Below are 121505 nucleotides of genomic sequence, written 5' to 3'. Positions count from 1 at the left end.
TATGATGTTATTTTAAGAGGCGGTGACACCCTAACACTCACCTTTACATGATACTGCTATATATATATATACTTCATTATTTTCATAACATCAGTCCAGTTAAATTTTGTTTTCACTAAAAAGTTCAGCATGTTTCTTCACTCTCATTTGCAACTGCTTTAACACTATCGTGGGGAAATTAGAATGCTTGTTAGTTGAAAAAATAAAATAACACTAAAATTATACGTACTATCAGTGGGCATAAGAACACGATAGTGTATAGTACACCCTCGTTTACATGTTAATAGAGTCATTTTTTTTTATTTCGAAAAGTTTCAAGTTAATTGAGTCATTTCTATTTTTAGAAAAAAGTAATTTTCCCTTTTACTTTATTCTATATTTATCTCTTTTACTTTATTCACTATCCATTTAAAACACTAAACCATTGGAGTGTAATAGAATTAAAGATAATTGTTAGAGCATCCGCAATGGGGCAGACGATGGGTTAACCATCGTCCGCGCCCGATAGATCGTCTGCGGACGATGCGCGGAGGATACTCATCGTCCGTCGTATCGTCTGCCACTGTGGACAAGGCGGACGATGGGCACGCGTTTCCTTTTTTTTTTGAATTTTTTCAAAAAAATTTTCTTATTTAAACTCTCCTATTCACTATCATTTCACACACTCCAATTTTACATCTCTTCAATTTCTCTTCAATTATTCTCTCTCATCGTCTCAAAAATGAATCCCGACGACTACGATTTGAGTACATCGGATGGCTGCAGACGGGCCTTGACTCGAGCCTTGTTCGATGCCGTCAATGAAGCCAAGGCGGAATGCTTGGCACAAATGCAGCGGGAGCAGGCAACGGCGGCGGAGGCGCGGGTCCCTTGCCCGATACGACGTCGGATGTTTGTCCCCCCGCGAGCACGACGTAGCGCACGAACGTCTGTTCGCAGATTATTTTGCCGAGAATCCAAGGTGGGGCCCGAATGTTTTTCACCGCCGCTTTAGAATGAGCCGAGATCTTTTTCTTCGTATTGTGCACACGTTGGAGGGCCGTGATGAGTACTTCCAGTATCGGGAAGACGGGATCGGCAGACCTGGACTTACGGCGTTGCAGAAGTGCACGGTTGCGAGCCGCCAGTTGGCCTATGGCTCAACAGCGGATATGTTCGACGAGTACCTTCACGTCGAGGATACAACTGGCCGCGAATGTCTGAAGAAATTTTGTAAGTTAGTTGTGGAGGCTTTTGGCGACACATATTTGCGACGCCCGACTGCTGACGATTGCCAGAGCCTGGTGCGGATGCACGAGACGGTGCACGGCTTCCCTGGGATGCTAGGGAGCATCAACTGTATGCACAGGCAGTGGAAGAACTGCCCGACGGCCTGTAGAGGCCAATTTACTAGCGGCTACAAGGGCAGCCACCCGACGATGATCCTAGAAGCCGCCTCTGAATCTGGCATGCTTGCTTTGGTGTAGCCGGGTCAAACAACGACATCAACGTCCTCAACTCGTCCACCCTATTCGTCGATCAGTGCATGGGTCGCGGTCCGGCCATTCAGTTCACTGCCAACGGCCGCACACATCATATGGGGTACTACTTGGCCGATGGCATATACCCTAGGTGGCCTGTTTTTTTGAAGACTGAACCCTAACCAGGAGTCCGCGCGGAAGGATGTGGAGCGGGCTTTTGGGGTGCTCCAATCGCGGTGGGTGATCGTGAAAGGTCCGGCGCGTTTCTGGTACAAGGAAGTCATCGCCGACGTCATGTATGCGTGCATCATCATGCATAACATGATAGTCGAACAAGAACGTGGACATGTCACCAATTGGGTGGATGATGAAGCCGGATCTAGCTCCAGCACGACGAACGCGCCTGTCGCTCGAGGATTACCGACTGGCTTCGGTGCGGTTCTACAGCGACAGGAGTCAATGCGCAGCCAACAAGACCATACTCAGCTCATGACCGACATGGTTAGAAGTTTGGAACCGCAGAATTTGTAGTTTTTTAATTCCGTATTGTAATGTTTTAATTTTAATGAAATGAAGGTTTTTTTGCCAAATGTTGAAGTATTTAAATATTCAAATAATAGATAAAATGCTTAGGGCGTCGCTTAGGGCGGGCTATAGTCCGCCCCACTGCAGGTGGAATATGAGGAGGATAAAATGCTGACGTGGCGGTGCATAGGACGTCCCATTGTGGATACCCTTAATGGAGTAATACTTGAATAATGTATGTTATTGTTGAGTATAAACATATCCTACATCGGAATAATTATAAATTGTATGGAGTACTAAAATTATGATTAAATTCGTACTAATATTTAAAAATTTAATATAAAAAATATCAAAATTAACCAAAAATTAATTGAAAATTATAGCTAAACAAGTACAATACTCCGTATATCTCCCAACAAGGGCACCGGGTTGTCATTGGATCCTAAGAGCATCAATAACGCAGGCGGGCCGGGCCGCAAATCGGGAGTCCCGGCCCGAGAACAGCGTTGGAGCACCGTGCGTCCTGGCGCCGCTCCCGAGTCACGTCCCGGCCGGCGTTATGCGTGCCTGTGCCGCAGCGGATGCGGCCCGTCCCGACGTTAATTGCGTTCGGGTCGGGCAGCAAGTCCCCACGAAATTTTACTTTTTTTTATTTTTATTTTTCTATTTATGCACTATATTTGCTCATTTTTTGTAACTTTTCCACACAAACTCTCACTCTCAATCCTCTAGCATTTCAAGACTTTTTGTGTTCTATGGATTGGTTTAACAGTGACCAACGCCAGATGGACGATTTCGTGAACTCCCAGAACTGGCAAGTGCCGCCGACACCCGGTCCAGATGCAACGCCTAGTCCCGGGCTGCCTACCAATGTGGACATGGAATCGCCAGCTAGCACTGATGAGTACGATATCAGCGATATGGAGCCAGCTCCACGGAGGGGCAAGGGCAAGGTTGCCGATGAGGATGGGCCGAAGAAGTACAGTCCGCTGGAGACAATGTGGCTGGCCAAGAACTATGTCGACGTCTCCGAGGACGCTGTGATCGGCAACCAGCAAAGCGGCAAAGCGTTCTGGCAGCGGATTGCGGATAAGTACAACGCTGGTCGACCCGAAGGCTCGTTCGAGCGTACCTACGTGAAGCTACGCAAGCATTGGGGTCGGGTGCAGAAGGAGATTAACAAGTGGAATGGCAAGTGGACTAACGTAGTCCGGATGTGGCCGAGCGGGCACAGCGAGATGGACCTTGTGAACAAGGCCAAGGCATATTACTTCGCAGACGGGAAGAAGCACTTCAAGTACTTCGACGTTTGGAAGCTTGTCGAGAAGAGCCCGAAGTACACTGGTGGGGCTGAAGCGGCGGCGAAGAACCAAAGTCGTCGCCGGACACTACACTTCGAGCGAAGGAGGTCCGCCAATCGACCTCAACGTGACAGACGATGACTTCTTCCTCTCATCTCCTGGTACTGAAAGCCGTCCGATGGGCACAAAGGCGGCAAAGAGGAAAGCAAAGGGGAAGGCAACTACGAGCTACTCCGCTATGCCGCCGCCGCCACCCAATCCTTCCTTGGACAAGATATCAGACTCTATGTCGGATATGAGTATTACGTTGCGGATGGGCCAGTTGACGGAGTTGACATCGAGGATACCTCGAGAATGTCGGAGTATGAGCTCGAATTGCACCGTGAGATGATCGAATACCTTCGCGCACAAATGAAGAAAAAGTAGTTCTTTTTTCTAGGATTTGTAATTTTCTTTTCTCTAGGTTTGGTAATTTTCTTTCTCTAGTACTGGTAAAAAAAATTTCTAGGATTTGTAATTTTCTTTTCCTATTTTCTGACTGAACAATGAATTTTCCCGGTTTTAATTGTTCAACGTATTCTATTTTACGATTAAAATATGTTGTGAAATGAATAGTTGTGGCCTAAGTTGTGGCCCGAGTTGTGGCCTGCGGTGTTAATGTAATTGTGGCCTGGAACCCCTAATTTGAGGGAATGATGACGTGGAGGATACTTGCGATCCAAATCCGAGCCAGGGTTAAGGATGCTCTAATACTTAAACTTCCCATAAATTATGGGGACCACTTAGTTCCAAAAAAAAAATGAAATATAAAATAAAATCCAAGTAGTTATTTCCAACTGGAAAAGCTGCCAAACATCTATGAAGCCCCACCACCGGCATTATTTTCGTCGTCAATATACTAGGAGTACCCTATTCGATCTATTTCTCCACATCAATATAAATTTTTAGAGTTATGAATAAATTTACCGCTCTATCCGTCCACAAAATTTGTTTAATTTACTTTTTTATCATTTTTGTAGTAGATTCGATATTCTATTAATTTATTCTTACTCATAATATAAAATTAATTAATATATGAAAATAGTACTCACATTTCACTAACTTTTTCAATTCATTTTTTATTACATTTCTTGAAACTCATGTTCAATCATAGTGATACAATCTTTATGAAACGGAGGGAGTAATTTTTAGAGTATTGACTTTACTAATCAAATTGATGGCAAAATATTTTAATTAGTCTATAATTAGTAAAATTATTCACAATTCTAAAAGTTTAGATTGATGAGGAGAATAGTCTCCCTCCGTCCCTCTGTAGCTGAGTTGTATTTCTTTTTGGGCCGTCCAATTGTAGTTGAGTCGTTTCATTTTTCGGCAAAAAGCAACAATTTTCCTTCTCTCCTACTTAATCTTTGGTATACTTTATTTTCACTTAATCTCTCTACATTTTTCCTTTTCTGCTTTATTATTTACTTATTTATCTAACTTAACACATTTTTCTTAAATTTTATGCCGAAAAGAAACGTTTCTGTTACAAAGGGACAGATGGAGTAATATATTGATGACGAGAAAAAGGTCAGTGGTGGGGCTTATAGTTGTTTGACAGCTTTTACTGTTGGAAATAAGCAGTTCGATTTTTTTTTTATTTTTTTACGGTATTTCATTTTTTTGGAACTAAGTACTCCATCCGTTCTAAGGAAGATGATCCCTTCTTTAAGCGACACGAAATTTTATGCAAGTGTATTTTGTGTTAAGGGGAGAGTAAAATAAGAGAGATGGAATAAAATAGAGATAAAAAATGTTTCTATTTTTTATAATGAGGGAGTAGATGGATCATCTTTAATGGGATCGGAGGGAGTAGTTGGATTTATTTGTGGTGGGGCTCATATATGTTTTACACTTGACAGCTTTTATAGTTGGAAATAAGTAGTTGGCTTTTATTCTTTACTAGTATCACCCCTGTGCGATGCACGACTATTTTATTTCTCCACACTATTTCATAATGAGAAATAAGATAATAAAAATTTATCATTCAAAAAATAAAATCAAGTAACTTTTAATATATAAACAATTGTAAATATATAATTTTAAATTAAAGTTCAATATAAACAACTTAATAGAAATTCAATTTTAATAAAAGAGAATTAAAAATACTAATAGTATCTAAGTAAGAGCATGACTGGCCTGAAATAATTCAACTTATACTTAAATTTAATATTTTGATAAGTTTAGATGTGTAAATATATTTTAGTTAGATATAAAACATTTAGAAAACATGTTATTTATACATTTTCAATCATGCATTTGTATTTTTATCTAAATTACACATTAGCTTATTAATATTTTATAAACAAAGATCTTGATACAAATTGAAATACTATAATGAAAGATGATTATTTATATATTAAATAGAAAAAGTAATAATTCAAAAAATTAAAATACAATAAAACATATCATAATGATATTAACTATTGTAACCGCTAATTCCATGAAATTATATAGTGCATATTATATGTATTAATTAGTGCAATAGTGGAAATAAATATTGTAATAAATTCAATTATTATTTTAACGTATGAAGAAGCTTTCCCAATACTTTCCTATCAACAATCACTACGAATATTTTATTTCACACAGCTAATTGTTATAACTACAAATTAAAAATTCAATATCGTATACAATAATGCAAATACTAATATCCTCTTCTTCGCCCAACATTGTCATAACCGTCGTCTTCTTTCATCTAAATACCTCTTCTAGGTTGCCTACTTGGCATATTGGTTGTGGATGTGACGACGGGGCGAAGAAGCAGCGAAGCTAAAGCAGAGTGTTGTAGCAGGTGACTAGCATTTTCTACCAAAAAAACGTTTAGATACAAATAACTTCTATTATATCGAGTTGAAGCACCTCAAGTTCAAATGCACTCACGAACTTGATGTCTAGTCGAGAACCGAGCAACACAAATCACAATACTCCTATATACAATCTAATATTATATTGTTATTATACAAAAAAAGAAAATATATACATGAGTAAAGTTGAAATACGGGATTCATCTACACCTCCATGTCTTTTATAGACACAATTTGAGGAGATGAAGAATAATGTATTAAATAGCCATTAAACTAATGGAAGTTATAAAAAATGAAAAGTCAAAAGGGGTATTTATAATTTCAAATCATATTAAATGGATTAACGTAACAAATTATTATTCATGGTATAACATTGATTATTGGTGTAACTCACCTTCAATTTATACTTATAACTCGTAGTGATCGAATAAAATTATAGAAATATTAATCTACACTAATCCAAATTTATATACTAAAAATTATCTAAGCTACTCTGACGTATTTAGGATTTAAAATATCGTATCAACTACACCAAAGATCTGGGACTCTTGAACTGCACAAAAAAACTGTCCCTTTCAACTTTAATGCACAATAATATTCTACAATTTAATTTACCATAAATTAGTGTTGACCCATGCGCTATGCGCGATTTAGAATATTTTTGTATTATTATTTTGATATTATGAATAAATAAAATAAAATAAGTGACAATATCGTTACATTAGATTAAAAAAATGTATGGATTATACACCAAGAGTATATAAATCTAATAAAATATTAATATACAATAAAATATTAGGAGACAATAGTATCATTGTAAAAAGATAAAATGTCTAACTACAATACAATCAATACAAATAAAAAGCACACATATAAATATTAATAAAACTGAACATTAGTAAATAAACCAATGAAATAAATTACTCCTATTTGTAAACAACCTTAAAATACATTAATAAGAAAACCAAAATAAAGAAAATAAAATAGTACAACAAAACACACACCATCGTCCATCAAGAGCGCTGTAACTTCTGTCCTCTGCTTATTTCTATTCGAAAGGCCAAAACTATCGTTGACTCTTTACCTTAGCCTTATTTTCCTACTGAATCTCCAATTTGATGATTTATGTATGTGAGCGAAAAGAATGTGATATTTCATGATCATCGTATTCTTTGCTCCCTTTCTTTCGGCATTTCGTTGACTTTTGGTATTTTATTTGCATGAAACCTAAGGAACTATCTTTGACTCTTTACCTCAACCCTATTTTCCTCCTTAATCTCCAAACTGATGATTTATGTAACGCGCAAACGAAATGTGGTATTTTATGTTCTTCGTCTTCGTTGCTCCCTTTCGCCATTTCGTTGACTTTGGGTGTTTTTTTGCATGAAACCTTTGGAAGTAAATAAAGTTGGCGACGATCGTACAATTTTAGCTCCCAAATGTTATAGATAGTCATCTTCTGCGATTTCTTTATTTGAGAATAAATGGAGTAACTATTATAGCTGACATGGATAATATTCAAACAAAACTAACAAAAAATAAAACAAAATAACATTACGAAAAAACCTTAAATATGAACTAAGACACTCAAATAGAGAATGATGTTCAAAATAAGATTTAAAAGTGCTATTTTCTTTTCACCTTCTCTTACACGACCCTCTCTCCACAACATTCGACTTGCGTCTTCGGCTCTTCGCCTTTTACAGGATTATATCTCCACCACCTCCGTCGCCATTAACCGTTGAGAAGAGCTCCCGACATCGATCGCTAGAGTTGAATCCTTTGAGAAAGCAATTTTAAAATTTATCTAATGTTTGCACTAAAAAGATAAATTCTACAATGAAAGAACCTGTATTTATAGATAAAAACCAAAGGCTACCAATAACTTCTAAAACCTTTTAAATTCCACTACACATTATAGAATGAATATTAATTTTTGATTTAATCAATTGGATACATTACTTCCAAAATAGTACTACTTGGAAACTACGAATGGTAATTTAGTCATAAATTGAAAATTCCTCTTAAATCATTAATAGGCCGTTATATATATGGGGTTACATTATATCATTAATGGTATTAATATTGGTTTGACTATAGATTTCAAAAGTCATCAACATTAATCTTTTCCCCACATCGTAGGTAGTTACATATGCCTACATTTATTTTAGGGATTCATTATGCGATTTTATTAAAAAGTAATGTAACATTTTACCACTATCATTCAAAACTCTTAAATTTTCGATATGGTGCCCAAACTTTATAAATATTCAAAATGATGCCCAAAACTCGCCTTTTATATTAGTATAATTACGATTAGATGAAAAGGCGTCTTAAGAAACTGCCGTTGAAATTTTAAAGCATAATAATCTCATTGGTAGAAACGGTTCTCCTCTAAAAATGATGCAATTATGTATTGATGAATAATTTAAGTTATCAATATTACAAATAAGGATAAAACTTATAAATATTTTTAAATAATGTCAAAACTCGCTTTTTATATTAGTATAGATTTCATTTTTTTGGAACTAAATAATAGACCTATATGTTTATCACTAATTATAAGGTTTGTAGAAAGGTTAGGCACTATCCACGAAAATTAATCTTCATAATATTAAAAAATGAATAAATATTATTCACAAAAAATGAGATCTATTATGCCAAATATAAATATTTAACAAATAAAATTAATTTTAGTCAGCAAATTAAAATGTAAAAATATGACTATTTTTTATTAATTGAATAATCGTTGACTTCAATTACTTCAAAATGTATATATTATCAATATGAGGGGCTTCGGTGCAAATAAGAGGAAAAACTGTAAATCCCCTCGTGATTGGGCCGCATATTATGGGTGTAGGACCCAGCTGTGTTAAATTTTTATATATGCATTTGAAAAGCTATAGGTGTCAGACTGTCAGTGGTCAAAGTCCACCCTGATTCCCCCTTCATTTGAAATTTGAATTCATATGATCATGCATGCACTCATTTTTTTTTTCTTTTTTTTTTTCAAAAAAAAAGTCTTAATTGGGATTTGGATCCCTTGCGGTGGCTAATAGCACAAACACGTTCACTCTGTACTGTCAACTTCGTCTCGCGCACCACATGCGTGCAGAGTAGTGCCTCGCCATTCCCGACATATACCCTAAAGGGCCGAATGGGGGACAAGGGTAAGTGCAAAGTCTCAGCTATCCTTGGGTGAAGGAAATCTCTGTCACTGCCGGTATCGATGAGGAATTGAGGATGCATACTTCCATCTCATGTATGGTTCCCACTACCTTCAAGGGGCGCGACCTTCGGTCACCATTCATTGCATGGATGTGAGAGATATCCGCTGCCATTAGCTCATCTGGTGTGTCTTGTTCGAAAACGTCCAAAGCGCAGTCATCCTCTTCGTCTGCATAGCGTAGCAATCGCTGTTTACACACGTGGCCAATAACCCACTTCTCCGGGCAATGCCAACACAGGCCTAGGCGCGAGCGCTCAGATTTCTCTGCATGCGAGGCTAGGATCGTGTTACCACGCCTCTCCTGACCCCTGCCCTGCGACGTGGTCGCTTGACCCGAACCCGAGGGGGGCTGAGTAGCTGTAGGCACGGTCGTGGCCGTTGCCGACACCCGACCGTTCTGATTCTGCCAAGAACGTCGTTGGTTTGATAAGGGTTGTTGCTGCGGTAGTTGGTCGACTAGTGTATCGGCCAACTCCAGGGCCAACGCCATTGCTTCCGCTAGTGACGCCGGACGGTGGAGTCGTAGGTGTTCTTGCATGGCAGGTTTAAGGCCTGCCACAAACAAGGTGAATAATTCCGACTCCGGAACTCCTTGGACCCTATTGAGGTATTTTTCAAACGTATCGTGATACTCCGAAACCGTCCCTGTTTGAGTTAATTTTGCAATAAACCAAAATTAATTTTTATAACTTTGCCTGTCGAAACGATGGCGTACGTCTACCAAGAAATCTTGCCATGTGACGAACTCTGTGTTCGCGCAATAGTTAAAAACTCATTCTGACGCTGGTGGATCAAATAACATTACGGCGTAATGTAGGCATTAAGCGTCCGGCATCATGAGATGGTCAAAGTAATACTGAACCCTAGATACCCAATTGGTTGCGTCAGTACCATTGAAGCGTGGTGGGTTCATCTTGACGCGCTGTGGTTTTTCGTAACCCGGAACATGGGTTTGATAACGTTGGGAAGGATCCCAACACGAAGCCGCCTTTCAAATTGTTGGTCGTTCCCGCCAGGAAGATAACGCGCTTGTCGGGTGTCCGGCTGCTCCCAACCTGGGCCGTACCGACCTCTGTCGTCGCGACGTCCTCTGTCCTCCGGTACGTTCTCGCGGAAACCCACATTAGGGATGCGAGGTCGATTACCCTTGTCTCCAAACCTTCGAAGACGGACATCGTCATAATCGCCGTCCTCTCCATCATCAAATCCGACTGGTTGGTCGGTCTCTCAGGTCATAGTCGGGCCCAGATTGTCGAATCTGCGATCGGTCTCATCTTTCCAAACATCGATTTTGTCGAATCTCTCCAACAAAAGATCAATCTTGTTATTCATGATACCGTCCTAGAGATTGTCATGCAGCAGGCGGCCGTCTCCATCATCCCCCGGCGTGCGGTGGTTTCCGCCGCCATTATCGCGCCCCGCGGTTGTCGGTCTGCCCCCGAATCGGTTCGGAGGGTAGGTGTCGTGGCGTGGGGTCCCCAAACCGCCTTGCAGTTGTTGTAATTGTTCCGTTGCATGAGTACACGGATGAAAGCACCAGTTGTTAAGGACTCCTTCCTTAACTAGGATCGGCGACTGAGTTTCGTTGATCAAACACGTTCCGGCGCCCTAGCTTAGGTTCGGCGGAAGGCTAGATTCCAGGCTCTGCGCGGTTTTCCGTCGGGCAGCGTGAGAAACTAGGGTTGAAGATTAGTTCACGAGATTTGTGGGCAATTGTTAATTTTATTCATGATTGCGAAGTACGAACAAATGCCCTATTTATAGACTAAGGACCCTAGGGTTGATTCGACCTAATCCTAATCATCTCGGGAAAGAATCAACAAAGAAAACCCGAAACGGAGCTTATACTTTTGCTCGACACTTATTCCAAAAATAAATAACAAAAGTATTAATATCTTAAAAGAAAGAAATAAAGCAAAATAATTAAAAAGACTCGATATCTATTTGGGAACGAACTCGCCCAATCTTTCGGGTGGGCGGACGTTCCTCTTCCCTTTGTTGTCGCGATAGACAGCGGTATCTCCGGCTGATCGAGACCACGCTCCGGCTGATCACTCCTCTCCTCCTGCCCATTTGCCGGTCTGCCCCGACGGTGCCTGACTGATGCGGGTTCGTATCAGCCAGCCTCACCGTCACTGATATCTCCTTTGACGGCTGCGGCGGCAGGAGGCGCAAAATCCCTCCTGCGCCAAGATTTCACTCTCCGGCGAGGTACCTTCTCTCCTTTTCATTTTCTTTTTCTTTTTCTATATCTCTCACCTTCTCTATCTCTTTTTTTTCAGCTTCTTTTTGCTCCCGCCAAAGTCCAAGGAGGCCGTAAAGGCGGAGCGGGCTTTATTCAAAGCCCACCCCTCCTTCTCCAGCTTCCCCAAGATGAACGACACATTTGCCGTTTACAAGCTGCTTGTTGACGAGATCTTCCTCGTCAACAACATGGCACCGCCCCGGGAGTTCACCGTCGAGGACTACTTTGACGCTTGACGTTTGTTTTCGGCTCGTCACAAACTCCTTACACTATTTATAGTTTAAGTTAGAATTAATGCATTTAATTAATATGATAGATTAAGTTAAGAAGTCCTTTATTAAGTGATGTATCATTACATTTAAAATTCTAATTTAATTACAGTTAAAAATCAATCCTAAATTTACGTTCTAAAATGAAAAGTGCGAGTAATATGAGACGGAGGGAGTAATAGTAATTGAATACTCCATATAATGGATGAGGACAATCACGGACGGAGGCATGAATAAAGTCGGTTGTTCTGGCACAATTGGACGAGGTGTTAATACCATAAAATAAATTTGTACGATGATGACGATTGACAGCGAACATGCAATACACAAATTTAATCGACACGTGTTCCTATTCCTATATCGAACAAAGCCATCTTCAAATTACAAGTAGTAGTACTAATTAAAGACGGAACAAGATTCCACTCATAAAAATGAGATATTGCATTTTTAAAATTTAGTTAATCGTAATAAAAAAGACATAATCAAACATAACTCTTGAAACTTTATAACACTACTCCATAAGAGCATGCATACAATTTTACAAACAAATTCAAACTTTGAATGATAGTAATTGTCATTTTTTTATAATATATTAATAATGAATAGAAAAGAAGAGAATATAATAATTAAGCAATATTAATAATAATTAAAATTTTCTGTTATCATTTAAACAAGAAATAGGATTATTAAAAATTACATAAATAGCTAGAAGGCTTGAATAGTTTAAATGCGTTACATTTGTTGGGAACAAAATAAGTCTAGTGGTACTACGTAGAATTAATGACGTTGATCTATGGTCCATTTTAAGTTTCCTAATTTATGTTAAAGTTATATGGCACGTGGATCCTTTTTATTCCAATTGTCAAAGAGTTAATGGTGAGGCACACCAAATTATTGTGCCACCATGGTGTGGAAGGACCATATAATTTTTACTCATATCTAATAGTTTTTCTTCTAATCGATTATTCCATTATTTCCATCGTTGAATAAGAAAATTAGCAATAGGAGTCTTCTAACTTAATATCCTGTTTTTCGGATAGCGGATATCCAATAGTTTTTCTTCTAATCGATTATTCCATTATTCAGAATAAGAAAATTAGCAATAGGAGTCTTGTAACTTAACTAGGAGTAGAGTTTGAAAACTTATGGAGTAATTGAATATTTAATTGATGAGGTTAATCACGTTGTGGTCATTTATTAAGTTGGCTATATACTTTTGTTGGCAGAGGGTGAAGTGGGTGCCTTGTTGTTTCTAGTGGTGTTTATAAAAGTACAGGAAAAAATAGGAGCATATACAAAACTTTGTACTGTAAAGGACAATTGAGAGAGGAGTATATACAAAACTTTATACAAAACAGTTTTGTTGCAAATTTAATTTGGCATTAAATCTTGGGATATTGGCCCCTGATATTATGAAACTTTCAAAAAATCGAATTTTTTCCAGAAACATTTAATTTGGTAAATAATATCATGAACTTTACTTGAGTTTGTTTTTTTCCCATCACTGGAAAAATTCCAGCTATATTAATGGATTGAAGAATAATGTTGGAGGGTGTACTTCATGAAAAACTATCCTCAAATATTGAATAACTTGAAGTTCTCGAAGTTATTGTTGAGAAATTACGAAAAATAAAATCGTATCATAGACTGCACATGTGTTTTTTATGTGCAATATTCTTACACGATGAAAAGACAAGAGAACTAGTATTAGTAGTAATAATCATATGTTTAGATTGGAATCTTTATTTTGCTTATTGTTTGGTGATTTATAATGTGAATATTTAGACCATGTTTATCGCTGTAGTAAAGACCGACCGCCACATCATTGGTATTTAAAAAAAAGAAAATTAAATTTGATAGGTCTCTCTCTCTTAGTCCCAAAAGCAATACTCCTACTAGTTTTTTACTTTTATTTAGCATTCTTAGTCCCAAAAGTTTTACTCCTACTAATTTTTTTAAATAAGACTTTTTGTTTTAATTTGAGGAAGTCAACTGTAATCGTCATGGTGGAGATTTGGGAATTACTACTATTTTAATAGAATGAATATATCCTGGAAAAGCATAGCCTCTGATTTTGATGTTTATATGTAGGGAAAAAATGGAGAGACAGTTGATAATAATTAAAGTTTATGTTTTAATAAAAGGTAAATAGGAAAAAATCATGAGTTTTGGTCTACATCATAATTTTCATAAATGACCGATTAAATCATAGTATTAATTTTGATGTACTGAGTTGTCCCATAGATTGCAATATGCAAGAAAATTAAGCATAGCATGGACACCGGGAACGTATGATTTATTAGAGCATCCACAATGGATGTCCGATCGCGCGCCCAATCGGCCGAGATCGGGCTCGGGCATGGTCGGGCATTCACTGCAGGCCTCGGTCACGCCCGAGCGCGACCGAGAGTTCGGTCGCAACCGATCCCGAGCCCGATCGATCGGGCGTGAGATCGGGCGCCCATTGCAGAGGCGCGCCCGATCATGCGTTGGCCCGATCACGCGTTTTTGAATTTTTTTTTTTCTTTTTCAATTCTATAAATATACCTTAATTTCACTCATTTTTCACACAACTCTCACACATCTCTCTCAACTCTCTCTCCATTGCAATATCTCTTTCACTCACTTTTCCAAAATGTTTCCCGGGGAAGATATTGGTCGGTCTATGGAACGCGCAATGTTTGCTTTCGGGAACCAGATTCTCGCCGGTATTCGTGCAATACATGAGCAAGAGCAAGCCGAACAGCAGGCCCAAGAGCAGGTCCCGAGGCCCATCCGCCGACGGAAATCCGTCCGTCGAGAGCATGTCCTAGCTCATCAACGTTTGTTCGAGGACTACTTCGCCGAACATCCCCGGTGGGACGCGCCGGTTTTTCGCCGACGGTTTAGGATGCGGCGAGAGTTGTTTCTCCAGATTGTTCACGCGTTGGATGTGCGCGACGAGTACTTCCAGTGGCGGGAAGATGCGGCCCATAGAAAGGGTCCATCCCCGCTGACGAAGTGCACTGTTGCGCTTCGTCAGTTGGCATACGGCACTACGGCGGACATGTTCGACGAGTATCTTCACGTCAGGGATACAACTGGCCGTGAGTGTCTGGTAAATTTTTGTGCGGGCATTATTGACGCCTTCGGCGCCACATATTTGCGCAAGCCGAATGCCCAAGACTGCCAGGACCTGCTGCGGATGCACGATACGGTGCACGACTTTCCTGTAATGTTAGGGAGTATTGATTGTATGCACTGGGAGTGGAAGAATTGTCCTGCAGCGTGGAGAGGCCAATTCACCAGTGGGTATAAGGGTACCCACCCGACAATGATCCTTGAAGCAATCGTTGACCACAGTCTTTGGATTTGGCATGCTCACTTTGGCGTGGCGGGGTCCAACAACGAACATCAATGTGCTGAACTCGTCCAGTCTCTTCACCGAGCAATGCAATGGCAACGGTCTGGTTATCAGCTTCACTGCCAACGGACGACAACATCATATGGGGTACTACTTAGCCGACGGTATTTACCCGAGATGGCCAGTTTTCTTGAAGACGATCTCCTGCCCAATGGGTGCGAGGAGAGAGTTTTTTGCGGCAAAGCAGGAGGCTGCATGGAAGGACGTGGAGCGAGGATTCGGTGTGCTTCAAGCACGTTGGGGAATAGTGAAAGGCCCGGCTCGTTCCTGGTATATGCATCATATCGCCAATGTCATGTACGCGTGCATCATCTTGCACAACATGATTATTCACGATGAAGGTCGTGCAGCTAGCCAGTGGTCCGACGATGAAGCCGCTCCGAGCGCAGGTCATGCAGCCCTGCCGGTCGTTCGAGGTTTACCCTATGGACTCAGCGAGAGATTACAAGCTCAAGATAGCATGCGCAACCAATAAGCTCATTTGATCTCATGAACAACATGATTGAAGAAGTTTGGACACGTAGTGGTCGTTGAAATTGTACCTCTTTATTGTAACTTTAAAAAAAATAAAATAAGTAATGTATGTTTTTTGCTAGTTCTTTAATTTAGAAGTCTAATTTTGCTATTTATAATTGGTAAACATAAAAAAAATTAAAATTAAAATTAAAATGAGAAATGGATAATAGATAGGGCATGCACTAGGACTCCATCATTACAGAAAGATGAGACATGCTGACGTGGCAACCACTAAGACTTTCACTGGGGCATGCACTAGGACATCCATTGTGGATGCTCTTAACAGGATTTCAGATTGTGAGAAAAAATCCCCAAATTCTTGTCTCGAAAACAGTTGTTCTATAATTTAGAAATAAAGTCATTTTACTTGTTACTAAAAGTAGTAGGAGTACTACTTAGATTTCCACTTGTATTTAATACACATCATCGCCACATCATTCCATAATGACACATGGTGGTGCGCTTTGAATAATTATTGAGAACAATAATTATTCTACTAATAATTATTGAATAAATTTGATCAACTACGAAACTCACCGTTAATAAATACTACTAATATCTTCCTGATTTTGATTCATTTTACATTTCACACAATTCGTTGCCATTAAATTCCATTCTTAATAGTAAACATATTACTAGTACTCCCTCTGTCCCATTAAAAATGCAACGTTTTCCTTTTTTGGTTGTCCCATTAAAAATGAAACGTTTCCTTAAAAGGAAACAACTCTATCTCTACTTTTTCATCTCTATTACTTTACTCTCTCTTCATTAACTCACAAAACAACACTACATAAAATTCCGTGCCGATTCTCAAATGTTGCATTTTAAGTGGGACGGAGGGAGTATTATTTATGGACATGAATACTCACATAACTAATTATTTGTTTAGATTGAAGTAAGTTCATTTTTTATGGCTTTGGGATCAAGATTGGGCAAATAACACTTACTGTATTTAGAAAGTGCCTTCGTGGCAACCGTTTGCATTTCTTATGATGTTACAAACTTATAATCTGATAGTATTGGATAAGATATTTAAAAATGAGCCCATTTTTTCTGTATAGTTTTTTCTCGAATAATATTATTGAGAATAATAATTGAATATCCAGGTGCCTTATTTGAAGACTGTTTCAGTCCAACCTAAATTGAAGCAATCTTTGGTCCATTTTTAGTATCCAACAAATGGTAGACAACATTAATTTTTTAATTCAAATTCTTCCATGTGATTACGTGGACAATCAATGTTATAGAATTGAGAGATCTCCTTTTGTTTCACGATCCTTCCATTTGTTGTACAACAATAACCAAAATGTATTTCTTGTAGGAGACAATGGTAACTTGATTTGTAATCAACTAGATGGAGGCCAGATATTATAGTTTTTGGAAAAATTTATGTGCCATTGCCCTTGTAATACTAAAGCATATCAGTACGATTAATCAAGAATTGCACCCAATGAACACAGTTAAACATAATAGTAAACTATGGTTAATATAATCGCGAATTTTGTGTAATTTTGACCCAACCACAATTGGACCTCCTTTTATTGTTACAAGCAGCTCCACTATTAGCATATATTATCGATATAGCTGGAACAATAATGTAATCAAAATAAAAGAATATGATAAATTCATCGTCAAAAGAAATGCATCTTCAATAAAGTAGAAATTCTAATTTATATATGATTGAATTTGTCAGAATTATTGGATTTTCAATTCTACATTTCTTTAGTTGAACCAAATAAGAATTTCATAGCCTTGTACCCAACTGGTTTGATCATACATAACATATGTAAATTGATCACTGTCCGCTGCTCGTTTGTAGGTAGTATTTTTCAAGTTTTTCTTAAGTATATCAACTTGTGCTAATATGCTTTCCTCTATAATTTCACCAACGATCCTTCTAACAGCTGCATATTTATATTTAGGTAGTTTTACTTGCTTCACATCTTGTGTTAGAGGTTTTGGGAGACCGCCATTTTGATATTTGATTGGTACATAATAGTAGGATGTGTAAGTAGAATTCACGACATCTAAGAATAGTAGTGGGCCTACATTGATAATATTTTCTTTTCGGTCATTCTTGTGATGTACTAAGTAATTGAACAAACTGCATATAAAACACAAATAAATTAGAAAATGAAACAAAAAATGTGGGAGTTTAAAAATTTAACAAATTAACATAATTCAATATGTTTCCAATTAAATATAAATATAAATTGAATTTGGTTGCGAAAATTTCAAGTAGAAGCAAATTATTACTCCTAAAAAACTTAAAAATAATTGAAATAAAAAAAATTTACATGTCTCCAGCTTTTGTAATACCACCCATGATTGAGTATTGTAAGACTGTCGGAGCTATCACCCATAAATATTGGCTGTAATTTCTTATCTCAAATTCCTTTTCATTATGAATAATATATAGTAAATGTCGGACATTCAATTTTTTTACATTGCACTGGAGGACCATCTCCTCCATATATATCCTTTTGTTTCATGACCTTTGCATTTTTGTAGAACAATGAAAGAAAAAATCACTAATAAACAAAGTGTCTTTCTTGAAAGAGACATTAAAATAACTTGATTTGATAATGTTTTCCTTTGCTCGATTTGAGATGTGTGTATATAGTCACAGAAAAATCATACTATAAACGTAATTATCATTAAATATAATTATGGGTAGTCATGTTAATTAAATTAAAAGAAGGGCTCTGCAAAATTTGGGAAAATGGTAGTCATATTAAGTTTGGGGAATGGTGATGGAGGAGGTGGTGAAAATTAAATAATTAAATAAATACTAATGATTGTGCATAATTATGCTTTTATATTCTGTATAGGCAGTAATCCTTTTTCATTATATGCAAATCTTATTCAATTGTCTTAAATTAATCAAATCAACCGAACAGTAATCTAAAATCTAATATTAAAATAATCCTCGATAAAGCCTGTCCTCTCCTGTCCTATATTGCATCCACTATTATTTTATACGATAAACGGAACAGGCACTAGTCTCCATCCAAATATAAGTAGCAAACTCATCCAATCGTGGGATTATTTTTAATGAATTCATCAAATCCTAATTCGAAGTGGCACGTACAGTTTGGTTGAGCATTAATATACTCTTGTAATTATCATTAGTTAGTCATTACTCTTGTAATATACTCAAACAATGTGTTGTGTTACAATAGCTGGAGTTAGAAAATCACTGAGTTATAAATGCAATCGAGTTTTTCGTATGTAATTTATTGTTTAATTAATGCATTGATTACGACCGTTAAATAATTTTTATTGAATTTTATTTTTATTGTGATTTTTTTATTTAGATTTTGAAAATGGTAGTGTGCAATAAGAGAAAATAATAAAAGGCAACAATGTCGCCAAGAACGGCGAGAAAGAGAGGAAGATGCAGTTTTGCAATCACAAAAGAATGACAGTATCCTAACTCCATTTAATTAATTGACATTTTGACTTAGGATAAAAATTAGATAATCGGGTATTATTTGCACGATATCCAAAATTATAGGTTAGTCGATCATAGATAAGTTAATATCAGATGTTAGTAATAGAGGTTGGCAAACTACTATGATCTACAGATTCTCTGTCTATATCGTTATCCATTGTTTTGTATATCGATCATAGATAAGTCAATATCCGATCTCATACTTGGAGGGGCGGATCCACGTGGTAGAGAGGAGGGGATAAAGCCCTCAATGATTTATTTTAAAATTATATTCTTTATAAATATTTGAATTTTATCTAAATTTTATGTAAATTATTGTGTGAAAACCCTTACAAATAATTTAAAACACTCGAAAATATGTTTTGAAACAAAATTGATGACTTCATATATTTTTTTTGGGGGCCACCCCGGCTTAACTATTTTCCATTTTCTGAATATCAGATGCCCGTTAAATTTTAGACTGGATAGATTACACTCAATATCCATATTGAAAACCTACTAGATGCAACCCATTTAGTGAATTTTCCTACTAATTGACGTTGAATTTATTCCATTATGCCCGTCATCGAACAAGAAAATTAGCAGTGGGAGTCTTCTAACTTAATTAATGGGAGTAATAAATTACTAAACATATGGGTAATTGGAGTGGATTTTGAAAATTTATTATTGAATATTTAATTGATTAGGCCGATCACGTTGGGGCCAATTACTTGTATTGTTTCTGGAGGTGTTTTTAATAGTACAGAAAAATAAAATATACACGAAATTTTCTAGGACGGAGGAAATTTGAGAGTGGAGAAGAAAACCCATAATATTATCAACAATATGTAGTGTTTGTCCCTATCAAAAAAAGGCAATTTGAAATTACATTAATGTATCTGTCTATTATTCAAGCGTAGCTACATTGTGGCATGGGGCCAACAATACAATAGTTTTTGTCTAGCACATTTGGTTTCGACTCTAGACATTAGTCGATTGCTCGAATCTCCAACGTTGACTTCTCATCTGCTTCATTTTGATTTATTTTCAAATAAAATATTTTTTCCAGCTCGTTTCCCGATAAAAAAAAAAGTTTAAAAGGTATACAAAACTCAATATTCTAGTTTCATTTGCAATTTAGATTTTTTGAAAAAATATTAGAATAATTGAGTAAATTATTACAATTATTATTATTCACATGATGAGTCTATTTCTTATGCATCCAACTCGTTAATATATCTCTATTAGTATTACTCATTAATATTCTTGCTAGTTTACTCTACAATTTTTTAGTACACTGAAAAGTAATATTATTTGCATAATTGATCAAACAAGTATTCATTTAAGAGTCGCGGTTCTTTCTCCATCGATCCCTTCTCTATTTGTATATTTATTCTTCTATTTATTTGTATGGATAACGTCAAATATATATTGTTCTCAAATCTCAAATATATTTTCGGAGACCTGTGACGTACATGAGTTTTCGCCCACGTCAATACAAATTATGGAATGCTTTATGATTTAAGATAAACTCATTTATAATCATTAATGATGGAAGTAATACATTTTATTTTGTTTGATGGAATGAAAATTAGTACTTAATATTTAATCGATCAAGAATTCACGTTTGTTTTTTCAGGAATTTGGTTATCCAGGCTTATACGCAACGGGTTCTATTTAGTGACTTTTCTTTATAACCGACGAAGAACAAGAAAATTAGCAGTAGGAGTCTTCTAACTAAATTACTAATAAATCCAACTAATTATTAATAGTAATTGAATACTCCTATTTAATTGATGAGGTCCATCATGTATAAAATTGCACGATGATGACGATTGCCAGCAAACAAGCAAAATACAAATTTAATCGACACGTGCTATTGACACAAATTTAATACGACTCGTGTTTGACTATATCGATCAAAGCCATCTCTCTATCTATGACTATGTGGAGTGCATATCTATAGCATTTTAGTTAATAATAAAAGAGGACATTGTAAAACATAACTCTTGATTCTTGATAATACTAGTAGCAATACATATGAGCAGAGCAAGTCTACAGACTACAATTTTACGAACAAATTCAAATATTATATCTGAATGATAAAAAATTCTTTTATGAAAATATATTAATAGTAAATAGAAAAGAAAAAAACATAGTGATTTAAAAGGAAAAAATATAATAATTAAAATTTCTGTTATAATGGTATTAATATTTAAACAAATAGGAGTACTTTACATTGTAGGGAAAAAGGCTAGTAGCGTAGTGTTTTAAAGGACGTTATTTAAATGGAGTACTAGTAATAAAATATTTAAATAATAAATAATTTTTGTTCACCTATTGGAACACATAATGTTAGTACTCCACTACATTTTTCAAGAAAATTTGAGAAAGAGAGGAGGCCGCTTAAGATCAGCATCTCAGGGCTAGGCTAGCTCCAAGTAGTATTTTATTTAATAACTTACAGCTGAAATACTAAATATATTAAGATTTTATTTGGTCGTATGGGTATGAATATAATAACATAATCTCAAGATATAATTTTTGTAGTAGACTATGATTTATTGATTTATAAGTTAGTTTAAAAAAATTACTGTATTTTATAGATGGAACACGACAATTACCAAAATATCCTTATTGTTAATTTTTGTATTTAAAGATTATATGTGTATTTCTTTTATTAAGTAAGCTAAATCAATGTTTATTTGGTGATTAATGGGGATAGATGCACGAAAGTAGTACTAATTAATTTAGTTAGTTATCATTACTTAAAAGATTTATTAGTAGTATATTTTACTAAAAATAATAATCTAAATGTTAAATGTGGAGGGTGGATCAAAGACAGTGAATAACAACAAAGGCCAACACCATACAATTGAACAATCCGACAACAGCAAGAACAAGAAGAAGCGTATCCAAAACAAAAACAACAATAATGTGGAATGGTTAATGCAGCGTATCCATCCCCCATTAATCCTCCTCGGCCTCCTCGGCCTCCTCCTCCTCCTCCTCGGCCTCCTCCTTCTTGTACTTCTCCTCCTTCTTTTGATAATACTTCTTGGTCAGCAACTCGTGGGATCTGATTGGTTCCAGACCATCCTTGATGTGAATCCGGGTATTCACAATCATAGGATGCAACGACATCGAGGGCCATGGGTTGATTGGGGTCCGAGAAAAGGTGGAGATATGGCAAGGAGCCAAGCCGGATTCGAAGGTCTGACTCAAACCAGAATTTGCCTATCAAAATGATGTCCAAATGCTGTTCTAAGACCACCATTATCTTCATCGTCAAAAGAGCTTCGCGTGAGTACCTTACACACCTCAATCGGAGCTCGGATGAGGAAGTTATGATCGTTTTAAGAAAGCCGCGCAATGCAGAAAGAAACACGCGGGGCGGGTGTTTTGCCAACCCCAAAACACCCGGTCGGGTTTTTTTGCCGAAAAATCAGTTTTTGTCCAGAGACTTCACCCGGTCGGGTGAAATGAGCCGTGGGAAACACCCGGTCGGGTGTTTTGCCCGAAATGTGACTTTTTGACCAAGACTTGTTTTGTTTTGCTTCTTTTTAACTCCTAGTATAAATACTCTTGCTAGGGTTCTTTTCAATCAGTTTTTGAATGTTGTAAGAGCACAAGCCTCTATTTAAGAACTCACTTTCATCTTCATTGAAGATTTATCAAAATCCCTTGTGGTTGCATTCGATCTATTGCCGGGCTTAGATTGTTTGTTAAGGTATGCTCATTAGTTCTTGTGTTGCTAGTTTGTGGAGCCATTAGGTGTTTGTATGTGAAAGTACCTTTGGGATTTCTTTCTTGTTCTTCACCTAAGTCATAACACTAATCCATCCCTTATCCTTTTATCCTTTTTTCTTTGTTCCATTTCTTGGTTTATCTTGTTTATTTGTTGGGTTTATTTACAAGAGCAAGTCCGGGGCAAATTCATGAGTCTTCAATCTAGAAGATTCACATTAATCCTTCCATGGGCACCGCTCCATGTACTTGCAAGGAAAGCCACTAAGTTTGTAGTTGCCGCAGTGCTTGCAGAAGTCACTCGGCCTATTGCTTGTGACACCGTGAAATTGTTAGAAAATTGTCAAAAAAAAAGAAGAGATATTTCAAATCCTATCCATGGGCTTTAGCTATAAATTGAGATATGTGTTCTTGGGTATGTCAATTTGATTGTCCGAAAGTTGTAGGCCGAAATTACATCAATTGTTGGGTCTATTGTTGTTGGGTGAAATCGTGCACACAAAGTGTTTGTTAATTTGTCACATTGGCCTAGCACCTTACTTTCACATATCTTTTGGCTTCTAGAACTAGTAATTACTTGTCTAGTTGCATATCTTGTTTGTTGAAATTGTGCTACCCTTGTGGATTAACATCTTGAGAGCAAGTGAGGGAGAGTATCCTAGCCACCAAATTTCTAAGCCTCCGAGTGACATTGGGTGTGGGTTTGGGGAATAGGGATTTACATTATGGGAAGTGAGCTCCTCACTAAATTCTCCATTCTCGGGTGTGTGCGTTGTTTATGTTACTAACAAAAGGGACGTGTCCCTAGTCCTTTTTATTTTTTCTTTGTAGGTACCCAAAAATGCCACCACATACGAGGAATTCTAGGCACAATTCGCCTAGAAAGGAGGATGGGGACGACATCGCGTCCACATCCGACGACACCCTCAAAGAGATGTTGTCCTCAATCATGAAGGAGATGCGCGATGCGCGGGGAATCATGAATTCTATGCTTGGAGGATTTACGGCGTATCATGAGGATATAAGCCACCTTAGAGATAGAGTTAGACAAAACCATTCCATGGCACCTAGTGACCGAGAGAGACATGGTAGGAGTGGCTACAAGTCAAGGTACCATGATGATGGACTTGATAAAGGGAGTAGAAGAGAATAAGCTCCAAAGTTCCATGGAGAGTCTCACTCTAGGTGGATGAGGGATCTTGATCGTCATAAGGTGCATGAGTGGTTAATGGAGGAGGGAGTCTCAAGTAACGCAAGGATGAGCTCAAGCCCTCGACATGGTGGTGGAGACACAAGCCGAAGAAGCATCCCACCAAAGAAGGTGGACCTATCTCATCCTAGCTATCACACGAAGGTTTCGTCGTGGTTCTCATCCAACTTCACTTCTTCAAAGAGCTTGATTCAAAATAAGTGTGGCGATGTTAACCACATTGTTAAAGAGCATGTCAAGCATAGGGTGGATTTTGTTACCGGTGATGATGAAGAAGAGTCCTCCACAGCCATACATGAAGAAGACGCACGCCCAACTTTTAATGATGGCGTGTCTAGCATAGTAGAAGCCGAAAACGAGTGTGAGCCATTAAAAGCCCTTCAAGTCTTGAGCATGAAAATGAAGCCAATCGATATTGCAAAAGTAAATGAGCCTTTAAGGAATGATCAAGAGAGAGAAGAAAATATAGAGTGTGAGAAAAGGCAAAAATTGGAGATGCAAAAGCCAAGAGAGAGTGGTGGGGGTGAGTGTCAATCAATGCTTTTAAGAGAGAAAAACCACAAGCATGTGAGGAAAAAAAGGTTGCTTGTTAGACTCTAAGATCACCCATGGGAGGGCTCTAAATCACCCTATCATTTTTGCCCTTGGTGAGAAGAGCGACACTTATTGCACTAACTCTTTTAACATGTTTTTTCTCTTTGATGGCTTTTTGAAACATGAATTAGAAGGATTGGAATGTGAACCTCGAGTTGTGGATGTACCGAGTAACTTCTTAGCGGTTATAAGCTCATGGAAGAAATGTCAAGATAAATCACTCATTGCCCAAGGTTCAAGTACACTATCCTTGCTTTCTTGTGATGTTTCTTTGAAGTGCTTAGATAAGATTGATGTGTTGGACAATAATTTTCTTTGGAAAATTGCTTTGAACCATGTTGAGTCTATCTTGTACTTAAAGCGTGATTTTGTAAATTCAAGAGTTACACATGTGAATAAGATTGATTTTGCAAAGCCGACTTGTGATGATAGCTTTGTCATTTGTGATTCGTCGCATCACGAGCTTGAATCTTTGAATGCTAAGTTCATCTTTGCATCATATGTTGATCCCTTCTTGAGAAATCCAAGCATTGATAAGCATGTTGTTTCGATTGTGGATTCTAACTTGAAAGATGAAATGGCTTCCTTGTATACTAAGATGTCTAAGTCGTCCCTTGTTCGTAATTTTAGGTTTCATAAATATGTGGATGAGAATAGTAGGACCAAGAGAATTGAAATTGTTGATGACTTTAGATCTTGGTATTTGCTATATTTTTATTGCAAAATGGTTAGACCTTTCAATGGGATCGGGATGTTCTATGGTCGTTTTGTGAAGGACTTTTCCACTCACATGTCTTTTGTGGGTTATGTTGTGATTAAAGTCATAATAATGCATTGTTCTCATGTGTGTGCTCATGTCTTGAAATTGTTAGAGCAATTGCCAGGGACTTATTTCGATAAGTTCCTTATGTTGATTGATGTTATGTTTTACAAGATTCATGTGGTGTTTTACAAGGTTCACATGTCTTGTGTTGAGCATACCCTACATGATATGTGCAATAGTTTTTCTTCACATTCTTTTCATAATAATGATCACTTCTTCAAAGTGTTGGAGTTATTAAGTGGACATCATGTTGACAACCTTGATTCTTTACTTGGTATGATTTCTTGTAAGATTCAAGAAAATGATCTTAAGATGGAGGTGTCATTTGTTCTCATTGCCAAATTTGATTTTGAATGTGATGGATGGTTCGTTGATTATGATTGTGAGAACCATCTCCTTGTTAGTGAAATGTCTTTTTGGTTCCGAAGTGAAATCAACCTCTTGCACGATACTATGATATTTGATTTGGACTCGCTCGATTTTGTAGGTGAACTTGATCGGGATTTGAGGACAAATCCTTTAAAAGAAGGAGGGGATGATGTGAATCCGGGTGTCCTAGAGAATAATCGAAGAACAGGATTTGAGGACAAATCCTTTCACAAAGAAGGAGAGGATGATGTGAATCCGGGTATTCACAATCATAGGATGCAACGACATCGAGGGCCATGGGTTGATTGGGGTCCGAAAAGAAGGTGCAGATATGGCAAGGAGCCAAGCCGGATTCGAAGGTCTGACTCAAATCAGAATTTGCCTATCAAAATGATGTCCAAATGCTGTTCTAAGACCACCATTATCTTCATCGTCAAAAGAGCTTCGCGTGAGTACCTTACACGCCTCAATCGGAGCTCGAATGAGGAAGTTATGATCGTTTTAAGAAAGCCGCGCAATGCAGAAAGAAACACGCGGGCGGGTGTTTTGCCAACCCCAAAACACCCGGTCGGGTTTTTTTGCCGAAAAATCAGTTTTTGTCCAGAGACTTCACCCGGTCGGGTGAAATGAGCCGTGGGAAACACCCGGTCGGGTGTTTTGCCCGAAATGTGACTTTTTGACCAAGACTTGTTTTGTTTTGCTTCTTTTTAACTCCTAGTATAAATACTCTTGCTAGGGTTCTTTTCAATCAGTTTTTGAATGTTGTAAGAGCACAAGCCTCTATTTAAGAACTCACTTTCATCTTCATTGAAGATTTATCAAAATCCCTTGTGGTTGCATTCGATCTATTACCGGGCTTAGATTGTTTGTTAAGGTATGCTCACTAGTTCTTGTGTTGCTAGTTTGTGGAGCCATTAGGTGTTTGTATGTGAAAGTACCTTTGGGATTTCTTTCTTGTTCTTCACCTAAGTCATAACACTAATCCATCCCTTATCCTTTTATCCCTTTTTCTTTGTTTCATTTCTTGGTTTATCTTGTTTATTTGTTGGGTTTATTTACAAGAGCAAGTCCGGGGCAAATTCATGAGCCTTCAATCTAGAAGATTCACATTAATCCTTCCATGGGCACCGCTCCATGTACTTGCAAGGAAAGCCACTAAGTTTGTAGTTGCCGCAGTGCTTGCAGAAGTCACTCGGCCTATTGCTTGTGACACCGTGCACTTCCCTCCAGTGTCTGGTTATGGGAAGTCGGCTGTCCCTTCGGAATCTCGGACAATCTATGTGATTGCAAGGGAAATTCCCTTGCTTCACTTTTTTCTTCATCGGTTTTTCCTTTGCCGAAACCACCGAAAAGCCAGCATTTGGAGCACCTAGCAAACCTACAAAAAAACAAGAAGAACAGTTAGATTTCTAATTTTCGTAAACAAAATAAAGAAATAAGAGGCGTTTCTTCTACCCAGACGCAACATCTTAACTTGAGAAATATAAAAAAAAAATGCTACACCATTCATTTATACTACATCAAAAAGTAATTTCTTACTCAAAATATACCATGCAGATCAAAAAAAAAAAAAAAAAAGGTATACGTTTTTTAAGGAAATTTGAGAGCGAGTTGGGGAAGAAGATACAGGTGAGAGGGGAGAGAGGGGAGAGAGGGGAGAGAGGAGAGAGGTGAGGGGGAAGCACGCCGCATTTATATTATGCAGAGCATGCGCCTGTATTTATGCATTTGGATAGTACTAGTATTTAATTACTCCCTCCGTCCCGGCTAAGATGAGACATTGCTTAGCCGGCACGGGATTTTAGGAGTTATTGGTTAAAGTGTTTAATTGGAGAGAGAGAAGGTTGATGTAGGTATTAAAGTAGAAAGATGAATATTTTAATAAGAGTGAGAAAAAGTGGTTGAGTGTATTAATTGGAGAGAGAAAGTTACCAAAAAAGGAAATGTGTCATCTTAGTTGGGACAAACTAAAAAGGAAAACGTGTCATCTTAAGCGGGACGGAGGGAGTAGTTGGGTAGAGGATCGCTGTGGAATGGATTCGACGCATTTGAATAGTACGGAGTAGTAGTTAGTGATAAAAAAAAATTTGAATGCAGAAAATTGAATAGTAATGGTAAGTTCTATTTTTAAAGCTGACACAAATGCTTTGCATAGTAGTTGTTGGAGAATCGTTGCAATCGGAACACTAATTGAATAAACGCGAAAGAAAGAAGATGAACACACAATTGAGAGAAGAATGGAATTCTTCCTTGTTTCAAGTCTGATCAGAGTTCTGCAGAGGTCAGTGAGCTAATGGGTGATGGTCTTGAGGTGGAGCCTGATGGGGCTGATTCAGATGAAGATGTAGCTGCTGATGGAACCATGCATAGTCCTGATATTGTTTCAGAGCAACAAAGTGAGGATCTGACTGACTATTTGCTGGCTAGAGATAGAACAAGAAGAGTTGGGAGAAAGTTGCCTGCAAGATATGCACATTCTGAGATGCTATCTTTTGCTTTAAATGTGGCTGAGCAGATAGAGTATGTAGAGCCAGCTACATACTCGGAGGCTGTTGGTGGACCAGAGAAGGAACAATGGGTTAGAGCAATGAAAGAGGAGTTTGATTCTCTCATCAGAAACAAGACTTGGATATTAGTAGACAAGGTAATGATGAGAAGAGTCATCAGCTGTAAGTGGGTATACAAAAAGAAAATTGAGATGGCTGATCAAGAGCAGATAAGATTTAAAGCTCGATTAGTTGCTCGTGGCTTCACTCAAGAGGAGGGGGTGGATTTTAATGAGGTATTTTCCCCAGTTGTGAAGCATACATCCATAAGGATGCTTCTAGCTCTGGTTGCACAGAGAAACTGGTTTCTGGAACAACTTGATGTCAAAACGGCTTTTCTGAATGGAGAGTTTGAAGAAACTATATACATGGCTCAGCCCAAAGGGTTTGAAGTTCCAGGGTCAGAGGATAAAGTTTGTTTGCTCAAGAAGAGCATATATGGTCTGAAGCAAAGCTCAAGACAATGGTATAAGAAGTTTGGAGAGAGCATGAGTAGACATGGTTTTGTAAAATCAAGATATGATAACTGTGTGTATGTTAGGAGAAAAAGAGGCTCAGCTGATGTGTATCTGCTGCTGTACGTAGATGACATGTTGGTGGCTGGACCTGACTTTGGTGAAATCAAAGAGGTTAAAGAGCAGTTGAAGGCTGATTTTGAGATGAAGGATCTAGGTGAGGCTAGAAGGATATTGGGGATGGATATAATCAGGGACAAGAAGAATGGAAAATTGTGGTTATTTCAATCTGATTACATCAACAAAATCTTGAAGAAGTTCAACATTAATAACATGAAGCCTACTGGAACACCTTTAGCCCAACATTTCAAGTTGTCTTGTGATCAAAGGCCAAAGTCAGAAGAGGAAAGGTTGGAAATGAGCTTGATTCCATACTCTAACATTGTAGGAAGCATCATGTACATGATGATATGTACAAGGCCAGATTTGGCTTATGCTATCAGTGCCACTAGTAGGTACATGACAGATCATGGGAGAGAGCACTGGAGTGCTTTGAAATGGACTCTTAGATACTTGAAGGGAGCTGGTAATCTGGGGATCTTGTATGAGCATAAGTCAGGAAGAGAAGGGGATGCTTTGCTAGGTTTTTGTGATTCAGATTATGCCACAAATCTGGACACAAGAAGGTCTCAAACAGGATATGTCTTCACACTGTATGGTTCTGCTATTTGCTGGAAGTCTGGGCTTTAAGATGTGGTTGCTCTGTCCACCACCGAGGCAGAATACATGGCCTTAACCTCAGCTGTGAAAGAAAGTAAGTGGCTGAAAGGTTTGGCATCAGATTTTGGGATCAGTCAACAAGCTATAACAGTTCACTGTGACAATAATGGTGCCATTTGTCTTGCTAAGCACCAGATGTTTCATGAGAGATGCAAACATATAGATGTGAGGCTCCATTTTATAAGAGATGAGGTGGAGAGTGGGCAGGTGAAGGTGGAGAAGATAGATACTGCACACAATCCATCTGATATGCTTACTAAGCCTTTGAACAAAGGCAAGTTCGACTATTGTTTAAAGCTTTTAAACTTGGTCTTAGTCCCGGTTGCTGGTGGTGCTGAATGATGAATTCAAGGTGGAGAATTGTTAATGGGTGAATTAATAATCAGCCCAAGTTCAAAGCCCAAATCAGGAGCCCAAAGTCAGCTAAAGTTGTTGTAACAAAAATAGTCGTTGGAAGCCTTTTCTATCTGTTTTCTCTTTTTCTTGTTTTTCCCTTTTCTGTTAGTTAGGGCTCATGTGGGTTAGCTCGTTTTAATAGAGAGAAAAAACCGAGATTGATAGAGTGTCTCTGGTAGATTGTAATACAGAAATACACATTCAATTCAAGAATTCCATTCTTCTCAAAAAAAAAAAAAAAAAAAAAAAAAAGCTTGAGATGTAGTGCTGAAATATAAATGAGCATAACTCCAAAACAATATGTAAAGCACAACCTGCACGACTTGAGCCCATTGTTCATCGTCGATATCTATTTTGTAGTTACCATCGTTATTGAAACCAACGCCACTGCGATCAAGTATCTGCATTAGCGAGTAGTAGTTCTTCTTCCAAGCACTGATCTTGAACTTTATGTGAGGGTGAACACATATGTCGGTCTTTGGGAATTCACGCTTAATTGCCTCCTTTGCTCGGGTTAAATATCCTGCACGGAAGCCATTGTCGGATTTCCATCCGGCTGCCGTCAGCTCCTTCATAGTTTCCAAAAGGATCTCCTCCTCACGTTGTGTCCAGACACGCCTTGACCTATCTACTAAAGACCCTCTGCCCGCGGGAACATCAGGGTCAACTACAAAAATACAAATTCTTATTGTCAATTGTTAAGGCAGTGTAAAACTACTCCAAGAAGAATGAATGAACTTTACTAGAGAGATTACCAGCTGCCAATGGATTCTCGTTGGTTTCATTTCCGCTCAATTGTTGGGATCCCATAGGAACAACCTTCACAAACTGATAAATATTAGTGTTATTCCAACAACTACCACAAAAGCCCATTGAATCAACTACTCTGTAATCATGAAATTGTTATCCAGAAATTATGTGGTCAATTTTGCCCAACAAAAAATGACGAACCCATTGAAATAATGAATCCCTAATCAACAAACTGTTATCCAACGTTCGCACAACCAAAAAATGACGAAGGGACCAACACAAATTAAATGTCAAACAACAACTACCTTATAAATTGAAGCTTGTTCGTGTTTGACAAATTCAGATATTCACACACACAATATTGTCGAAGGAATTTCCACTGTAAAAAACTACTACAAATCTTGTTAAGGTTTTTCATTCAGTTTTCGGATCTGGTCGCTAGTTGCAGAGAAATAGATGATAGGCAAACCTACCACAGATAGCAGAAATCGATGACCAGCTCGGCTTTAACTTCGGTGGAAGATCTTCCTCCTGCGGGGAATCGTCGCAGGCTGCAGCGTGGATGGAAGAATGATAATTTTTGGTTCAACTTATCAATTTGAGCAAAAGCGAAAAGGGGAGGCGCGAAATCAAAATTTGGGGCGCGGCAAATAGGTTTTATGAGGGTAATTCTGGATTTATAATTAATTTGTGAGGTTATTTTTGGGAATGTATATTTGTATCACACATTTGAGTGTGCCATACCAAACACAAGAATTACTAACATCAGCTTCGTACATTGACAAACAAACAACAATAGGTGATAACTATATAATTTAGAAAACACAAATATAGTGTTTACAATATGCTAACACATGTTAGACCAACATGTCAAACAAACGAGCCCTTAATATTAACGATTTTCAAGTTCTCTGTTAATATTACTCCACTAATAATTTAAGTACTTCTAATACTATCTTCATTTATTGAAAACTGACTAAAAAAAGGTAAAAGCTTATACTCAAAACAAGTCCAATAATTGACTTGACTGACGAAATTAATTACTATCCTTCAATTTCTGTACTAATATAATTATTAATTACACTACTTTAAAATCAAGGGATATCGTAACCCGGAACATGGGTTTGATAACGTTGGGGAGGGTCCCAACGAGAGGTCGGCCGTTCAAATTGTTGAAAGTGGATAGTAGTAGCATCTAGAGACATTTACGAGTCATTCAAATAATTTTTTATGTCAAATTGAAAATGAAGTTCTGTGATAAGTCCAAGTCTAGGTAGTGGCAGTCTTTTTTACTCATCTTTTATGTCAACTTTGACTTGTATCGTGGTAGGTAATGATACGAAATTTAAATAGACGTTATTTTGTATATTAAGTGAGAGAAAAATAAGGAAATATAACAAATTTGTGTGTGAAAATTAAAAATGAAAGTGTGACATCTTATGTGATTAGAAGAAATACTTTTACTTACTTACATTTCTATAAAGTATTTAGGATACAAATTAATCATCCACCATTACATTGTTTTATTATAAATAAGTAGAAATTTAAAGATCATGTAAACTCAAGTTTGAATCCTTTGGCATTATGTTTTGTATTATTAGGCTAACACACGCACACTATCATTTCATTATTTAATTTGGTCGAATATGAATGCTTTAACCTTACGTTTAAACCACATTACCACTAGACCTACCTACCACACTTTCATTTTATTTAATTGATTTGAGCGTACGTGGTATTTAGGTATAAATTCATATTTAAGGAAGATGTAAAAATAAAATATAAGGAAGAGTGTTGTAGTTTTAGATTATTTATTTGGTTAAAAAACTTTGTACTCTCAATTTAGAGTTAAAAAACACAATATGTCATGAACAAAAGCAATTTAGATATTTATATTTTATTCATCAATCTCATAAGAAGTAAACATACTTCAATATTTCTCTACTTATAGATAAAAAAGAATACATGATGTATCATCGTTCAAAAATATGATTCTCACCTTAAATAATAAATTCATAAATCATCATATTATTTCTTATCTTGATTTTATAGGGATAAAAAGTAAACATATTTCAATCAACACACGGTAGTTTGGAGTTATATTTCTCCACCTAATGACGACTTCTGAAAAAGAATGACAATGGGAGAGTCTTCGTGATTATATTTTATTCTCTATTTCAAATTTGTGGAAAAAATTGAATGGAAAAATTTGCTACAAAGCAAAAGGTTGAATATTATCGAAACACTTAAAATTTTTGTCTAATTTGCAATAAAATCCTCTAAATTTAAAATGCATACACAACGTTTTTCATGTCAATCTCCTTCGACCATTTGTAGAAGGAACTTCCCCTCCGAGCGTCACAACACTGCCGCGAGAGGCGATGGCTAGTCCGGTCCGAGCCACAGCTAGCCGAAGGGAATAATGTAACTATTGTACTGGCCTGATAGCGCCGAAGATAAGAGCACTTGGAACCAGCTGAGGCCTGAGAGCATACCGAGTCATTTTCCAAATGTTCGCCTTGAGGACAAGGCTGTTGCTAACCCGGGAGGAGTTGATACCGAAGCGATAGGGATCGCCCGCAATGCGCCGTCGAACTCAGAACGGCCACCGAGAAAGCGTGGCCCCCCAAAGAGATGTCGTGATTTTCAAAAAGTTTGGTTTTTTCCACAAATTTTGAAATTGGCAAATAATATCACAAACTTTACATCAGGTTTTTTATTTCCCCCAATGAAAAAATTCCAGCTATATTAATAGACCGAAGACAATTTTGGAGGGTATGCTTCAAGAAAAACTATCTTCAAAGATTGAAAAACTTGAAGCTTTCGAAGTTGTTGTCGAGAAATTATGAAAAAAAAATACGTATCATAATATTATTTGCTAGAATTTTTTCGTTGGTGGGAAATAACAAACTCGGGGTAAAGTTCGTGATATTATTTGTCAATTTTAAAGTTCGTGGGGAAAACTAACTTTTTCGAAAGTTCCATATTATTGTGTGCTAGATCCCTTTATTCTTTTATGTATTTTATTTCCTTTTGAGTCTAACACAATTAAAGCCCCTTTCTGAGTTTTCTTAACAGTTCTTTGTCGGATCGTATTACGAGTCGAACCGCCTAGTCATATAAATACTTCTAATTCAATTATTACACAATATTCAATAAGAAAGAATTAGAATTGATATCTTCTTCGCTTTTACTTTCATCGCAAGTTTCGTAAACCTAACCTTAAAATACTCAAAACCGTCGCTCATGTTCCTCCTTGGCCGACCCTTCACCGGTTATTGTCCTCCTTGGCCAACCCTTCACTGGTCATCATCCAGGAATATTTTGGACTGAATATATCTTGGGGTATTAGCGGGTGATCCACTCTGATATCATGTTAGGAGTTCGTGAGGTTTAACTTAAAACCAATGACATGTGGATTTACTAAATACAATAATGTTAGATAACTTGTTTGTTTCATTTACAAATAGATTCGAGGCAGACTCAATAATAGCTAATGAATAATACTCTGGCTGATTCACACCCTTGTAAATTATCCTAGCATTAAAATGATTAGCATGATAAGAGCAAGGAAATAAAAAGGTATATGCACAACGTCTATATATACATTCCTAACCTTCCTTGCCATAACACAACAAAGATGAGCATTGCAACTCTATCTTTCTTCCTAATTTTCTTCCCTATTACTTTCAAACTATGCAAATGCAACTCTATTTTGTGCCCACAAATTGAAAAACAGTCCCTCCTAAGTTTCAAGCGCTCCTTGCAAGATCCCTACCATCAACTCTCTTCATGGGATGATGATAACGATGTCAACTGTTGCAAATGGAAAGGTGTAGTTTGCAACAACTCAACTGGCCATGTTCACCAACTCAATCTCCGCAGTTTGAGTTTGAGAGGCCAAATCAATTCATCTTTGCTCAATCTCAAACACTTGACTCATCTTGACTTGAGTCTCAACAACTTCAAACAAACAAACCCTTCCTTTTTTGGATCATTCACACAGCTCGAGCTTTTCAACCTCTCTTTTGCTGGATTTTATGGTGTGATTCCCCATACCATCGGAAACCTTTCATACCTACACACTCTAGATATGGCCGGATTTCCAAACATCGTGCCTGCTGGTTACAACAACTACAATATCGTGCCTGCTGGTCACAACAACTACTATCACAGCAAAGATTTTGGTGGTTATCCAGACATGGAATTTGCTGCTCATGTAAGCTTTCTGAACCTTCTACGAGTTGATAATCTCGAATGATTATCGCGGCTTTCTGGACTCGAGCATCTCAATATGAACTTTGTGAACCTCAGCAGAGCTACAGATTGGGTGCAGGTGATCAATACACTCCCTTCTTTGCAACAGCTTCATTTTCAAAATTGCAGTCTTGGTTACATATCTTCTCTGAGTTATATCAACATCACTTCATTAACTCTTCTCGATCTCTCATCCAACAACTTCCATTCCATCGAGGTCCCAAAATGGATATTTGGGTATCACAATCTTCATTTTCTTGATCTAAGGAACAACTCTTTCATAGGTCCAATTCCTGCTAACAGTAATGCCACCAAGTATATTGATCTCTCTTTCAATTTTTTAAACTCCACAGTTCCAAGTTGGCTCTATTCTTGTATAGATTTGGAGTCTGTTGTTTTGGATTTCAACTTCCTTACTGGTGCAGTTCCAGCAGGATTTAATAACTTGTGCAGAACAAGAAGGTTGTCCTTATCCAACAATAATTTCCAAGGAAATATATCTGATTTATTTGGAAATATGTCGAAGTGCTTCTTGGAGGCATTGGAAGTCCTAGATTTAAGGTTTAATCAAATCTCTGGTCAGTTGATAGATCAACTAGGAGAGTTTAAGAGACTTGAATATCTTAATCTCAACAAGAATTTATTAACTGGTCCAATTCCAGCCAGCATGGGAAAGTTGTCATCTTTGAAAGTTTTGGGCTTAGGTTATAACAAACTAACACAAAACCTTCCTCATGGTTTGGGCCAACTTTGTAATCTTAAAGGATTTTATATCTTTGATAACAAGCTTGAAGGAGTAGTGACTGAAACTCTCTTTGCAAATCTCACTAAACTCGAGATTTTCTCAGCTTCTAACAATCAGTTGAGTTTGAATGTAAGCAAAAGTTGGATTCCCCCCTTCCAACTTATTGTTCTTGGACTAGGATCATGGAGCTTAGGCTCTGGCTCCAAGATTCCTTCATGGCTTGAGAAGCAGAAGAATCTCTCGAAGTATCTGGATCTGGCTGGTACTGGAATCTCAGGTAGTATTCCAAGCTGGTTTTGGGATACTCAGACCTTGAATCTCTCCCATAACCATCTTCAAGGAGAGCTCCCAGATCTCAGTGGCGTTGCTCTGTGTATATACTTGAGTTCTAACAAATTCGAAGGCCCATTGCCTCGAGTTGGAGATGCTTTAAAGGAGCTTGATCTGTCCAATAATTCATTCTCCGGAGGCCTAGCCCACTTTCTATGTGATGAGACATATCCAACATATTCGTTGGAGATTCTTCATCTGGGAGAGAATCTATTAAGTGGGGAACTGCCAGATTGTTGGAACAAATGGCCTTCTTTGAGATATCTGAGCCTACGCAATAACCAAATGCATGGAAGCATTCCTACTTCTATTGCATTTCTTGCAAATCTGGAATCTTTGAATCTTCAAAACAATAGGTTCTCTGGGGAGATACCTTTTGCAATGCATAACCGCATTAAGCTGGTGAAGATTGGGCTTGCAGATAACAACCTTGAAGGGAACATACCTGTGTGAATAGGAACAAGCCTAGTCGGGTTGAGGATTCTGATACTGCGCTCGAACAACATGAGTGGTCAGATACCTTCAGAGATATGCCAGCTGAGCTATCTGCAGATATTGGATCTCGCCAACAATAAACTTTCAGGCGTAATACCGAGGTGTATTCATGATTTTACTGCAATGGTTATGAAGAGGAGTTTGTCAGATCTATACACACTGTATGGAAATGAGAAATTATGGTACTCTTACTCCGTTTTCAGTGCGGGAGGGTTCAGAGAGAGCGCGCTGGTAGTGAAAAAAGGCGGTAAACTGGAGTTCGACAACATTCTTCCCTTGGTTACCAGCATCGACCTTTCAGTGAACAGTCTGTCCGGAGAAATCCCAAATGAGTTAACAAGTTTGTCGGAGTTGGGATCCTTAAACTTGTCGGGGAATCAGCTGACCGGTTTGATCCCCAAGAATATTGGAGAAATGAAGCAGTTGGAATCTCTCGATCTATCAAGAAACTCCCTTTATGGTCGAATTCCCAGAAGCCTTGCATCCATATCTGGTTTGGGTTATCTCGACTTGTCTTACAACAACTTAACAGGAAGGATTCCAGAGGGCACGCAGCTCCAAAGCTTCAACGCTTCAAGCTTCGTCGGTAACCATCTCTGCGGCCTGCCATTGACAAGCAACTGCAGTGAAGGAGGAATTAAAGAGATGAATGAGGAAGCTGCAGAGGTTGAGTGGTTTTATGTGCTGCTGTCTTTGGGTTATGCTGTGGGATTTTCAGTGGCTTGCACAGCATTAGTGTTGAAGAAGAGGTGGAGATATGCATATTTTGGATTGATAGAGTGGATGTGGATTAGACTCACAACATCTACATAGGATTACCAATTTATATTATATTTCCTCTACTCGCAAATTCTAGAGTGTAATGTTGTTTTCCTTTTCTCCCAGTTTAGCTGAAACTACTATATCCTTTCTATAGGTATGATTTATAATAGTGAAGTTGTTGGTCACAAATTTTGAGCAAAGAGGTTAAAGAAGAGACTAAAAGTTTGGCTGGACATTTTATCAAACAGGAACTGTCCATAAATTGAAATTACGACGAAAATCAGCAGAATACAAAGCATTCCTTATTCAATTTGAACCTACGATGAAATAAATTTGCAGAATACAAACCTGCAACGACGCATTGCTTCTTCACCGATTAACAATGCATTATCTCTGCACTCTCAAATTACATGGTGTAATGTTGTTTTCTTTTTCTCCTAGTTTAGCAACCTTGCATCAACTTTCCATATTTATTGTCGATAACAAATTCTGAGCAAATAAAGAATGAAAAGAGCAAAAGTTTGGTTGGGGCATTTTATCAAACAGGAACTCTCCATAATTTTAACTGATGACGAAATAATAGGCCTTATGCATTTACAAATTTTACTAACTGGGTAGTTATAAAATGGGGATTGTGTATAAAATTAATTATATGAATTCATAAAAGAAAGCAAAGATATAAGGCCAGGCCCATTGGGCTCAGTCGCATGCACATATTGGGCCAATCGGCCCACAAGGCTTCTTTGCTAAGACACAAATTCAATGATTTAAGTAAAAATTGAGATTTAAATTTAAAGTCCAACATTGAACTCTACAAATTAGTGAGTTGTGATTTTATGATTTGTATTAAAAGCCATGAAATAAGATTTTATGATTGTCAATTGGTACAATTTAGATAAGCATTACTCCCTCCGTCCGCCATTAGGAGTCTCATTCATGGGCGGCACGAGTTTTAAGAAATGTTAAGAAAAGTGAGTGGAAAAAAGTTAGTGGAATATGGGTCCCACTTGTATATATTAGTTTTAAATGAAATGTGAGTGAAATGAGTTAGTGGAAGGTGAGACCCTATTACCATTTATGGTAAAAGTGAACCGGGACTCCTATTCGCGGAAAAACGGGACTCCCATTCGCAGACGGAGGGAGTACAAAATAAATCTGGTACTCAAATCCGAAATTGTTATAAAGTGATTTTACAGAACTTTTACGGATATTCGGGTTCACTGATTACCAAAGCAGTAAACCAAACAAGCATTCGATAAAACTTGAAATTAATTATTTGTAATTACAACACAAATTTTGAAGATCACACCATCATGAACATAAGATATTTAATCTATACATTAATATGGAGTACATTACAACTCTAAATGTTAGCTATGATAGTATATTTATAATATCTAGAGATATTAAAAACTTTCATAACTTATTAACTCGCAGTACAATATATATCAGTTGACATCACAAACTATATTAGTAATAGACAATTTGTGTTTCAATTGATAAGTTCTCATTTCAAGATAGTTCTAAACTGAATCTCTCTCCTTAGAGATATGTTACGTATGTCTCAGTCTTCCGAAAAAAAAATCCGGACACATTTCATTTTGAAAATTAATTTCTTTGAAAATTATAAGTCAAGGTCGTTTTGTTTTTCTCAAACTACGACTGATTCATATTCTCCTACTAGTTCCTTTCATCTTTCCGACTTTGTTTACTTTTACATAATCAAGAAATATGACATATGGTTCAAAACTCCGGATTTTCTCTAGGACAATAATGTTAATTTTATATCATCTTATAACTATTTGGTTAAAAAACTTTCAAAAGTTAAAGAAAATCATACTCGGAAGAACAAAATATAACAAGGGCAATTTAGATATGGGATATTTGCCTACAAATTAATTAACTTGCCCCAAATTCTTTGTTTTACATCAAATTATTAATTTATTCTGATTTTGCAATTAATCAAGATTTTGGTGCTAACAACACTTAATATATCATAATTTTAAAATATGAAATTATTTAATTTTTTAATACAATATTGTTTCACTGCCAAAAATGTGTAATTTGGTCGGTGTCTGATAATATTACGTGAGTAAGTCGTCAAATTATATCAACATTGAAATCTTGGTTGATAGCAAATTCGATCAAATCAGTAGTTTGATTGCAAAAATCAGAATATCTAGAAACGCATTTTAAGTCCGATATACAAAATCAGAATTTAACAGAAATTTAAGAATATACTTGCAAATTGTCCTTCAGATATTTATATTTCACTTTATTACCAAGACCACCTTTTGTTTAATTGTGGGTGATCAGCCTCACGATCGACATATCAATTGTTATCGGCAAAAGATTTATATACAAAAATTTATAAGAAGAATACAAGAATGTTAGATCTACCAGAAAATAATACAGATCTAAGAACTTACAAAACAGTATACTCCCTCCGTTTGCCAATTTTTGTCTCGATCTTCAATTTTGGGATGTCGCTTATTAATTGTCAGCTAACACACTTTTACTATTTTTAATAATAGACATCATATTCAACTATCTCATTTCACTCTATATTACTCCTATAAAAGTAGAACTCACATTTGATTAACATTTTCTACTCATTTTTCTCTATACTTCTTGAAACTCGTGTTGGGTCAAAGTTGGAAACATAATCGTGGCCATAGGGAGTACAAAAAAGACAAGATAAAAGACGATATCGAATGCTCAAATTTGCACGGCCACAGTTCTCTCGAATCACTCTTTTACCGAACAATCGCATTTGAGAAAGCAAGGAGCGACACAAATCTTCCTCGTGACCACCGAAAACCTTGACCCAGTCACCAACCACCGGGGTAACTTCACAAAGAAGCTCCGAACAACGGACTTAAAGTTCAACTGACAACTCTCACAAAGAAACCCTGAATAACTCTCTCACGCACAGATCAAAAGGCACAGAGACAAAAGTCTCAGCCAGATTATATTCAAGTAGATCTGATCCTCTATCCCTCATAGTTTAGTTCTCACGCTCACGCTCACACGCACACAGTCGGGTGAGGTTGAAGACGACAAGCACCTCAATATGTGCATGAGAGAAACGAAGCGTCGCAGGTCTTACATGAACAAAGTCTATATATATATATATATATATATATATATATATATATATAGGGGTGTGTTAGGGTCCTTACAGCATCTTAGCGTAAAACACAGCACAAATCACAGCCCTTGGATCATTAGATTGGATGGCTGTGATTTGTTACATTATGATACTAAAAATCTACATTATTAGGCGAGGTACATTATTAGACTAGAAATGTATATTGTAAGACTAAAACTGTACATTTCTAAACTAAAATGCTACATTATTAAACTAAAATGCTACATTATTATCCGAGCTACATTATTAGTCTAAAATTCTACATTATTAGATGACACGTGGCATTAATCTAACCATTAGATCATATGATCCAATGGACTGCAAGTGTTTTGAGTTTTACTTATACTTAGCGTTCTGACCTGAATACGTCCCTATATATATATATTCCTAATCATCCTTGCCATAACACTAACAAAGATGGTCAGCTCAAATCCAACCATTGCAACTCTCTCTCTCTTCCTTCTTTTTTTGTCCATAACATGTTTCAAATTATGTAACTCTATTCTCTGCCCACAAATTGATAAACAGTCACTCCTAAGTTTCAAGCACTCCTTGCAAGATCCATACCATCAACTCTCTTCATGGAATGAAGATTATGATGTCAACTGTTGCAAATGGAATGGTGTAGTTTGCAACAACTCAACTGGCCATGTTCACCAACTCCATCTCCGCGGTTTGAGTTTGAGAGGCCAAATCAATTCATCTTTGCTCAATCTCAAACACTTGACTCAACTTGACTTGAGTCTCAACAACTTCAAACAAACAATCCCTTCCTTCTTCGGATCATTCACAAAACTCAAGCTTTTCAACCTCTCTTTTGCTGGATTTCATGGAGTGATTCCCCATACCATCGGGAACCTTTCATATCTACACACTCTAGATATGGCCGGCTTTCCAAACATCGTGCCTGCTGGTCACACAAACTACTATTACAGCAATTATATGGGTGGTTATCCAGACATGGAATTTGCTGCTCATGTAAGCTTTCCAAACCTGTTACAAGTTGATAATCTTGAATGGTTATCGCAGCTTTCTGGACTCGAGCATCTCAATATGAACTTTGTGAACCTCAGCAGAGCTGCAGATTGGGTGCAGGTGATCAACACACTCCCTTCTTTGCAACAGCTTCATTTTCAAAATTGCAGTCTTGGTTACATATCTCCTCTGAGTTATCTCAACATCACTTCCTTAACTTTTCTTGATCTCTCTTCCAACAACTTCCATTCCATTGAAGTAAATGGATATTTGGGCTTCACAATCTTCATTTTCTTGATCTAAGGAACAACTCTTTCATAGGTCCAATTCCAATTAACAGTAATGCCACCAAACTGAAGTATATTGATCTCTCTTTCAATTTTTTAAACTCCACAGTTCCAAGCTGGCTCTATTCTTGTATAGATTTGGAGTTTGTTATTTTGGATTACAATGTCCTAACTGGTGCAGTTCCAGCAGGATTTACTAACCTGTGCAAAACAAGAAGGTTGTCCTTATCCAACAATAATATCCAAGGAAATATATCTGATTTTTTTGGAAATATGTCGGTGTGCTTCTTGGAAACATTGGAAGTCTTAGATTTGCAGTTTAATCGAATCTCTGGCCAGTTGATAGATCAACTAGGAGAGTTCAAGAGTCTTGAATATCTTAATCTCAACAAGAATCTACTAACCGGTCCAATTCCAGCCAGCATGGGAAAGTTGTCATCTTTAAAAGTTTTGACATTAGTTGGTAACAAACTAACACAAAACCTTCCTCATAGTTTGGGCCAACTTTGTAATCTTGAATGGATGGCTATCTTTGATAACAAGCTGGAAGGAGTAGTAACTGAAACTCTCTTCGCAAATCTCACTAAACTCGAGGTTTTCTCAGCTTCTTACAATCAGTTGAGTTTGAATATAAGCCAAAGTTGGATCCCCCCCTTCCAATTTAATGCTCTTGGACTAGGATCATGGAGTTTAGGCTCCGGCTCCCAGATTCCTTCATGGCTTGAGAAGCAGAAGAATCTCTCGAAGTATCTGGATCTGTCTAATACTGGAATCTCAGGTAGTGTTCCAAGCTGGTTCTGGAATACTCAGATCTTGAATCTCTCCCATAACCAGCTCCATGGACAGATCCTTGATGTCCGTGGCGCTGCTCAGTTTATATACTTGAGTTCTAACAAACTCGAAGGCCCATTGCCTCGAGTTAGAGATACTTTGAAGGAGCTGGATCTGTCCGATAATTCATTTTTCGGAGGTATAGCTCACTTTCTATGTGATGAGACGTATCCAACATATTCGTTGGAGATTCTTCACCTGGGAGGGAATCTATTAAGTGGGGAATTGCCAGATTGTTGGAACAAATGGCCTTCTTTGAGATATCTGAGCCTAGGCAATAACCAAATGTATGGAAGCATTCCAACTTCTATTGGGTTTCTTGCTAATCTTGAATCTTTGAATCTTCAAAACAATAGATTCTCCGGGGTGATACCTTTTGCAATGCACAACTGCATTAAGCTGGTGAAGATTGGGTTTGCAGATAACAACCTTGAAGGGAACATACCGGCGTGGATAGGAACAAGTCTAGTCGGCTTGAGGATTCTGATACTGCGCTCGAACAACATGAGTGGTCAGATACCTTCAGAGATATGCCAGCTGAGCTATCTGCAGATATTGGATCTCGCCAACAATAAACTTTCAGGCGTAATACCGAGGTGTATTCAGAATTTCACTGCAATGGCTATGAAGAGGAGGAGTTTGTCAGATCTATTCAAACAGTATGGAAATGAGAAATCATGGTACTCTTACTCCATTTTCAATAAGGGAGGGTTCAGAGAGAGCGCACTGGTAGTGAAAAAGGCGGTAAACTGGAGTTCGACAGCATTCTTCCCTTGGTTACCAGCATTGACCTTTCGACGAACAATCTGTCTGGAGAAATCCCAAATGAGTTAACAAGTTTGTCGGAGTTGGGATCCTTAAACTTGTCAGGCAATCAGCTAACAGGTTTGATCCCCGAGAATATTGGAGAAATGAAGCAGTTGGAATCTCTTGATCTATCAAGAAACTCCCTGTGGGGTCGAATTCCCAGCAGCCTTGCATTCATATCTGGATTGGGTTATCTCGACTTGTCTTACAACAACTTAACAGGAAGGATTCCAGAAGGCACACAGCTCCAAAGCTTCAACGCTTCAAGCTTTGCAGGTAACCATCTTTGTGGCCTGCCATTGACAAGCAACTGCAGTGAAGGAGGAATTAAAGAGATGAATGAGAAAGCTGCAGAGATTGAGTGGTTTTATGTGGTGTTTTCTTTGAGTTATGCAGTGGGATTTTCAGTGGTTTGCACAACATTAGTGTCGAAGAAGGCGTGGAGAGATGCATATTTTGGGTTTCTAGAGAGGATGTGGATAAGACTCACAACATCTACATAGGATTAGCAATGTATTATGCATCTACTCTCAAATTCTATAAGGTAATGTTGTTATCTTTTTCTCCTAGTTTAGTTCAACTTTCCATAGATATGATGCATAATAGCTAAGTTGTTGATCAAAAATTTTGAGCAAAGTGGTTGGGGCATTTTATCAAACAGGAACTGTCCATAACTTTAACTTACGATAGCAATTAGCAGAAAACTAAGCATTCCTAAATCAATGTCTTGATTTATTACTATGCTCATAAACAGTCAAACCTGAAACGACGCATTGATTCTTCACCGCTTGCAGAGAGAAGATGTTGATAAGCCTCCCAACATATAAATAAAATTAACAATTTTGTTTTCTTTTCTCTCAATTTAAGGTAAAACTAGTTTTGGTAGAAAATTTACAATTATAAATTATGAGGTGTTTTAATTATGAGAGGTGCGTTATATTGCTAACTATTTAAATTGCTAACTCTGCTAAGTTATCAACATGGTGACATTAAAATGTCAACACATAAAATCGACACATTATATTAAAGTTCAACAAAATTATGTGTTGACAATTTAATGTTACCGTGTTCACATTTTTAATACACTGTTTTGATGAGTTAGCAAGTTGGCAATGATCACACCCCTTAATTATGATATAATATTATTCTAGGTCTTTTATGAATTTTGGTATAAAATTTAGAAATGATATAATTTGATTTTGTATGATTTTGATGAAAATAACGTTAAAAGAAATTTGAAGACAATCTTTGTTAAATTGTTTATTATTCGATTCATACTCCATTTTGGAAACAATATCTAACTCTATATATGGCCTAAATATTAATTTAAGCATATTCCAAACCTCTATATTATTTTAGGTATAGCAATATTTAATTCAATTTATTCAAATCAGTTCATTATATATAGCCAAATCGATTTACTACATAAATCGCAGCTTTTCACCAAGAATTTTTCTCCCATGGATAATTACGCAACTTTGGTATATTTATTCTCAATTGCTTCTACTATTTGTCTATTTATTGTATATTTTGCTAACTTTCTTGCTATCAAAATTGCAGTGCTGTATTTTGAAAGTGCACCCTCGTTGCGACCCATGCAAAAGACACATCATGGAAATACCAAGTACAATCACCGGTAATCAAAATATAGTTTTTTTCTTTTTTTTATGTATGTGATTATTATCTTTCAATATTTAAAGAAATCCCACAATAATTATTTGCAAGGAACATACGATATCAGAATGGATGCGGAGAGAAGTGAAGCGACGATCGTGGGCCAAGTCGACCCGAATTATTGCATCAGGGCAATATCGAGATGCAATGGACATGCGGAAGTCGTGTGGGCGAATCTCAAACATCAAAAAATGCAAAGTGAATCTTATCGCTATGGTAGCTACAAAGATTCCTATGGCCCACGAGAGTATTCAAGTAGGATGATTCCAAATTATTCTTACACTTCAAACAATATCAACGGAGTACTATAATTATGAATATGATCGTAGACGACGTGAGCCTTATCGTATGATGGATTATACCGCAGCTTACCACAGGGAAGAACCCATGAATCTATGTACCATTCTTTAATAAAGTAGTCTCTCCTAGTATTGCAATTTTTTTTATTTTTTTTTTTGGTAAAGAATTATCTCATGCTATGTTTTGTTTATGCATTGGAATTTTCAGTGAAAAGGCCAAGCCCATTGGGCTCACTCGCATGTAGTGATTGGGCCGACCGGCCCACAAGGCTTCCCATGTAACACACAATTCAATAGAATATGTAAAAGTTGAGATTTAAAGTTGACCCATTTTCAACATTACAAATATAGTAATTTCAGTTTTTTTTTTAATAATGTAAGTTTACAAATATTATGCACGCCTGCATAGTATATAAAAAATTCATTTAGTATATAAAAAATTCATTAATGATGTAAACTAGTACATGTATTAAAAGCCGTGAAGTAAGATTCTAGGGTTGTCATTTGGTACAATTTAAGTAAGTAGTACAGAAAATCAGGTATTCGAACCTAAAATTCTTATAAATTTATTTATTGAACAGCAACATATCTCTACTGACTATGAAAGCAAGAATATCTTATAATGTATCATCTTTGCTGTTTGAGTTTTGTCTCATTGATAGATCTAATATACGCTACGGACTTGTTCGGTTCGAAAGATTATATTATTCATGACTGAATACGTATTATATTTGGTTCATGCGATTAAATTTTACAACTCAATCGTAAATGAATAATCATATGATTATGAGCTATAGCCATATCCTTCCAACTAAAATAATTTCACCATTTAATCTTAAATATATAGATATCATATAATAATAAGCAATCGCAGTTGAACGACACCTAAAATTAGATAGCACAGGATTCAAATGGGCCACAAACAACACAACATTAACTCATGACTCATATTTTCTACCAAAATAAGGAGTCCTACTCACCAAAATATTCCCTGCACGTCTCTATGCATCCAAATGGGACATTAATGTAGCTCAATTATATGTTGAAATATTATTACGTATTATTTTAGATTTAGGAACGACAAGTGAAATATCTAATTAAAGTTATGTTATACTATTGCGAATACTAGTGGTCTCCTACACTTCAAATATATTTTGTGTAAAATAAATATTTATCCCACGACTCACAACTCCAAATTGAAAATCTTGCAACGCCTAGACATCATTATGCCATCATAACGTAAGAATTTAACACCACCACCATAATGTGAAAAATATACATCATACATAAATGGAACTGAATCCACAATTCTTGTCACTTAAATTAGGTCTCATTACAAATCCACTTGCATTGTGATTAAATTAAATAGCACAAAAATCATATGGGCCACAAACAACACAAATTAACTCATGACTCATATTTACTACCAAAATAATGAGGCCTACTTAACCAAAATATTCCCTACACTACACCTCTATGTTTCCAAATGGAACATTGCAGCTCAATTATATGTAGAAATATTATTATTATGTTAGGTTGATATGTTACAAATTTGAAAATTTCAAAGTCAAGATTCAAGAAAATGGGACATTGAAAAGGAAATTGGTGGCCTATCATTTTAATTTTATTCATTATCACATCATAGTGTTAAATGGTTGAGAACCCCACTTTTCTTGTCAACACTAAATATAACTTTTGAGCATTAGTTAAAAGGGTAGGATTTGTCTAGTCACACTTCAATAATACTCCATTTGGTACCAACACATAACTCCCTGTGGTATCCCACATATTGAATTGTGTCTAAAAAATAAAAAATTGATATTATGATTATTTGAAGATATAGATGGTGATATACACAACATGAAATTAGAGTGATAAGTGTTTATAAAATTGAAATGGTGACTAATATGGATGAATTACTAAACATGCATCTTATAATTATGTTCTGGAATAATTATTTTTCAATTCCATAATTATTTCAATAATAATAATAATAATTTGTTTACTATTTAACAGATTCAGTTCTACTTTTTTCATACTTGGAGATCTCATGTAATATTCTCCATTTAATGATTATATACAGTAAATAACACAGATTTTAATGGAAAGGAATGGTTGGTAACTTAGATTCTACACCTCTTATTCATAAAATCGCATCTAATCTTTTAAAAATTAATGAACGTAATCATGTTTAGGAAAATAGTGACATATTGAAATCAGCTTCATTGAGAAATTATGTGTGTTAGGGAGTAAAAATTTCATGCTCCTTCCACGCTATGATGACATAGTGATTTGGTGTGCCTCACCAATAACTCCTTGACAATTGGAAATAAAAAGGGTCCATATGCCACATCACTTGACATAAATATGGCAATCTTATATCTAAATTTAAAGGCATCCATTATGAGCATTTTAAGGAAAGTGTAATAAATTAAATTTAGAAATTGTACTATCATATGAATAATGAATTGACTTTAATTAATATGAGTACAATTTGTAATATACAAGACATCTCTCTCTTATAAAATAATAACATTTTATATGAATATTTCATTTCTTTTTAATTTTTAATTTTTAATTTTTATTTTCTTATGTTAAAAATTCTTGATTTTTTTAACATGCTAATAAATATAATGAAAATTACAATATATACTAGTATTATATGCTAACAAAATATAAGTTCAATCATAATTTTTATTTATGTGAACTTTTTCTTATATATATAAATACTAAAATAATTAAAATAAAAGATCTTATCCATAATAATATGACTTTTTTTTACATGAAAAGTAACACAATATGATTACTTTTATGTGCATATATTATTGTATCATGAAATTAATATGCATATATAAATTGTACTAGTATATTAACGTTAATTCATTATTCATATGACATTATTTTTATATTTAATTTATTATACTTTCCATAGAATGATTAAATGGATGTCTTTAAATTTAGATATAAGGTTGCCAAATTTATGTCAAGTGATGTGGCATGTAGACCCTTTTTATTTTTAATTGTCAAGAAGTTATTGGTAAGGCATACCAAATCACTATGCCATTATGGTGTGGAAGGACCATGGAATTTTTACTCGTGTTAGGTAATGACTTATTCTAATCCAATTTTTCCACATTTTCCACAAAATTGAAAGTGTGTTAGAATGAATAAGTCACCTTTGCCGAGGTCGACTCGAGCTTTATACTGTCTTATTGTGATCTTGTTTATCTATCTATCTATTACTAATATTCTTTTGCTGATTCATCGAGATATATTTTGCTTTAATTATTCTTGTTATATGTTGTTTTCTTTTGCAGTATAAGGTCGATTTGCATTTAATCATTTTATAATTAACTAAATACAATTTGTTCATAAATTTTGACAGCTGTTCTTGAATAGATTTTTGTTGATCTGTGATTGTGAACTCCATGTTCTCAATGAAGAAGCAGCCCACACGTGTAAAGATTAATTTAATATGAGTATTCTGTAACTTACAATATAAGTATATATTACTATGATCATATTTAAATGATTTTCTTGGGGGGTTTAGGATTTCTGTCATTTTGTGGGCCAATATCAAAGCCAGCTATTATGTATTCTTGTCACATATTGTGTGCGCAATATGTTGTACTCAGTCAAAATTATTTCTTAAATTAGGGATGTGTTGGTTTATCTAGAATATTTATTTCTTTTTCCATTTGTTTTCCTTGGAGAAGCAATTAATAATTATTAATAGTGTTTGCATACATCAATATATAAATATATTGACAGCTGTTCTTGAATTTCAATTGTCAGTTTCACATACAAAAACAGGCAAATACTTTTTGTTGTTTTTATTTATTAGATTACATATAAGAACTTTCGGAATATCTAGAGAGAAGACTTTTTCAATAATAATTTTATAATGTTGTGTATTTCGACTATTGATACAAATCTGTATAAGACTTTGACTGGTAAAATATTTGTTTTATTTTTTTATATTGTATACATTCTAGATAGAACAAAGTCAATCATCATACACATAATTCTTTTTTTAATACACACGACAAGATTGCACTGTGTAAATTAATTATCTCCCAAAAATAATAAATTATACTCCAATTTTTACATAGTAGTACATTATTTCTTATACAATATAATACTATGATTAATAAATTTCATATATAAAATCAAATAATCAGTCAGACTCTACTCAATGCGATCACACACATAAATGCTCACATTTCTATAAATAAATATAAAACAAAGTGAAAAACGTTGAATGTAATTGAAAAGTAACAATAATACAAAACGAATTACAAAGGTTGAATCCTATACTATATTTGTACATATTACTATTATATTTTTATGACATGTACATATCTGTTGACCACTTCTCTTCTTACATTACATTACTATTGACCACTTCTCCTCTTATATTCTCTTAACTTTAATTACACTGTAATTATATAAAATTTGATTTTTTATTAACACAAACTATTGCATCACAAAGATATCCACGCCATTTTGATTGTGCTCTTTTAAAATTAAATTCATTTAATAAAAAAAACGCTTGAGTTTTTTTATTAAATATATATAATTAACAATAATAACTCAAATACTTTTACACTATTATCCTATCCTACTAATTTTAGGTAGAGTTTGTGGTATTGGCTTTAAGATTGAACTTCAATTTTATTTATAAAAATTTAATATGAAAATAATAAGAACTAATTTTTAGTTAAGTAAAATCATGGTAAAGATTTTTCTCTACATTGCATTTTGGTAAATATTTTTCGAAAATTTCCGAAATAATTAACATTAATTCGTAGTATTGTGGAAAATATATATAAATATGTACTCGTACATAATTATTTTTCCAAACATACTTGTTTACCAATGAAAATTCTAATAATGAAATGCGTGTCCAATTCGTGTTCGCAGCGTGTAAGTTTATTTCGCAACAAATTTGCTTCTTTCCATTTTCGACCCTAAAAATTCCCCTTTTTACTACCAAATTTATTAACAGTTCCCATTAAACACACAAATCCATTTTCTTAATTACATATTTAAATACCTCTGTTATTACTCTGTTCTTTTCACTACAAAATCTGTCCAATTTCTCTCTATCGTCACTCCACATTCCTCCTTTCTCTCTCATCATCAACACCTTCACTCCATAAAGTTTGTGTCTTTGAATTTATTCTGTGATTGGGTGTTCTGAAAAGAAGATTTCTTGAAATAAAAAGCCAAAAAGATTCAATCTTTATCTCCGATTCTTGATCGGAATCCACTTTTCCCAAATCCAAGATTCGATTCTTGAATTTCCGGCTTCAATTTCCCAATTTTTTTCATGTGATCGGAAAATGCCGATTACCGAATCATCATCATCAGCAGCTCCGAGCTCAATTTTCTCGATCCTGAGCCGGCGGCGCGATCAGGTCCATTCAATTGAGCCGCCGCCGCACTCCGCCGCCGACACGGAGGCGGAGGCCTTCCAGCGCCACGTCGCCGACCGGTTCAACGGCCTCGCGGCGGCGGACTCCGGCAGCCTCCTGTCAATCCCATGGCTGCGCAGCCTCCTCGACGCATTCCTCCGCTGCCAGGAGGAATTCACGGCGATCATGGCCGGCAACGCCGCCGTCCTCCGCCGCACTCCGGTGGATCGCGCCGCCGCCGACTACTTCGACCGGAGCGTCAAAGCCCTCGACGTCTGCAACGCCGTCCGCGACGGAATCGAGCTGATCAGACAGTGGAAAAAGCAGCTTGAAATTGTCCTCGCCGCCTTGGATGGCCGCCGGAGGACCACCGGCGATGCCCAATTCCGCCGCGCCAAGAAAGCCCTCGTCGATCTCGCCCTGGGAATGCTCGACCGGAAGCAATCCGCCGCCACGTTCGCAACGAGAAACCGCTCATTCGGCCGCCACCACGACCAGAAAAGCCCGGGGGTAGTCCACTCCCGGTCCCTCTCGTGGAGCGTGTCCCGGTCGTGGTCCGCCGCGAAACAACTCCAAGCACTATGCAATAACCTAACCCCGCCCCGTCCCAACGAGATGAACGGGGTTAGTTTATCCGTGTTCACTATGAGCCACGTGCTCGTGTTCACAATGTGGGCCCTGGTGGCCGCGATCCCGTGCCAGGATCGCGGCCTGCAGGCCCATTTCCACGTTCCGAAGCAGTTCCCGTGGGCCGGGGCGATCCTCTCACTACGGGAAAGGATATTGGAGGAGTCGAAGAGGGCGAATGCATGTGGGTTGCTGAGGGAGATTCGAGAGATTGAGAGATGCTCGAGGCGATTGAACGAGCTCGTTGATTCTGCGGAGCTCCCGTTGTCGGAGGAGAGGGAGAGGGAGGTGAAGGAGAGGGTTGAGGAAGTGAGGAATGTGAGTGAGGGTTTGAAGAGTGAGCTTGATCCATTGGAATCACAAGTTAGACAAGTGTTCCATTGCATTGTTCGAAGTAGAACTCAAGGTCTTGTTTTTATTACATGATTGATGAGTGTTTTTGTGTAAAGAAATTAGTAGGAAGGAAGAGGATTGGATAATGCTTGTGCTGTGTCCATGATGTTCATTTATATTCTCTATGAATAATGAATTTTGTTTTTGAGTAAATTGTCTTGCTATGATTGTTTATGTATCAATTGCACGATTTTCTATCCATTTTCTGTTTGTAGTTGTGGAGTGCTTGCATAATGTGTTACTCGTGCACAATTATGTATAGACTATAGTCCTTCAACACAAAATGTAACTCACATGTTCATATAAATTGTAGTGGGATCAGTGGCGGAACCAGGAATTGTAAGAAGCCGGTGCTGAAATTTAACGAAAAATATGTCAGTCCGACACCGGTAGCCTAATTATTTTCGAGAGCGGATAGCCTTTTCTAATAGTGCCACAATATCAGTACTGCCAATTAATGAATTAGAAATAAATTACTTTCGTCAGCCAAAATCTAACATGTTTCGTCATTTTGGATTGTCCGTTATTTCTAGACACATGTACCTTTTTTTTACTTTTAATAAGCGGGTCTCATACTTCACTAATTCATAATATTCATTCTACTACTGATAATATTAATATATAAAAATGATCCACTGACTTTTTCATTCATTAATCTTTATTAATATAAAGTTAAATAACAATGTAAAACTCGTGGCGACTAAAAATATATCTTTAAATAGTGGATAAAGAGAGTAATTTTTTTTATTAATTGAAATTAGAGATTATGATATTATAAACAATTTAAAAATAAAATAATTAAATGAATTTTATATATAGAGAAAATAATACTACAATATTTTATCACATAAAATGCACTAATTTAATATAGTTTTATCAAAAGTTTTTAAGAATGAACTAAATTTTAAAAGTAAAAATTCTGCTAGTCTATCGTGATATGAGATTTACTCCAAAACTTTAAAAATAACTGACAAAAGTAGTAGAAAACTACTTTTCTCTCTCCTATGCGCACTCCTCCTCCCTCTCTCCCATTTTCTACCTCCCTATTCTCTCTCCTCTACGCCCCATTTCCGCCTCGCCTTTCTTTCTGCGCTGCGTCCCCTCTCTCCCCCTTCCGCTCCCACCTCTTCAACTCTCCTATGTATAAATGGGCTGCCGGCACCAGGCAAGCCCCCGCTGGAGCGGGGGTTTGGCCCTATGCTGGTTCCGCCGGTGAGTGGGATTATGTATTGCAGCTATGAAGTGTTTGCATAATGTGTCATTCGTCACACATGTTCTTATAAGTTTCTTGTGTAATTTGTATTTTAGTAGTACTATATAACGTTGTAGAGTTCTCACACATGTTCTTATAAGTTTCTTGTGTAATTTGTCTTTTAGTAGTACTATATAACGTTGTAGAGTTCTCTAACACAATGTATAACACACATATATGTATAATTTATAGTTGTTGGACTTGTGTAGTGTAATAATCAAGTTACTTTTTAGTGTGTCATACACGACATCTATTCATATAAGTTGTTGTTGTAGGACATTGGCACTACATATTATAATTATGAAAATTTTATTGTGTCTGCATTGTGGATGTTCGTACTATTATCAATACTTTTAGTGGTTTAAAATTTCAAATAATATCATTTAGATGCTCTTATTGTGAACAAGTTGCTTTATGACTTTCTTTTCCACAAAATTGTTTTTTTAAGTTATTTTTAAAATGTCATAGTAGTAAAATTACATTACATTTTCTCAATAAAATCATCTTTAATGAAGGAAGGAATTAGGAATATGAGGCCAATATCACTCTCAGCACAGATATTTAGGTGACTGGAAAAGGACAAAGCTTTAAAAGCTAAAAGCTGTTTTTTGTTGGCATAGTACTGTTCATGGGCCCCACTTGATCGTGTTACAAAAAAAAGATCATTTTATTGGGCCCAAATTAGTTCCTCAAAATCTTCATTTATTACAGGTTAATTATTTTCAAAGTTTTCTTCAAAGCGTCCCGCGAAGGACACGGCGGCAATTCTTTTCACACAGTTTTCTTCACAAACGAAACGAAGCAAAGCATATATTCTTTGCTCTCTTACGCCATTATTTTTCTTGATAAATTAACAGTGCTAATTTTCCTGACCTCTCCCAATTCATTTCATTCAAAAATTACCGAAAATTCATTGAGAAAATGGAGCTCGAGTTAGGACTCAAGTTAACGAACGTCGCCGACGAGTTCGCCTCCGACTTTCGGATCGCAAAGGACCGTGCCGGCCCCGTGTTCGTGTCTAGAGAAACGGACACCGCATTCTTCCTCACTGCTCATCTCAAAGGTTTCGTTTTTCGGCTTTTGCAAATGCACGTACTTTTTGTTGTTTTATACTTTGACCGCTCTTATACTGCTAGCTCGTCATTTTTTGACTTGAGAAATTCTTGCAGGCTATAAGAGAAGGAACATAAAGATCGACATAAACGAAGACGGGAGCTTGATCGGAATAGGAGGCGAAAAGCAGGTGCAAGAGACCGTCATGGTGGGGTGGAAATTGTACAAGAAAGAGACAGAGACAAAGGGATTCAAGAAAGTTTTCAGAATTCCACAAGGGGTGATTCTTGACAAGATCAAGGCCACATTCAACGACGACGAATCAACTCTGTCGATCACCATGCCGAAGAAAGCCAAAGGAATCCGCGGTGGCACTGCCATTGAAGAAGTCAAGGATAGGCCGGAGCTCGTCAGAGCGGGGTCTGGGAGCTTGCAGATTGCAGACGAGAAGAGCGCCATAGCAGAAAGTTCAAACAAGGGGAGAATCGGAGAAGATGGTGAAGAAGGTGACACGTGCAAGGAAGAAGAGGAAAAGCAGAGCAACATAGACGATGAGCAAGAAATAAAAGATGAACCGAATACTTACAAGCACGATGTTGATGAAAGATCGTATGAAGGCAGAGCAGAGCCTTGTGCCATTGAACCTTCTGAAGAAACTACAGAGGCAAAGCCTAGGGTGGGAGAGGATGATGAAGAGAGTCCTCGGGAGAAAAGGTTCAAATTGTGTCTGCCCATCGTTGCTGGTTCGACTCTACTTCTGACGTTTGTGGCGTTCGTCTTCCAAATGATACGAAGCAAGCACCAAACTAGCAGAAAGAGAGATTGAATCAGTTTCTGCAGATTGTCAATTTGTTTCAAGGATTTATTTCAATTCATTGCCATACAAATATTAACTTGGTCCAAGAATCGATGGATGTAGACTAACTGAGAAAACTTTGATCCTTCGATTTTGACTAAAACCTTGTTCTGTCATTTATAGACATACTACTTAACAATCTATGGTAACCTAAGGAAAAGCAAAAACTCACAAGAAAATGCAGCATGCCATAGGCTATTACGAAAATGAAAATAGACGAAACAACTTACTGTGTAAGACACGGAGTTTTGTTCAGCGATGATTCATGGTTGTTGTCTCGGTGAAATTGTAGAGGCCGAAGGCTTTCTTGTTCTTGAAAATGTAAAGGTTGCAGTAAAATGTGATCTGGAAAACTGAAAAAAAAAAAAAAAAAAGGACTTACCGAACCAGCAGTTGCCTTTTTGAACCTTAGGAGTTTCCCATTCGGAAACTCCATTGATCACTATGTGCTTTAGGGAGACTTTGAATGGTTGATAAAGAGAGCTTCGGGACATAGGTAGTTGCACATCATCTATGACCATTTTTCACACAGTAGAAAGTGGAGAGGAATTACACTAGCAAAGACGAGACCATGATTGGTCGGTCTTTTAGAGTTGCCTTTTTCTGCTTTCCTGCTTTTCTGTCCTCAGCCTATTATGAATTCTCCTAAATATGACTAATAATTGAATCAAAAAACTGTCCAATAAACAGTAAAGTCAAAAGAGATAATTCATCGAGACGAGCTACAAAAGTCGCAGAAGCCATATATATTCCTGTGAGAACAAGCTTGCAGCACAACTTTTTCCTTCTCAAAAGCATTGTATGCTTTATTTCTATATCATAAGTAAAGGTGCAGTAGGAAAATGAGTGTTATGAAACTAAGCGAATAGCATAAGTGAACGTTGTCGTTTCACTGCAGCAATCTACACATTTTCGGAAAACAAGATAACGAAGATACTACCCTTATAGAACAATAATGGCTTAAATTATTCGGAAAACAGATTGCAGCTGTATTGACAAAGATTACCACTGCATGGAACCGCTTCTCTGCAGGATGCACGGTGGTCTTCGCATCTCTGTTACGGGTATCACACTCTGCATAAGCTGCAGAAAGAATCATGTTATTCATACTACAGAAACATCTCAAAAGGAAATGAATGTACAAAGTTTTGAATATGGAATTACAGAAGAAGATGATTACCTGCTTAAGCCTCTTCTTCTTGTTCTCTGCCTGGAACATAATAAGAAGTTTGACGCCGTTAGTCACGAGATTGGAAACGGATAGAGAAAGCTAACAGTTGACCACGACAAATTAAGTGGCGGACGACATCACTCTAAAGTTCAAGAGTATGAAAAAAAAAGGAAGAATGATCTAATAGTTTGTTGTTCGAGGAACTGTTTGTCACAACCAGGCCCTCGAAAATGCAAGATCAACGATGCGTTTACTGGATCTCATGTATTGCATGTCCACAGAAGTACTGCCAAATCGATACTTCTAGTGAGATAGAGAATGGTTTTCGAATAACATGCCTAAAATGGAAAGATATTTGCAGACACAAGGAACAGCAGTCTCTACTTAAAGATCAGAGGGTGTCGAATAACATAAAATGGATGAATTTCATGAACAATATTGCTTCACTCTCCATTACGCCACAAGCCCACACATCGAGAAAACAATCAGCAAAGACGAGAAACGACACCAAACAAGCATCCATACTCAGAAAATAATAACACACATTTAGACTCAAAGATCACATAGCAAAGATATTTGCAGACACAAGGAACACCAGACTCTACTCAATGATCAGTGGATCTCGAATAACATAAAACGAGTGAACTGTACGAACAAGATAACTGCACTCTCCATTACAACACAACCCCACGCATTGAGAAAACAATCAATGAAGGCGAGCAACGACACCAAAGATCACACAAGCACAGCATCAAATAGCAATACAATTTGAGCTCAAACTTGAAATCATCTTTGTTTCAGCTGATTTACACTCAATAATCAGCAAACTCAAGTTCAGTTCCACAAAATTGATCCAACCAAATTACCTTTTCTTTCAAGAGGAAATCGTTTTCTTCCTCGAGCTTCGCCGCCATCGACTCCAATTCCGCTTCATAGGCCTAAAAACCATCAGATTCCGGCCACAATCAACCAAAAATTTGGGCAAAAAAAATCACAAATTAAACGCAATTGAGGAAAATCGAACCTGCTTCCGCTCCCTCGACCTCGCGGCACTCTCTCTGTTCTTGATCATCCTCCTCTGCCGCAGCTCCACCGCCTTCCCCGGCGCCGCCGACAAGCTGAAGCTCCTCTTAACCCCCACCCTCGCCTCCCCGGCGCAATTCATAAAATCAGAAATCCCCCCAATCGATCCTCCTTCTTCCTTGAGCTTCACCGCCGCCGCAGCGCCGCTGGAAGCCGCCTCCTCGGCCTTGAGCAGAAAATCTTCCAAGGTCATCATCTCCTTCTTCGGCTGCCGCTGATGAGTTCCTGACACGATCTCCTTCCACACGTCATCGGCCGACCTCTTACCGGCCCTGGGCGGCTCCGAATTATCCGGAGCCATGGCGCAATCAGAAGACGAATTGTTGATTTCTGCTGAAACTTTTATGCTTGCGAAGTTGCAATCGTTTTTGAAAACGACAAAAAGAAACACTTTGAACTATTGATTAATTACCATAAAAAATAACGATTTATTTGAATACTTACAAAAATTTATCCTCTCCAAACTCGTCACCCCTTCTCTCTCCCAAAATATGGCGTTATCTTTATCGGCAGCAATCACCACAACCACAGTCCGGCCATGTCCCTCTTCTTCATCAAAATTGAAACTTTCACACTTTTCTTCTCTTCAGCTCCCGTCGGAGCTCCGGAATTTCCGGAGCCAGCACGTTAAATCTCGCCTGCGACGTCGTACATTTGCTCTGGTAACTATACATCGTGAAATTAGGAAGATTGTGATGAATTTCTGGGGAATGTGTGAAAAAATGTCGATATGGTAGTGATGGAGCACTAATTTTGCTGCTAATTTCTGTTGTATGTGTGAAAATTGTGAATTTTGAGAAATTTGAAGGCTTGCTCTTGTTCTTGCTGCTAATTTCTGTTTTTATGCTTTTAATTGGAAAATGAGCAGTAGAATTTGATGTAACAGAGCTGCTTAGGTTTAGTCGAAACTGATTTGATTTTGTTGGTGTTTATACTTTCAATTGAAATACTCAAAAGTACACTATTGAAATAGATGAAGGTCTGTATGCATAGATAAACTGCCTCTTTTCTTGGAATTGTGTGAGTTGTGTTGTATCTATCTCAGATTTTGATGTTGAAGAAAAGAAAAGCTTGGGTGTTTTCTTTGGTTAACACCGTATGACCGGTGTTCTTCAGGTTGCATCGAAGAACCAGACGTTTTCGACATTTGATGAGTTGTTGGAAAAGTCTGATAAACCTGTGCTGGTGGACTTCTATGCTACTTGGTAATGCAATTTCTTCTTCTTCTTTTCTTTGCTTTTGTTGGTAATCCTTGTGACTTTTTGCATAACAGTTGCAGTTTTTGAGGTCATAGTTGCAAGAAATTTCAGCACTATGTATGTGGAAACTGATTGTGTTTTTGCCTTTTTACTAGGTGTGGTCCTTGCCAGTTCATGGTTCCTGTGCTGGAACAAGTCAGTGCTTCGTTGATAGATAAGATCCAAGTTGTGAAAATCGACACAGAGAAATATCCCGCCATTGCTGACAAGTATCAGATACAGGCGTTGCCTACGTTCATCTTGTTCAAGGATGGGAAACCATTTGATCGCTTTGTAAGTAATCATTTTGTTTCATAACTCTTCTTTCAGTGATTGCACGCAAACTAGTTTGGATATTATCGTTTAGGATGCGTTTTTGAGAGGTGACATGATGGTTTCTTGTTTCGGATGTACAAAAACGACATAATATACACAACAGTCAAAGTTTAATCTAGTTAAGCAGGCTAAAGGTTTTGATAGTTGATTCATGAGGTGCACAATCCGAAGATCAAATGGCTCATCTTGATCGTTTTACATTCTGTTCATTCTCGTGCATTAACTGTCATATGTCATGTATGTAAAGATCGAGGACATGAAGCTTCTTAGATGAAAATAAGTCTGCATTATTGTCTCTTTGATTGTTGATATAAGGTTCAAATTTGTTGCTACTACTTTAATAACTGTTTTATCATTTCTACTGAACTTTTTTTTTGATAATTCGATGTTCAGGAGGGTGCAATGGGCGCAGACCAGCTCATCGAACGTGTCGAGGCTTCCCTACAAATTAAACAGTAGCACTTAGAGGTGAGAGCTCATGAACATTCCAAGAAGATTAGCTTCTTAAAAGAAAGAAAACATACATTTGTTTATACTGATTATCATATTCTTGATCCTTTTCACTTAGATAAAGGTTCTATCTCTCTGATTTTTATTCTGTTTCATTGTTTTATTACTAATAGTATTTTGGATTTAACCCTCCAAACGTAATAAAGTCTTATTTGTTTGTATAATAACCAAACTCAGAAATCATCTTTCTCATGATCCCTCAATTCCCAAGCACCATCTTCCAACTGCACCATCCCTTTGTGTTTGTCACTCCACCATGCAACAGGAACACAGTAGTTGTCTTTCAAGCAATCCAGATGCTTATTAACCAAAGCAATGTCTCTCTTGACCTCGAGCTTGAACGGCCCTTTACTCCCGTGTGTCCCGGCAACTCCATGCAGGTAGCATTCCAAGGCGTGGATAGTCTTCACATTTCCAGGGCTCTTCAGGTAGTTCGACTTGCTAGTGTCGATTTTCAGCTCCTCCCCGACCTCTGAGTACCCTATCATGGGGTAGGTCGGGACGACATCTGTTGCGTTCCTCATGCGCAGGACGTAGAGATTCTGCAAGGTCGAGAAAAATTTCCTGAACTTGTCTTCTCCTACGAGAGGGCTGGCAAAGGCGAACATAGTAACAGGGCACGCCTTGTTGGGCATCCCCTTAGGCTTGTTGTATCCATTCGCCACAATGTCGACTGCGCTCAAGGTACCAACCGCGGCACCTAAACTGTGTCCGGTTATCGTTAAGCTGATCTCCTCGTTCTTGTATTGCTCTACGAGTCTCCTCACCTCAGTCAGAACCTAAAATCACAGACAAATTCGTGTTTTGTAAGGCGAGTTTAAAAGTTCATGTACAAAACCAGAAACATTCATCGTTCGTGTATACCTGGTTTCGAGCACTGGCTTTATTGAAAGGTGATCTTGGATCATCAGAGGTGTAGAGTGAATGCCAACCAAGATGCACCTTAACATCACTCTTCGCTCCGAAAATATCTGGTGCAGAAACCAGCTCGAACTCGAAGTCATTACTCCATTCGAGAGTCATGACAGTGCCTCTCCACGCGATCACGATGTCCCTCCGGCCTAACGCGGCCTTCCCTTCATCCGTTGCCACGGCTGCAAACCCGATCCAGTTGGACTCCTTGCTCCACGCCTCTCTGGACCACGACTTTAGGATGAAGGCGTCGGGCAGCTTGGTGGACGAGGTCGCGTAGAAATACTTGGTGACGCGGTACTTGAACGGATTCCCCTTGTCCAGCCCGACCCTGGTGAAGACGGTGTCCTTTGCATATCGGCTGCTCCCTGCGTACTTTGAGGCCTGCTCGGAGTTGAACGTGTCGTACGTTGCCTGAGCCATCTCGCCGTAGTGGATGATGTAGCGACGGAGATCGAGGTCTAGAGGGTCTAGCAGACCCTCCCATTTCTTTTGGCCGCTTAGAACCTTCCATCTCTCTGCAATGCTTGGCATGGCTGCTTTCTCCTCTGTGCTGGCTGTGATTTTACCTAATCAATCTCTTCAACTTGTTATGCTTCAGAAAGTGGGAAACACTAAACACTACAGAAAAGATGGCTTTTACTAACGGAACAGTAAACAGTGTTACCGACAGATTACCAACCACCATCGGCCGTTAGGAATGCCCAACGCCGATTTTAGACACTAAAATTTGTGTCGTACACATTGGGATGATGCCGTCAGTATTTATCAACATATATATTGTCAAAAATACGTCGACGAATTCCGTCGGTAAATCCCGCCTTTTTGTAGTGAAAGGTGAAAAGTAACATAAACTCTACAACATATCATAAACAACAAAGGAAATAATGAAGAGTGGCCTAGATGGCTAGATACATAGTTTTATGAAATTGTTTCTTGTTTGATAGTAGTACTTATTTAAAAGCATACCTATATACAAATGTAGATATATATGAGCATAAAATCATAAGAAAAAATACACAGTTAAAGAAGACAAAATCTAGTAGCTTAAGACAACATGAAATACCTCATAATATTGAGTTGGTTTTTCATAGATTATCTGCAGATTGGGGAGGTTTAAATAGTGGTATGTATGCATATGTGATGTGCTGTGCTGTTCTGATGTAAAAGGAAAACCTATATGTTTGATTTATGCTGACATTTGAATTTATTTTCTTTTTCTATGCGTTGTTAACTTGCTATCATCATACATAAACACAAACAATGAAAGAGAGCTAAAGTTTAAGGTTATGTGTATGGATGTAGTAGGTTCAAGTATCCATTTCTGTTTTGAGATTCTTGGATTCAAAGGGCAATCAATCATGTCTAAACCTATAAGCAAACATTATTCTTTGTGATTTGTTTAGGGATATTAGCCGTTTATATTACGAAGTTTGATCAAATTCTGAGTAGTCTCGTATGGTTTGAAACACATTACTATATCATTAAGTTTCAATTTTTTACAAGTATTCCATTTGTATCCAAACGAGTGGAATACGTCGTTCTAAGCCTCAATAAACGACATCATTTTGTAAACATGAGACAATTGTGAAGAAATGGAACTTTTTGAGCAAACTTCGTTTCGAAGTTGTTCCATCATGTACAAAACAATGTTTGTTTCACTAATGAAACAACGTCATTTTGAGCATCACCAACAGACATCGTTTTGTACATGTGGACAGTTGCGAAAATTGAAACTTTGAATCTAAATGAGATGACGGCGTTTTGAGTATCACCAAAAGACATCGCATTATACACGTGGGACTGCTGCGAAAAGTTGAAACTTTGTAATTTAATAATCTTTCATCAAACTCATGACTTAAAGTGTCATGGTTGTTTATGATGACGCTTATCTTCAAACGGCAGGAAACATTGTTATGTGTGATTTGTTTATGATGACGCTCACTATGTAAGACATGAAATATTGTTTAGGATTAATATATTGCTATAACTATTGTGATATACTTTCAAGAAACCTATTCTTTATATTCATGTCCTTGTTTCATTTTAGTATATAATCAATATATTTTTCATTATATTTTGAAACGCAAATGCAATGCATGGAGTTTATAATTGCAAAACTATATTTCTTAAACAATTCTTAATCCACGTAATAAAGCAACCACAAATAATTCAATACTTATATTTAAAATCAATGGATTATTATCATTTAAATTACAGTTTTGCTTTTGGCTTCATGTCAATTACATAGTACAGTAGTATAACTTTTTAAACTGAACTAAGTATAACTTTTTAAACTGAACTATAAAATCATAACTAATTTTTTTATTTATGCAATCGTTACATGAAAAATGAAACTGGTGTAAAAATTAAATATGATGTGCCAATAAAAGCATCGTCTTTATAGTTACACTGAATATAGAATGATATCGTCTTGCTCAAAACAATATCGTTTTGTTGTTACTTTATAGTAGTATTTGATTTTGCCATATTAGTTTCAATTTTGGTCACTGTAGAAAATTGCAAATATTGGAAGGTTATAATTTCATATTCATATTTTAAAAGCTACGGAATTAATCAGAAAACAACGTAAAATTGTGATTTAAACGACAACTATCCTTCAAATCGACAAAAGTGTTTTGCACGACTCATTAAACTATCACACTCTCCCCCATAATATACATCAATCTTAATTCTTCGAACACGACTCAATTAAGAGTAAAAGTATGGAATTCATCCATTATTGTCATTTCAAATCAATTAATTTTAGTAATATGCAATTCGTATTCGTGTCATAACCATGCAACAAACATAACTATATAGTGGCTATGTAAGTAAGCTAATTTAGTGTAGATAGCTATATTCAAGAAATACTATAAACGTAATTAATTAATTTGTCCTTTTTAATTAGTGGTTATTGCTAAAATTGTTGTCTGGTTGGTGTTGGAAACTACTGATAGCTATGAATCTGAATTATTTTGGTAGAAGACGTTGCTTTGAAGCAAATAAAATAAGACATTTTTTATTGATTGAGGAATTCGCGTGCAAGTCTCTCATTTTTAAAAGTAAAACGATAACCCCCTTAAAATATAAAAATATTCAAGTTATATATACTTAATTATGGTTGGGATTTATGGGGTACTAAAGGTAATTATTGAAAATAAAATACAATGAGCCATTAAAGAATATCAATTTATAAAGTGTTCTATTCTACCTCAAAAGTTATAAACTTTCGTCTAAATTTAAAGTTTTAAAGCAAGATTTAAAGTTTGCTTGTAAATAATTGTTTTATTGGCATGTTCTGAATTTGTAGTCGATCAATATTTTGATGCTTATATGATTTAATGACTTATTTACGTATTGCTATTAAGTGTCAATCAAAACAATATTGTGTTACTAAATTGAATATTTTCTTTTCTTTAATTAGTGTTTATATTAAAAATAATGGAATGGAACAGAGAAAGGAAAAATGAGATGGAAGAAAGTACAATGAATTTTAGTATAATACGATGTCGGTGACTTGTTTCGCTGCCTACAATATGCCGGTAGCATCTTTCTTATCCAATAATGTGATAATTGGACAATCAATTTACTAGTTGTGTTATACTTTTTATAAATATATGTTCCTTTTGTTCTCAATTCTCAATAATTCCATGAAGGCCATTTAATTTGGGTCCAGTACTTGCTCTAATCAGGAAATTATGGTCTATATATAGCATAGTAAACTTCAATCTTGGCCCAATATTTGCTTCTTGCTTTCTTTGGGGTTTTTAACAAACATTTGATTAAGGTGTAATATTAGGAGGTTTGTAAATATTTCTACTTAAAAGGTGTTAGTGAAATTCAAATATTTTTCTATGCATATTCTTCCATGATATTTTAGAAAATGACTAATCTAGTGCCAAAGCATAAAAAATACTCCCTTCGTTCCATAGTAAGAGCACTCCCAATGGTGCCGGCTAAAAGTCGGCGTTTTTTCGCCGTCTATCGCCGAGTTATCGCCGACCAATAGGAGAGGTCGGCGATTTTTCCTCCCGTTTTATCGCCGAATTATCGCCGACCACTGTGGGCGATAATTCGGTGATAAATATATTTTTTGTTTTTTTTTTTTAATTTCCCCCCTATAAATACACACCTTCTCTTCATTCTCTCCCATCCTCATCCCTTTTCTCTCTTGAATTTTTTTACTTTGAATTTTTTTTTCCATTCTTGTACTATTTTTTTTTATTAATTTTCGTCGTTGTAATGTTTACCCGTGTTTAATGCAACGAACTTTATTACTATTATTTGTTTTGTCTTATAAATTAAATTAGCTAGCTTTATTATATACAAAAATAAAACAATTAAATTAGTGATGATGTAAAAATGAAATGTTGAGTTAGGGAGAAATAAGGGAGAAACCATTGGAGCAGTTGGCTAAAAGTTGGCTAAAAACTGGGGATAAATTATGGTGCTGATGTGGCAGGAGTTAGGGAGAAATAAGAGAGGTTTTAGGGAAACTGTTGGGAATGCTCTAATAGGGGCGTTTTTCCATTTCCGTGTGTTCCATAGTTATAGAGTCATTTCCCTTTTTAGTAAAAGTAAACACATTTTTCTACATCTACTTTATTTTCTCTTACTTTTTTCTATCTTCATCTCTCCACCTTTTTCATTTTTCACTTTATTCTCTCTTTACTTAATTCACCTAACACAATTTTTCTTAATCTTCGTGCTGAAAAGTTTTGCCTCCATTACTATGGAACGAAAGGGAGTAAAAAATTATGCATGGTTGTTCGTTTGCTTGCGTCATAATTGTTGTACCCAATTATGTTGGGCCCAACAACTATAACCATGACAGAATAATAATTGTACCCAATTATGTTGGGCCCAACAACTATAATCATTTTAAACTAATAGAACTGAAAACAGAATAATAATTTTAAATTTAGATGGACAATAAAGGGCTGTGTGTTTCCATTTCATGGCGAGACCAATAAATGAGTTATGTTTGTGCTAATTATTGTTTTTACCCAAATTTCGTAGTAGAAAAAGGCTCGAATCTAAGAAATTCGCTGTCCTTTCTTTTTATGCACATTAGTGTAATGCCTATGCGATGCACGAATAATAACAAAAGGTCGATATTGATATTGAGGCATGGATTTTAATTGAGATTAGGGGTGTCAAAATGGGTAGTGGGTTATGGGTAATTCTCATCTCGTCCCGCTATCCGCCTTGGGTATCCGTTATCCAACGATAACGGGAAACGAGATGGGATCAGGTAGAGTGTTTTAGAGTTTTGCGGGTAGCGGGTATACCCACTACTCGCACGGGTATACTCGTTAGTCCCGATAATACCTGTTAGTATTAGTATTAGTCATATTTCATCTTTTAATACTTCCTCCGTTCCATATTAATAAAGGTGTTTCAAATAGTTAAAATTGAGAAAAAAAAGGTAAATAGTTAAATTATAATAGCCATAAATGCACTCATTTTGAAAAATTAAAAATAAATAATTAGAACAGAGAAAAAAATAAAGTAAGAGAGATAATAATGTAGAGAAGATTATATATATTATTATTTTTCCAAAATGAGTGAAGAAAAAAATGAAATGTCTCTATTAAGGTGGAACGGTGAGAGTACTTTATATAATCTAAGATTTCTTTTATAATATATTTATATTCCAATGAACATACAATTGAAAACTCACCGGAACTAGCTATAGAGTGTCCCCTCACTTTTATTCTCAATCTATTTAACGTTTACCATCGATATTAATAAAATAATATAGGGAACATTGACGGTTATTATGATTTTCAATTTTTTTACTAGGATTTCGGGTCGGGTACGGGTACCCGCAATGTCGGGTACGGGATACCCGACACGGGTATCGGGTAATCCCAGTATGTCGCGGGGCGGGTATTGGGACAACAAGTTTGGCTAAAATCGGGTACGGGTACCCGACTTGTCGGATGCGGATACCCGCGGGTAACCCGTTTCGCCACCCCTAATTGATACCAATAAGTATCAAAATGCGAACATTCGTACCTATTAAAACCATGGAATATAGGCATATTCACCATCCACACTAGAACAAATAAAGTTTTCCGAAAAAACCTACCAAGACAGAATTTGCAACTTGCTAGTCTCTTCTTGCCTAACGGGCAAAGAATTACCTACGCGGAAAGGATGATTCATTCGGATTGACATGAGAGTACCGTTTTTTTTCTTAGCACCGATGTACGGTAAATTTTGAAAGATAATATGTTTATGACAATTAAATGAAGGTTAGTATCGACGCTCCATCTTTCTCTATTAATTGACCACCATTAATCCAAACCCAAAAATCATTAAAAAAATAAAAGTAAGTTTTATTTAGAATAAGTCCAAAACTCTTCTTTTGTAATATAGATTTAACAAGGTTGTTGAGACCATTTAATTAATTATTTGCATAAGCACATTTTGCCCATTTTGTATATGAAATCCATACTTATAAATAAAAACATAAAGTTCTCTACACATAACACCCAGTGGCTGTAGTTTAGTGGTAAGAATTCCACGTTGTGGCCGTGGAGACCTGGGCTCGAATCCCAGCAGCCACATATTTTATATTTTCATTTTTTATTTCAAAATTAAACTTTTCTTCGTAGTATTTTTGCGCTATAAATTGCAGTGCTAATTAATTTTGTTTTAATTTACTTACCTTCACCTACTCGTTTGGTTCGTACATTCTGTCCAATCAATGCACTCACAAACCATAAAAAAAATACTCTCTCCTAGCTATAATAATAGAGTCATTTTGTCATTTCAGTACGTTCCAAAATAATAGAGTCATTTCCCTTTTTAGTAAAAATCAACATATTTTTCCACACCTACTTTATACTCTCTTACTCCCTCCGTCCCAGATAATTTGACCCAGTATTCCATTTCGAGCCGTCCTACATAATTTATCTCATTTCCCTTTTACCATTTTGCCGTAGGTGATCCTCTCCGAGAACGGAGGGAGTGCTACCAGTCCTATATCAATAATTGAACCTCTTAACTTTTTTTTGTACTTATTTAACTATTTTTGTTCCTTTTCACGATAAATAATTTTTGCACCATAATCTAATTATTCTTTTACAAAAGTCTAATCATTTTTACATCTCTTGAATAATAAATAGTCAGTCATGTGTCGGTGGCACAAATTAAAGCAATTAAAGTTAAAGGGGAACATAAAATAACAAGAAATTAAATAAATGCCAGCCATAAGCATTTTATAAAAAATAAAATTAAAAAGAGGAGTACATTATTGTTGAGACAAAGTGTCGGCAGAGGTGGAGGAATACAAGAATTTAATTTCAATTTCAATTTCAACAAATTATGAAAAAATAGTCCTGATGAAGTCGTTTTTAATAATTTATGAAGATTGACCAAAATTGTTTATTTTTTAAAACAACCATCTAATTAATTTTGATATTTATATTTCCACCAGCAAGATCTAGATCTATGCCATTTAACAAAAAAATCGAATCCGATCTTTATTTCTTCAACATATATTAAATTAAATTTATAATGGCTGAGACACCACTGCCCCACATATACTATATTAATTATTAGAAAAATATTGAGTGAATTATTCAAGTTGATATTTTGTGACTGAAAAAATATCAAATACTACTATAAATTCTCAAAAGCATATTTAAGTCCTTTTGCCAAGTTATAACATAGGGCGTGTGCAACACAATACTTAAGGGTGGAGATAAATATACTTATATATGCATTTTAATGTTAAGTATGCTGATACATACTTCTGAACGAGCAAATTTTCATTTGAAATGTATGCTCAAGCCTCAACGCATGTCAGTGTTACCTAATGAAATTTTTTTTTTTTTTTTTTCTATTTCTAGTACGTAGTATGTAATTTTTATTTTTAGAGTGTAAATTATGCAATTTATAGTAGTAATTTTTTTTAAATTAAGGTAGGGTAAAATAATCAAAAACAAAAACACGACCAATCACGATTAGATTTAAAATTAAAATTCCATGAAATGAATTTAATAATTTGAAATGGAAAATATCTTCAACAATTTGGCTGACAGCTAATGAAAGCAGGACACCAACTTCACCAATTCTGGCTCCCGCATAGCTGTAATCGACGACCATACTGAAGGCACGCGGCTTGATCTAGACCGTCAATCTAGTGGGCCGTTTTCTGTCGGCGGAGGTGACGCAATTTGAACAATGGAGTATTGAATATTCGTTTTAGGAAGATATTTATTTCCCTTATTTTTTTTTACAAATCTTGTTATTTTTTGAATTTATGTAATTACTACTCTCTCCGTCCCGCTTTAGCAGTCCCATTGACTTTTCTGCCATCTTTTTGTAAAAATAATAAAAAATAGTTAAAGTGGAGAAATGGTAAAGTAAGAGACATAATAATGTAGATAAGACTCTTCTCTATATTATTCTCTCTCTTAATTTACCATTTCACCTCTTTAACTATTTTTTATCATTTTTACAAAAAGAAGGCAGAAAAGTCAATGGGACTGTTAAAACGGGACGGAGGGAGTATTTTGGTTTCCACCGACGAAAATAGGGTGTATTTATTATGGAATATCGATTGTCTTCTTTTTTCTCCAAGTTAGCACCCAAAACATTTATATTCTCTCTTTTTATTTTATGTTATTTTATTTTGAATAAAACATGCATCTCGAATGAGAGACCACGAAGAGATCTTTTAAAAATGTATTCCTTAGAGCATCCCCATTCCATCCGTGCTCTTAGCTAAGAGCACAGAAGTAGGTCCGGACCCATTTTTACTCTTTGTTTTTGGCTAATAGCATAATACCCACATCCGTGCTCTTAGCTAAGGACAAGCTCAAGGGTCCCACCATTCTATTATTCAATTTAAATACTTCAATTATTAAAAACATTTCTACATTATAAAAATACATTAAAAAATAAAAATTACATAATTAAAATTCTAAAAAATAAAAATTACATAATTAAAATACTAAAAAATATACACAATTAAAATCCTAGAAAATAAAAAAATACATAATTAAAATCCTACAAATTAAAAATTACACACGTGGAAGACTAGTCCTCTAACCCGAATTGCCTCTTGAGACCCCGGATCATTTGCTCATGTGTTGCAAGTTGCTCCGGAGTCATCTTAGACGTATCGTTCAAATAGAGTTGGCCCAACAGGGTCCACAACGAGTTGTTCGGGGGTGGAGGAGGCACAAAGGGAGCGGGAGCGGGAGCGGGATCGGGGGCGGATGGAGTCGGGGCGCGACGGCGTGGGCGGTTGGCCGCCGCCTTCTTCCTTCCTTGCGGGCGGCGGGAACTGCTCGGGCCAGCGCCGGGGCTACCCAAGTTAGTTCCGGCAAGCTGGGTAGCCACATCATCGGAGGCGCCGTCGGATAGGGCTACCGACCTGGACCTTTTGTTGGAGGAGCTGGAGGAGGATGCAACTGCGCTACCCCTATACTTCGGATGTTGGCGTCCCTCCTGCCAACAAGCGAGGTACTTGAACGGTTTAAACTCCAAGCTTTAGTAGGTCGCCAAGGCGGCACTGATGATGTCGAGCTCGCTCTTGCCGCCCGCTTTTCCTGTTGGAAGTACCCCAGGAACTTACCGATCTCTAAGTTGCATCTGAAGATGCAATTGCGCACCATACTATCATTGCGATAGATGGTTCCCTCCCGGCGGGTTTCATTGTAAAGACGAGTGATGCGCCACCAATACATATCACCGGTTTGGTTCGTGCCGACGTCCGGATCTTCGGAGACTGCCAAGTAGGCTTTGAACATCGCCATCATCTCACCCGGAGTGTACAGTGTGCGGGTGCCACGAGGCATTTGAGTAGGAGTAGGAATAGAAGAAGGAGTAGGAGTAGAGCTGCTGTTCCCTCCCGATCCGGGTTCGGTCGCCCACCCAAACCCGGAGGCATTTTTGTCGTCCATCGGATAAGGACGGTATCCACCCGGAAATTGCGAACCTTGGGTTTGAGGAGGAGCCGTAAATTGCGTTTCCAGACTAAATCAAGGTTCGGAGTCGAACCAATCATGGTTCCAACCGCGATTGCCGGAGGGGTGATCGCCGAAGCCGGACATTGTGTAGTGTGGTGGGAATTTAGATGAGAGAGTATGAGGAAAAAAGATAAGAGAATGTAGATGATGATAGAATAGATGAGAATGTGATTTTTTTGTGTTGAAGTGGGTTATAGATGAAAATGTGAATTTTGGGGGAAAAAAATTGAAAAATAAATTAAAAGTAGGGAGAAAACGGATATATTTTTTTGGGAAGTGGGAAAATATTTTTTTTATTTAAAAACATTTTTTTAATTAATTTAGCATTTTTTAAAAAAAATAAAAAATAAAATTTGAATAAGCCAACGGCTATGCCGTTGGCGAATAAGAACTGGCCACGTGTACTGCTCAGCGGCACGGACGTGCTCTTAGCTAAGAGCAGCGCTGTGCCGCTGGCACGGACGAACAACTCGCAGCGGCAGACGGACGAGCTGGTGCTCAGCGGCATGGATGGACGAGCAGCCGCCGTGTCATCGCTGCGGGTGCTCTTATGTTTCGTAAGTACTATTGATTAACTAGACGTTTTCATTGGTACAAGAATTAAGAAAGTAATATTTTGATTGTTATATGAAAATTAAAAAAAAAATAGATATAATAAAGTAAGAGAAAATAAGATAACTCAATTTTTGCCAAATAACGAGATTACTAATTATTTAGTTATTTACTTTGGGTCTTCCCCGAGAAAGTAATACCAAGCAATTAATTTTGAATGAAGGGAGTGTGTGATACATAAAAAATGAATCTAAAATAAAGTTTTCATATTTAATGATTTATATTCCTTTCATACAAAACTTGGTTTTATTTTTCTTCATTTTTATAAGTCCCATGTAAATGATGCGTTATTCTTGTTTGGCCGTCTCAAACTGAGGCACACATTTTCTTTTAATGGAAAAAACTAGCTCTTATCATCATTATCAAATTTAATTTTATTTTTCTCTATTATACTTTATTATGTGTTCTATTTTACTCCCTTAGTCCACAAATAGGAGTCTCATTTTACCATTTTAGTCTGTCCGCGAATAGAAGTCTCAGTTCATTTTTATCATAAATGGAAGTAATAGACTTCTACCTTCCACTAACTCATTCTACTCACATTTTATTTAAAACTAATATATACAAGTGGGACTCCTATTCCGTTAAATTTTTTTCATCCACTTTTCTTAACATTTTTTAAAATTCGTATTGCTAAGAAATGAGACTCTTAATGGCGGACGGATGGAGTATCATGTATTCTATCCATTTAACTTATTGATGTGACTTTCTTAATTATTGTGTCAAAATAAAATGCTAACTTAAAAGTTGCGGAATGAGTTTTATTCTACTTTTGATTAATCAATTTTTGCTGATTATAGATTTTAATTTTTACATTGTGAGAGAATATTTTCCATGATACTATCTAATGAAAAATTAATCAATCGTGATTGATACTAATAATTTAGTGAGATAATCAGTGGTGGCCTACATTTGGTATTAGGGTGAAGTGATTATGAATAATTAATGTGTTGCACGTGTTGGGTTCGTGGTTACTTGAACATAATCACTATGTAATTAAGTAATGATTGGAGGCTGCTACTAAAAGGTCACTAGTTAATTAAGTACTACATCCGTCCCAGGTATGTAAATTCGGGTACCCGCGGGTACCCAAACCCGCAAATTCAGGTACCCGAATCTGAAATCTCAAAAATATTATACTAATATCTGACCCGTATGTGAATTTGGGTACCCTAATACCCGGTGCGGATACCTGAGTATTTCAAATTTATTCTTTTATATAAATTATATTGTGATAAGAATATAAAATATTAAAAAATAGTACAATAATATACTATTTATTGACTATTATTAAAAGTCTAAACTTCAATTCTAATGCTTTAGCTTTCTCTAGATTATGATTCTATGACTACATATATATGTGTATACATACAATGTTAGACATTAGACAAACAGACACTACTTAATTTTAAAATAAAGAATTTTTTTGCATAAATCTACTTATGATTAAATAAATTTACTCTAGATTTATCCTATGGGTCATAGCCCCTATACTAAATAAAAATATTTATCACAAATACATAATTAATCGAGTTAATCGGGTATTAGTCGGGTACCCTAATACGGGTTTCAGGTGTCCTAAACTAGAAAAATCTTAACATTAACTACCCGAACCCATAATTTATGGTTCCGGGAACCCAAAACCCGTCGGGTATTGGGTCGGGATCCCGAAACCCGCGGAACAAATTTGCAGGCCTAGTCCCGGAGTCACATTTGATGTGCGCACGAATGTTAAGAAATAATATAAAAAAAAATAAGTTGAATAAGTTAGTGGACTATGAGTCTTAGTTTTTATTTTTTAAAAAGAGATGTCAACACAAAGATATAAATATATCAACTAAATTTGTGTTGATATGCATAATGACTGTTGATATTTAATAGATTATGTGTTGATAAGTTATCAAGTTAGCAATTTTAAAAAAAGTAGTAATAAATCACAACTCTCTCTTTAGATCATCTCCAATAATTTACTAAATTCAAACTCATTTGAGTGTGAACGTCTCATCAAATATGATTTTATTCTAACTATTTCTCCTAAACTCAAACTTAAAATTATGCCTTTTTTACTCATAAAATTTGAAAAAAAATGATTTTGTTTATTGCAAACCTAAAATAGATAATTTTTTTATAAAAAATAAAAAATAAAATTATTTTTAAAATACTATTAGAACTAATTATCTATCCTATTTTATGTTCTAGCGTGACAATGGAGATGATGTTATATGTATATAATTAATTAAATAGTATAGGAGTCTTGAAAGATAAAGAAATTGGAGATTCAGTTATAATTTATAAGACGTGTGTGTGACATATGTTTATGGGCCAATAGTAATTACTCACTATTTACGGTTGAGATGGGCCCATGCACGACTCTTACACATAAAAAAATAAGAAAAAGAGCAAAACATGGGCCATGTGACTTCATTTCTGTACACATGCTTGGTCACACACACACAATATATACATATAATATTCTTTTTGTTTAGTAAATAACTAAATATATACTACAACTCATTATTTTCTTTTTATAAAACTATTAAAATAAAATCAGCTAAATTTGATGATTTAGAATTTTTTTCACTAGTCAGAACTTAGATTGATGAGCCAGCCATGACTCACTAATATCTCCTTTGATTTTACTTTGCTTTAAGATTAATATTAATAAAGTAGTAGCCCGAATTTTGTTAAAATACTTGTGTTTTTATTTAAAACAAATATAATTTCTCCTAACAAAATAACACTCCCCGAATTTTGTTAAAATACTTGTGTTTTTATTTGAAACAAATATCCAGATAATTTCTCCACCATTTGTTTATGATAATTGTAAATCATATAAAGATCGACAATTTAGTTTGGGATGGTAGTAAATAGGAAAGTGCACCCATAGTATTATAGTACACTTTAAAAAGAGAAAGATGAATGATGAGTCAACAAAGCATTTATATTCCATAATATTCAACAATTAATAAAGACATATGCCAACTTAATAAAGAATTCCTTTCACAAAAATGAATCAAACATGCCAATTGAACAAGAAGCAAGCAAGAATAATTGAACCCCAAATTGTAGAGATATGGACATAGCTAGCTAGGGTTAAGCTATACAATGAAAAGAATATAACTAGGTCCAAAGTCTTTATTCACATGGCATTGTGCAATATGTATTGAGTAGGAATTGAAAAATACTAAGTATAATATTATTTCAAATTATAGTACTATGAGATATCATGGATTTTTATAAGAAATAGTCATTTATTTCTTCTACTAGTTGCTTGACAGTTACATGGGCTCATTTGGATACATATATAAATTTCAATTAAAGCACAATCAGAATCACTACACTAAATTTATATTGCCTACGTATAAAATTGGACCTAAGATTTATCATCAAAGAGAATTACTATGGTATGTTAACTTTTTTACTTAAATTATGTAAGTAATTTACATTATGCTAAATTATAAATAAATTGATAAATATAACCAATTGAACCATGGTCACTTTTTTGAAAGGATTATGTAGGTTTCCGTTAATGCTGCAACAACCAAAAAGTAAAGAAAGTACACCGATTAATTGAATAATTTTTCTAAAGTTATAGCTGAATTTTCCCTCAAATTTCTATAATACTCCATAGTTACATTCCATAAATAAATAAAACAAGCCCAAATTCATTGTATTTATTGTACAACTGTCTACTTTATTTAGGAAGAAATAAATTTATTACTTACAATAATTCTTTTAAAAATGCGTAGGGAAAGTGTTGCGTATTCAATGTTCTGAATCAAATAATGAAATAAACTAGTACTAATAGATTAATTTTTTGAGATGAGCTCACCTATTTAATTCGCAACAGAAAACAACTAATTTCATTTATCAATTTCAAATATTAACATTTTACCTTTCTATTTGTACATTAAATCATATTTTTATAGTATATTACTCTTTTTTAATTAAATATAAGTTAAATTTGTTAATTAATGTATGATTATTTACCAAATACTCCCTCCGTCCGCCAATAGGAGTCCCATTTATGGACGACACGGGTTTTAAGAAATATTAAGAAAAGTGGGTAGAAAAAAGTTAGTGGAATAGAAATCCCACTTATTTATATTAGTTTTAAATGAAATGTGAGTGTAATGAGTTAGTGGAAGGTGGGACCCTATTACCATTTATGACATAAGTGAACCGGGACTCCTATTCGCGGACGGGTTAAAATGGAAAAACGAGAGTCCTATTCGCGGACAGAGGGAGTATAACAAAAATCAAATATGACATAAGTATAATAATAGAAATCTCGAAATGAAAAAATCAGATACGCAGTACTGAATAGCCGACCAAGTTTTATTACTACTACAGAATAAAAAATAAAACAGCAATTTAGAATATATCGAATAACTATATATAAATAAAAATAGAAAAAGAAGAGAATCACAAAGAAAAGCTGAAGCCGTAATTTCCTTTCATTTCTTTTATTTTCCCTTTGAAGAAAAAGAAGCAAAAATCTCAGTTAAAAACCCCTTCCCCCAATTCCAAGCGCCGGCGGAATCGCCACCGCACCGCCGGGCCCCAGCATCATTTTTAAACAATTTTTTACTGCTTCCGATCCAAACATCAATAATCTCTCTGTCACTTGTGCGTTACGCGTTGGACCTTCGATTGTTCTTTCTCTCTCTCTCCCCAAAATTATTAGGAATATATAAACACTGTTTTTTTGTCTTTATCGATCCTTTCTTCAACCACCGGTTGGGCATTTGATTTTCTGATCCACACAGCAACACTCACAGCTCACAAACACTAAGATAAATCGGTAAGAGAGAGAGACCCTCCATTTCTCACTGGGGTTTCTCTCTATGAAATAAGAGAGGAAGAGACCAAACCAATCTCTCTCAAAACATAGCCCACATTTCCTTAATACTGTTGTATTGACACTTTTCCAGTTGATTTAATGTGGAAGTGAGGGGAGAAAAGTGACGGTGGGAATCCCGTGTGTTTGTTTCTTTAACGTGTGCAATGGGCGTTGAGCGGCAAACACTCTCTCTTCTTTCTCTCTCTTAGTATTGATTGTGAAGCGGTGCGAAGAATTGGGATAAGGAGAGTTTTTTTTAATTGGGGAAAATTCTTTAATTTGGATGGATACTAAAGGGAGGCTTGTTGCTGGTTCACACAACAGGAATGAGTTTGTGCTCATCAATGCTGATGAGATTGGAAAAGTGAGTGCTCAAAACAAATCTGTTTTTCTTCATTGTTTTTGGTTTCCTGTTTTGCATACTCAGTTGAGCTAATTCGTGCTAGTTTTAGGGATTTAAGATTGGATTTCTTTTGTTCTTCATTAATTTCTTGAGGTTGACTGCCTTTTTGGTCTGGATTTTGTGGATTTAAAGCATAATTAGTTTCAATTAAAGTTAATTTAATTGCATTTCAGTTTCATTCTTGCTCTGTTTATTGGCGTTTCCCCTTTTGATGCTTATGAATCTCAGTATTTAGATTTGTAGTTTCAACTAAGCTTTATCATTCATAACTTGTTTGATCTGATTCGGGGCGGTGGAATTGATTGATTTTGTGTCGGTAGGTGACTTCTGTGAAAGAGTTGAGTGGGCAGATCTGCCAGATTTGTGGAGATGAGATTGAAGTAACTGTTGATGGTGAGCCGTTTGTTGCCTGCAATGAATGTGCATTCCCTGTGTGTAGACCGTGCTATGAATATGAAAGAAGGGAGGGAAATCAAGCTTGTCCTCAGTGCAAAACTCGATACAAGCGCATCAAAGGTAAGGAGACGCCTCCTTCCTGTTGTTTATGCTGCTTCTTTTGGATTCTTTGATGGTAATTAGGTTGAGCTGCCGAATTCTCAGGGAGTCCTCGAGTTGATGGAGATGAAGATGAGGATGAATTTGATGATTTGGATAATGAGTTCGAGTACAATGGCAATCCTCATCAGGTTTCCGAGGCAGCTCTCTCTGGTCGGCATAACATTGGCCGCACTGCTTCTGGTATCACTAATTCCTCAGAGTTGGACGCATCAGCTGTTAACTCGGAGATTCCTCTCCTTACTTATGGTCAAGAGGTAGATTCCAATCCCGATCTGCCTGTTGGCATTTCTTTAGTTTCTGATTAATTTTTGAAGTAAACATTCATCTTGGTGAAGGATGACACGATTTCAGCTGACAAGCACGCACTCATTGTCCCCCCTTTTATGAGTCGTGGAAAACGAGTCCATCCTGCGCCGTATACCGATTCCTCCATGACTCGTAAGTTTTGTTTTCTGGTTTGCTGTGTAGTTATTTTATTGTTCTTTATCGGTAGTTAAATGTACCTCCGGCATTGTAGTGCCACCACGGCCGATGGATCCTAAGAAGGACTTGGCGGTTTATGGTTACGGAACTGTTGCCTGGAAGGAGAGGATGGAGGAATGGAAGAGAAAGCAGAACGAGAAACTTCAAGTTGTTAAGCACCAAGGAGATAAAGGTGGTTTAGATGGAGATGATTTCGAAGATCCTGATCTTCCCAAGTAGGTCACATCTTTCTGTTGCCTTGATGTTTAATAGATCTAATTTTCATCATTTTGTTGAAGTGCAATGGCGACTGATACAAAGTAAATAGAATCTTTTTGCTTCTCAGTCGAGTCTGTACATAGGGTGTGCTTGAATATATTGTACCACTATTTTATTGCATATTGTTCCTAATTTTTTGTGAAAATGCTGCAGGATGGATGAGGGCAGGCAACCGCTCTCGAGGAAGCTACCGATACCTTCAAGCAAGATAAATCCATACAGAATTGTCATTCTGCTTCGGATTGTTATTCTTTGTCTGTTCTTTCACTATAGAATTCTAAACCCTGTCAATGATGCCTATGGGTTATGGCTAACGTCAATTATATGTGAGATATGGTTCGCCGTATCATGGATATTTGACCAGTTCCCAAAGTGGTCCCCTATTAAGAGAGAAACATACCTGGATAGGCTCTCACTGAGGTATATACTTCTCACTTTCTGCCTACTCTCAGTACGTGTGCTCTAGCCTGTTCAAGTGTCGCGTTTCTTGCTGTGGTTGCATTCTGAGCTTCTGCATGTTTTGATTTTTCTAACAGGTATGAGAAAGAAGGAAAACCCTCTGAGCTAGCTTCTGTGGACATATTTGTTAGTACAGTGGATCCAATGAAGGAACCTCCGCTTATTACTGCAAACACAGTTCTGTCGATACTTGCTGTGGATTATCCAATCGACAAGGTTGCATGCTATGTCTCTGATGATGGTGCTGCCATGCTTACTTTTGAAGCTCTTTCTGAGACCTCCGAGTTTGCTAGGAAATGGGTTCCGTTCTGCAAAAAATTTAAAATTGAGCCTCGGGCTCCTGAATGGTACTTTGCTCAAAAGGTTGACTACTTGAGAGACAAAGTAGAACCAACGTTTGTGAGGGAACGTCGTGCAATGAAGGTGCTACACCGCTCAAAATTTTCCTTTCCTATTGCATCAATTTTGAATTTCAGCTTTGATGACTGATGTTTTTATGCTAATGCAGAGAGAATATGAAGAGTTCAGAGTTCGAATAAATGCGTTGGTCGCCATGGCTCAAAAGGTTCCTGAGGAGGGATGGACGATGCAAGATGGAACTCTGTGGCCTGGGAATAACGTCAGAGATCATCCCGGAATGATCCAGGTTGGTGAGCTTGTACTTTGGCCTTTGGTGATATTCTGCTGTCAGAACATCAGTTGCTTGACTATCTATGTTTTCTCTGCCTGACAGGTTTTCTTAGGTCAAAATGGTGTCCGTGATATAGAAGGGAATGAGTTGCCTCGCCTTATATATGTTTCTCGTGAGAAGAGGCCAGGATACGATCATCACAAGAAAGCTGGTGCTATGAATTCTTTGGTAATTATTCTTCTATTCACTTTACATCTGTAACCTGTTTGAGATCGATGTGGCAAATCCATCTAATATATTGTTATCTCGTTTGCTTCCAGATACGAGTGTCAGCCGTCATTTCAAATGCTCCTTACCTACTCAATGTCGATTGTGATCACTATATAAATAACAGCAAGGCCCTTCGGGAAGCTATGTGTTTCATGATGGATCCGCAATCTGGAAAAAAGATATGCTATGTGCAATTTCCTCAAAGATTTGACGGAATTGATAGGCACGATCGATATTCAAATCGCAATGTTGTCTTTTTTGATGTATGTGGGGTTCACTCTGGAGTTTAAAGTACAAGTCATGAGATTATTAATTAGATTGTAAAACGCTAATACTATTTAATTATTAACAGATAAACATGAAGGGGCTTGATGGGATCCAAGGCCCCATTTACGTGGGAACTGGATGTGTCTTTAGGAGACAAGCATTGTACGGATACGACGCCCCCAAGAAGGCTAAACCCCCTGGCAAGACATGCAATTGTTGGCCAAAGCTGTGTTGCAATGGCTGCTGTTTTGGATCAAAAAGGAAGGGCAAGAAAGGGAAGTCAAAGGAGAGTAAGAAAAAGACTAAAAGCAAGGAACTTTCAACTCAGATTCATGCTCTGGAGAATATTGAGGAAGGAGTTGAAGGTGAGAAAATAAACATTGAAACTTGAAAGATACCAGTGCTGAATTTCAGATCTAGTTTTAGTAGAGATGATGATAATTTCTGTTAAAAAATATAAAGAAACTAACAATGAAGGCTCTATGATTATGTATGTTCATTTTCTTCCCTATTTTTTGTTGGTAGGAATCGACAGCGAAAAATCATCCCTCATGCCCCAGATCAAGTTTGAGAAGAAATTTGGGCAATCACCAGTTTTCATCGCTTCAACACTTCTAGAAAATGGCGGTGAACCTCATGGAGCATCGTCTGCATCGCTCTTGAAAGAAGCTATTCATGTCATCAGTTGTGGTTATGAAGATAAAACAGAATGGGGGAAGGAGGTTTGTGATGAAGGCATTAGACAATTACTTCTCTAATACATTTCGTTGACTTGGCATATAAGTTCTAATCATTCTAAATCACCAGGTGGGATGGATTTATGGTTCTGTCACGGAGGATATCTTGACTGGATTTAAGATGCACTGTCATGGCTGGCGATCAGTGTACTGCATACCAAAAAGACCTGCATTCAAGGGGTCGGCTCCAATCAATCTTTCAGATCGTCTGCACCAGGTTCTACGTTGGGCCTTGGGATCAGTGGAAATTCTCTTAAGTAGGCATTGCCCTATTTGGTATGGCTATGGATGTGGTCTGAAACCACTCGAGAGATTTTCATACATCAACTCAGTCGTATATCCATTGACTTCGCTTCCCTTGATTGCTTATTGTACCTTGCCAGCCGTTTGCTTGATAACCGGGAAATTCATCGTCCCCCAGGTCAGTTTCCGTAGTTTGAGTTGTTTAAATCTATTATTCTTATCCATTTTCTAAAAATATCGATGGTAACGCTATCTTTTTTACTGTGTGCAGATCAGCAATTATGCCAGTTTAGTTTTCATGGGCCTCTTTATATCAATCGCCGTAACAAGCATTCTGGAGATGCAGTGGGGAGGAGTCGGAATCGACGACCTGTGGAGAAACGAGCAGTTTTGGGTTATCGGTGGTTGCTCGTCTCACTTTTTCGCCTTAATCCAAGGTCTGCTCAAAGTTCTGGCCGGTGTGAACACAAACTTCACCGTGACCTCAAAAGCTGCGGACGATGGAGAGTTTTCAGACCTCTACCTCTTCAAGTGGACGTCTCTATTGATCCCTCCCCTGACTTTATTGATCCTTAACATCATCGGAGTTGTGGTTGGGGTCTCAAATGCCATAAACAATGGGTACGAGTCGTGGGGGCCTCTATTTGGCCGGCTGTTCTTCGCCATTTGGGTGATCGTGCATTTATACCCTTTCCTGAAAGGTTTCATGGGGAAACAAGACCGAGTCCCCACCATTATTCTCGTGTGGTCTATTCTTCTGGCGTCCATCTTCTCGTTGCTGTGGGTCCGCATCAACCCGTTTTTGTCAAGAGGCGGAATCGTGCTGGAAGTTTGCGGCTTGGATTGTGACTGATTGGACGCAACTGGTTTCAGTTGGCACATAGAAAAAGCGACGTAGGATGCACTACACGGAGCAAATATGATCGATGTCGGGTTTTTCGCTCGAAGCATTTTTGGTATAAGCAACTGGGAAGGCTGCTGCTTTGTAGATACAAGAAAAGGTGCTCATTTTGTTACCTTATTTATTCTTTGGATTAGTTTGTGCTGTGTTTGTCTTCCTACAAGAAACAACCATGATTTATAATCCCTTCTTAATAAGGAGGTAAATACAGTTGATTTTTTTTAAGGAATTGTTGATTGTGATTGCTATTTCTGAACTTGATTTCTACTTTTTTTTTTGTACCTGGATAGATACAGATGTATGTCAAACAAAACAATATATATTCTTCATTGAGTTTAATGTTGTTGTTGGAAACAGTTTTTAGCTTCATGTTTGTTTCAGATGTTGTATTTTTCTCTGTGCTCCCATGGAAATCATTATTACATGAACTATTATCCAGGAAAATACACCGGTGTAGCCTAAAATATGATTTTGTAATAGTTTTATCCCAATAATTCACCAAACACCAAATAAATATTGAAGCCTAATTTTAGACTATTAAGTGATTTCCTGCACTGGCGCTTGAGGCGGACATGGACGATGGCGCTTGAGGCAATGCACGACTTTAGGCCATCTGTGATGACGTCCCTTAACCGTCTCTTTCCTTCACTGTTCGGACCCCATAACACTATTCACGGATTCCATATTTTTATTTGTATTCATATTAAAAATTTAACTTGTTGATTGGAAGTCATTTTTTCATAGTCTTATTTAAAATTGTCCATGCCCATCGATGATATGGAGTGGAAGAGTTTAGGGTTTGCCGTTCATAAAATCTGATTCATTGGATACATTTCTTCAATCCCAAATGAGGTATTTAAGAAACTCCTAAACATGAAAATTATTATAATAAACATGGAAATAATAACAATCTCCTAGAAAAAGTAAATTCTAAACATCCATCTCTAATTCTCTTTCCATTTGGACCTATTTAAGATGCTAATCCTAAACACTGCATCTTAACAACAGCATTATTCCCTATTTGCATTCTCTCTAACAACACAATCTCTGATACTCTGCAACTTAACAACAACATCAGAAATGCTCATCCTTTCCTTGGCCGAGTCGACCGAGCAAGCTACTCCAACGTTAAGAACCTCAAACAAACACTCTCTGAGCTTATGATTTTCCACGAAGCGTGTAACTATCATCGCAGTTTCCGTTTCTGCTAAAAGTGAAGGATCTACCATCTCCAAAACTCGGTCAACCGAACATGTCTGAACATAGCTATGAATCCCAAATCCATCTCTGAACATTTCATCAGTTGGTCTTTTGCCAGTGAACACCTCCAACAGAAGGATTCCGAAGCTGTATACATCACCATACGTTGTTGGCTCGCCTCCAAACCCCTATTCTGCAATGCAGAGACATGAGTAAAATGTCGAGAAAAAAAAAATAGTTTTATGCCAACGCGGATTGAGCACTACCTGGAGCAGTGTAGCCAACAGTGCCTCTGATGAGACTGGAGCTCTGCTGATGTGTTGAAGAACTGTCCGTAGCTTTAACGAGGAATCTTGCTAGCCCGAAATCACCAACACACCCGACTAAATCATTGTCTAGAAGGACGTTGCTAGGCTTGATCTCACAATGAATAATAGGCGTTGCACATTGCTGGTGCAGATAATCAACTGCACAAGCAACATCTATGGTGATGCTGAGCATCTGAACTAGGCCTAGTCTCCTGGTCTGTCCTCGTCTCTTATCTTCGTGCAGCCACTCATCGAGGCTGCCATTAGGCATGAACTCGTAAACCAAGGCCTTGAAGTCATTCCCCTGGAGATCGAAGCCAGAACAAGCTGTGATCACTTTCACAAGATTCCGATGCCTGACGTTTCTCAGCGCCTCACATTCGGCTGCAAAGCTTTTCACCGCTCCACGCTGTGAAAGGTTCAACACTTTCACTGCAACAGGCTTCCTGTCTTCTCCGAGAGTTCCTCTGTACACTGATCCGTAGCTGCCAACACCGAGCAAGCTATCTTCAGAAAATCCGTTCGTGGCTTGTGAAAGCGTCTGGTACGACACTTGCATCAGAGAATTGTCAAATGGATTAGACGGAGGCGGAGGCTTCCTTCTCTTCAGACAACAAAAGACGAGAGCACCATCGGAAATGACAGTTAGTACTACTACTAATGTTGTAGGGATCACTATCTTCAAACTCGATTTCTTGTGACGTTTAAGGCTGCATTTTGAGAGTCTCAGCTCAGGCACACCTCCACAGAGATTAGGATTCCCCGCTACTGAAACCACGATTGCATTCTTGAACATGCCACCTTGAGGCAACGCGCCTTCAAGGTCGTTGAACGACAAGTTCAAGGCTAACAAGCTGAACTCTGCCAAGTACTCAGGAACAAGGCCATCAAATCTGTTGCGCGAAAGGTCTAAAACTTGAAGCCCCCTCAACGCGCTGAGACTTGAAGGGATGTTTCCTTGGAAGGAGTTCCCTTGTAAGTCGAGGAACTCCAACCTCACACAGCCACCAATACTACTAGGCACGTTGCCTACGAATCGATTATTTGAAATATTCAAGTACTCGAGATTCTTGAGGCTTCCAATCTCTGCAGGAAGAGTGCTATTCAGTTGGTTTTGAGAAAGATCAATGCTTCTCAACGAAGGGATGCTCACAACTTCTTTAGGTAAAGAACCGGTCAAACTGTTTCGAGTTAGGTTCAGTTCCAACAGCTTCTGGCAATTTCCAATGCTGGATGGTATGAAACTTCCAAAATTATTGTAGGAAAGATACATATAAATGAGAAGACTCAAATTCCCCAGAGAAGAGGGGATTCTGCTCGAGAATCCGTTGCTAGACAAGTCCAAGAACTGCAGGTTTCGAAGTTTACCAATGCTAGAAGGGATCACGCCTACGAGCCTGTTCATGTTGATCCGGAGATCCCGCAGTTCGACATATTTTCCCACGTCGTTTGGGACAGTGCCTGAAATCTGATTCTGGCTCAAAAACAGCCTCGAAATGGCAGTGGAAAGGTTCCAAAATGCAGGATGCAGTTCCCCACCAAAACCGTTTCCATCTAGGCCTAAACTTACCAAGTTTGTAGCATTCTTCAACGAGGCGACAAAGCTCAAATCCTTTCCTCCTCTTCCCAACATATTCCCGGAAAGGGCCAACACAGTGAGCTTATTCAGCTTCATGAAACTAGGCACCTCCCCTGTCAGCTGATTGTATCCGACATGTATATATCTCAGACTCGTGGCGTTGGACAACGAGGGAGGAATCGAGCCCTCCAACATGTTTATCCCCACGCTGAAGAAATCAAGACCGGGGAAAAGAGAAGCCAGGTCAGAGGGCAGAGAGCCTCCGAATTGGTTGGCTGCAAGATCGAAAACCGTGATTTTGGAGAGGTTGAAAACAGAAGGTGGGATGACCCCTGTGATCACATTCTCACCAAATGCAAGGAGCTCCAGCTTTGCTAGACGGCCTAATGACGCGGGGAGGCTGCCTGAGAGGTCGTTCGAGCCACAGTATAGTCTCGTAAGAGACGAGAGGTTGCCTAAAGTGTCCGGGATGGCGCCACTGAAGCTGTTCCTGCTGATGGAGAACAGCTCGAGTTTGGAGAGAGAGCCGAGGTCCGAGGGCAGGGCGCCGCGTAGTCTGTTGTAGGAGACGACGAGGGAGAGGAGGTTGGTGCAGTTTGCGAGAGAAGGAGAGAGGTCTCCCTCGATCAAGTTGTTGCTGAGGGAGATGTGTTGGATTCTCCTGAGGCGGCCGAGCTCGGGGGGGGGAGGCGGCCGGAGTAGGAGTTGTTGTTGAGGTTCAAGAGCCTCAGGAAAGTGAGGTTGCCGAGGTGGGGAGTGATGGAGCCGGAGAGGGTGAGGTTGAGGAGGTTTAGGGCGGTGACTCTTTGGCGAGTGGTGCTGCACGTGACGCCGCGCCATCGGCAGAAGCTGAGGGATGAGTTCCATGAGCGGAGGGAGTTTGAGGGGTCGTTCGTCGCGGCCTTGAACGCGAGGAGGGCCTCGTGATCGGTCTCGTTGCTCGAGAAGCTCGGGGCGCGAGGGAGGGAGCAGACGACTAGAGCAAGAGCAAGAAGGTGGTGATTCAACATTATGGGAGAAATGTCAACTACGTCGTTTTGGGTGGGATTATGATTTCATGAAGTATTTGAAATGGAAAGCGACTTAAGTGAAAACACAAATCTGACTAAAAAAACTTGTTTGTTTGACTTATGTAAAGTTGAAAAATATGGTGTTAAGTCGTTATCCATAAGAATTGTCGAGATGTTTGAAAATATTAGCATAGATGCTCCCTCTTAATGATGCCCAAGGTTTTCGGTTCGGGCGGTTACGCTTACGGTTCCGGTTACCGTGAGATTTAAATCTATCCGAAACCGTCACTTTTAGAACTGTGATTCGGTTCAGGTTCTAAATTTTCGCAATCGAAACCATACCGGAACTGCCGGTTCCAGATGGTTCCAGACTGGAACCGCGAAAAACCACCGGAAAACTGTGAAATCGTGCCGGAACCTTAAAAAACTTTGAAATCGGCGGTTCCGGACCGTAAAAAACTGCCGAAAAACCGGTGGTTCCGCAAAACACCCTCGCGGCTCGGTTCCGGTTCGACAATTTCCAAAACCGAAACCGCCGGTTCCGGAACCGTGGGCATCTGTACTCCCTTTGTTCCTGAAAATTTGTCATTTATTTTCATTTTCTTCCGTTTATAAAAATTTGTCATCTTTCACTTTTACCATTTTTGGCAACGGACCATACGTCCACTCATTCTCACTCATATTTTATTATAAAAGTAATATATAAAAGTACGATTCACGTGCCACTAACTTTTTTAACTCAATTCCTATTAAATTTTCTTATAATCCGTACCGGATCAGGCGATAACAAATTATAAGTGATAGAGTATTAAATTAAAGAGTAAAGGTTAAAATTGGTCCTGAACATATGCTCATTTTATCATTTTAGTCCTCCGTCAATATTTCCGTTAATATTTAACAGTAAACTATTTTAATCACAATTTTGACCAACTTAAGCAATTTTTAATTATTTAATAACTAGATATTAAAACTTTAATTATTTTAAGAATATACTATCATTTAAAATAAAAAATAAGACTTTTAAAAGAGAAAATAAAGGGGAAATGTTTGCAGAGAAAACGAATTCACTCTCGCCCTCTCTCACTTCGACGGCGCCGGCGACCGGCGAGCAACGAGCGGCGACCGAGGAGCGATCGGCGAGTGACCGGCGATGTCACCCTAGTCCACGACTCCCTCTCCTCCTTGAGAACCCACAAATCCATCTGTTTCATCTCATAAACGTAGAGAATGCTAAGACAACCTCCAAGCAACTCCAGAGAGAAATCAGAGAAACCTTCTCCATAACTCGGTTGCTCCACAATGCCATACGCCTCGCTCTCCAAATCAAGCGAAACAATGTTCCAACTAGAGCCGAAATCCATCCCATTGCTCGCAGCAAACTGAAGCTTCCCATCCGCAAACTTCCCGTATCATCGTTAAGGAACACCAAAGCTGAAATCCCCAATTCTCTTCCAAGAATCAGCCCTCAAACTGTAAATCTTCACAACCGCTTCCCGCAGACCTCCATCATCATAATCACAGAACAATCCCACAACCTTGTAATCATCCTCCGATTCGCAATAACCAAACCCCCAACTGTAGTAAAACCCAGGCTTCATCTCAACGACTGCAGAGGAAGCTGCCTCGATCTCCTCGTAGCTGGGTTCCATAGAAAGACGTCGTCTTAATCAATTGCGAGGCAAATTATACCATTGCAAGAGCCCATAACCCAAACGGTGCTATGCGGGGTTTGGTTAGGGAAGTCAACGTTGTGGCGTGACGACCAGAGGCTCGCGCATGAACGAATTGACGGAGCATTGCTTGAGGGTATAGGTAGGGCGCGACGACCAGAGGCTCCTCGTCGCTCGCCGGCGCCGTCTAGTGAGAGAGGGCGACACTTCCTCTTTATTTTCTCTTTTAAAAGTCTTATTTTTTATTTTAAATGATAGTATATTATTAAAATAATTAAAGTATTGATTAGAGTTATTAAATAATTAAAAATTGCTTAAGTTGGTCAAAATTGTGATTAAAATGGTTGACCGTTAAATATTAACGGAAATATTGACGGAGGACCAAAATGATTAAATTTCCATATGTTTAGGACCAAAAAATCCAAAAACAATTAGTGGAGATCGAAGACGGTAATAATTTGCGATTGGTATTGAATCTGAGTCATCTGACTATATAATAATTATAGAATTATAACGAACAAATCAATAACTACAAGTATTTTTAAAATTTCAATTTATTAAAGAGTAAAGGCCAAAATTGGTCTTGAACATATGTCCATTTTATCATTTTGGTCCTAAACTTTATATTTTGAATTTTTTTGGTCCTGTACATTTCAAATCGGATCACAATTGGTCCTCCGTTAACTATTCCGTTAATATTTAACAGCCAACGATTTTAATCACAATTTTGACCAATTTAAGCAACTTTTAATTATTTAATCATCAAAATTATTTTTTTAAACAAAATCATAAATTATTTGTTCTCATTGCCACTTTCATCTTCTTCCTCCACTAATTCTCTTCTCCTCGTAACATATAATTCTGGAAAAATGAAGTACTCCTACATATTGTTGTTTTTGATTTATGGACTTTATTTCCCCCAAAAATGATCTAGGGTTTTCGGCAAGAAAAATCGAAAGAGTTTTTTGGCATATATCCCCTTTTTTCCGCTTAAAGTAGTAAGTATTTTGTTTGTAGCGTTGATTGTAGAAGAAGAATTGGTTGCAGGTGGTAGAAGTGGGAGAGTTGTCGGAAATATTTCAATGGAAAGAGGAGGTGGCAAAAGGGCTTCCTGGGTGGAAAGAGGAAGAGAGAACTCACGTCAGAGAAGAACTATCAGACGTCTTGCTATACCTCGTACGGCTGTCGGATATGTGTGGGACTGATCTGGGTAAAGCTGCCCTCCGCAACATGGAGCTCAATGCACTCAAATATCCGGCGCCTCTCAACAACAATAACCGTGGAAGTCAGTAGTAATTCTTCAACCAATGATGATTCTGTTTTGGTTTAACTCTTTCGTATTGTGGGTCTCGATTTTACGAGATGGAACTGCTGCTGCTTTTGTTGTTCTATTTAAATTGCTCTTCGATCGTTCGTGACCGGCTTTTCTACATCCCCTATCAATAATTTATGATTTTATTTTAATTTTTTTTATGATTAAATAATTAAAAATTGCCTAAGTTGGTCAAAATTGTGATTAAAATCGTTGACTGTTAAATATTAACGGAATACTTAACGGAGGACCAATTGTGATCCGATTTGAAATGCACAAGACCAAAAAATTCAAAAGATAAAGTTTAGGACCAAAATGATAAAATGAGCATATGTTCAGGACCAATTTTAGCCTTTACTCTTCATAAAATCCTATAGATCATTCCATACACAGTGGCCTATGAATATTACCACTAGGGGTCATATTCTAATGCTTATAGCACCCTAATCCAAAATCAAGACCAAATCTCCACCCTTAGATTTTAAAATGAGTGAATGAGATTAAATCTTACGAATCTCAATAAATAGTAGACAAAATATCAACAAAAAGGTAATATCGTCATTATGTTATCATATGATAATTTTCGTGAATGTTTTTTTATATCAACATAGTGTATTACAAAATATCAACAATATGACATAAGAATATCAACACAAGTACAAGAAAATATCAACACATACTTATTGAGATTTTTACATGGTTTTATTGAGATTTTTTGATATATTTGTTGATAAAAATCTGGTTATCAATATTTACGAAAACTAAAATAAAAAATATCAAATTTCATCATCCGAACGTCGTCGGAACATATACAATTGAGATCTCATTGGAATCCTTATAAAATTATCTTTAATTTGATATATTTTTTGCGAAAAAATAATTTATATCGGGAGAGTTACGTAAATTTAAAGTTTTAAGATGATTTTAATGAGAGGGAATTGACATTAATACCCTCTAATTTTATTTATTAATTTTCTTAATTAAAAATATAGTTCATATGATATTATTTTAAAACCACTAGATCTTCTAATTTAATGATTAAAATTTAATTTTAATTTGGAATTGGTGATTAGTTAGCAATTACCGCTGGTATTTAAAGAGCACGAAGGCCCAAGCCCAATTATAAGATTTGTCCCAGGAATTGAAATCTATTTGTTGAAATTTAAGATTTGTTCGCTACTTCTGTAGAGTTCTCAGTTTTTGCTATTTTTAACTTTTTTTTAAACTTTTAGTAATTAAGGTTGGATGTTGGATTATTGGAGAAGATGAAGTTTTTTGTTTTGTTTTCATTTTATTTATCAATGATGTATGGATTTTTTCACATCAGCCTAAAATTATATCATATCATCTTCATATCAATTAATATTGTCCCATAATCTTCCAAGATCATTAAATATTGGCCAAAGATTAAAATTAAATACTTAAGTTGTTTCGGCCACCACTCCATCCCTTCACCTTCAAGGTCAAACCCAAAATATGGGCCTGGTTTGACTTAAATCCACTAGATATTAAGATAGATTAATTTTTCGAAACAAAAAAAAAAATTAAACGAGGAAATATCAATAACTTTTAGTCAAAGCTAAAAAATGGATATCATTCATACATGTCCTTATAGCATGCCACTTTAGGAAAAAATACAATAAAGATGAGACTAAAAATTCTAATATCATTGTGTGCATGTAAATTATAAGGAGAGATACCAGAAAGTCATGGAAAATAAGAACGAAATAGGAAAAGGTAGAAAAAATGAAGCAAAAAAACATAAACATTAATCATTCTTCATGTTTGAGTAATTTTAAACAACCATGATTTATAATTCCTTCTTAATAAGGAGGTAAATACAGTTGTTTTTTTAAGGAATTGTTGATTGTGATTGCTATTTATGAACTTGATTTCTTTTCTTTTTTTGGTACCTGGATAGATACAAAGATGTATGTCAAACAAAACAATATATATTCTTCATTGAGTTTAATGTTTTTGTTAGAAACAGTTTTTTGCTTTATGTTTATATGAGATGATGTAGTATTTGTTCTGTGCCATTAAAGTTGCCCCGACAATCCATATTAGTTCCACCATCGACCTCACGACCGTTCTACTTTTGTCACAATCCTTCTTGTTTGCATAAAGCGAGAGAAATATTACAACCCACGAATTTCATTTTTTAGATTTTGTTTGTTTGGGACGAAGAGTTTGGGGGTATGTTATCACTTACGGCAAAAATGTATGTGTCCGCACACATCCTCCCTTCTCCCTAGCTAGGTCAAACCAAGACCGGGGACGGGTTTGACACGTGCTCTCTGCGCGTGCACAAGAGCGTTCCTCGTCATTTAGTTGGTTACATAAAATATGGTTGGATTATAATAAATCCACCAGACATTAGATAAATTAATTTCTTGAAAGAAATATCAACAACTTTTAGTCAAAGTCAAAAAAATGGATAATATTTATACGTGTCCTTATAGCATGCCACTATAGGAAAAATTACAACAAGGTAAGACTAAAATTTCTACATGTGTTCATGGACATTATAAGGAGAGATAGGTGGAAAAAATGAAGCAAAAAAGCATAAACATAAATTAATGTTTGAGAGTAATAAATTTGAAAAGATATACTTTAAAATGGTATTGGATTTTATCATTTCAGAGTAATTCACAACTTTTTGACTATTGAATATTCCTTTCAACTTTTTTGAATTTTTTTAATCCATTCAACACATGCATATACTCTATGGAATAGTTTAATTTTGATGGTTAGTAGTATTTTATTCTTAATCACACAATTTCAAATGCTAAAACATGACTACTTCCAAGTTCCAACCTAATGTGCCACACACTTACTTTAATTTATTATACATGAATAATGAATCTACTTTTCTATTTATATTTTCTTCCTTTTTTAAAAATAAAAACTTTTAAAACAACACAAATTTTAATGCAAAATTAAGAAAATAAGAGAGAGAAAAAAAAGTGTGTTAGAGAAATGGGTCTGGGGTCTGGCCTTGTACCTATGTTTTGAAAGATTAAATATTGACTTGTACGGTGCACCTATCTAATCGATCAACGTTCAATTTAATACATTCACGAACTTAATGTAGTTCAATTAATTAAATGAACTCAATCCTAAAATAGAAATATTTTATAGGAAGCTTCCTAACACGTGTGCATTGATCAAAACTGAGCAGCACTGACTTGACGTTTTTAATATCCATATCCGAATCACTTCATCGTCATCCTATTCGTACCATTCTTAATCTCCATAAATACTATAGGACATATTTCAACTCAAATTCGTCTACATTTCTAAATTTTACTACTAAAGTCTTACTCTTTCAATCGTAATACAAAATCTCATTTTGATTTAAATAATAAAGTAATACAGTAATATTCTAATCTCACTTTTATGCGTAGTAGTAGTACTATATTACTAGTGATTTTATTAATAAAAATAATTGGAGGAAGGAGTAATTTAAAGTGAAATTTGAATTCTTCTACTTTAAAACTTAGCCTTTGAAAATTGTAGAAATATAGCACTGTACTCAAAATAATAAGAAGTCAATTCTAAGATGATTTCTCCCGATTTGACATATTCTTGTCTGGTTGGATAAATGTAAACCATAAATTATTAAATCTACGAAGAAGATCTTCTGTGCCACGTGTGCATTTTATAATTTTAGCACATTTATTTAGAAGCTACTGTTCCGACGACGGCTGTTCCCATCCTCTGCATCTGGTCAATTTCATTCTTATATTAGTTGATTCTTTCCCCACCTAAAATCTTAACGATATAACCCACAAAATAATCCAAACAAATTACTCCTACTACATAAAATTAAGTAAATCAGAGGAAAAAACCACAGTTTCTAATGCAACACCAACAAGAGTCAGATTACCTGCTTTCAGCTGTGGTGGCGCCGCCGCCGCAAACGGGTTGTATTCACTCTTCTGAGATGTCGGCGCTGACCTACGTGGACTCTTCGGGTCTGCCGCAAAGCGGTGGCGGCGGGAATTGGTCGTCTTATTCTCGGAATTTTGTTGATTCTGCGAACTCATCTTCCAGCTCTGGCCGGAAAAGGAGGCATCATCATCGACAAGATTCTAAATCAGGTTTTTGTTTAAATTTTTGGAAATGCAAATGCTCTGTTTTTCAATTATCTACTATTGGTACCATTTTGTTTTTTTTTTCTGGTGCAAAACTTCCTACCACAATTTTATGAGTTAGTTACTTGAAAAATAATGAAAATATGGTAGTTGGAAATAGTAAATGGATTTAGACACAGCGAGTTAAACAATGTCGTATATTCATCTAGTATGAAGACGTTGTTTGATTTGAATTACATGCAAGCATCTATTTTTTTTTTTAGATGTTACAAGTTGCGGGATGATCATAGTTTGACTAAACATAATGATTTTTCTACATTTCTTGTTTATTTGTTGGAATTTTGGATTTTTTTTGTAATAGATTTGATTATTCAATTAATATGAATAATAAATAAGAGATCTTGACCATTTACCCATTTATATACGAAAAATAATATTTTTGCATGTTTATGGAACAGTGTTCTAAAATATTAGTAAGAAGTATTTTTGCATGCTTATGGAACAGTGTTCTAAATTTTCATATTCATGTTCTTTTTTTATTATTATTATTATTATTCTTTTGTGTTTTTCAAGTATAAAAGTATGAATGTCGTAAAATATTTATGATCAACTACCTAACTTTAGGTATGGTTCAATATCTACCAAATTCAGATAAATGATAGAAAGTGCAGTGAAATATGAGATTTCATAAGAATTACTCCTACATTAGTAAATCTTTTATTCGTGGCATGAAACTCAACTACCTAGGAATAGAGTGAGACATAGAGTGAGACAGAGAAAAGAGAAAATATAATCATTAAGAACGTAACTGAAATAGTAAGACGTTTTTTCTTCAACTAGTAACATGTTTTTTCTTTCAACGCAGTTGTGGAAGAAACGCCGCTACCGGAATCCCCAACCGTCTCATATCCGGAAACCGGAGAAAGACGACGAAAATACAGAGGCGTCCGCCAACGTCCGTGGGGCAAATGGGCGGCCGAGATAAGAGACCCCGTAAAAGCCGCCAGGGTTTGGCTCGGCACCTTCGACACCGCCGAGGCCGCCGCCCGAGCGTACGACGAGGCGGCGCTGCGCTTCCGCGGCAGCCGAGCCAAACTCAACTTCCCGGAATACGCCCAAATCCTGCCCCAGTCCACACAATTCACCACCACCACCACATCCGCCCCTCCGCCGCCGCAGTCATTTTTCGAGACCTCCGGTAGAGACTACTTGGAATACTCGGAGCTGCTGGGGAGCGGCGGCGATGTGCAATCGGCGACGCTGTTTGAGAATATGATGTATTCAAATCCTTCTTATTCTTCTTCTGTTTCGTCGTCATATCCATTGTTATTCTCTTTCAATCCACAAGGGAGCGATCATCGCATTCAAGATGAAGGCATAAGCAGAAGCAGAAGCTTTCCGGCGCCACCGTGGACGACGGGCTTCTATCCGCCGTCCTCCACCGGATAATATGCATTTTCAATTCTTTTTTTGTTTCTTATAAATTATTTTTCTTAGTCATAAAAAAAAATATAGTAGTACTTGTTTAATAATGTTAATTAATTTCTCTGTACTTTTATTCAGCCAATTTTTTGGGATGTTGAGTTGAAAGTTTGGTGATGGGGATGAATAGTGGTATAAATGTATATTAACGTGACGATATGAACAACCAAATATATTTTTATTTGGAGCTTAAGACAATAAAAAATAAAATAAAATTTTAAAAGAGACTATACTCACAAGAAATTGATCAAATTTGATTAAGATTTACTCCACATTTTAATTCAAAAGTATAGTATGTCAAGTTCTAATTATAAAAAAAGTAAGATATTAATTAAGTGGGGAGCCTAATTAGTAGTACAACTTACAAGCTTAGATTGAGTTTACATTATTGTTTTTGACTGCAATAGTCCAAATGTATAATTTCATTTACTATTACAAGCTGATAGTTACTGAGTCCAATTATTATGGAGCAGCATGATTTCTACTATTTCCTCTCATAATTAATAATGCCGAATATTTAAATTCCAAATCTACATAGCTTATGAAAAAACAAGTTAATTACTTGACAGATATGAGATAATGATGCTTAATCGGACAAGGAATCTCATCATTTTTCTATAAAATATTAATGTTTTCTTCTCTCTTATTCAATCTTCTTTTAATATCTTTTGGATCAAATTTACACTCTCAGATATGATAATGTTTCGATCCAAATCTAATGAATAGGAAAATAGTCGTTTTCAAAACAATTATCAAGTGTTTCGATCAGAATCTAATGAATAGGAAAGAGTCAGTTTACACTCTCACATATAAATTACACATATTAATATCTATAATCACTGCAAATCAGCTAAATTAAATTTAACTTTTTTACAAATAAATAAATTTTATATACAGTGAAATAAAATTTAACTTTTTTACAAATAAATAAATTTTATATACAGTGAAATACGTAAATTTTAAAAAATTAAAAATTTGCGATGCTGTTCTACGCTCCGCAATGCTGTCATTGCCATGACCAGACCCCTACGAACGCGATCGGATCCTGATTCGTGTCATGTATGGATTGTGATAGAAGAACGAATTAATTTCATCCCTTTTATATTCTTTGTTCCTTTTATATCCTCCATAAATCAACATGATTCTCTAATATGTGTCACACTCAATTTTTTATGCCCTAACAAATGGGACAACAATTCCCCACCACTCCTCTCTTTTCTAGCGTGAGTGCCGAAAGCATATTTATGTCTGCACAATCCATGATCACATACACCTAATCACACCTTTGAAAATTCAACTCTTAATTCTTTCACCATCAAATAAAGTTACACCAACACCTCTATATATATGTAACAAACCTAATGCAAATATCAAACAACCAAAATTCTACACAATCACTACACTTAATTACCACCACCAAACTATGGAGAAGAGCCGATCGTTTCCGCAGTACTCGCCGGGCCTCGGGTACGAAGCTGGGCCCGGCCCGTACTCGTTCAATGGGCCGAGCACGTCGAACGATCCGGAGATGAAGAGGAAGAAGAGGATTGCTTCATACAACATGTTCACTACGGAAGGTAAAGTGAAAGCATCTATGAGAGGCAGTTTCAAGTGGATCAAAACCAAAATTGATGATATTCGTTACAATTTATAATGTTTGTGTAATATATATAGTTTCTTGTTGATTATTTCTTCTCTTTTTCTCTCTTTGATTGTATGGAAGCAAGAACCGGTTCTTTGTTTGTTGAGAATATTTCTTCTTGAATGAGAATATGGGATTTCATAAGGGCTTCAAAAATCAAGAGTGGTATATAGAGCAATATTATGGAGATAATTAAGTTTCTTTTCACTTGTTTTCTTAAAAAATTAAAAGTATATTGTCTGATAATACACGAAATATGTTTGATAGAGCAATATTAGGATCCGTTTGATTCTATGAAATTGAGATGTAGATTTGAAATAGAGCCTTCAATTTTCTAAATTTATTAGTAGTATAAAAATATTTGGATTTGGAGAATTACAATTCCAACTTCTATCCATCCTATCATTTGAAATTCCAAACTGAATTAGAATATTATAATTTCAAATTTTATTCTATAAATTCCAATTCCGACACAATTCCAATTCCATAATACCAAAAAGACCCTTAATGAACGAGAAATATGACACATCCAAACTTAGGAAAAAGCAAAGAATTGATTATCATAGAAGAAAAACATACAACAAAAACAAGAATCTTCAATAATATGGTCTCAAACATCAAGAGAATGCAGCTTTTGTAAGTGCTTGTTTCCCAAACTCTGAAATGCTCTAGATGATGCAGACCTTTGGACAGAATCCAGTCTGTTTAGACCATCATCAGCTATCATGTAATAGTCGGTCACACGGCCCTTACCAGCCGGCATTGGAGGCCTATTATTCATGTTTTTCGAAGCTACCGGGGAAGGAAGAATCTCTTCCTTCCCCGGTAGCCTAACACTTGTAGAGGAAGTGCTGGTTGAACTACTGCCCGGATCTAAGACAGAAACCGATGAATCTTTGCTCCTCTGCACTTGTCCCAAACAAGCATAAGTACTCCCATAAAGTTTGAAAATTAAATCACAAATTTTCAACTTTTCTTAATTCACACACCGTGGTGTGTACAAAATAATGTCTTTGGTGATGTTGTTTGTGTAAAAAAAATAAGAAAAAAATACTTCTTTCTAATGGAATAATATCGTTTTGAGCATCACCTAAAGAAATCATTTTTATACAGAAGTGGTTTAATATTTTGTTTTCAAATCTTATGGAACTGACTTGAATTTGAAAAATATTTATATTGAAATGAGCATTATCTCTCTAGTAACAAATTTGATTGATGAGAGTTTACCTCTTTTAAGCCTTCATTAGCTCCACTTGGTAAATTCTCAGCTGCTGAGCCCTTCTTTCTCTGAGACTGGCTCCTACGCCTCATTTTAGAACTCCTATGCCTAACAAATTAAATCACACTCTTTTAAGGCCAATAAATCAAGAACCTTTTTCTCATTATTTTTGCACAGGGCATAAATCATGAAGTGTCTCTTTAGGTTGAAATCAGAATGTTAAACCACAAAACGACGTATTTCGATGATATCCAAAGCAGCGATTTGAGCATCACAAAAAGACGTCGTTTTATACACGGATTGGATGATTACAAAGAAATTGATTTAATATTTCATTTTCAAACATACGGTTTAACCATATATAACTGGGAAAACTTAGTGATTTAAACAGCTATTAACCCTTCTGCATGCATCCAATTAAGCTCAACTTACTTTCTCCTCTCGGTAGCTAAGGAGTAGTCATCTTCTTCCACATGGATCTCTGGCAAACCAGACACATCACAAGCCAAAGGGCTCGTTTGGAAGAACTGCAAAACAAAACAAAACAAAAAAGCAACTTTACATACATTGTTGATGATGAGAATGCAATCATGATCTTGAGGCTAAACTGACCTTATCCTGAAGAGCAGAAGCCGCAGTTCCGCGGCTTCCGGGGTCAAGAGAGAGGAGAATGGCAAGAAGATCGACCGCAGCCGGGGGAAAGTTCTTGAAAGCTTCGCGAAGATTGGGCTTATACATCTGTGGAGGTTTAAGAGCTGTAGAGAGATTAAACCTTTTGTAGTATTCATCTCTAGGTGACCCACACAGCTTGAATATCCTATGCAGCTGTTCAACCTGAGTAAATCAACAAGTAATTAATACACATGTCACAGTTTCCATTTATTCATAACCTAGCAAGGGTGAGCAAATACCTGAAACTGAATATCCTATCCGAACCAAACTGAAATTTAAAATTTTGTTTGTTATTTTATCGAATTTTGATTTGGTTCAGTTCAGACTTTCAGCAAATTTTGATTTTCTGGTTCGGTTCAGTTTGAAAATATAAAAACTTAAAAACTAGAAAATCATATGAATTTGATTTTAACATGCATAAAGTATATTATACCTAAAACAAATTGTATTTTATGATATTTAGATTTTATAAAGACTGTAATTGTTTGAATATATATAAGTTAGTTGATGCCATATACATTTTTATTTGAATTCAAGAAAATAATTTTGGAATATATTTTTTTTTATAATTTGTAAGATTTCAGTTTTTGCAATTTTGATTTTAATTTAAACAAAAAAGAATTTTTCTATTCAGTTCGATTCGGTTTGGGCAAAAAACTGATCCGAAACTGAATGGTCACCCCTATTAAAAATGTCATTATACCTCGGTTCTAGCCGGCATGATAGCCCGACCGGCATACATCTCCGCCATGAGGCAGCCAGCACTCCAAAGATCAATCCCAACTCCATAGTCCGTGGAGCCAAGAAGCAGCTCCGGCGCCCTATACCAAAGTGTCACAACTCGGCTAGTCAAAGGCCTCTTCCTCTCCGGATGGAAGAGATTCGAGAGCCCAAAATCAGCTATCTTGAGCATCCCATTTCTATCAATGAGTAAGTTCGAGCCCTTGATGTCCCGGTGCAACACGCCTCGTTCGTGGCAGTGGTGTAGGGCCGAGAGCAAGTGGTGCATGTAGCACTTGATCTGTGGCTCAGTGAGCCTTTGGTCGGGCCGGGAGAGGATTCTTGAGAGGTCCGAGTACATGTATTCGAACACGAGGTAGATGCTGTATTGCATCCTTGAGGTGGCTAGGCCTTGGAGCTTCACGATGTTTGGGTGATCGAGCTTTTGGAGGATCATGATCTCCCGTGCCATGAACTTGACACTCTCCGGCTCTGAGGTGTCGAAACGGACCTTCTTTAGGGCGACTAGCTTCCCGGAGTCTCGGTCTCGGGCTTTGTATACGTTGCTGTATGTTCCTTGCCCTACCTGTAGAAGTGGCAAATTTTGTTTTAACGAAACTGATGGTTGTCCCCACAGACCAACACAAGTTCCTTGCCCTTCCTTAGAGTTCATCTATATGGACGTCAGAAAAGAAGATGCACTTTGTTGGTATGAGTAGCACATATTTAATCTGTTAAGTTATCTTCAAATATGCAATTCTGTGTATTCTCGGAATCCCTCTTTTTTTTCGGTGTTTCGGTTCATTCATGTCCCATTCGCTATGTAAATAGGAATTACTCCTCGTACGTGCCTATCCACCAAGTTCACTCGCTACTTTTGTGGTTGGATTTTGAGAATATGATATGAGACGAATATTTGAAGAGTGCTAAAGAGTACAGACTATTTCCTTTTTAGTCCATTCATGAAAAGTATGACCTTTTTAATTTTGAAAATTTCAAACGACATATTACCCCTACACATCCTACTCTCCACTAACATTATTTTCACTACCCTTCCTCTCTCTTTTACTCTTTCCCTTATTTATTAAAACTCGTGCCGAATTCATTGACGGATGGAGTAATTGTTACTCATAACATGAGCAAAGTGCATCTTCTTTTCCTAAGTCAATTCTAAATTGGATTCCCAAGGGTGTGTGGAGACAGTTCACATTCTAGAAACTGAAATACTGAAAATACTTAAATATGCTTGATTTGTTCCACTAAAACATCTCATCAACTACTAACTAAAAGTGGACAAGAATCAACCAACCAACAAACACAATGTCATACCTTTTCCAAATCCCCCCCAAAAAAAACAAAAATATGCCAAAGAGATGTAATAACAAGAATCAAGAACATCAAACCTTGTCGATCTTGATGTAAGAATCAGCACTCTTTGGAACAATATTCTTCAAAACATCAGTGGGAATATTATCAACAAGCCACTTTGGCCATCCATCCACCATCTCATCATCTTCTTCACCACCCTTCTTCCTTCTATCTCCATCAACACTGCTGCTGCTTTTGCTAGCATTCCTCCTCGCCTCGGGCCCTGGCCCAGGCCGGGCCCTTGTCGCTTCCTCGAGCCCCGCTCTTCCCCGCGAGCTCGGGTTCCTCGCCACGCCTTCCTTGATGCTACCATTGACAAGCCTCATCTTCTCCAGCTCCATCGGCGGAGATCTCATGTGTGTTTTAGAACTCTGAGAGGATCCCATGCATAAAAAATGTCACTTTTTAGATCAGAAATGTTTTTAATATATAAATTGTTGAATTAGTTATGGAATAAAGGGAAATTGGACATTTGTAGAAGAGTGATTAGGACAAGATTTTGGAGTATGAGTGATGTAATAAGCCGGCAGGCCGGCAGAGGGAATATGGAATCTATTTGTAGATTATGCATTTTGGGAAATAATTTATGATATAATGTTTTGAAAAGGTAAAATGAAACCTAGCTACTTTCGTTGAAAACTAAGGAGGGTTTGTGAATATGATGAGACTTGTGTTTTAGGCTTTTTCCAACGTTACAAAAAGCCACATCTTTTCCTATTTTTTTCTTCTCTTTTTTGTCTTTGCATCTTTGGATGAGTTGTATTTATCGGCGTGTATAGTAAAATTTGTAGAATATAGCACGAAGAGAAGATTAACTTGCAATATTTTTTCAGGTTAATTATTCATACAATCATGAAATTTGGTTAAATTCTAATTTATCCTACACCTATCAAAATTTAAATGACAAATCACGAAGTTAAAAAATTTACAATTGTCTCATGGTGCTTTATTTTTGACGAGCAAATGGGATGTTGAGTTAGCGTACACGTGAAGATTTGGTGACACAGATAAATAATGGTGTAAACGTGTATTAACCTGCAACCTAGGTGTTAAAAAAAAGAAATTATAGTATGAAAAAAAATAGACCTAAACCATGAACTAGGTATATTAAAAGAACTAAATATTAGACATAATCAAAAGATTGAATATCCTCAAATATAAGTGCCTGATAATGTAATTTGTTACTATATCACTTTACACAGCTTTTAAATAAATTCTAGTGTTTCAATATGAACAACTACGAAATACAAAATAAAAATTCTCCCTCGTTCCTCCTCTCACCACAAGAGATTCAGACATCTCCAAATTGAAATAAACAAAGCTACAAAACAAATGGCATGTCAATGCCCAACATCAAAACATAACCAAAGCAACAAAACTGGAATGCAAGCCGGTATTTTGCATCACCTCGACTATCGCTTTCCTGCCCCCCGCTGGACTCGTGATGAGCTGCTGTCTGGACATTGGTGGCATCACATAGGTCCAGTCAGGGTCGCGAGCTGCCAAGAAAGCTCGGACTACATAATCGTGCACGAACAAGTCTTTTCATTCCCATGATCGAAATCATTGTCGGATCCATCTTCACTGAGATCAAATGAAGTTTTACCTTATTAGATAAGTGGCTGTTAAGCTATATTGCATAACAGCAAGCACAGGCATAGTTAATATCTCATTTAACGAGAGCTATTATGTGTCAAACAACCTAATTTTAAATATTAGGTAACAGAGTTGTTCAACCTAATTGCAGGATGTCACATAATTTTAGCAGCAACACAGCACTTGGAAAGTTATTCATGACAACAGAGCATGTGATATGAAATTCAACAAACAGCAATTTTGCTTTTTAATCTTTTTATATCTGTGGCCATTTGCTGACTGATCCAGAATGTGGTTCTCCGAAATGAAGTTAACACGTAATTCAATTCTAACAGCTTCTTAGCTTTGAGTTCTATGGAGATGCTGAAAAGAAAAGCTTAGATATTGCATAAGAGACCAGTTACTCCTCCTTTCAGTCAATCAATGTCTTTCAACCATTTGTTAAAAAGGAAGGAATGGATTGAACTTTTTTCACTTGCACTACAAGACAAGAGAAGGAGACTCCTAGTTGAAAGTAAAAAACAAGGGAAAGTATCAAATATGTCTTTCCACCGTTAAAGCGTATTCCTGAAAATATCCAACGTGTAAAACGTAATATTTTGGTACTAGAGTTATATACAGTATCACAAAAATATCTAAATGTTACGTATCTAAATGTTAGGTTTAATCTTTGGGACAATTTTGGGATTGTTTGTATCGGTCAACAACTATTGGAACAAATAGGACATCAATATCACATGTCTTCAGAAATTCAAAAACACTTTGTCCTGTAACTTGCAAATTATCCTAGCCTGAGAATCTTATACTGTCTACGTTAGCTAATATGAAGGTGCCAAACTGCCCAACCTGCCTTTACATTATATCTACGAGCTTTGACCACGAAAAACTACAGAAAATGAAAGTTGAAATACTCAAAGCAATTTTTAACAGGATAAGAAGCTAGAATGCAGATAAAATCATTGAAGAACATGCCTCTACAACTAGTTCTAACATTCCTCTAAATCAATGTCAAGTATTTACTACCCAAGCTTACAGACACAAAACCTCATTAATGAGATCCAACCAATAAGATTGTAGCAGGTAAGATGGGTTCCATATCTTATGCTACACCAAGTGGAATAAACATACAAGTGTACAACCAGGTCAAGAAACACACAAGAGTTTTTTTATTAGTCTAAGTTGATTAAATCTCTACTGATTTTCAGTTGAGCAATGAGTCAGTAAGTGTTCATACCTCAACTCAAATTCCCGAATCTCAAAAAGCTCTCCCCCAGTTGCATCTGTCCACTGTATCTTTCTTCTCCCGTTTTGACAAGAAACATCATCATTTTCTCTGTCCAGTTTTTCATGCGTTCCACCACCATTGTCTTCATCAGTGGAAGCAATAACAGCAAAGTTGGTTGCTTTCTTCAAGCTGCTCTTAAGACTAACTACACCCCCCTTGCTACCATCATCATCATCAACAACAACACGGCCATCTAAATTTGTGAACTCATTACTCTCACTAATAGTTGGTGGTGTAAAGCTTTCTTTCTTTTGAGTTGGTCCAACTTTGAGCGGAGATGGGCTCTCGAGTCCAGCAGCAGTGCAACCAAAACAAACAAAGGAGGCACACCCGCGGACAGGGTGGTTCTTCCCAGAAGCCAGCTGGAGATCAGGATCGGTCCCTTGGTCCACCAACTGGTACTGATTCCACGGCGTCACTTTCATGGGTTTCTCTTCGGTTTTCTGACCCAATAGAAGAAGGGTCAGGCCCTTACAGTAACCAGACGCTGAAGAAGAGAAAAACCCTCCTCCTTCTACGGCAAATAACATTAGTTCTTCTCATCTGAGTTATTCATTTGCATCCATACAACAATTCAATTCCCCCTGCCAAGCAATCCATCAAATATAAAAGAGTGAACTCAAATTAAATTCGCAATTTGAAATGTGTGCCTACAAGAGCATCAAATTACTAAACTACATACTGATTCCTCATTAATAAGTCCTCAAAAGCACACAAAAGTTAAAATCAATACACATTGAAGATCCATTACAGAAAGATCTCAAAACATAAGGCAGATTAACGAGATTCACTAACACAATTAGCTAGGTCGAACAAAACACTCCTGCTAATACAATTATATTCAGCAATCTGTAAACGGCCAATGCAAACAAAATTAAGAAAGTCGAGTGATATCTTCTACAGCACAACAGCAGCAAACTACATTATTAAAGATCTCAGAAATGCGACGTTCATTAACCAGCTAATTATCAAACAAATCAGCTCGAGCACACAAAACACCGGAAAAAATCGCACTAATTATCACCATAAACAGCATTCAGTGTTTATAAGCATAGAAGGGAGACATACAGATCTGATTGCGATCTCCGGCGATAATTCACCGGCGTGAAAACAGCATCTTCGATTGCTTAGGAATTCAAGCAGGCGAATTTGAGTTGGAAAAATGACTGTAAATGAATAAAAAGGTAAGCTTTTTCTCAAATTATGCAAGCATTTAATCGCATGTGGAGAGGGAGAGAGAGAGAGAGAGAGAGAGAGAGTGTTGGAGTGGATGAGAACATGAAATGGAGTGAATCAGTGAAAGAAGTAAAAATTGCAGTATAGTGAAAAATAATGAGAGAGAGAGAGAGATTTGGAGGCGCAAGATTAGTGATAGTGAATGTGTGGCGCATGATAGCGATAGTCCGATTATAATGTATTATTATTTTACAAAATTGAAGGATAAATAACATTTTGGATTAATATTCATAAGTAAAATAAATGACAGTATAATTCATATTTTAGCATTGTAACAATAATTGGGCTGTCTCTGTATCATGTGAGATGATAATGAGGGTATTGGGCTTTTAGCAAAAGTAGAGAAAGGGTGTGGTAATTTAGTGATAAAGTTTGGTTTTGTATGCTTTTGGTATGTGGCTGGGCTGCTTTACTTTTGGCACCATTTTCACTAATCCAACTTTAACTTAAAAGGGGTATTTTCGTGCGCGCGCATAGTGAGCTCATGTGCTTCGCATGAAAAGCCGGGGAAGAGACACGGGAGAAGGCGGCAGGCTGAGAGGAGGAAGAGGAGGCCAAGTGTATATTCATTGGGTTGTTTAATGTTTTTCTTTTATTTTCATTTTATATTTTTCCAAGATGGAACTTGGTTAATTATGTTATTTTCTTCGGAGAAATTTAATATTCAATACTGTTTAATGTATTATCTCTCATTTTAGTGTGGATAATGGGATGCATGTACCCATCAACTGGTTTTAATCTGAGTTCAACTGGAGTAATCTTTTTATTGCACTACAAGTTTTAAAGGCATGAGATTCATGTCAAGTCAGTCTCATTCTTAAATTAGTAATGTTAATAATGCTTATTACAAAAATAAAAATCGTTATAATAGTATTACATCGTAATTAAACTAATTTGCTAAATTGAAAATTTTAATAGTCTTTTGAGTTTAGTTATCGTATTTGATCTGTCCCAAACAATTCAACTTAGTTTTCCGAGCACTTTCTGAGCCACTGGGCAATAATCCAGGACATTGAGCATTTTCTGAGCACGTGAAAGTACAGTCGGAATCTTCGAAAAATGATGTAATTATAGAACAGTTTTTGAACAAGGTTAAGTTCTCAAACACGATAAAACATAGGATACGGATTTGAGGAGACAGGTCACATTTCTTCCATAAACCTCACATTTGTTACCTAATACAACCAATATGAGACATATTTCTATTACACCAAAATCCGAAACAAATTGAAATAAAACAAGATAAACCTTATAATTTTGCAAACAACCCAACCTCATCACTTGAAAGTGGATTTGGATCAACAATAGCAAGACCTCTCAAATCCTCAACTCGTTCAAACACCTTCATATACTCCTCTTCAAGAATCACCCACGCCTCTATCCCGCCGCCGCTTCTCGTGTCATTCAACCACACCCTATTCCAAACCTCGGCCTCACCGCCGCTGTCACATTTACTAAACCACGCCGGCTTCCCCCATCCGAAATCCACACCATAAACCCCACCACCACAAAGGCTAGAGATCGGCAACACATCGAATTCCTCCGAATATCCGATCCAAACTCGCCGGAGATTCTCGTAGTATCCCATCAGCCCGCCGTCGCCGCGCATCCGGTCGACATAGCCGCCGTCGATCTTCGCGGCGGATTCCCTCATTTTGGCTACGAGTGAGCCCAGCGGCGGGCTGGGATCGTTGGGGCACGTGGCGGCCGCCAGCGCCTGGAGGTTGCCGAAGCATTCCTTGGGGAACGGCGGCACGGCGCGGCGGCGGAGGTCGATGGTTTGGGTGAGGAAGGAGGTGGATTTGCCGTTTGCATGAGATGCGGACATGAAGCATTTCCACATGAGAGCTGCCACGAGCTCGGCTCCGGTGGGGTCTGCCACGTTGGATGCTTTCGATTCTAGTGATGACGTGGCGGAGGCGGAGAATACATACCTGTTTCGTTTTTAGAACGCATTTATTAGGGGTAAATCACAACTCATACAAAATATTACAAATTTGTTTCATATTAGTGCAAAAAGTTTAAGTTTACATAAATCATAAAAAAAGTTTCATTTGTGTTTCAATTTATTACATTCCATGTTTTAACTTTTAACGGCGTTAACTTTTTACTTATATACCGCACAAATTATAAAACAAAGATGAAATTTTGTGTACCGACATGAAACAATCATAAAACTTTTTGTACCAACATGAAACAATGTTGAAACATTATGTACCTTACGTAGATAAAGAGCTAACGTAGTATAACGGAATGCGCTAAATTGAAATACGAATAAAACTTTTTGTATGATTTATATAAAATTCAAACCTTTTGTACTAATATAAAACAAAAGTGAAATATTTTGTATGAGTCATGTATTAAACCTCATTATCAAGTTAATTGCTTATAAAAATTACGAAGATGGACCAAATTGCTTATTTTGACCGTCCACGTCAACTTTCCGGTGCCGGAAAATCGATCTGTACCTTCTAACGACGGATTTTCCGATCTTCACGATATCAGCGGTGGAGCCGAGCTGCGCCGGAACGCTCTCCTTCTGCGGAAACATATACTGCGCCATGTAGTTGGGGCAAACCGCCTCGTGGCCCCCACGCGCCGCCGCGCCCCACGCCCGGAGCACCGCCACCACCGTCGTCGCATCCACCGCCTTGTTCCAGAACACCACCCCGATCGCGACGCCGCCGCAGTCGAAGAAATTCAGCTGCACCGCCGCGACGGCGGAGACGCCGCAATCTGGCGCCGGCAGCAGGAGATCGGGGCGGGGAGTGGCGAGGAGCTCCGGCAGCGTGAGGCCTCTGAATCTGGCGACGGAGAAGGGGACGCCAGCGTCGTTGCAGTCGATGAATTCGGCCTCGGCGGTGGCTCGGCCGGCCAGCGGGTAGAAGCGGGTGAGAATGAGGGAGAGCGATCGGGTCAGGTGATCCGTTATTTGAGGAATAGATGAATCCGGATCGTCGAGCGATGCGTCGGAGAAGTAGAAGACGACGGGAATCGGCATTGGCGGGAAAATCTGGTCCAGCATTGAGAAGTTGTACCTTCGGAGGGTTTGGGGAGTTGGCAAAGACGGCTTCACGTTTGCGCTTGAGATTATTTGGCGTTCCATTTTTTTTTTTCTTTGAATATGTTTACTCAATTCTAATTGCTCATGCATTTATAGGGACTTGTCACTGATAATCGAACCAAAATGATTAAATGAGACATGTATTACTACATTAGTAAAAAACTAATATGGAATATGATCTAATTATGATGTGTCCTACAACTTTAAATTTGAATTTATTTTAATAGCCTAATAGTAATAGATGCACTAAATATGTTAATAATTTTATGATTTTTTTTTGACAATTTACCTTAGTTTTTACTCCATCCGTCCCAACTAAGTTGAGTCGTATTCATTTTTTTTTATGTCTCAACTAAGTTGAGTCATTTCCTTTTATAAATAAAAGAACAAAACATCCAATCTATATTACTTTATTTCATTACCTACTTAGCCCTCTTTATTTTTCGAATTTTATTCCTTCTCTCGTACTTTTAACACAATTTCTTAATCTGTATACCCAAAAATTTTATATCAACTTAGTTGGAACAAAGAGAACATTGATGACTTCTACGTATTTAGACAGCGATCTTACTTTGATTGGGTACTTGATAGGAACCCTTTTTATTAGGAAAATGGTTGCTTCACATAAGCAACATAATCACGTAAATCATTTGTTCACCTTAGACAAAAAACTAATAATGTATAGCATTATTTAATCGTTGAGTTTTCGTATAGGTTTAAGTTTATTAAGAAAATACATATTTGAGACATAAGTTCAGTTTGGCCAAGTGGAAGTGTAAATGTTTCTTGCTCAAATATGTAAGTACTAGTATGATTTTACAACTGGTATGTCTTCCCTAAATATACAAATCTCAAATCCCAACACCAAATCATGCCACAAACAGCTCAGCCTTTCCATCAATGAAAAGGCTCATGAACTCCTCCCCATCCACAGTCTCCTTCTCCATCAGCAACTGCGCGAGCTTGTGGAGGATGTCGATGTGGGTCGTGATTATCTGCTTTGCCCGTACGTACGCTCTGTCCACGAGCTCCCTCACTTCCGCATCCACCACATCCGCAGTCGCCATCGAGTAGTCTTTCTGGGTCGACATCTGCAGTTAAACACAAACACCACGTGTTTCAGTTTAGCCCGATAATCCAATAAGGCTGGCACGATTAACAGGAGAGAAGGAAATACCTGCTGTCCGAGGAAGGGGTTTCCACCGGGTCCCCCAATGGCTATTTGTCCGATCTTTTTGCTGAACCCGAATCGCTCAACCATTTGCCTTGCGACCCTAGAGACTTGCATGAAGTCGTTCGATGCCCCAGTTGTTACGTTGTCTTGTCCAAAGATAACCTCTTCTGCAATTCTGTAAGACCAAAGAGAAACAAGGAAAGGAACAATTTAAGATTATGAAGTAAAAGTGTAAAACACTGCATCAGTGGCAGATCCATGAAACAAAATTCGTAGGGTCTGAATTTTCGTCATCAAACAACTCATCGGACAACGACTTACAAACCTTGCAGTTCATTTCATTTCAACGCCTGATTTTCCAACCGATACAAGAAAATATCCACACAAAACTCCATTGTCTTTGTACAAAACAAATTTGAGTATCAAATTTGATCAAGAAATTCTGCTACAATAATATGACGAATAAAAATGGTTTCAATGAAAATGAAAAACTAGGTGTCAATAGAATTAGAAATTTGTGAATTTTGAAAATTTATAAAACAATTGCACCATTTGTTTCCCTAAACAAAACAAACAAACCAAAATCAACAGACAATTAAGCTCAGATTTTTTGTTGAATCGAGAAGGGTTGAGGCGGAGGTAAACTGTCGTGTGGTCTATGGACATGGGCTATCGACTTATCGCCTATCAATTGTAAAACATAAAGTTCTGCAAGGACTCAGAATGAAAAACTGACCTTCCTCCCAAAGCAACTGCCATCTGATTTTCTAGGTAGCTTCGACTGTACAACCCCGATTCAAGTCTCTCCTCACTCGGAGCAAAGAAGGTAAGCCCGCCAGCTTGGCCACGAGGAATGATGGAGATCTTGGCGACCGGATCGTATTCTGGCATCAGTGCACCAACCAAAGCATGCCCAGCCTCTACAAACGTAAACACTTGCAGTAAGTAACATCGCAAGTGAAAGACGATCCAAAACAAACCTCAATGCGCTTCATACCATGATAAGCCACCAGCCTTTTCTTTTCCTCAGAGACGACAGCATTCTTCTTCTCGGGTCCAGCAATTATTCTCTCCAGGGCGTCTGATATCTCGTCCTTGCTTATCTCCTTGAGGTCACGGCGTGCTGCAAGAATGGCTGCTTCGTTCATTAAGTTCTGCAAATCGGCTCCAGTGAAACCCGGTGTCCTCCTGGCAATCTTGTCGAAGTCCACATCCTTCGCGAGCGCCTTTCCTCTGGAATGCACCTATTTCAAGATAAATTGTTCAATAAGAACCATTCCAAACTACTAGAAACTAAGCAAAAAAGGTTTTAGATTAAATTTATGGCAAACTAAACATCTAATCTTAGAAATTAACTCTAATCAATACAAAAGGTCTCAAGAAAATGTACATCATAGCATTCCAAACTACTACAAACCATGGTTAAAGATTCAATCAAAGATCAGTAAACTAAACAACAAATCTTAGAAATCAACTCTAATCAATGCAAAAGTCTCACTCTCAAGAATATGTACGTTATAGCATTCCAAACTACTATAAACCATGGTTATAGATTCAATCAAAGATCAGTAAACAATTTATAACAAACAAAACAATAAATCTAGAGTCTTCACTGACCTGAAGAATCTTGACTCTCCCAGCAACATCAGGTCTGTCCACAGTGACCTGTCGATCAAACCTCCCGGGCCTCAACAAGGCCGAATCAAGAACATCCGGCCTATTCGTCGCAGCCAGCACTATAACACCAGAATTACCAGTGAATCCATCCATTTCTGTCAAGAGCTGATTAATAGTCTGCTCTCTCTCATCGTTTCCACCACCAAGCCCCGCCCCTCTCTGCCTCCCGACAGCATCAATCTCATCGATGAACACAATGCAAGGCGCTTTGCTCTTCGCCTTCTCGAACAAATCCCTAACCCTCGAAGCTCCCACACCCACAAACAGCTCCACAAACTCCGAAGCAGCGCACGAGAAGAACGGCACCCCAGCCTCCCCAGCCACCGCCCTTGCCAGGAGGGTCTTGCCCGTGCCGGGCGGGCCCACCAAAAGGCAGCCTTTCGGGATCTTCGCACCCAAAGCAGTGTATTTATCCGGGTTTTTCAAGAAATCAACCACTTCCTGCAGCTCCAATTTGGCTTGATCAGCCCCTGCAACATCAGCAAATGTCACACCAGTTTCAGGAACCTCCTGGAACTTGGACTTCGACCGCCCGAAATCCATCGGCCCGCCGAGCCCCCCAGGCCCGCCGGGCCCGCCCTGGGCCCGTCTGAACAGAAAGAAAAGCCCTGCAAATGCAATCACTGGAAACAACAAATTCCCTATGAAATTGAAAAGCCCATTTCCGGAATCGCCCTCGGAAACGGAGATATCGACGCCGTTCATCGCCAAAATGTCGATCAAATCGGGATCGTTGGGCACAATAACGCCGGCCCTCCGGCCATCGACGGCGGTGAGCTGAAGGGCGCTTCCGTCTTTGCTAAACCTAACCCTCTCCACCTTCCCCTTCTTCACCGCATTCAAAAACTCGCTGTAGCGCCACTGGGAGCCTTCGGGGAGGTCGGAGGCGGGCTGCTGGGCCTGCGGCTTGGGCGCGTTCAAGATCAAATTTTGGGCGAATGGCGAGGACGGGCCGGGCTTCTCGACCTCAATCACCTGCGGCGCGGGAGCAGGCGGCGGGGAGACATCCAGCGCCAGCGCGTGGGGGGTGAGGGAGGAGAAGAGAATAGCTGCGACGGCAGCTTGATTTGTGAGATTACTCGATTTGTTGGGCTTGTTTCCGCCGAGGATTGATTTTGGGATGACGAATTTCCGTGGGACTGTTTTGGGAGTGGGGGCGGAGATGAAGATTTGGTTGCCGAAGAAATTGGAGGAGAGGAGAGGGTTAGTTAATGGCGACGCCATCGGAATTCTGGAGCTGCTTGATTACTGTGATTTCTAGATGTTTATAGGGTTTGAAGGAAGTCGGAAAAGGATCTTGTGTGGAAGGGAAAAAAGATTTGAAATTTGGTGAAGAAAAGTTGAGTTAGGAAAGTTTAAGTTGAGCTATGGCTGAATTGAAGCCATAGAATTGAGTGTTGGATGGATGCGCTCTACGTGTTTGTGATATTATCCAGTCGTGGTTGCTCGATGTGTGGGATTGAGGACAAAATAAAAGGATTGGAAGCAGTAATACACACTTGCTCCAACTAAAAACACATAAAATTAATAAATTATGAGAAATTTATTTGTCTGATGATGAAAATTATGTATGTTTAAAAACGGAGAAATTATAGTACTAGTACATCTAATTTTTCTATATTTCTGTTGAATTGTGTACTTTAAGTAAGGTCAAGCCTCAAATTGCCAAAAAAATATATTACTATAAGTTTAATCAAATTCCTACAACTACAGAATAAAGTAAAAAAAAAAATTAGGAACTTTCAATTTTCTATGAAATTATACTTTTAAATGATATGATAATAGTATGAAATTGTATTGGTGTGACAGATGTGAAATTGTATTGGTGTGATAGTAGTAATTTTATTTAACAAAGTTGTATGTTCATGAAGAAAACAATGTTATATATTCATGAAGAAAACAATGTTATATATTCATGAAGAAAACAATGTTATATATTCATGAAGAAAATAATGTTATATATTCATGAAGAAAATAATGTCATTATGCCTAAAATATTCAATAATATATTTTATGCATTATGCCAAAAATATTCAATAATATATTTTATGTCAAAAAATTCAAACAAATCAAAACTAAATGGTTTTCCAACTAATTTTTAAAATTGCAGAAAGAACTGATTTTGATAACTTCATGATTAATACAGAGCATGGACAATGATAAATTACCAATAAAACTCCACGAGTATCGAAGTTTTTGAGCAAGTAAAACTAGTAGTAGTAATATTTTTTATGGCAGACACTCTGAATCTTTGAAATTTAAGAGACCAAAAGGGATGGATACAATTTTCCACATGTTTTGAAAACATGGGCAGCCATGTCTGAAACTGCAACATTCAAATGGTTCTCATATTGGGGTGGCATTAATGACGAGATAGTGATACACAAACAAGAGAATTGAAAAATAAACACAGTCGAAAAAACTTGTACAATGTCTCAAGCTAAAGATGACTTCTCCTCAGTCGACTTTATTGTGCATAACATCCAAATAGAGTTTCTCAAACCAACAATCTATAAGACCACTTCTCCTTCACGTTCCATATTTGAATCAAACCACAGTTCTGGAAAAACAAAAGCACAGGGGACTATGAGGTGGATGCACTATTATTCTGACATAGAATAAAAATAATAAAGAGGATACCATTATCAATAAATCCGGAAAACAAAGCTCCTGCTCATTACATATTTGGATATATAAATCCATATGCAATACCATGAAGGCCTTTTTAGTAACATATGGCCTCTCTGTCACATTCACTAAATCCCACAGGTTTAGACAAATGGGGCGAACCATCACCAATTATCAGACTCTTGTCATTACTAGCCACTTTGTGGTGAAAAGAAACCAATATGACATATCTAATTACAAATGAAGATCTTACGGAACCACTAGTTGTGCTGCCAGGTACCATGCAACTAAACTTAGATGGTTCACGCAAAACCAAATCTGTCAAAGAATCAAATAAGAAAAATCTACATTGTCTAAGTGGATGCAAGAAGGCACATTGCAGTTTTTAATGTGTATCAAGTACTTTTTGAGTTGTTTGGCGGTAACCAGTTGCATCAATGTCAGGTTCTGCACAAATTTACCATCCATATTTCCATCAAGGTTCAAGAATAGAGTATAGGGGTTTCTACTTCACCATGGGTTTTTGAAAATGTTTTTTAAAAGCTTATTTCTTTCTAAAAGTAAAATTAGAAAGTTTCTCAGCATGAAAAGGATAAACAAATTTACATGCAACATTTAAATGCATTAAGTAAACACACTAGAATATAAGAAATCAGATGAACAAAAGAGTTGTATATGTGATATTAACAGCTTTCATACCAAATGAATCAAAGTACTCAATTAGATGGGAATAAAAATTACCTAGTGATGATCATCATGACCTTCCCAAGGGTGTCTCCAGCCCTAAGAGCATGAAGGTGGGTCAGAAAATCCTTTCACAATACTACTTTAAGGCATGACACCTAAATGAAAAGAATAAACTTCCAAAACAAACAACACCAGAAAAATCAGAACTTACCAACACAACAGGGCCATCTTGCTTTGCTCTGTAGAGAATCCAAAACCTGAAAATTATACATGTCAATAGGATAACTACTCAGTAAATTAAGAGCCCTGTGTCAAGTAAAACTCAGTGGTAAATGCTTATAAGCAACCAATCATGTAAGTTACTTCTTCTAAAACACTCCTCATAAGGATATCGAGTACTAAAACATTGCAGACAGGTAGAGTATAAGGATCTTAATTGACAAAATGTTGTAGCCTCTTAGCTGCTAGGCCCAGGGCCAGCCCTTAGTAAAGGAGACGTGGGAAAATGTCCATAGCCCCAAATTTTTATATATAAAACACTATTTATATATTGTTTAGAATTTTTAATTACTAGTACTATTATTAATCCATTCATCAGGAAATGGACAAAAAAATCCCATTTTAATCTAACAGCTCTGCCTTTCATCTCACTTCTCTTTTCTCGCCATCTCTGTATTGTGAAAGACAATGGATAAAGACGTACTGAAGAATTTTAACAAAACATTTAACACATGGTCGATAAAAACACATCACATCTGCAAATGCACATACTCGTATTCCTCAAGGGAAAATCTTTCAGCACAAGAACCATCAACAAGAATGCATACCTTTCAGCTCATTACACTCCCCAATTCAAACTTTAAATTGCTAATTAAATTCAACATGTCTACCAAATTGGCTAGGACGCCATGAAGATACCACGCCACATTTACCCAAACAAATCAAAAAAAAACAGAGAAAAATAAAATCTCGAAATAGCTCGTGAGCGTACAGATCTATCAACCAAAGCAAGAGATACAATCAGCATCAGTTAGAAAACATCTCAATATAATAACCGTAACTGGAATCGGATTCAATTCGCGATGGACACTGATCTAACACTCTCACGGAAAGTTACTCAAAATCCGATCAACCATTTACCGACGTACAATGTAAGAATATTCGTAAGCGGTTTCTCACCACATGACGGCGCAGAGGCCTTTGCCGGTGACAGTGTGCCAGCGCTTAGGCTGATGTAGAGTCACGCCTTTGTAGGTGATGCCATGGCCGTGGCCGTGTCCTCCGCCCATTTTCTCGTCAGATTGCAAATTGAATTTTGTTAGGGTTAACTTTGTTGAAAGAGCTTCGCGAATTGGGGAAAACTGAAATGCTGATCCAAATTTGTACCAATCTCGGAGTTTCCGGTTATTTCTTATTTTACCCCAAACTATTGCATATTTCCGACTTCAACTCTATGTTTAGCATTACCGATATTTAATTATTGAGTAAAGGCCAAAATTGGTACTGAACATATGACCATTTTACCTTTTTGGTCCTAAACATTATCTTTTGGATTTTTTGGTCTTGTACATATGGAAATTTGATCATTTTGGTCCTCCGTCAATATTTCTGTTAAAAACTAACGGTCAACGGATTTAATCTCGATTTTGACCAAATTAAACTTTTAATTTTGATTTTTTATTCCCTAATTAATTTCCTAATTATTTTTAAAAATATTCTAAAATCTAAACCCATCATCACCACCTCAATTATTTTGATCGTCATTCCCCCAATTCCACTCCAGCAACATCTCCGGCGAGCTTCAGTGCCTCGCAACTCTCCCGGATCCCACTCTCAGTCAAGCCACGGCCTCCCCAATCGCGCCGCATTCCCCAATCGACAGCTTGTACTCGTCGACCAGAGCCAAACTCAGCAGCGCGCAGGCAGCGTTCTGCTTGGACGCCTCGGTACCCGTTTTCAGCACATAAATTAGGGATTTGACTGCTCCGGCTCTGGTTAACACGCTCTTGTTGCCGTCGTGGAGGGACAGATTGAGCAGCGCGGTCACCGCGTGCTCCTGCGTTGTAGGATTCGAGCAATTGAGAGGCGGAATCAGAGCGGGCACCGCACCCGACTCCCCAATCAAAGCCCGATTATCGGCCCGATTTTTTGCCAGTAACCGCAATTTAGCCGCCGCCGACCTCTTGACTGCAATTGAAGAAGACTGTTGGTTGGAGGTCTTCCTGCGAGATGCTCTCGATTATCTCCATAGAAAACGTTTCTCTCTGTAGGAAACCGGAACAAGGCTCCTGGTTGTGGTCAGAGGCCGTAGCTTGACTGAGAGTGGGATCTCGCCGGAGATGTCGTTGGAGTAGAATTGGGGGTGGTGATGATGGGTTTAGATTTTAGAATATTTTTAAAAATAATTAGGGAATTAATTAGGAAATAAAAAATCAGAATTAAAAATTTAATTTGGTCAAAATCGGGATTAAACCCGTTGACCGTTAGTTTTTAACGGAAATGTTGACGGAGGACCAAAATGATCAAATTTCTATATGTTTAGGACCAAAAAATCCAAAAGATAATGTTTAGGACCAAAAAGGTAAAATGACCATATGTTCATGACCAATTTTGGCTTTTACTCTTAATTATTCAACGTTTAGAGCATCCGTAGTTGTCTTCCGTCTGACGAACGTCGTCCGTGCCGACGGCGCGGCATGCGCTGTCCGTCCGTGTTGACGGCACGGCGCTGCTCGATAATAAGAGCACGTTCGTGCCGCTGAATGGCTTAGCCGTTGGCATTTTGTTTTTGTTTTTTTGTTTTTTTTTTTTTCAAAATTTGAAATTTAATTTAAAAAAATATTTTTAAATAAAAAAATATTTCCCACTTCCTAATAAATTATATCCGTTTTCTACACACTTTTAATTTATTTTTCATTTTTCCCCCAAAAATTCACATTTTCATCTATAAATACTCTCACTTCAACACAACAAAATTCCCACCACACTACACAATTCTCATCTATTCTCTCATCTAAATTCTCCCATCAATTCTCAATCTTTCACTCTTACGAAAAAATGTCCGGCTCCGGCGATTACCCCTCCGACTCCCGCGTTTGGAACCACGGATGGTTTGGCTCACAAGTCACAACCATTCCCTAGTCCGGAAATGCAATTCTCGGCCTCTCCTCAAACCCAAGGTTCTCAAGTTCCGGGTGGCTACCGGCCTTACTCCTAATCCTACTCCCACTCCTTCTTTTTTTCCTACTCCTACTTCTATTCTTCGTGGTACCCGCACCGCGGACACTTCGGGGGAGATGGATCAGTTATTCAGAGCCTACTTGGCAGTCTACAAAGATCCGGACATTGGCACGAACCAACCCGGGGAAGGTTTTGGTGGCGCGTCACTCGTCGGTACAATGAAACCCAACCGGGGGGAACCATCTATCGCAATGATAGTATGGTGTGTTGTTCCATCTTCAGAGCCAACAACGAAATCCGAAAGTTCCAGGGGTATTACCTCCAATAAGAGCGGGAGGCGGGGAGCGGCAAGAGTGAGCTCGTCCATCACTGCTGCCTTGGCGACCTACCAATCCCACCAGTCAGGGGCGGAGGGAGGGTGGGGTCAGGGAGGCCCATGGTCCCCCCACTAATTTTTTTAAAAACCTAGGGGTATTTTAGTAATTTCACGCTTATTATAATTATAATATATATAATATTAAAGATAGATTTCAGCAAAATTATACTCCATAAATCGTTTCCTCTTTATTAGTTTTCTCTTTCTGCCGCAGTTCTACTCCTTCTGCAGCATAATCTGAAATCTAGTTATCTAAAAGTAGGTATATTTTGAAACTCAAATATAATTCAATTGATTTTTCTATATATGTTGTTTTTCTATTTGAGACCTAAATAATCACATTGAAGCTCTAAATTGGTACACATAAATTTCAAATGGGGAGAAAGAAGATAGCTTATGTAATTCAATGGGTACGACGGTTCTGTGTTGGAATTCTTTAACCCATATTCTTAATTTGATGTATATGTATTAATAGTTTTACACTGTTTGATTTGTGACAACAACATTTTAGATTTGAGCATATTGTATATTTTGTTTACTCTTTATTCTTTTAGTTGTGAAGCATAAGATGAACTTTATCTTTTTTTTTTTTATGATTTATATTTTGCAAACTTAATTAGTGTTGACTATTTTTATAGGTATATGGATCGTTATTTCAAGAAACTTTCTTCCGTTGATTCTTCATCAGTTGAATGATTGCTTAGTTCTTTATATGGAAAATGATGTGTTTGTTAAAGTTACCAATGAAACAATTATTCAGCGATTTTAGAAGATGGAGAATAGAAGACAAATGTTATAATGTGATTACATTTAACTTTTACATTTTGAACCTTATAATTTAATTTATGTATTGTAATTTTTTTTAAGTTTAAATTTGGACCCCTCATGATGAAATTTCTGGCTCTGCCACTGCCACCAGTACAAACCGTTCAAGTACCTCAGATCTTGGCAGGAGGTGTGCCATCATGAGAAGTATAGGGGTGGCATAGTAGCATCCTCCGCTAGCTCCTCTGGCAAACGGTCGAGGTCAATATCCCTATCTGACGCCGGCTCCGATGATGTGGCTAGCCAGCTTGCCGCAGCTAGCTTGGGAAGCCTCGACGCTGGCCCGAACAGTTCCCAACGCCGGCTGCAAGGAAGGAAGAAGGCGACGGCCACCGCCACCCGCCGTCGCGCTCCCGCTCCCGCTCCCTTTGTGCCACCTCAACCCCCCCACCAACTTGTTGTGGACCCTCTTGGCCACACTCAATATGGTCGATAGGTCTCGGATGACTCCTGGTCAACTTGATTCACATGTTGCAATGATACGTGGTATCCGAAGAACATTGGGGATAGAGGACTAGTCTTTAATTATGTAATTTTTAATTTGTAGGATTTTAATTATGTATTTTTTTATTTTCTAGGATCTTAATTATGTATTTTTATTTTCTAGAATTTTAATTATGTATTTTTATTTTTTAGAATTTTATTATGTAATTTTTATATTTTAATGTAATTTTATATTGTAGAAATATTTTTAGTAATTGAAGTATTTAAATTGAATAATAGAATGGTGGGACCCTTGAGCTTGTTCTTGCGGAAGAGCATAGATGTGGGTGTTGTGCTCTTGCCTAAGAGTAGAGAGTAAAAAATGAATTAAAGTGGGTCCGGATCCATATCCGTGCTCTTGCCATTGAGCACGGATAGAGATGCTCTTATCAGATAGGAATAATTTTATGAATATTAAATCTTCTCCATTCAAATGGAAGTCAACTGACTATATCTTCTAACTACGTATGTTAGTAATTGTTAGTTCTTTGTATATGGTGGAGATTGTCCGGTTTCTCAATATTAATTTGTATTGCTATTGCGCAAGATTGAATTGGTGTGAATTATGTAAGAATAAATTTTTCGAAATTAACAATCATGAAAATTATTTTTTCTCTTTCCACAAGGGAATCGGCAGATAACATATTCATTGGTGTTAGCTGTTTAGGCCATTATTTATTAGTGGAGACTGGAGGGTGTCTATTACGGAGTACTCTATTAATTTGTTTCGATATTATTTGATATTAGTTCAATCATATAATTTGATTGAATATTAATTTATCTTGATATCACCAGGATTAAATCAATCTCAAATTAATAATTTTGCAGATACAATTATAAAAGTTACCTTTTCTCTTTGAAAAAGAAATTAAAACTGTTATCTAAACTTTTGTAGGACTTGAAATCAAAAATCCGTTGTAGTCTAGTTGATTAGGATACTCGGCTCTCACCCGAGAGACCTGGCAATGGATTTTTTTAACCCCTACAACTTTACGAAGTTTGATTATCTACCATAAAAACATAATCTACCGTAAAAACAATTGACAAAAAGAAATGATCAATTTTTTTTTAAGTTTTTCTAACAAAATATTCCAAAAACTTCCTAGCAATGATCAAGAATTTAACTTCCTACAACTTTACAAAGTTTGATAATCTACCATGAAAACATAATCTACCACAAAAACAATTGAAAAAAAGCAATGATCAAGAATTCTTGCCGTCCATTCATATTTATATATTTTTTTTAGTTTTTCTAACAAAATATTCCAAAAACTTCCTACAACTTTACAAAGTTGGATAATCTACCATAAAAATAATTGACAAAAAAAAATGATCAATTTTTTTTAAGTTTTTCTAACAAAATATTCCATAAACTTCCTAGCAATGATCAAGAATTCTTGCGGTCTATTCATTTTTTTTTTTTTTAGTTTTTCTAACAAAATATTTTAAAAACTTCCTACAACTTTATTCATTTAAAAGCATTAAAAACAATTGACAAAAAGCATGATCAAGAATCTTGCAATCTAACAATTGACAAAAAGCAATGATCAAGAATCCTTATAGCCTATATGGCTGGAAGTATAAAAAGTGTGATAATCTATCATAAAAATTTACCAAATGCAATGATCAAGAATCCTTACAATCTACATGGCAATAGTCTCCAATTACATAGATAAAGGAAGAAGCATCCTTCGCTTCTTCTTGCGAGCAAGTCTTACTTTCTTAGTAACTTTCATCAATAAAAGCAATACAATAGTAAAGAATATAAAAACGACAGCGAGCGTCACATGTGTAAAATACAGGGAAACGGCTGAGAAAACGAGGAATGCGAGTATAACAAGCTCCCATATAACAAAGATTGCAACATCGACCCTGCAACCACAAATGAAGGGGAAAGGTGAATATTTTGGAGGATAGTATGGAGTAATTAAAACTGAAATTGGGAAAAACATAAGAGACACAAATAAGTTACTACTAACTAGCTTTGATCGCTTACGATCTATCTGAAAAGAACAAGAAAGCAATTAAGAATGATAATGTGAATTGTGAACCAGTTAGTTGCTAGGGAAAAGTAGTCCATATATCAAATGCAGTTAACTGACCGATGACCTGGAAAAACCAGTACCTTTTACTCATGATTTTACATTATCTTACACACAAATATTTTACATTATCTTACACACAAATAGGACATATGTAACCTTATTTCATTGAAAAACCAACTTGAACAGTTCTCTCTGTATGTTATTGCATAAAACCCTTTATATGTATTGTGTAAAGTGAGATTGTATCCGCTGCCCGGTTAGCTTTGACGAGTTGAAATAAGCTCAAGGAGCTCCTTCAATTGGATCACGCTACTAATCTACATAACATATACTGTAGTACTATAATTTCCCCAAACGGTCATCATTTGAACACGAAAGCGGAAGATATAATATCCAGTAAATATGACTTAGTCTTAAACCGTTATGAACTCATTATTTGATCAAAACTAGGATCACACTATATCCTTGACAAAAGGTTCAGTAGCCTATGATAACCATAAGCAATTGGACAGTCGTATCGTATTGTCATTATATATGAACATACGAGTATTAACCGCATATAAAAGGTCAGCTTCAATTTCAGGCATCGATCTGTTCTTTCTTCTCATTTGGCTTCCATTGACCTTCTAATAAATATCAACAAAGCTTTTAGATTATTTCCATAGGTGGCCATTGCCAAACTATGCTAGCTGTGAGAAACTGTTTTAATTTTCTCTTGCTCAAAGTATCCAATCCCATACATCTACTTGTGATATCTACCCCAGCACACTCGAAGTGAATTAAGAGATATTTACCAGTTGACATTCTTATTAGTAGCACTAGAAAAACAAAACTGAATTCGATATGATTGAAAAACAAAACACAATTGCCAACATAATATCTCAAATTAGCAAGCTCTAAGCTCAGCATGCTTGTGAATCTAACAATTTAAAAAACTCCCAATTATTCTGCAGAATGTCATACACCTCAAATCACAATCAACATTATCAGAATTGAAAAACGATCATATCATATTTAAATTCATGATATCACCAATTTGGTTACACAATTACAAAGAATATATAAATGCAACAGTAAAACCCCCAAATCATATACCTTCAGCAATAGAACCTGATCTACACAATCTCTTCCAAACACGACAATCAATATTTACAACGGAATTAAATTCAGCTTAATTTCTTAACGTTAACAACAATCACGAGTAGTTACATTAAAAAGAAAAAAAACAGAGTAAATACCTCGAAGAGGCGACATTGGTTGTTGAGGAGAAAAACGAAACGGAAGCCCAATCATGCTTCGAACGAATCTGATACTCTCTCAGTTGTTCCGCCAATTTCGATCGCGTAATCATTATCTCCGATCCAACGCGCCTGGTTCCCTTTCCCCCCTTTATCTACCCCGCCTCCTCTTCAGCTACACGGGAATCGCGATGTATCCGATATGAAATCGAATTAGGAACGAATAAATCGCGTTGACGCGTGGAGGAGGCCGGCGGCGGAGAAGCTCACTCCCGGCGACGGCGATCTTCAGCTGACGATCGTCTATGGAAAGAGGGAAATGGGGAGGGAAAATAGATAAAAGGTTTTTTTATGAAAAGAAAAGTATTTATGTATTAAATGATTTCAACAATTTTACGAAATTAGCCCTGTGTTAGTTGGGGGAATCATGTCCGTTTAGGAGGGGAATTGGGGGATGGCCCGATTCATGTCCGTTATCTGCTGGCCGTTGCCAAGTGCTTGTGAAATTTCGCCAGCACCTAGCGATTTGCTTGTGGCATTTAACGAGCACTATAGTTGGTAAACGACATCCTCAACATAGATTTAGGACAATCTAGTTAAATATTCACATGTGGTGTATTTCACTCGTTATAACTAGATTGTGCACTAGTGGTGTAATCAAAAAATAACATACATTCATTCAATGAAATAAGGTTACATATGTTATGGTTAAAT

General features: G+C 37.2%; 17 protein-coding genes, 1 non-coding gene and 5 pseudogenes across 21 annotated transcripts; 12 read left to right on the top strand and 11 right to left on the bottom strand.

Annotated features, from left to right (window-relative positions):
- Window positions 1-9323: 9323 nt before the first annotated feature.
- On the bottom strand, window positions 9324-10881 carry LOC148933764 (uncharacterized; annotated as a pseudogene).
- A 3632-nt stretch (window positions 10882-14513) lies between these two features.
- Window positions 14514-15756, top strand: LOC125220726 (uncharacterized). The gene is made up of 2 exons (XM_048122873.2): window positions 14514-15089; window positions 15205-15756. Exons 1-2 carry the CDS (start codon window positions 14514-14516, stop codon window positions 15754-15756), a joined length of 1128 nt encoding a protein of 375 aa, XP_047978830.2.
- Window positions 15757-24166: 8410 nt separating this feature from the next.
- On the top strand, window positions 24167-26749 carry LOC148933763 (uncharacterized). Its single transcript, XM_089061410.1, has 2 exons — window positions 24167-24710; window positions 24769-26749. Exons 1-2 carry the CDS (start codon window positions 24167-24169, stop codon window positions 26601-26603), a joined length of 2379 nt encoding a protein of 792 aa, XP_088917536.1. The 3' UTR covers window positions 26604-26749.
- An 8445-nt stretch (window positions 26750-35194) lies between these two features.
- LOC125220729 (uncharacterized) lies at window positions 35195-36685 on the top strand. Its single transcript, XM_048122876.1, has one exon. The coding sequence runs from the start codon at window positions 35195-35197 to the stop codon at window positions 36683-36685; it is 1491 nt and encodes a 496-aa protein (XP_047978833.1).
- A 51-nt stretch (window positions 36686-36736) lies between these two features.
- On the top strand, window positions 36737-37540 carry LOC125220731 (receptor-like protein EIX2). Its single transcript, XM_048122877.1, has one exon. The coding sequence runs from the start codon at window positions 36737-36739 to the stop codon at window positions 37538-37540; it is 804 nt and encodes a 267-aa protein (XP_047978834.1).
- A 3330-nt stretch (window positions 37541-40870) lies between these two features.
- Window positions 40871-44176, top strand: LOC125220266 (receptor-like protein EIX1; annotated as a pseudogene).
- Window positions 44177-50494: 6318 nt separating this feature from the next.
- Window positions 50495-52103, top strand: LOC125220733 (protein ROH1D pseudogene; annotated as a pseudogene).
- A 641-nt stretch (window positions 52104-52744) lies between these two features.
- Window positions 52745-55343, top strand: LOC125185540 (HSP20-like chaperones superfamily protein). Its single transcript, XM_048082089.2, has 2 exons — window positions 52745-54265; window positions 54372-55343. The coding sequence occupies exons 1-2, from the start codon at window positions 54124-54126 to the stop codon at window positions 55079-55081; spliced, it is 852 nt and encodes a 283-aa protein (XP_047938046.1). The 5' UTR covers window positions 52745-54123; the 3' UTR covers window positions 55082-55343.
- Window positions 55344-55773: 430 nt separating this feature from the next.
- LOC125185541 (G-box-binding factor 4-like) lies at window positions 55774-57752 on the bottom strand. 2 transcript variants are annotated; one of them, XM_048082090.2, is made up of 4 exons: window positions 57307-57742; window positions 57149-57220; window positions 56292-56321; window positions 55774-56194 (listed from the first exon to the last, which is right to left on the bottom strand). In XM_048082090.2, the coding sequence occupies exons 1-4, from the start codon at window positions 57664-57666 to the stop codon at window positions 56114-56116; spliced, it is 543 nt and encodes a 180-aa protein (XP_047938047.1). In that variant the 5' UTR covers window positions 57667-57742; the 3' UTR covers window positions 55774-56113. The 2 variants fall into 2 exon arrangements, with proteins under 2 accessions (XP_047938047.1, XP_088919228.1); XM_089063102.1 differs by lacking the exons at window positions 55774-56194; window positions 56292-56321 and adding an exon at window positions 56341-56568 and having other exon boundaries at window positions 57307-57752.
- Window positions 57753-57803: 51 nt separating this feature from the next.
- LOC125185542 (uncharacterized) lies at window positions 57804-59537 on the top strand. Its single transcript, XM_048082091.2, has 4 exons — window positions 57804-58027; window positions 58482-58570; window positions 58720-58897; window positions 59333-59537. The coding sequence occupies exons 1-4, from the start codon at window positions 57857-57859 to the stop codon at window positions 59396-59398; spliced, it is 504 nt and encodes a 167-aa protein (XP_047938048.1). The 5' UTR covers window positions 57804-57856; the 3' UTR covers window positions 59399-59537.
- Window positions 59425-61566, bottom strand: LOC125185539 (phospholipase A1-IIgamma-like). Of its 2 annotated transcripts, XM_048082088.2 has the most exons (3): window positions 61428-61566; window positions 60314-60930; window positions 59425-60228 (listed from the first exon to the last, which is right to left on the bottom strand). In XM_048082088.2, exons 2-3 carry the CDS (start codon window positions 60893-60895, stop codon window positions 59623-59625), a joined length of 1188 nt encoding a protein of 395 aa, XP_047938045.1. In that variant the 5' UTR covers window positions 60896-60930; window positions 61428-61566; the 3' UTR covers window positions 59425-59622. The 2 variants fall into 2 exon arrangements, with proteins under 2 accessions (XP_047938045.1, XP_088919227.1); XM_089063101.1 differs by lacking the exon at window positions 61428-61566 and having other exon boundaries at window positions 60314-61383.
- Window positions 61567-66867: 5301 nt separating this feature from the next.
- On the top strand, window positions 66868-66939 carry TRNAH-GUG (transfer RNA histidin (anticodon GUG)). Its single transcript has one exon. It is a non-coding gene; the product is annotated as a tRNA-His (tRNA).
- An 8525-nt stretch (window positions 66940-75464) lies between these two features.
- Window positions 75465-81372, top strand: LOC125185230 (cellulose synthase A catalytic subunit 2 [UDP-forming]-like). The gene is made up of 14 exons (XM_048081731.2): window positions 75465-76172; window positions 76532-76727; window positions 76812-77023; window positions 77105-77207; window positions 77287-77467; window positions 77664-77930; window positions 78047-78392; window positions 78478-78615; window positions 78703-78828; window positions 78921-79133; window positions 79223-79502; window positions 79663-79859; window positions 79945-80295; window positions 80389-81372. The coding sequence occupies exons 1-14, from the start codon at window positions 76092-76094 to the stop codon at window positions 80968-80970; spliced, it is 3273 nt and encodes a 1090-aa protein (XP_047937688.1). The 5' UTR covers window positions 75465-76091; the 3' UTR covers window positions 80971-81372.
- A 510-nt stretch (window positions 81373-81882) lies between these two features.
- Window positions 81883-85121, bottom strand: LOC125220734 (uncharacterized; annotated as a pseudogene). The gene is made up of 2 exons (XR_016134641.1): window positions 82485-85121; window positions 81883-82411 (listed from the first exon to the last, which is right to left on the bottom strand). The product of XR_016134641.1 is annotated as an uncharacterized LOC125220734 (transcript).
- Window positions 85122-86179: 1058 nt separating this feature from the next.
- On the bottom strand, window positions 86180-88017 carry LOC148933762 (F-box/kelch-repeat protein At3g23880-like; annotated as a pseudogene).
- A 3843-nt stretch (window positions 88018-91860) lies between these two features.
- LOC125219561 (ethylene-responsive transcription factor ERF110-like) lies at window positions 91861-93771 on the top strand. Its single transcript, XM_048121573.2, has 2 exons — window positions 91861-92200; window positions 93060-93771. The coding sequence occupies exons 1-2, from the start codon at window positions 91960-91962 to the stop codon at window positions 93641-93643; spliced, it is 825 nt and encodes a 274-aa protein (XP_047977530.1). The 5' UTR covers window positions 91861-91959; the 3' UTR covers window positions 93644-93771.
- Window positions 93772-95039: 1268 nt separating this feature from the next.
- Window positions 95040-95462, top strand: LOC125185165 (mediator of RNA polymerase II transcription subunit, putative (DUF3511)). The gene has a single exon (XM_048081661.2). It carries the CDS (start codon window positions 95100-95102, stop codon window positions 95328-95330), a length of 231 nt encoding a protein of 76 aa, XP_047937618.1. The 5' UTR covers window positions 95040-95099; the 3' UTR covers window positions 95331-95462.
- A 239-nt stretch (window positions 95463-95701) lies between these two features.
- LOC125220735 (putative serine/threonine-protein kinase At1g54610) lies at window positions 95702-99822 on the bottom strand. Its single transcript, XM_048122882.2, has 6 exons — window positions 99333-99822; window positions 97913-98515; window positions 97150-97371; window positions 96970-97064; window positions 96546-96645; window positions 95702-96222 (listed from the first exon to the last, which is right to left on the bottom strand). The coding sequence occupies exons 1-6, from the start codon at window positions 99681-99683 to the stop codon at window positions 95929-95931; spliced, it is 1665 nt and encodes a 554-aa protein (XP_047978839.1). The 5' UTR covers window positions 99684-99822; the 3' UTR covers window positions 95702-95928.
- A 598-nt stretch (window positions 99823-100420) lies between these two features.
- Window positions 100421-103501, bottom strand: LOC125219444 (uncharacterized). Its single transcript, XM_048121419.2, has 3 exons — window positions 103247-103501; window positions 102128-102762; window positions 100421-100881 (listed from the first exon to the last, which is right to left on the bottom strand). The coding sequence occupies exons 2-3, from the start codon at window positions 102706-102708 to the stop codon at window positions 100815-100817; spliced, it is 648 nt and encodes a 215-aa protein (XP_047977376.1). The 5' UTR covers window positions 102709-102762; window positions 103247-103501; the 3' UTR covers window positions 100421-100814.
- Window positions 103502-104582: 1081 nt separating this feature from the next.
- Window positions 104583-106520, bottom strand: LOC125220736 (limonoid 21-O-acetyltransferse-like). The gene is made up of 2 exons (XM_048122883.2): window positions 105883-106520; window positions 104583-105348 (listed from the first exon to the last, which is right to left on the bottom strand). Exons 1-2 carry the CDS (start codon window positions 106518-106520, stop codon window positions 104664-104666), a joined length of 1323 nt encoding a protein of 440 aa, XP_047978840.1. The 3' UTR covers window positions 104583-104663.
- Window positions 106521-107246: 726 nt separating this feature from the next.
- On the bottom strand, window positions 107247-110744 carry LOC125220990 (ATP-dependent zinc metalloprotease FTSH, chloroplastic). The gene is made up of 5 exons (XM_048123114.2): window positions 109270-110744; window positions 108650-108896; window positions 108389-108572; window positions 107656-107827; window positions 107247-107569 (listed from the first exon to the last, which is right to left on the bottom strand). The coding sequence occupies exons 1-5, from the start codon at window positions 110551-110553 to the stop codon at window positions 107348-107350; spliced, it is 2109 nt and encodes a 702-aa protein (XP_047979071.1). The 5' UTR covers window positions 110554-110744; the 3' UTR covers window positions 107247-107347.
- An 842-nt stretch (window positions 110745-111586) lies between these two features.
- LOC125185148 (NADH dehydrogenase ubiquinone 1 beta subcomplex subunit) lies at window positions 111587-114013 on the bottom strand. The gene is made up of 4 exons (XM_048081639.2): window positions 113824-114013; window positions 112856-112901; window positions 112699-112740; window positions 111587-111889 (listed from the first exon to the last, which is right to left on the bottom strand). The coding sequence occupies exons 1-3, from the start codon at window positions 113931-113933 to the stop codon at window positions 112699-112701; spliced, it is 198 nt and encodes a 65-aa protein (XP_047937596.1). The 5' UTR covers window positions 113934-114013; the 3' UTR covers window positions 111587-111889.
- Window positions 114014-119087: 5074 nt separating this feature from the next.
- Window positions 119088-121142, bottom strand: LOC125219983 (NADH-ubiquinone oxidoreductase chain). The gene is made up of 2 exons (XM_048122080.2): window positions 120792-121142; window positions 119088-119380 (listed from the first exon to the last, which is right to left on the bottom strand). Exons 1-2 carry the CDS (start codon window positions 120902-120904, stop codon window positions 119173-119175), a joined length of 321 nt encoding a protein of 106 aa, XP_047978037.1. The 5' UTR covers window positions 120905-121142; the 3' UTR covers window positions 119088-119172.
- Between the last annotated feature and the right edge of the window lie 363 nt (window positions 121143-121505).

This window comes from Salvia hispanica, chromosome 1 (genome assembly GCF_029641045.1).
Source record: "Salvia hispanica isolate PSC_SH4W2 chromosome 1, Shi_PSC_v1, whole genome shotgun sequence".
NCBI classification, from domain to species: Eukaryota; Viridiplantae; Streptophyta; class Magnoliopsida; order Lamiales; family Lamiaceae; genus Salvia; species Salvia hispanica.
This window is presented reverse-complemented; position numbering and strand designations above follow the sequence as displayed.

What these genes read in the sequence shown, in the direction of transcription:
- LOC125185539 (XM_048082088.2), bottom strand. Translation starts at nt 60,895, where the DNA reads ATGCCAAGCATTGCAGAGAGATGGAAGGTTCTAAGCGGCCAAAAGAAA. An exon ending in AAGCCAGTGCTCGAAACCAG is followed by an intron (nt 60,229 to 60,313) that starts GTATACACGAAC and finishes CTGTGATTTTAG; the next exon opens with GTTCTGACTGAGGTGAGGAG.
- LOC125220736 (XM_048122883.2), bottom strand. Translation starts at nt 106,520, where the DNA reads ATGGAACGCCAAATAATCTCAAGCGCAAACGTGAAGCCGTCTTTGCCA. An exon ending in GGAAAATCCGTCGTTAGAAG is followed by an intron (nt 105,349 to 105,882) that starts GTACAGATCGAT and finishes AAAACGAAACAG; the next exon opens with GTATGTATTCTCCGCCTCCG.
- LOC125185540 (XM_048082089.2), top strand. Translation starts at nt 54,124, where the DNA reads ATGGAGCTCGAGTTAGGACTCAAGTTAACGAACGTCGCCGACGAGTTC. An exon ending in CCTCACTGCTCATCTCAAAG is followed by an intron (nt 54,266 to 54,371) that starts GTTTCGTTTTTC and finishes AAATTCTTGCAG; the next exon opens with GCTATAAGAGAAGGAACATA.
- LOC125220731 (XM_048122877.1), top strand. Translation starts at nt 36,737, where the DNA reads ATGAGTGGTCAGATACCTTCAGAGATATGCCAGCTGAGCTATCTGCAG.
- LOC125185541 (XM_048082090.2), bottom strand. Translation starts at nt 57,666, where the DNA reads ATGGCTCCGGATAATTCGGAGCCGCCCAGGGCCGGTAAGAGGTCGGCC. An exon ending in GGTCGAGGGAGCGGAAGCAG is followed by an intron (nt 57,221 to 57,306) that starts GTTCGATTTTCC and finishes GATGGTTTTTAG; the next exon opens with GCCTATGAAGCGGAATTGGA. An exon ending in ATTTCCTCTTGAAAGAAAAG is followed by an intron (nt 56,322 to 57,148) that starts GTAATTTGGTTG and finishes ATTATGTTCCAG; the next exon opens with GCAGAGAACAAGAAGAAGAG.
- LOC125219561 (XM_048121573.2), top strand. Translation starts at nt 91,960, where the DNA reads ATGCAACACCAACAAGAGTCAGATTACCTGCTTTCAGCTGTGGTGGCG. An exon ending in TCGACAAGATTCTAAATCAG is followed by an intron (nt 92,201 to 93,059) that starts GTTTTTGTTTAA and finishes CTTTCAACGCAG; the next exon opens with TTGTGGAAGAAACGCCGCTA.
- LOC125219444 (XM_048121419.2), bottom strand. Translation starts at nt 102,708, where the DNA reads ATGTTATTTGCCGTAGAAGGAGGAGGGTTTTTCTCTTCTTCAGCGTCT. An exon ending in ATTCGGGAATTTGAGTTGAG is followed by an intron (nt 100,882 to 102,127) that starts GTATGAACACTT and finishes ATTTGATCTCAG; the next exon opens with TGAAGATGGATCCGACAATG.
- LOC125185165 (XM_048081661.2), top strand. Translation starts at nt 95,100, where the DNA reads ATGGAGAAGAGCCGATCGTTTCCGCAGTACTCGCCGGGCCTCGGGTAC.
- LOC125220729 (XM_048122876.1), top strand. Translation starts at nt 35,195, where the DNA reads ATGAACTTTGTGAACCTCAGCAGAGCTACAGATTGGGTGCAGGTGATC.
- LOC125220726 (XM_048122873.2), top strand. Translation starts at nt 14,514, where the DNA reads ATGTTTCCCGGGGAAGATATTGGTCGGTCTATGGAACGCGCAATGTTT. An exon ending in ATACGGTGCACGACTTTCCT is followed by an intron (nt 15,090 to 15,204) that starts GTAATGTTAGGG and finishes TGATCCTTGAAG; the next exon opens with CAATCGTTGACCACAGTCTT.
- LOC125220735 (XM_048122882.2), bottom strand. Translation starts at nt 99,683, where the DNA reads ATGGGATCCTCTCAGAGTTCTAAAACACACATGAGATCTCCGCCGATG. An exon ending in CTTACATCAAGATCGACAAG is followed by an intron (nt 98,516 to 99,332) that starts GTTTGATGTTCT and finishes CCACTTCTACAG; the next exon opens with GTAGGGCAAGGAACATACAG. An exon ending in CTAATGAAGGCTTAAAAGAG is followed by an intron (nt 96,223 to 96,545) that starts GTAAACTCTCAT and finishes GGACAAGTGCAG; the next exon opens with AGGAGCAAAGATTCATCGGT.
- LOC125185230 (XM_048081731.2), top strand. Translation starts at nt 76,092, where the DNA reads ATGGATACTAAAGGGAGGCTTGTTGCTGGTTCACACAACAGGAATGAG. An exon ending in TCGATACAAGCGCATCAAAG is followed by an intron (nt 76,728 to 76,811) that starts GTAAGGAGACGC and finishes CCGAATTCTCAG; the next exon opens with GGAGTCCTCGAGTTGATGGA. An exon ending in GGGAACGTCGTGCAATGAAG is followed by an intron (nt 78,393 to 78,477) that starts GTGCTACACCGC and finishes ATGCTAATGCAG; the next exon opens with AGAGAATATGAAGAGTTCAG.
- LOC125185148 (XM_048081639.2), bottom strand. Translation starts at nt 113,933, where the DNA reads ATGGGCGGAGGACACGGCCACGGCCATGGCATCACCTACAAAGGCGTG. An exon ending in GGCCTCTGCGCCGTCATGTG is followed by an intron (nt 112,902 to 113,823) that starts GTGAGAAACCGC and finishes TATAATTTTCAG; the next exon opens with GTTTTGGATTCTCTACAGAG. An exon ending in AAGATGGCCCTGTTGTGTTG is followed by an intron (nt 112,741 to 112,855) that starts GTAAGTTCTGAT and finishes TCATGCTCTTAG; the next exon opens with GGCTGGAGACACCCTTGGGA.
- LOC148933763 (XM_089061410.1), top strand. Translation starts at nt 24,167, where the DNA reads ATGAGGGATCTTGATCGTCATAAGGTGCATGAGTGGTTAATGGAGGAG. An exon ending in GCCAAGAGAGAGTGGTGGGG is followed by an intron (nt 24,711 to 24,768) that starts GTGAGTGTCAAT and finishes GAGGAAAAAAAG; the next exon opens with GTTGCTTGTTAGACTCTAAG.
- LOC125185542 (XM_048082091.2), top strand. Translation starts at nt 57,857, where the DNA reads ATGGCGTTATCTTTATCGGCAGCAATCACCACAACCACAGTCCGGCCA. An exon ending in GACGTCGTACATTTGCTCTG is followed by an intron (nt 58,028 to 58,481) that starts GTAACTATACAT and finishes GGTGTTCTTCAG; the next exon opens with GTTGCATCGAAGAACCAGAC. An exon ending in GTGGACTTCTATGCTACTTG is followed by an intron (nt 58,571 to 58,719) that starts GTAATGCAATTT and finishes CCTTTTTACTAG; the next exon opens with GTGTGGTCCTTGCCAGTTCA.
- LOC125220990 (XM_048123114.2), bottom strand. Translation starts at nt 110,553, where the DNA reads ATGGCGTCGCCATTAACTAACCCTCTCCTCTCCTCCAATTTCTTCGGC. An exon ending in AAGGCTGGTGGCTTATCATG is followed by an intron (nt 108,573 to 108,649) that starts GTATGAAGCGCA and finishes TTACGTTTGTAG; the next exon opens with AGGCTGGGCATGCTTTGGTT. An exon ending in ACCCCTTCCTCGGACAGCAG is followed by an intron (nt 107,570 to 107,655) that starts GTATTTCCTTCT and finishes GTTTAACTGCAG; the next exon opens with ATGTCGACCCAGAAAGACTA.
- LOC125219983 (XM_048122080.2), bottom strand. Translation starts at nt 120,904, where the DNA reads ATGATTACGCGATCGAAATTGGCGGAACAACTGAGAGAGTATCAGATT. An exon ending in ACCAATGTCGCCTCTTCGAG is followed by an intron (nt 119,381 to 120,791) that starts GTATTTACTCTG and finishes TTGTGGTTGCAG; the next exon opens with GGTCGATGTTGCAATCTTTG.